General features: G+C 33.7%; 1 protein-coding gene and 1 pseudogene across 1 annotated transcript; both read right to left on the minus strand.

The window, feature by feature from the left end:
• Positions 1–14,553: 14,553 nt before the first annotated feature.
• On the minus strand, positions 14,554–90,186 carry LOC139888825 (cytochrome P450 85A1-like; annotated as a pseudogene).
• Positions 90,187–123,666: 33,480 nt separating this feature from the next.
• LOC139891885 (uncharacterized) lies at positions 123,667–126,882 on the minus strand. Its single transcript, XM_071874904.1, has 6 exons — positions 126,615–126,882; positions 126,465–126,517; positions 126,275–126,338; positions 125,124–125,166; positions 124,173–124,220; positions 123,667–123,938 (listed from the first exon to the last, which is right to left on the minus strand). The coding sequence occupies exons 1-6, from the start codon at positions 126,821–126,823 to the stop codon at positions 123,777–123,779; spliced, it is 579 nt and encodes a 192-aa protein (XP_071731005.1). The 5' UTR covers positions 126,824–126,882; the 3' UTR covers positions 123,667–123,776.
• Positions 126,883–144,179: the final 17,297 nt, after the last annotated feature.

The following is a 144,179-nucleotide window of genomic DNA, read 5'->3' on the forward strand; positions in this document are numbered from 1 at the left end:
GTAATTTTGTTTTCATGTAAATAAGTCATGAATGATTACTCATATTTTTGTAATTTTATGAGATATTTCATACTAGTTGCCAAATGATGGTTCCCACATGTGTTAGGTGACTCACATGGGCTGCTAAGAGCTGATCATTGGAGTGTATATACCAATAGTACATACATCTAAAAGCTGTGTATTGTACGAGTACGAATACGGGTGCATACGAGTAGAATTGTTGATGAAACTGAATGAGGATGTAATTGTAAGCATTTTTGTTAAGTAGAAGTATTTTGATAAGTGTATTGAAGTCTTTCAAAAGTGTATAAATACATATTAAAACACTACATGTATATACATTTTAACTGAGTCGTTAAGTCATCGTTAGTCGTTACATGTAAGTGTTGTTTTGAAACCTTTAGGTTAACGATCTTGTTAAATGTTGTTAACCCAATGTTTATAATATCAAATGAGATTTTAAATTATTATATTATCATGATATTATCATGTATGAATATCTCTTAATATGATATATATATACATTAAATGTCTTTACAACGATAATCGTTACATATATGTCTCGTTTAAAAATCATTAAGTTAGTAGTCTTGTTTTTACATATGTAGTTCATTGTTAATATACTTTATGATATGTTTTCTTATCATAGTATCATGTTAACTATATATATATATCCATATATATGTCATCATATAGTTTTTACAAGTTTTAACGTTCGTGAATCACCGATCAACTTGGGTGGTCAATTGTCTATATGAAACATATTTCAATTAATCAAGTCTTAACAAGTTTGATTGTTTAACATGTTGGAAACATTTAATCATGTAAATATCAATCTCAATTAATATATATAAACATGAAAAAGTTCGGGTCACTACATTAATGGTGTACGGAGAAAAGGGCAACACGAAGTTACATCTTATTAGTAATTTGAAGGCACAAAAACTAATAAGAAAAGGTTGCTATGCTGTTCTAGCACACGTCGAGAAAGTACAAACTGAAGAAAAGAGCATCAATGATGTTCCCATTGCAAAAGAATTTCCCAATGTATTTCCGAAAGAATTACCGGGATTACCCCCACATCGATCCGTTGAATTTCAAATAGATCTTGTACCAGGAGCTGCACCAATAGCTCGTGCTCCTTACAGACTCGCACCCAGCGAGATGAAAGAACTACAAAGCCAATTACAAGAACTTTTAGAGCATGGTTTCATTCGACCAAGCACATCACCGTGGGGAGCTCCTGTTTTGTTTGTCAAGAAGAAAGATGGTACATTCAGGTTGTGTATCGACTACCGAGAGTTGAACAAACTTACCATCAAGAACCGCTACCCACTACCGAGAATCGACGACTTATTTGATCAACTACAAGGCTCGTCTGTTTATTCAAAGATTGACTTACGTTCCTGGTATCATCAAATGCGGGTGAAAGAAGATGATATTCCAAAGACTGCTTTCAGAACACGTTACGATCATTACGAGTTTATGGTCATGCCATTTGGTTTAACTAATGCACCAGCTGTGTTCATGGACCTTATGAACCGAGTGTGTGGACCATACCTTGACAAGTTTGTCATTGTTTTCATTGATGACATACTCATTTACTCAAAGAATGACCAAGAACATGGTGAACATTTGAGAAAGGTGTTAGAAGTATTGAGGAAGGAAGAATTATACGCTAAATTTTCAAAGTGTGCATTTTGGTTGGAAGAAGTTCAATTCCTCGGTCACATAGTGAACAAAAAAGGTATTAAGGTGGATCCGGCAAAGATAGAAACAGTTGAAAAGTGGGAAACCCCGAAAACTCCGAAACACATACGCCAGTTTTTAGGACTAGCTGGTTACTACAGAAGGTTCATCCAAGACTTTTCCAGAATAGCAAAACCCTTGACTGCATTAACGCATAAAGGGAAGAAATTTGAATGGAAGGATGAACAAGAGAAAGCGTTTCAGTTATTGAAGAAAAAGCTAACTACGGCACCTATATTGTCATTGCCTGAAGGGAATGATGATTTTGTAATTTATTGTGACGCATCAAAGCAAGGTCTCGGTTGTGTATTAATGCAACGAACGAAGGTGATTGCTTATGCGTCTAGACAATTGAAGATTCACGAGCAAAATTATACAACGCATGATTTGGAATTAGGCGCGGTTGTTTTTGCATTAAAGACTTGGAGGCACTACTTATATGGGGTCAAAAGTATTATATATACCGACCACAAAAGTCTTTAACACATATTTAATCAGAAACAACTGAATATGAGGCAGCGTAGGTGGATTGAATTGTTGAATGATTACGACTTTGAGATTCGTTACCACCCGGGGAAGGCAAATGTGGTAGCCGATGCCTTGAGCAGGAAGGACAGAGAACCCATTCGAGTAAAATCTATGAATATAATGATTCATAATAACCTTACTACTCAAATAAAGGAGGCGCAACAAGGAGTTTTAAAAGAAGGAAATTTAAAGGATGAAATACCCAAAGGATCGGAGCAGCATCTTAATATTCGGGAAAACGGAACCCGGTATAGGGCTGAAAGGATTTGGGTACCAAAATTTAGAGATATGAGAGAAATGGTACTTAGAGAAGCTCATAAAACCAGATACTCAATACATCCTGGAACGGGGAAGATGTACAAGGATCTCAAGAAACATTTTTGGTGGCCGGGTATGAAAGCCGATGTTGCTAAATACGTAGGAGAATGTTTGATGTGTTCTAAGGTCAAAGCTGAGCATCAGAAACCATCAGGTCTACTTCAACAACCCAAAATCCCAGAATGGAAATGGGAAACATTACCATGGATTTCATCACTAAATTGCCAAGGACTGCAAGTGGTTTTGATACTATTTGGGTAATAGTTGATCGTCTCACCAAATCAGCACACTTCCTGCCAATAAGAGAAGATGACAAGATGGAGAAGTTAGCACAACTGTATTTGAAGGAAGTCGCCTCCAGACATGGAATACCAATCTCTATTATCTCTGATAGGGATGGCAGATTTATTTCAAGATTCTGGCAGACATTAAAGCAAGCATTAGGAACTCGTCTAGACATGAGTACTGCCTATCATCCACAAACTGATGGGCAGAGCGAAAGGACGATACAAACGCTTGAAGACATGCTACGAGCATGTGTCATTGATTTTGGAAACAGTTGGGATCGACATCTACCGTTAGCAGAATTTTTCTACAACAACAGCTAACATTCAAGCATTGAGATGGCGCCGTTTGAAGCACTTTATGGTAGAAAGTGCAGGTCTCCGATTTGTTGGAGTGAAGTGGGGGATAGACAGATTACGGGTCCGGAGATTATACAAGAAACTACCGAGAAGATCATCCAAATTCAACAACGGTTGAAAACCGCCCAAAGTCGACAAAAGAGCTACGCTGACATTAAAAGAAAAGATATAGAATTTGAAATTGGAGAGATGGTCATGCTTAAAGTTGCACCTTGGAAAGGCGTTGTTCGATTTGGTAAACGAGGGAAATTAAATCCAAGGTATATTGGACCATTCAAGATTATTGATCGTGTCGGACCAGTAGCTTACCGACTTGAGTTACCTCAACAACTCGCGGCTGTACATAACACTTTCCACGTCTCGAATTTGAAGAAATGTTTTGCTAAAGAAGATCTCACTATTCCGTTAGATGAAATCCAAATCAACGAAAAACTCCAATTCATCGAAGAACCCGTCGAAATAATGGATCGTGAGGTTAAATGACTTAAGCAAAACAAGATACCAATTGTTAAGGTTCGATGGAATGCTCGTAGAGGACCTGAGTTCACCTGGGAGTGTGAAGATCAGATGAAGAAGAAATACCCACATCTATTTCCAGAAGATTCGTCAACACCTTCAACAGCTTAAAATTTCGGGACGAAATTTATTTAACGGGTAGGTACTGTAGTGACCCGAACTTTTCCATGTTTATATATATTAATTGAGATTGATATTTACATGATTAAATGTTTCCAACATGTTAAGCAATCAAACTTGTTAAGACTTGATTAATTGAAATATGTTTCATATAGACAATTGACCACCCAAGTTGACCGGCGATTCACGAACGTTAAAACTTGTAAAAACGACATGACGATATATATATGGATATACATATGGTTAACATGCGATTATGATAAGTAAGTATCTCCATAAGTATATTAACAATGAGTTATATACATATAAACAAGACTACTAACTTAAGGATTTCGAAACGAGACATATATGTAACGATTATCGTTGTAACGACATTTAAATGTATATATATCATATTAAGATATATTAATATATCATAATATCATGATAATATAATAATTTAACATCTCATTAGATATAATAAACAATGGGTTAACAACATTAATTGAGATCGTTAACTTAAAGGTTTCAAAACAACACTTACATGTAACGACTAACGATGACTTAACGACTCAGCTAAAATGTATATACATGTAGTGTATTTAGATGTATTAAAATACTTTTGGAAGACTTCAAGACATATATCAAAACACTCATACTTAACGAAAATGGTTACAGTTACTTTCCCATTCTTTTCTTTCATCAAGAATTCTAGTCGTATTCTTACCCGTATTATATACAGCTTCAAAACATACTTACTATGGGTATATACCAATAGGAACTAGCATGGGATTCCACTCTTGATTATGTCATGTATGACTAATCAATTTTAACTTCTACCATGAGCTAGTCAACTAACTAGAACTCCTTTTAACCCCACTCACCACTCACCAATTACCACTCATCATTCACTCCATTTCACTTCCAATTCTCTTTCTAATTCTCTCTCAACACACACACACTATTATGAACGTATTTTTCCAGTAGTTAATCATCATCTTCATCAAAAATCACTTCAAGAATCAAGCTATAATCATCATAGGAAGAACACTTCAAGAACACTTCAAAAATCCCTTCAAGTTTACTAATTTACTTCCAAGCTTTCTAATCCATTCCAAGTAATCATCTAAGATCAAGAAACCTTTGTTATATACAGTAGGTTATCTTTCTTATTCAAGGTAATATTCATATTCAAACTTTGATTCAATTTCTATAACTATAAACTATCTTAATTCGAGTAAAAAATCTTACTTGAACTTGTTTTTGTGTCATGATCCTACTTCAAGAACTTTCAAGCCATCCAAGATCCTTTCAAGCTAGATCATTTCTTGTCACTTACAGTAGGTTTAACTACTAAACTTGAGGTAGTAATGATGTTCATAACATCATTCGATTCATATATATAAAACTATCTTATTCGAAGGTTTAAACTCGTAATCACTAGAACATAGTTTAGTTAATTCTAAACTTGTTCGCAAACAAAAGTTAATCCTTCTAACTTGACTTTTAAAATTAACTAAACACATGTTCTATATCTATATGATATGCTAACTTAATGATTTAAAACCTGGAAACACGAAAAACACCGTAAAACCGGATTTACGCCGTCGTAGTAACACCGCGGGCTGTTTTGGGTTAGTTAATTAAAAACTATGATAAACTTTGATTTAAAAGTTGTTATTCTGAGAAAATGATTTTTATTATGAACATGAAACTATATCCAAAAATTATGGTTAAACTCAAAGTGGAAGTATGTTTTCTAAAATGGTCATCTAGACGTCGTTCTTTCGACTGAAATGACTACCTTTACAAAAACGACTTGTAACTTATTTTTCTGACTATAAACCTATACTTTTTCTGTTTAGATTCATAAAATAGAGTTCAATATGAAACCATATCAATTTTATTCACTCAAATCGGATTTAAAATGAAGAAGTTATGGGTAAAACAAGATTGGATAATTTTTCTCATTTTAGCTACGTGAAAATTGGTAACAAATCTATTCCAACCATAACTTAATCAACTTGTATTGTATATTATGTAATCTTGAGATACCATAGACACGTATACAATGTTTCGACCTATCATGTCGACACATCTATATATATATTTCGGAACAACCATAGACACTCTATATGTGAATGTTGGAGTTAGCTATACAGGGTTGAGGTTGATTCCAAAATATATATAGTTTGAGTTGTGATCAATACTGAGATACGTATACACTGGGTCGTGGATTGATTCAAGATAATATTTATCGATTTATTTCTGTACATCTAACTGTGGACAACTAGTTGTAGGTTACTAACGAGGACAGCTGACTTAATAAACTTAAAACATCAAAATATATTAAAAGTGTTGTAAATATATTTTGAACATACTTTGATATATATGTATATATTGTTATAGGTTCGTGAATCAACCAGTGGCCAAGTCTTACTTCCCGACGAAGTAAAAATCTTTGAAAGTGAGTTATAGTCCCACTTTTGAAATCTAATATTTTTGGGATGAGAATACATGCAGGTTTTATAAATGATTTACAAAATAGACACAAGTACGTGAAACTACATTCTATGGTTGAATTATCGAAATCGAATATGCCCCTTTTTATTAAGTCTGGTAATCTAAGAATTAGGGAACAGACACCCTAATTGACGCGAATCCTAAAGATAGATCTATTGGGCCTAACAAACCCCATCCAAAGTACCGGATGCTTTAGTACTTCGAAATTTATATCATATCCGAAGGGTGTCCCGGAATGATGGGGATATTCTTATATATGCATCTTGTTAATGTCGGTTACCAGGTGTTCACCATATGAATGATTTTTATCTCTATGTATGGGATGTGTATTGAAATATGAAATCTTGTGGTCTATTGTTACGATTTGATATATATAGGTTAAACCTATAACTCACCAACATTTTTGTTGACGTTTAAAGCATGTTTATTCTCAGGTGAATATTAAGAGCTTCCGCTGTTGCATACTAAAATAAGGACAAGATTTGGAGTCCATGTTTGTATGATATTGTGTAAAAACTGCATTCAAGAAACTGATTTCGATGTAACATATTTTTATTGTAAACCATTATGTAATGGTGGTGTGTAAACAGGATATTTTAGATTATCATTATTTGATAATCTACGTAAAGCTTTTTAAACCTTCATTTATAAAATAAAGGTTATGGTTTGTTTTAAAAATGAATGCAGTCTTTGAAAAACGTCTCATATAGAGGTCAAAACCTCGCAACGAAATCAATTAATATGGAACGTTTTTAATCAACAAGAACGGGACATTTCATAGGGTGTCTGTTCCCTAATTCTTAGATTACCAGACTTAATAAAAAGGGGCATATTGAATTTCGATCATTCAACCATATAATGTAGTTTCAATTACTTGTGTCTATTTCGTAAAACAGTTATAAAAACAGCGCATGTATTCTCAGTCCCAAAAATATATATTGCAAAAGCATTTAAAAAGGGATTAATGAAACTCACGCATATAAATATTGTAAAACGGTTAATAAAGCATTTGCATGTATTCTCAGCCCAAAAGTGTAAAGAGTAAAAAGGGCAAATGAAACTCACGCATATAATTATTGTAAAACAGTTAATAAAACATTTGCATGTATTCTCAGCCCCAAAAATGTAAAGAGTAAAAGGGAAGTAATGAAAACTCACCATACTGTATTTTGTAGTAAAAATACATATAATGACATTGAACTAGTATAGGGTTTGCCTCGGATTCACGAACCTATATCAATTGTATATTTATTAATACATGTAATCGTAATTGAGCAAGTTTATATATATTATTATTGATAATATACTTGTTATATTATATGTTATATAGATATAGATAGTTTAATGTATTTAATTTATATATCTTATATAACTGTTATTTAGCATTCTTTGATATGTTAATAATAAAAATCTATATAAGGGTTTATATAAGATATCAATATATATTTATGTATTAATTGGTACATTTCATATTTATGTATATATATAGTTTAGTTAATATCATTTTAAATAATAAAAATATAGTGATATGTAATATTAATATTATTGCAGTGTATCTTTATATAAAAATATTTACTTGTAATAATACTAAAAATGATAAGAGTGATAGTCATCATTTTGATAGTAATGTTATTAATAATATTATTAATTTTAACCATGATAATCTTAATAAAGATATTAACTTTAAACATAATGTTAATTTTAGTAGAACAATAGTTTTAATAAAAATGATATATTCCCTTAATAATAAAATGACAATAGTAATAATAATAGCAGTGTTAATAATAATAATCAGATTTATCATAAACTTCATGTTTAGTTTCTAAATCCGTATCGATAATTCCTATATCTTAAAATTATAATCATATTCATAATCTTTGCCATATCAACTTTTATTATAAATTTCCTATTATAAATGTTATTAATATGTGTGTTAATAATAAGAACAATAATAATACTAATAATGATAATGTTAGTAATTATAGTACTAATAGTTTTTAACTGATAATATTAGTAATAATGATATCACTAATAATAATGATTATAATCTTATTAATCGCTTTACTACTAGTTATTATACTAATATTAATAATAATAATAATAATAATAATAATAATAATAATAATAATAATAATAATAATAATAATAATAATATTTATAATGCTTATAACTATGATACTAATAATAATAATAATATTTGTAACACTAATACTAACAATATTAACAATAACAATGACAATAATAATAATAATAATAATAATAATAATAATAATAATAATAATAATAATAATAATAATAATAATAATAATAATAATAATAATAATAATAATAATAATAATAATAATAATAATAATAATAATAATAATAATAATAATAATAAAATGGGAGTGTATACCCTTTCAAAAGCCATCTTAAAAAAGAGCTGTCCCGTACAAGACTTGAACCCATGACCTCTCGTTAACCCGAACCAACTCCTAACCATTCCACTGCCAACGTTTTTATGATATTTATTCGTTTCATATTATATAGAACCCGTATATATTTCTGTGTTCATACCCATCTTCTTCCTCACCATAAACGATTCCAAAACAAAATAAATTATAACCGCGAATTACACTATCGATTTAAGACTTATTATCTAACCCATAAACACTTATCTTGTGATAAATTGGTTTGAGAAAAAAAATTAAATAAATAAACCCAGCTCCTGTTCGTCGCAAGTGTTTACAAAAAAAAAACTTGATTTCGTAATTCATACAAATTTGGATAATTGTTATAAAATGAAACACGTTCTAAAACATCTATAGAAACTATTGGAATCATCCATTTAAATCGAATCAACATAGAAATCTTTAATTTGATGATGAACGATTGTTAACTTTTTGTTTTCAAAAACTTTGACTCGCAAATTCTCGCTTGATAGGAAGAATTGATACATGATATTTTACAGATAGTTTAAAAAAAAGTTCCTAACAAGACCTCATTAACACATTTTGAAATAAAAATCAAATTTGAGCTTTTCAATATTTTACACACGAACAGGACAGTTCATCTGTGTTCTTTTTTTTTTTTTAAACAAAATTCGATCATTGCAAGCTGTTAAAGTGGTTGTGAATTGGAAATTGGTACTGTGAAGTCAATTGATATTATTTTCAGATGCAACTGATCATTTTATCCTCATATGTGGTCGACAGAAATTAAAATCCAAAGAAGAAAGAAACAAAAACATTATAGAAATCAGATAGTGACAGTAAACAACTACGTACGATTAATACAGTTAGATTTAAAGACTTTAGGGATATAAACAAAATTTGATATAGTGTGATTGCTATGTGAAACAGAATCTGATCTTCCAAATCTATATATATATATATATATATATATATATATATATATATATATATATATATATATATATATATATATACATATATATATATATATATATATATATATATATGTTTTTTTTTATAAATGATATTAATAAGTAATGAATTTATAATTATAATTATATTAATAATAATTAAAATACTATTAATAATCATAAAATAATAATAAGGAATAATAGTTACAATAATAATACTAATAATAATAATAATAATATATATAATAACTTTATAGTAAGAATGATAACAATAATATTACTAATAATGCTATTAATAACACTACTTATATTAATATTAATAATAATTCTTAATAATAATGGTAATAATAATATATGATAATAATAATACTAATAATAATAATAACATAACAAATCAAATGTATCAATTTTTATATTATAATTATTTATAATATTAATACTACTAATACTAAATAATAGTGTATATAATAAAATAATATAACAACTAGATTTAACTTGTAATTACATTTAATATTACAATTTATTAATTTTTGTAATATCTAATAATTATATCATATATTATATGAATACATCTATTGCATATTTTAACATTTATATGTTTTATATATGTTTTAACATAATAATTGTTAATAGAATCATTTATATATATTTATCTTATATAGGTTCATAATAATATTATATATATTTTTATATATTCATTTTAATAACAACCTAATTATTCTGTTCATTATTTTACATTTTTAGTTTCAATTTGATTAAAGTATATTTTATTAATTCAAAATATCATATATACATTTTTATTTATATATATAATTACATATATTTATTTACAAACAATTGTTCGTGAATCATCGAGAATGATCAACAGGGTAATTGATTACATGTATATATAATTCCTAAACTTTTAAGACTCAATATTACAGACTTTGCTTACCGTGTCGGAAACATATAAAGATTAAAGTTTAAATTTGATCGGAAATTCCCGGGTCACTACAAGTTAAGGGTTACCTATGGTAGCCATCTTCTGAAGGATAGAGGTATGGTTTAGTAGGATTCGATAATTGCTCTGCTATCTGAGGAACAAATTAATCAAATTACTTAAGAGAAATTCTATAATAAGGTTTGTGAGCAGAATTGAACAACATATGATGTGGGTAAGTTAAAGAAAGAATTTAAGGAAATTAAAATGAGTGAAGAAATGACAATTGATGTGGTGATTGCTCAATATACAGAAATGTTGAGTTTCGTGCAGCAATGGGTGCCTCATGAACATGATAGAATACAAAATTTTGTGGGAATACTCTTTCCCAAATACAGAACAGTTGCAAGGTTTGCTACGTCACTGTAGTGGAAAGTACTATACCACCACCTAGTCAAACTGCTAGTCATTCTAGTTCAAGATCGAAGAAGTCTTTTGGGTATAAACAAAAAGGGAAACTGACTCAGAGTTGAACGCGGTCAAATCAAAAGGGATGGTGTTTTGGTTGTAAGTCATCACACACAGTCGATCCTTCTTCAGCAAATATAAGTAACTATGTTTCCCCCTTTAAGAGTTTGGGATTTCGATGTGTACAACACCAGCCACGACCTCTTGCAGGAGAGCCGTGGTGTTTTCATTCAGCAGTGACGTAATAGATTTTGAAAGAGGATCTTGAAGTTGGCAGTTGTCTTAGATGACCTGCATGAACTTTGTGCGTTCATGATAAATGATTGCCAAGAAGTGCAGTAAACCTTTCGGTTACTGGTTGTACCACAAATCACAAGGATACTCATTATTCATTTTAGTTAAAGTTATTCGAACTTTTAAAGCATTTAGAGCTTGATCAGCAGGGTGGCCAAGCCTGGAATGCCACAATTCCTTAGAACAACTAAGATTACTTATGTTAGAACTACTAACTATACCTTTTTCATTTCTAGAAAGAAGATATAAGCCACCACAATGACTACCAGTCAAAAGTGTTCCATGGACATCAAGTCCTGAATATAGCAGGCAATCTTATCAAAACTAACAAACAAATAGTTATCTTTAACCAAAAAAGAAACACATGACAAACTAACAAAGTAGTCTGGAACTACCACAACATCGTGCAAAGTTATGTTGTCAGACAACTTTAGATTTTCCAAATTTAGTTACTTTAGCTTTGCTTCCATTTGGGTGACCAACAGTGGGATTAAGATCACTAAAATCACTATATGACTCAAAATTCAAAATAGAATTGGTCATAGAAGATTAGCACCTGAGTCAATGATCTAACCATAATGCACATTATCAACAGTATCCCCAAAAAAAAAAAAATTAACACATTTTTTTTTGTTAATATTGGAGTTGTAAAACACATTGTAATTGACCAAATTACCTACAACACTTGCAGCAGCAGACTTTGATCCACTTGAATCATCAAGAAGACTCAAAAGTCTACTTATTTGCTCATTTCTTAAAGTAACATTAGTGGAAGAATAGGTTCCTTGATTTTCAATGATGCTATTACTCTTATTGATGCTGAGATAACACAGCATCCAGAGAGATAGGACTAAAAGAATAATATTGTTTAGGGGAGGACATCATACCAAAGTCGTACAACTAGGATCTCGATATGGGTTTATTCCATTTATCATTTCAGAATGAGATTCAAGTCGGGGATATGGTAGAATAGCCCAAAAAAAAAATAAAAGAAATAAAAGGTTGAGCTTTTTTAAATATAAAAATATCTGTAAGAGTCTACCTGTGTAACAAATTCAATCAGTGCTAACTTTCATTCACACCCCTCCATATGTCTTTCAGTGTCCTTATGCCACTGCAAGGCTGGCTAGTCATACACTTCACTAGTCACTTAAGATAATCTAAAAATGTATAAAGTAAAATAGAAAGTGTGTGTAAACAATAAGTAATGAATTGATTTCCTCTAATGTTATTATTATTACCAAAACCTTTTCTTGTTAGATTGGCAGGGTATCCTATTACTTCAAACATCAATCAACAGTGTGATTATTAATAACACACTTTGTACATTTTAAGTTCTCCCTTCTACTAGAATACCCAACCACCTCAAAACACCTTTCTATGGTATGATTGTTTCTCCCACACTTAGTACATTTTAAATCTTTATTACTCTATGTAGACTTATCTTTAAAAGTGTTAGAGAAAAAAGCAGAAGTCTCACCAGAGGACTTCTTTTCAGTTGAATGAGTCCCTCTGTGTGACTCCTCTCTAGAAATATGTAATAAAAAATGCAGTATTCACTTAAGTCGGTGAATCTCTGGTGAGAATATTGCTTCCAGTTGGTTGGTAAACATCATCCAACCCCATCAGATATTGCATTAGCTTTATTTTAAATTCTTTTGAGTCACAGCTATGAAGCTGAATCATGGTATCAGATTGTTTCCACAATGAATTGAGTTTATGATACGAGTCAGAAACAACATTACCATTTTGAGTTATAGAATTTATTTTTTGATACAAATTAAATCACAGAACCATCAAACTTATCATAGGTTTCTTTTAACTTAGCCCACACTTCAAATGCAATGTTAGAATAAATTTGACCATTATATAACTCCTCTGACATGGAACCAATAATCCACGACAATACAACAGCATTAAATCTATCCCACTGGTTCCAAAGAACCTCAATACCTTCATTTCTTTGAAAACTTCCATTTATAAAACCCATTTAGTTATATGTTTGTATATAAGTTCAATTAAACAAAGCCCGAGATTTGTAGTTTTCTGTACCTTTTAGTTTAACAGTGATTAAAGATGTAGTGCTTATATAACTTGGATGAAGGTAAAGAGGATCCCCAAAATCCAGTTTACTTATTTGAATAACATCACTACTAGATGAACTCTCATCATATTTAGCCATTTTTGCAACAACAAAACAAATAAAACAGAAAGCAATTAAAAAACACATTCAAATGCCTATAATATGCAGAAAAGAAAAGAACCCTAAAAGATAATCCAAGCAGTGATCCAGATTTGTGAATTCTCAAGGAAATTCACTCCCGGTCTTAATTAAGACCTTCTCTTTTACAAGAAAACTATTAGAACAACCTAGATAATCATACACGGATAGAGAATTAAAAAATAAAAGGAAAGATCTCACAAATTACTCCCTGGTGGGTATGAATGCTAAATATTGCAGCGGAAGATCACCAATTATTATGGAATAACCAAGAACAAACAAGAGAATCGGGATTTGAAGAAACCCTAATTTTTCTCTTACGAAAAAAAACCTTAGATTTGATAATCAAATCCCAGATCCAACCCAAACAAACGTGAACCTCTCCTAGAATCGACGCTCTGATACGATGTTTAAATTTACACATCAGCAGTTTTTTCGATTCAAACACAGATCAACGATGATTCAATCAAACTTTCAATACAATCAACAATTTAAAATAAAGGTAAATATTCTCAATCTTTCACGCTTACAGATTCATAAAACTATATTACTAAATATAGCTTGAAGATTTAACAAACTTATCACCAACAAGATGAAGATAATTCAAACCCTAATTGATAAACGATCAGTTTTCAGAAAGAGACCCAGAAAATAGTATGAATGAATGAATGATAAAATAAAATAAAATAACCTAAAAGCATATTTATTACAAAAGGAGTAAATAAAAAGTTTCACTCTCAACCCTTAATTTCGACAATAATACAAAACTGGTCCTTTGAATTAAGATTGAACCAAGTGCATCCCACAACTGTGATAACTAAATTAAACCTGATATCAAATACCTTATTCAGTTTAGACATTGCAAGTGATTCACACGGACTCAATTCCCTTCAACCAGCAACAAGAATAATCAACCAACAGCTTCAGCATGACTCTTTGACCAATCTGCAAAAATCTTAATCACACAAAAAGAACAAGTACAAAGCAATTAGAAAATTAGATTGACCTTTTTAACAATAAATTTAACCACGAGTAAATAAAATGCATCTTATAATGTAAACAAGCACAATTTAACATCTTAACAAAATTAAAAAGTTACTTTTTGTCATTTGAAGGATTTCAATAAATTCAGTATCCATAATATCCATGGATGTTTGATTCAAGGGCATATTTTCTCTTCTATTTCCTTTTTCTGTTTTCCTAAAATAACAATCAAAAGATGACTTATTTATACTTTTTAGTGATGTAAAGTCTTTTTGGGCTTATGTGTAGTCATATGACAACCACATTGCGGGACATCTTATAAAACTAGAACGATATGAAGAAGATTAGCATGACTAGGATGAAATACAAAAATTGAGATATGGTAAAAATAAATATTACAACCACATGAATGGATCAAATTATTAATCTACATAGTATAAAGAAACAAAAAAATCTTACAAAGCAATCATCATCAATATTCAAGATGTATTTCGTTTTTTAAACCATGTAACCAAAGCAACGAAAAGCGGAATCCTTGAATGAAATACAATAAGATTTTGAACCCATAATCTTACTAAATGGTTACGATTATAGAGCTAATAATCAAATACGTCGGGGACCTTAATTGTCTTAGATGGATCACCATCTTGCCTGCGGATTAAGCTTTGATTACATCCAAAACATTATTCAATCACATTATATCAAATGTTCTTTATTTTATCGTTTAAAACTATCTTCTTCTTATTTGATTGTTTATCATTCCGCCTCATGAGGATTTGTAACGACCCAACCCTCATTATAACAAAAACACGACACAAAAAAAAAACAAAAATCTGTGACTGCCCATCTGGACGGCTTCCAGAAATCGGGACGGCGTCCAGCACTTATAACTGGGACGGCGTCCAAGGATTTGGGACGGCGTCCCAATGAACTAAAACCTACTGATCAGTTTGCCTTTACTCGTGTGCGAAAAACCCGACTCCCGACACTTTTTAACGAAACCAATAATCACAACACATCAATATAAGTAAAACTAAGAGATTTCCACAATAAAACCGAGTTTACATCACCGGGCCCACAACGACCCGTTTTACAATTTCGTTCAAAAATATAAGTTTCGACCACAAAAGTTTAAATACCAAACGACATCTAGAGCATGGTGTTTGGGGTTAAACTACCCAAATCTTGGCCAAACTTTCCAAAATGCTAAAACCCCCGAGAGCCACTAGTCCAAACGAATACATTTGCCCTTATCCAAGCCGGATCCTAAAAAGGTAAACAACGAGAGGGTAAGCTAACGCTTAGTGAGTAGAATAGATATATACATGCATATAAAACTTACCTACTCGCGTCCACGATACCATATAACGCATACAATCGCATAACAACTCTTAACAAGGCTAGTATCATCAAACGTACAACTAGCAACCTCATTAGCATAAATAATCATAGTTATAATTAAATGCTACCATCAACAAACTATAACCCATGGATTAAAAAATTCTTCGCAAGGGAATGACTTCGCGAAACAAGTCATCGATGTTCATAACAACCGTTAGCTCCCAAACACGGCTATGGTATGCTAACCCCCGAGGTGTTCCAAAAACGGCTATGGCATCACCCCCAAGTGTTCCAAAAACGGCTATGGCATCACTTGATCAATGAGTGAGTAAAACACGGCTATTACTCACAATCATGTGCACAAACGCGGCTATGGGCAACAATTAATACGGACAACCACGTGGGAGTAAAACACGGCTATTACTCGCCACCCTATGCACAAACACGGCTATGTGCAAAATTATCAATTGGACAAAAAGGCTATGTCCCACAACTATGGTCACAAAAATGGCTAAGTGGCACCATTAACACGGGCACATAAATCATATACATACATACATAAAAATTCCACTCACCTTTGATGTCTTGGCAAGATTTCCAAATAACAACTTGTAACTTCAAAGCGAGTCACCTAACACAATTAATTCTCAATTAATACACATAACAAGTTGGACTTTCCACCAACTAACCTAACTAGTGCATTTATGACCCAAATGGGTATTTATGTTCAACCCTAACCCAAACCCTAACCATTTAACACTAATCAAGTAAGAAAATGGAGATTAGGACTTACCACCACTATCACCACGAAGCTAGTGACTAGATGAACAACTTTACAACGCGAGGTAAGACCCGAAAATAGCTTCTTCCTCCTTTGCTTGAGCTCTCTCACTCTAGGAATCACTCTCTCTCTCTATAATGAAGTGAAGAAGATAAGGTTGGTGTAAGTGGAGTAATGGCTCCACCAAAACTGATCTAGAGGCCTTCAATTCGTTCCAAGAGTGAAATACCAAAACGCCCTTTAAAAAAATATCTAAAAACCCAAACTGGCCCTTCAGTGCTTCTGGACGGCGTCCCGAAATCTGGACGGCGTCCCCTCTTTTGAACTTGGAGGGCGTCCCAATGGTTTGGACGGTGTCCCAAGTGCTGAACAAAACAGGATGTTACAACTCTCCCCCACTTGAACCGGATTGCGTCCTCGCAATCCACGCCGCATGACACGCAGGAAGATAAGCCAACACAAACTCTTCGGGTTCCCACGTAAACTCGGAACCTTTACTACGACTCCATTGGACTTTAAAAGTCCTCACCTCTTTGTTACGCAACATTTTCACCCTTTCATCAAGTATAGCAATCGATTCTTTGACATACTCCAACTTGTTGTTTAACTCGATCTCATCTAGTGGCATCCATGAAGAATCATCCGCAAGACACTTACGGATATGGGAAACATGAAATGTATTATGGATCCCCGCAAGTTCTTCGGGTAATTCCAACCGATAAGCAACTACACCAACACGAGCCAAAATCTTAAATGGCCCAATAAACCGAGGAGCTAACTTTCCCCGCTTTCGAAACCGAATAATACCTTTCCACGGCGAAACCTTAAGCATCACCATGTCACCTTCTTGAAACTCAATCGGTCGCCTACGTTTATCGACATAAGACTTTTGTCTATCTTGCGCCGCCTTTAAACGAGCCCGAATCATGTCGATCTTGCTATTCGTCTCCAATACCAAGTCGGTGCTCCCGACTTCCCTTTGTCCCACTTCACCCCAACAAATCGGTGTTCGACACCTCCTACCGTATAACATCTCATATGGTGGCATTCCAATACTAGAGTGAAAACTATTATTGTACGAGAATTCCACCAACGGTAAATGTTCATCCCAACAACCACCAAATTCAATAATACACGCACGTAACATATCTTCCAATGTTTGATTCGTACGTTCGGTTTGACCGTCCGTTTGAGGATGGTACGCCGTGCTCATATTCACCCTCGTACCCATATCTTCATGGAACTTTTCCCAAAATCGAGAAGTAAAACGCGTGTCCCGATCCGAAACAATAGACACGGGAACGCCATGTCTCGATATCACTTCTTTAATGAACATTTTCGCAAGCGCCTCCGATGTAATTGCTTCTCTAATAGGAAGAAACAATGCACTCTTCGTCAATCTATCAACGATCACCCAAATAGTATCAAATTGGGTTCTCGCCGTTTTCGGCAACTTGGTAATAGAATCCATGGTAATATGCTCCCACTTCCACATCGGAATTTCTAGCGGTTGCAACTTACCATACGGCTTTTGGTGTTCGGCTTTAACTTGCTAACACGTGAGGCATTGATCAACATACTTAACAACGTCGCGTTTCATGCCCGGCCACCAATAATCTTTCTTTAAATCATGGTACATCTTCGTCGCACCCGGATGTATGGAATACTTAGACTTGTGCGCCTCATCAAGAAGCACTTTTCGGAAATCACCCATCTTAGGCACCCACACTCTTTCTTGAAAAGACAATAAACCACGCAAACCCATCGTAATGAATTCTGATTGCCCCACAATTCGTTCCGTATGTTTGTTGTGAACGTAAGCCTCTATTTGAATCACACCAAGTTTTCCAAGAAAATCGTTAGTAATAATCATACGTAACAATCTCAATCGTAACCCGGGTGGTGACTCTTTCGGCTTAACGCATCCGCGACCACATTCGCTTTGCCCGGATGATAAACTATCTCACAATCATAATCCTTCACCACATCCATCCATCTACGTTGATGATAATTCAAATCCCGTTGATCAAAAAGATGTTTCAAACTCTTGTGATCCGAATAAATCGTGCACTTGACACCATACAAGTAATGGCGCCAAATTTTCAAAGCATGGACCACCGCCGCTAATTCGAGATCATGAGTCGGGTATTTCTTTTCATGTTCCTTTAATTGACGAGAGGCGTAAGCGATGACTTTACCTCGTTGCATTAGAACACACCCGAGCCTATTCAAAGAAGCATCACAATAGACCGTCATATCATCTACACCTTCCGGCAATACTAAGACCGGAGCTTTACACAATTTCTCTTTCAACAATTGAAAAGCGATTTCTTGCTCGTTCTCCCAATTGAATCTCGTATTCTTCCTTGTCAACTTAGTTAATGGCGAAGCAATCTTGGAAAAGTCATGGATAAACCGACGATAATAACCGGCCAATCCGAGAAAACTTCGGATTTCCGTAGGCGTAGTCGGTTGTCCCCAACTCTTCACCGTTTCTATCTTCCCCGGATCTACTTGAATACCATCCTTGTTCACAATATGGCCAAGGAATTGAACCTCCCTTAGCCAAAATTCACATTTTGAGAATTTAGCATACAACTTCTCTTTTCTCAACGTCTTCAATACTTCGCGCAAGTGGTGTTCATGTTCCGTCATGCTCTTAGAATAGACAAGAATATCGTCAATGAACACAATTATCGACTTGTCCAACATAGGTTGGCACACTCGGTTCATGAGATCCATGAATGTCGTCGGTGCATTCGTAAGACCAAAAGGCATAACCCCAAATTCAAAATGCCCGTAACGCGTTCGAAAGGCCGTTTTCTCAATATCTTCCTCACGGACCCGCATTTGGTGATAGCCGGACCGTATGTCGATCTTAGAGAAATATGTCGCACCTTGGTGTTGGTCAAACAAATCGTCAATCTGAGGCAATGGATAACAATTTTTGACTATCACCTTATTTAACTCCCGATAATCAATGCACATACGCATACTTCCATCCTTCTTTTTCACGAATAAAACCGGAGCACCCCATGGCGAAGCACTCGGTCGAATAAAACCCTTCTCAAGCAACTCTTGAATTTGATTCAACAATTCTTGCATTTCCGTTGGTGCTAAACGATAAGGAGTTTTAGCAATGGGAGTAGCTCCCGGAACCAACTCAATGCGAAATTCGACTTGTCTTTCCGCCGGAACACCCGGTAACTCATCCGGAAAAATATCTTCAAACTCACTTACCACCGGAATTTCACGAATGGGTGGTAGCTCATTACAAGTATCAACAACATGAGCAAGGAAAGCCATGCCACCGGTAACAACGAGACGACGTGCCCGTGTAAAAGTGCATATCGGCACCGGTCTCCTTCGTTTATCACCATGAATAATTAACTCTCCCCCACTTGGGGTCTTCACACGAATAGATTTTTCATGGCACGCAATATCGGCTCTATTAAGATCGAGCCAATCCATACCAACCACGATATCAAAATCACCCAACGTCATCGGAATGAGATCAATATTAAAGTTCTCGGAACCAAACACAACGTTACAATTTTTACACACATCAACCACTAGAACCGTCTTGCCATCCGCTATTTCAACTTCTACCGGACGACTTAACTTAGCTAACGGTTTATTAAGTTTAGGCACAAATTTTGGAGACACGAACGATAAATTTGCACCGCTATCAAATAGAATCCTTGCCGGATTAGAGTTAACCATGAAAGTACCTGAGACGACTTCGTTGGATTGTTTGGCTTCATCATTCGTCATCAAGTAGTTACGCCCCCTAGCCGACCCCGCCGCCTTCTCTAGCCTCTTTACTTGGTCGTTTGATAATTCGGGACATTCCGCCTTTCGGTGCCCCGTCTTTTGACAATTAAAGCACGTGACCGTCTTGATCAAGCAATCACGAGCGTAATGACCCGGCTTCCCACAACTATAACAAGTAGGCATAAAAGTATTCGAACCACCCTTCTTCATACTTCCGTCGCTTTCAGACACACCCTTGCTCTTCTTGTTGGAGTAACTAGGCGCTCCAAATTTTCTTTTGCTCGACCCATAACTAACCGGAACCAGACTCGGAGCTTGTGCTTCAAACCCTTTTGCCACCGCCAAAAGCTTAGCGAAAGTTTCAACATGATCGATACTAATTTTACCCTTTAAATCATCTCTAAGGGTTGCATGAAAGTCTTCCATTAGCATTTGATCATTTCCCTCATACTCAGGACAAAAACGCGCCTTGGCGAGGAAATTGGTTTTGAGAGTGTTTAGGTCCAAAGACCCTTGACGCATGTTCCTTAACTCGTTGCGCAATTTGGAAAGATCGGCTTGCGTACGATACTCAAGGAAAAAACTCCTTCTTGAAATCCGCCCAAAATAAACCTACAAAAGCCGCATCACCCACCATATCAATCTTGCCATTGAGCCAATCTTTACCATGGCCCCTTAACAAACTAGTAGCAAGCCTCGTTTTCTTCTCGGGTGGGCACTCGGTCGTGCGAAAACAACCTTCAACATCGAAAATCCAAGCCGCACTCTTCATGGGGTCGGGATCCCCGTGAAAGTGAGGAGGCTTAGTCGCCAAGAAGTTCTTATAGCTAAACTCCAACTCGCCCACATTTTGAGGTCTAGGAAACCTCCTTTCAACTTCTTCTTTAACGGCATTAGTCATCCGTTCTTGAATCATATCGACAATTTGTTCCGAAACCGACTCTTCGAATATTTGTTTAACCCTTCGTGAGAAAACCGAAACATAGTTTTCTAAAGCGGTCTCAATCTTGGTAGTCATCTCATCTTCCTCCACATGAGAGGGACCACCATTTCCCTTCGTATTCGTTCCGTTTCTCGTCTTCATTCTAAAGATTAAAAATGGATTAGACATCACCAACAATTTAATACACATATATACCTATGCATATGACCGCACACACACCACATCTAACTCGATACTTGTCGCACATCCTTGCTTGACTTAACTTGCAACCATAATAGTGGTCGCGACTCACTATTACGCTCACATGCCGTGCCATGCTTAAACGTGCCACAACCATCTTGCTCAATGTTCCGAAACAACAACACACGATTAGTAACATCATAAAATAGCATAGTTGTCCACTTATGCATCAAAGAACTAATCAAACCCCACACTGACCCGTAGTCCTACAAGTCCCGCATATAATTTCACAACACAAAAGTCTAAGTCTAGGCGCCTATCTCAAGTCACCTAAATCCCTTAGACCATGCTCTAATACCACTTGTAACGACCCAACCCTCATTATAACAAAAATACGACACACAAAAAAAAAATTATGTGACTGCCCATCTGGACGGCGTCCAGAAATCGGGACGGCGTCCAGCACTTATAACTGGGACGGCGTCCAAGGATTTGGGACGGCGTCCCAATGAACTAAAACCTACTGATCAGTTTGCCTTTACTCGTGTGCGAAAACCCGACTCCCGACACTTTTCAACGAAACCAATAATCACAACACATCAATATAAGTAAAACTAAGAGATTTCCACAATAAAACTGAGTTTACATCACCGGGCCCACAACGACCCGTTTTACAATTTCGTTCAAAAATATAAGTTTCGACCACAAAAGTTTAAATACCAAACGACATCTAGAGCAAGGTGTTTGGGGTTAAACTACCCAAATCTTGGCCGAACTTTCCAAAATGCTAAAACCCCCGAGGGCCACTAGTCCAAGCGAATACCTTTGCCCTTATCCAAGCCGGATCCTAAAAAGGTAAACAACGAGAGGGTAAGCTAACACTTAGTTAGTAGAATAGATATATACATGCATATAAAACTTACCTACTCGCGTCCACGATACCATATAACGCATACAATCGCATAACAACTCTTAACAAGGCTAGTATCATCAAACGTACAACTAGCAACCTTATTAGCATAAATAATCATATCAATAATTAAATGCTACCATCAACAAACTATAACCCATGGATTAACAAATTCTTCGCAAGGGAATGACTTCGCGAAACAAGTCATCGATGTTCATAACAACCGTTAGCTCCCAAACACGGCTATGGTATGCTAACCCCCGAGGTGTTCCAAAAACGGCTATGGCATCACCCCCAAGTGTTCCAAAAATGGCTATGGCATCACTTGATCAATGAGTGAGTAAAACACGGCTATTACTCACAATCATGTGCACAAACGCGGCTATGGGCAACAATTAATACGGACAACCACGTGGGAGTAAAACACGGCTATTACTCGCCACCCTATGCACAAACACGGCTATGTGCATAATTAACAATTGGACAAAAAGGCTATGTCCCACAACTATGGTCACAAAAATGGCTAAGTGGCACCATTAACACGGGCACATAAATCATATACATACATACAAAAAAATTCCACTCACCTTTGATGTCTTGGCAAGATTTCCAAATAACAACTTGTAACTTTAAAGCGAGTCACCTAACACAATTAATTCTCAATTAATACACATAACAAGTTGGATTTTCCACCAACTAACCTAACTAGTGCATTTATGACCTAAATGGGTATTTATGTTCAACCCTAACCCAAACCCTAACCATTTAACACTAATCAAGTAAGAAAATGGAGATTAGGACTTACCACCACTATCACCACGAAGCTAGTGACTAGATGAACAACTTTAAAACGCGAGGTAAGACCCGAAAATAGCTTCTTCCTCCTTTGCTTGAGCTCTCTCACTCTAGGAATCACTCTCTCTCTCTCTCTCTCTATAATGAAGTGAAGAATATAAGGTTGGTGTAAGTGGAGTATGGCTCCACCAAAACTGATCTAGAGGCCTTCAATTCGTTCCAAGAGTGAAAATACCAAAATGCCCTTTAAAAAATATCTAAAACCCCAAACTGGCCCGTCAGTGCTTCTGGACGGCGTCCCGAAATCTGGACGGCGTCCCCTCTTTTGAACTTGGACGGCATCCCAATGGTTTGGACGGCATCCCAAGTGCTGAACAAAACAGGATGTTACAGGATTAGCTTCAATCCTCTCAACATTAGTTAATCATCAATCAACCATTGTGTGATGACCCGGAAATTTTCGACCAAATTTAAACTTAATCTTTATATGTTTCCGATACGATAAGCAAAGGCTGTATTGTAGAGTCTAAATAGTTCTTGAACTGTTTACCTAAATTCATTTTTACCTTTGACTATTCACGACGATTCACGAACAATTGTTTGTAAATATATATAAATGTAAATATATCTAATAATGTGAAATAATAAAATACAACTGAAATATTAGAATTAAATAGTATATTATATTAGATAATAAAGTTCTATGTATATATATATATATATATATATATATATATATATATATATATATATATATATATATATATATATATATATATATATATATATATATATATATATATAACATATATTGATATATATGATTCTTAACCATAATTACTATAATATGTATATTCTAAGGGATAGAAATTAACTATTAAATTTATGTTATTATTAAATATCACATAGTTAAAAATAGGTAATATATTAAATTGAATTTATAAGTTAAAATAATTGTTATAGAATTATAATTATTGATAATAATATTATCATTAATAATAGTGATATTATTATAAATAATATTTTTATTATGAATAATGTTAATATTATCATTTTCATAATTAATACCATTATTATTATTATTATTATTATTATTATTATTATTATTATTATTATTATTATTATTATTATTATTATTATTATTATAAATTCAATTATTATTATTATTATTATTATTATTATTATTATTATTATTATTATTATTATTATTATTATTATTATTATTATTAGTGTTATAAATTGTATTATTTCAATATATATATAACATATAAATATGAATTGGTTATATATGTATAAATTTGATATATTATTACTACTTATATCATTATTATCATATGATTAGTATTAATATTATTATTACCAATAATAATATTATTGTTATCATATACATAATTATTAATATTATGATTACTTATTATTACTATTATTATTATTTTATGTTATTATTATTAATATTGTACTATTATTATTTTTATGTTATTAGTATTATTTTATTTTCGGTATTTATAATTCATAATATTAAAAGTATTAATATTATTAATATTTATTAAATACTAAGATTTATATATAAAGTCAGATGTATAAAATCAGATATACAATGCAGATACATGTTTATACACGTGTATATAGGATCACTATCTGATTCTTTTTTATATTTTTTTTCTTCGAGTTTCTGTTTTCCCTTGTTTACTTTGTTGACAATTAACACCGCTACAAACAATTCAATGTCACAGAGTTGTTGAAAATTCGTTCAAATGTCCTCCATCATTATATATGATATTGTATAGCTGTTACTAGTGGAAGAGAAAAACAGAAATTTATGAAAAATATTCTCGCTACCTCTGTTCGTATATACTTTTTACCACAGACTCAAATTCGAACAAGTTTTCAAAATCCATTAATACCATTGTGTTAGAAACCTTCTGAATGATCTTTCTGTAAATTTTCAAGAGTCAATTCTTTGTTTTGATCGAGAATTGTAGAGTCAAAGATTATTTATAAAAAAAATCAACTTTTGTTCTAAGATCAAATTGAGAAATTTCGTGACGTTTCTGTTGAATTTGATGATTGAAAACGTTTTGATGAATCATTTGAAACACAATTTGTATTATAAACTTTGTCCAAAACGTTTCCATAATCTTAATCATTTTTTTTGAAGCCGTGACTACAACAGCGGTTTTCATTTTTTTTATATTTTTTTTTATTTCAATTTATTCAAGAACAATATAGGTTGATAATACTTCGGTTGAAGGTTCAAAAACAAAACATAGTACTTGTTGTGGTTAAATTGATTAAACTCTGATCAAATTGATTTCAAGGAAGAAGATGAAGAATTAGATAACAGTTAGATATAGTTTAGAAAAATATCATATAGGTATAAAATCAGAAAGACAAACGCAGCTGAATGGTCAAGAGGTGGTGTTGGGTTTCAAGAGGTCTCGGATTCGATCCTTGCTAGGTGCAACTAATTTTTTTAAAGGAATTCTAAGGTAGTTACTAATATCAAAATTTTTATTATTATTATTATTATTATTATTATTATTATTATTATTATTATTATTATTATTATTATTATTATTATTATTATTATTATTATTTTCATTCTCATTATTATATTTATGATTATTATTAGTATCATTTTATGAAAAATCATTAAGTATTACTAATGTTATTATTAGTATTATTCATATCAATATAAGAATTATTATGATTATGATTATTATTACTATTGTTATTATAAAAATAGTACAAACTATTATTACTATGATTAATAGTAGTATTAGTATCATTGTAGATTTATTATTATTATTATTATTATTATTAACAAAATTATTAGAATTAACATTATCATTAATAATAAGATTGTTATAGCTATTATTATTAAGTATTATGTACTAATGTCAAAAATTATTATTTTCACTACCATTGTTACTACATTATTCATTTTATCAAAAACTACTAATATTATCATTATGAGATTTATAATCAAAAACTATCATCAATATTATTATTAACAAAAATTATTAACTTTAATATTGTTATTAGTAACATTAGGTATTATCATTATTATTATTTTAATCACTAATAATAATATTTTAGTATTAATATAATTATTATTATAACAAATAAATAGTATATATACATGTAAAATAGTTAACACATATAACATAACAAAATTAATATTCTAACATACAAAATAAATACATAAAACATATATATATATATATATATATATATATATATATATATATATATATATATATATATATATATATATATATATATATATATATATATATATATATATATATATATGATATAAAAATGATATAACTAATAAATTAAAATATATATATATATATATATATATATATATATATATATATATATATATATATATATATATAATGTTTGATTTCGATTATGTGTATTAATAAATAAACAAATGATATTGGTTCGTGAATCCGAGGCCAGCCCTACTTTTGTTCAATGTCGTCATATGTATTTTTACTACAAAATACATTAGGTGAGTTTCATTTGAATCCCTTTTACTCTTTACATTTTTGGGACTGAGAATACATGCAAATGTTTTATTAACTATTTTATAATAATTATATGAATGAGTTCATTTGCTCCCTTTTTACTCATTACATTTTTGGGCTGAGAATACATGCAAATGCTTTACTAACTATTTTACAATATTTATATGCGTGAGTTTCATTTGCCTTTTTACCCTTTATATTTTTGGGCTGAGAATACATGCGCAATATTTATAAATGTTTTACAAAATAGACACAAGTACGTGAAACTACATTCTATGGTTGAATTATCGAAATCGAATATGCCCCTTTTTATTAAGTCTGGTAATCTAAGAATTAGGGAACACACCCCCTTATTGACACGAATCCTAAAGATAGATCTATCGGGCTCAACAAGCCCCATCCAAAGTACCGGATGCTTTAGTACTTCAAAATTTATATCATATCTGAAGGAGGATCCCGGAATGATGGGGATATTCTTATATGCATATTGTGAATGTCGGTTACCAGGTGTTCAATCCATATGAATGATATTTTTGTCTCTATGCATGAGACGTATGTTTATGAGAAATGGAAATATGAAATCTTGTGGTCTATTAAAATTATGAAATAATTATTTATGTTAAACTAATGAACTCACCAACCTTTTGGTTGACACTTTAAAGCATATTTATTCTCAGGTACGAAAGAAATCTTCTGCTGTGTAATTGCTCATTTTAAAGATATTACTTGGAGTCATTCATGACATATTTCAAAAAACGTTGCATTCGAGTCGTTGAGATCATCAAGATTATTATTAAATCAGTTATAGTTAGATATATTATAAAATGGTATGCATGCCGTCAAATTTCGTTGTAATGAAAGATTGTCTTTTCAAAAACGAATGCAATGTTTGTAAAATGTATCATATAGAGGTCAAGTACATCGCGATGTAATCAACTGTTGTGAATCGTTTATAATCGATATGGAATTCGTCCGGATGGATTATGACGGGTCTCTACATATTGTTCATTATTTGGTATTTGCTTGGAATATCTTGAGAATAAGTAAGGTTTAATACGTTTTAAAATGATATCTCAAAGACTATAAACTTATATATATATATATATATATATATATATATATATATATATATATATATATATATATATATATATATATATATATATATATATATATATATATATATATATATATATATATATATATATATATATATATATATATATATATATATATATATATATATATATATATATATAGTGTGATAATCATATTTAGACATTTGTAGTAATTACCTGTATACAGAGATTTCAACAATGCCAAGCTCCTTTCCGGGGCATAATCTGGTGCCACCTCCAAACATGAAGGAATAATTATGTGCTTCCAAGGTTTCATCCTGCATTCGATGTTGTATATTTTATTGGTTTGTTTGTTGTTTGAATAAAAAATTATATTACATAGACTAGTAAAATTAAATGTAATAATTACAAGACGAACCAGCCATCTCCATGGATTGAAAGTATTTGGAAGAGGAAAAAGACATGGATCGTAATTGATTTCTCTTGTGTATATATATATTTTTCATCCTTGAGGACTTTTACACCCTATCAAACAAAAAATATATAACATATCAAAGCACACAATCACTAAAAGATCGCAAAATCATATATTGTCATGGTTATTTAACATATAACACTTTAGATTAATAATTCACATTTCGTCACCTTAAATAGTAACAATATATTACTCCGTACATAAGACAATAATGTTGTTTACAAAAGAGAAAAAATAAATTGTTGCCCAAATAAAACATAAAAATTAATGTTGTTTATTGTAGACATAAAGAATATATTACTCTATACATAAGACAATAATTGATTTACCATAAATGAAAATTACTTTATATGTATTTAAACTCACCATTGAGTTCCATTTCCTTTGTATTTTTCCTCAAAACTCCATTTACTACTGATGCCAACCTTAATGTCTCAAATATGACCTGCATTGTTTATTAAACATACATTTACATCTCTTAGTAAGTTATATGACTTAACCGTTGTTAATAATCTATGTTAAATCTCTTAAAAATTAGTTAAAGCACACACCGCACGAGTGAATTTCATGGACTTGTAGTCATTGTTAGGAAGAGAGGATCGCCTGGACGTTGGGAGATACAAATTTGAGAGAAAAACAACTCTATTACTCACAAGAATAGATTTACAGAGTATTACAAAACTCTAACAAAAAACTCTCAAACTCACACACACTATCTAGGTTGTGATTACACTTCTCTGAGTGATTTGGGATGATTTACAACTGAGGTTTGCACCTCTATTTATAGTAAAAATTCTATGGCGGTGGAATGGTGTGAACGGAGAAGGTTGGCGGCCGTCATCGTTATCAACTTTGCTACTTCCATATGAGTTGTCAAGGTTGCCTACTTTGAATATGTAGAAGGTGGGCTTCTAGATTGTAGGCTGGAAATCTTCAATTCTCCCCTCCAGCCGAATCCACAAACATTCTAGTTATGTCTCTGCATAACTCCAACTTCTCTCGAGTCACCACCTTTGTTAACATATCCGCAGGATTCTCTTTTGTATCGATCTTCACTAGTCTCAACAGTTGTCGATCAATTACCTCGCGTATCCAATGATAGCGAATATCAATATGTTTTGTACGGGAATGGTACATGGAGTTCTTGCTCAAATCTAGAGCACTCTAACTGTCACAATGTACCTTGTACTCCTTTTGCTTGATTCCAAATTCTTGGAGATAACGCTTTAACCACAACATTTCTTTTCCAGCTTCTGCGGCAGCAATATACTCTGCTTCAGTTGTGGATAAAGCAACACACTTTTGTAGTCTTGACTGCGATGAAACAGCTCCTCCTGCAAAAGTGTAAATGAATCCTGAAGTAGATATCCTACTATCAGGATCTCCAGCCATATCCGCATCTGTATAGCCTTCCAAGATTGGATCAGCTCCCCCGTAACAAAGACATAGATTCGTTGTACCCTTAAGATATCTGAGAATCCATTTTACCGCATTCCAATGCTCTTTCCCGGGGTTCGAGAGAAAACGACTCAAGGTTCCCACTTCGTGAGCAATATCGGGCCTTGTACACACCATTGCATACATCAAACTTCCAACTCCTGAAGAATATGGTACTGAAGACATCTCCCCGATCACTTCCTTAGATGAGGGACAAAAACTATTGCTTAACTTGAAATGGTTGGGTAATGGAATGCTAACAGGTTTGGCATTGTTCATATTGAAACGTGAAAGCACTCGTTCAATATACTTCTCCTGAGATAGCCATAACCTTTTATTCTTCCTGTCTCGGGTTATCTGCATTCCCAAAATCTGTTGAGCCTGTCCTAAATCTTTCATGTCAAAAGACTTCGAGAGTTCCTTCTTCAGCTGGTTGATCTTCTTTGCGTCTTTCCCTACGATCAAAATATCGTCTACATATAGTAGAAGAGCAACGAAATTTCCTTCAGAAAACTTCTGAATGTAGACACACTCATCTGCTGTAGTTTTCTTATACCCTTGACTCACCATGCATGAGTCAAACTTCTTGTGCCACTGCCTAGGTGCCTGCTTCAAACCATACAAACTTTTCTTCAGCTTGCATATGAGGTTATCTCCTGAAACCTCTAAACCTTCCGGCTGCTCTATGTAAATTTCTTCATGTAAATCTCCATGAAGAAAAGCTGTCTTTACATCCATCTGTTCAAGCTCCAAGTTCATACTTGCGACCAATTCAAGTATGACTCTAATTGAAGTCATCTTGACTACTGGTGAAAATATCTCGTCAAAATCAATCCCTTTATTCTGTTGGAATCCTTTGACTACAAGACGTTCTTTGTATTTCACCACTTTTCCACTGCCATCCTTTTTCAGCTTGAACGCCCATTTATTTTTCAGTGCCTTCTTCCCGCGTGGAAGTTCTACAATCTCATAAGTTTGATTTTTATGCAGAGAATCCATCTCATCCTGCATTGCGAGTAACCATTTTTCTTTGTCCTTATGAGATACTGCTTCATGAAAACTCTCTGGTTCTCCATCTTCAGTAAGTAGAAGGTACTTGGATTCTGAATATCTACTCGATGGAATCCGACCTCGTTCAGATCTACGAACTTCTGGAACATTCTGAGGAGATCCACCATCATCTTGACCTTGTGATGGTGCTGGAACGTCTGGCAGATGGGGTTGTGGCTCCCCCTGCTCAGCACCGTCATTTTCCTCATTATCTTCTACTTCTGGCATTTCTTCCTGCACTGAAAATTCATTTCTCATGAATTATTCCGTTGTTGCCTCTGGCACCTGAGCAGCAACATTTGACTTCTGAGATATTGTGGGCTTTTCAATATCTTCTATTGTCTGACTTTCATGGAACACCACGTCCCTACTTCTAATCACCTTTTTCTCCTTTGGATCCCATAATCTGTATCCAAATTCTTCATCTCCATAGCCTATGAATATGCATGGAGTGGTCCTTGCATCCAGCTTCTGCCTAAGCTCCTTGGATACATGTGCGTACGCCAAACATCCAAATACTTTTAAGTGAGAGTATGATGGATCCTTTCCAGACCAAAGTTTCTCCGGAACTTCAAAATTCAGTGGTACTGATGGAGATCGGTTGATCAAGTAACATGCGGCTCTGACTGCTTCTCCCCAGAATGGCTTTGGCAGCTTAGTCATACTGAGCATGCTCTGAACACGTTCCATGATTGTTCGGTTCATTCTTTCTGCTATACCATTGTGTTGAGGGGTACGTGGAACTGTCTTCTCATGTCGGATGCCATATGATCTTTAATAGGCATCGAACTGCCTGGAAGAGTATTCACCGCCGTTGTCGGATCGAAGACACTTTAACTTCTTTCATGTCTCACGTTCTACCATGACATGGAACTGTTTGAAGTAATCGAACACCTAGTCCTTCGTTCCTAAGAAATATACCCACACCTTTCGAGAAGTATCATCGATAAACATCAGAAAGTATCAATTGCCTCCAATTGATTCAACCTCTAAGGGACCGCAAATATCAGAGTGTACCAGACTGAGTAACTCTGATTTTCTCGTTGAAAAGGAATTAAACGAGACTCTATGCTGCTTACCAAACAGACAATGATTGCAAGGATCTAGTGCATCGTCCTTGTCTACATTGATAAGCTTCTTCTTTATTAAGGTAGACAACCCTTTCTCACTCATGTGACCGAGTCTCTGGTGCCATAAATTTTGTGAAGCCTCATTTTCTGCAACATTAATGATGTCTGTGCAGATCTTCACATGAGTCTTGTACAGTGTGCCACAAATGTGTCCCCGAGCGACTATCATAGCGCCTCTTGACAATTTCCATGTGCCTTTACTGAAATGACTATCATAGCCCTGTTTGTCGAGAGCTACTCCGGAGAGTAAATTCAGTCGAAGATCTGGCACATGGCGGACATCCTTCAAAGTGATTGTGCTCCCGGAACTTGTCTTTATCTTGACATCACCAATTCCGACAATCTCAGCGGAACTGGAATTTCCCATCTTCACAGCTCCAAAGTCTCCAGCTTTGTATGTTGTGAAGTATTCCTTGTATGGAGTCACGTGGTAGGAAGCTGCAGTATCTACCACCCATTTAGTGTCTTCTCGTGAGACGTGAAGGCATGTCTCATCATGGGTTAAACAATAAGCGACATCACCAGAGATAGTCACTAATGTTTCTCCACCCTTATTCTTCGGCTGTGAACTGCTTTGACCTTGTTCCTCTTTCAATCTATAGCAGTTCTTCTTCATATGTCCCTCTAATCCACAATGATAACATTTATATGTTGATTTTCTGCCATCAGCTGACCTGCCCCTACTCTTGCTTCTGCCTCTCCATTTATTTTTACTACTCATTCGCTGTCTCCCCCGATTCTCTGTGACAAAGGCATGGGTATGATCTGTGCCCCTGTCTTTTCTCCTTGCCTCTTCACTGAATAGGGCATCATTGACCATTGACATGGTAAGTTTGCCATTCGGGGCTGAGTTGCTGAGTGTTACTACCAGCGTTTCCCAACTATCGGGAAGGGAACTAAGTAGCAGTAGCGCCTGAACTTCATCGCCAAGCGGCATCTCTACAAACGATAACTGGTTGACTAAGCTCTGGAACTCACTGGTATGCTCGGCAACTGAAGTTCCACTTTTGAGCTTCATGCTGACTAAACGCCTCATCAGCAGGGCTTTATTCCGAGCAGTCTTGGCCTGGTACATGTCCTCCAACTTTTTCCAGAGGGCATATGCGTCTGTCTCTTGTGCAACATGGTGGAAGACACTATGATCAATCCATTGACGAATCTGACCAATAGTTTTTCGGTTTGATTTCTTCGACTCTTTCTCTTTGGCAGAATCAGGGTTTATACCCTTCAATTCAATAGGATCGAACAAATCCTTACAGCTGAGGAGATCTTCCATCCGAGGTTCCCACAGCGTGTAGTTTGTTGCTGTGAGCATAATCATAGCTCCAGAAGATGATGTTGACTCTTCTGTGTACATTATCACCTTAAAAATAATTTTTCAACACAAACGGGGTTGAATTGTAGAAAACAGAGATCACCGTTACGTCCGGAACGGTTGAAAATGGTGGAATAGACACTTCGCGGCTTAAATTCCACTTATGGGGCAAAATTATAATTTTCTAAACTTTCAAGGACCAGAAATGAAATTCTGAAAATTTCAGGGACCAAATTGTAAAATTTTAGAATTCCTACAGTACTGCTACAGTACTGCTACAGGAACTTGCTGCAATGTCGCCAGCTGCTACAGTGAACTGCTACAGTGAATTGCTACAGGACTGCTACAGTGATCGTCTTCTCCGGCGAAAATTCCGGCACCGGTCGTCTTCTCTGGCGAGATTCCGACGAGTTGACCAAACTTTGACCGCGTTTTCTGGGCTCGTTATAACTCCGTTTAAGTCACCGTTTTTTGCGTTTGACTCGGTTCGACGAGACGAGTCCAATGGTACACTCAAAATTGGATTTTGAGGAAACTTCAGAAAACCCAAAAACTCAACCAACGTCTCTAACCAAGCTCTTGATACCACTTGTTAGGAAGAGAGGATCATCTGGACGTTGGGAGATACAAATTTGAGAGAAAAACAACTCTATTACTCACAAGAATAGATTTACAAAGTATTACAAAACTCTAACAAAAAACTCTCAAACTCACACACACTATCTTGGTTGTGATTACACTTCTCTGAGTGATTTGGGATGATTTACAACTGAGGTTTGCACCTCTAATTATAGTAAAAATTCTATGGCGGTGGAATGGTGTGAACGGAGAAGGTTGGCGGCCGTCATCGTTATCAACTTTGCTACTTCCATATGAGTTGTCAAGGTTGCCTACTTTGAATATCTAGAAGGTGGGCTTCTAGATTGTAGGTTGGAAATCTTCAGTCATCCTAATCAAGTGGGTCAACAGCCTTCTTCCTTATCCTGACCCCCATATGTTCATTCTACAACATTGAATTTAAAGATGCTAAAAATTCATTTATAAAATTTAAAATTTGGTTGAAAAAAAGGGTAAAAACAGAAGTTCACTAACTCACTTTAAGTTCTTCAAGAACTCTTGGATGATCTTGGAGATACTTTACAGCCATCATTGAAGTAGTTGAAACAGTCTCGTTCCCAGAATACAAAATCGTGATATTTTGATCAATGATTTCTTCATCACTCAATTTTTAGCGTTCGACTCCATATATTAGTGAACTAAGCATATCATATTGCTCAAAAATTTTGACAACATTATTTTACTCAAACAATATTCATATATGATGAGATAGAGCCATTGCTAATTGAATTACATGTAAATCTCCATGGTAATTTGTGTTTGGTAGGTTGATTGGTAGTGAAATAGTTCCTGATACAATCTTGAGGAATTCATCCATGAATCTTTTTGATATTGGTGTTGATTCAATTCCTGCAATTTGTTTGAGTGAAGATAGGAGTGTCATCTGAAAAAAGGAGAAGCTGATAAAGTTAAAGAATCAAGAAACAGAGAAAAACAGGAGATACAGAAAATAGAATAAAACAGGGAAGTTTAAAAAAGAAGGGTTCTATTGTATTTTTTAAAAGTCATCTACTTTCATTTTACATGTCTCATTTGGTTGATATTTTTGAGAGGACATAGAATAGGCTTAGTTTCCAAAGTAAGGGGGTCGTTCGACTCCTACAAGGTTACAATTATCCATGACTTAATAGGAGTGTTATTAATAGTATGTATCAGATTGGCTCCTATAATTATCGTGTTCCAAAAAATAGAAAAGTTAATTTTATTAAATCTTGATGCGTTAATAACAACTATAATCATATATTTCTTTTCTGGTATATATGTAAATGTTCTTGAAAAGATATTTAGATAGTGCATTTGTTTTATGTTTGTAGTTAGTTGATGGATGTTATGACATACTACAAATGGACAAACCTGTTTGGTTTTCTCTTGAATATATAACTTGATTACTCCAATTGTTGAGAAAGGTTCTCATGAAATCATCAATCTTATGGATGATTTGATGTTTGATGTTGGTGGGATTAACAAGTTGTAGCAATGCACCTCTTATTTTCTTGTGATCAATGATCATATACATAGCGTTGTATATGTATATTTTATTTGCTACAGGCCAAGAGCAGAATTACGCGGACCCTAAAGCCAAGATATGTAATATTCGCTAAAAATAAAGTGAAGCAGTTATGTATCCGCGTTAATAAGAGACTGCGGTTTAATCCGCTGAGTTTCCGCGGATGGTTAGGTAATTCGCAGACAGCGGATATCTTGAATACTATAAATAGGGAGCATGGCCTCTCATTTATAGGTTGTTGATTCTCTGCCATTTTGCCCAGGCCTTTGTAATTTCCACTTGTGATCTTGCCCAAGGGATTTTTACATCACGCAAAGGTGAATTATGCTAATTAACAATCAAGACCAGGTCGGGGTGGTTGATCACTTGATAGTTAAAGTGAATGACGATCATCGGGGCCTAAAATAATCATCAAACATTCCATCCTCCATTATAATCTTATTGCACTCAATCCGTAATTAAGTAACATCGCTAATTAAGGATTGACCAATTGGCGCCATCCTGGGACACGTTTTACCAATTAAACTGAAAATTTTTTGTTTCGAGCCATCAAACAACTAATTCGTCGGTTTAATTTCAATCGTGTTTTTGTTGTGATGATTTACAGGTAATTTTTGAATACGCAATCAGTTGATCTGCTTGACAGTCACGATGACAAATGCAAAGCAAACTGGCATTTCTGCGAATGCTGATGAACTGCTCGGCGATTCACAGAACGTCGTGATATTTCCGTTGCAAACAAATGCTAGTATAACCGCGGGAAAATCGGTTCAGGAACCGATTGTTAAAACACCCACTGTAAACAACGCAAGTGATTCGCAGCCAGAAATCGCTGCTGAGAAAATGATTGCGCGCAGAACTTTGCTGCAAAATCGCGATGAAACAATTACTGAAGGAAAGCGAATGAGGGCTTTGCCTGGAAAATCTAGTCTGCGAACTGAAAAAATTGGTGGCACCACCATTGAACAGACTAAGAAAGATTCTAAATGTAGTCGCGAGTCCCGCATACCGCGAACTTACCTATGGCCGTTAAATGATTCAGGATCACAGGTCGATCTCCTAGTTATTGAGCGAAACGATAGTGATAGTGATAATGCAGAAGAGCGCATTAATTTGAATTTTGCAGATAACTCAAAAATGGCTAAGGCGCCAAGAAAGGAAAGCGAATTTTCTGATGATTCGGATAGTGTGGAAGAATTTGTTAAAGTTTCACATATTAAGTGAAAACGCCCATCAACACCTTTCCCTCGTTATGGAGAAGAAGGTGAAGCATATGATGCTGCCCGCAGAGAAAATGCTCAAAAATTTTTGGCGGATGCTTTCAGAAGCATTGCGCCAAAATCAATGCAACATAAGTTTGATCAGCCAAATTTTTTGCAAGACATGATTACCAAGTTTTGTGCGGAGAATGCAGATACTCGCACAAAGAAGGCAACAGAAATCACTACTGCTGCGGACAAGTTTACCCAGTATATTTCTGACTATCCAATTGTTTCTCCGCCGATCGTGCCGGCAACTCTGGGAGTCTATTCGGGTTTAACCGATCCTTTAGATTTTCTGCAACGCTTTGAAGGGGTGGTAAGCACCTATAACTGGGATGAACCAGTTGTGTGTAGAGTATTCCCCATGGCTTTGCAAGGGTCAGCAAGGGAGTGGTTTCATAGTCTGCAATCTCGCAGTATTATTGGCTTTGTTAATCTTCGCGAAAAATTCTTGTTACAAGTCCAGAATCTACTACCGCAGAAAAAGACGCATATCGAATGTCACGATATTAAACAAGGCAACAAGAAAACCTTGAATGCGTTACTTACGCGGTATATCTACGAATGTCAAAAGATTCTAAGCCTGCATGAAGATCAAAAAATCTCTGGATTTTTGCATGCTATTAATCCGTAGGGACATCCAACTCTGGTGCGAAGGCTGCGAAGAGATGTCCCGCACACTTTTGCTAAAGTTCAACAGGAAATATATGATTATCTCCGAGGTGGAGAGGATAGCACTATAACCCCTGCATGTGGGTGGGGTAGATACAAAATTTGGCGAGATGACAATGATTCTTTTCGTGATGGTAACAGTGACAATTATCGTGGACCAAGTTTTCCGCGGAAAAACAGCGGCGGTGCATACCCGCGAAATGACAGGTTTCAAGGGCAAAATTGTAGTGACCCGAACTTTTCCATGTTTATATATATTAATTGAGATTGATATTTACATGATTAAATGTTTCCAACATGTTAAGCAATCAAACTTGTTAAGACTTGATTAATTGAAATAGGTTTCATATAGACAATTGACCACCCAAGTTGACCGGTGATTCACGAACGTTAAAACTTGTAAAAACTATATGATGACATATATATGGTTATATATATAGTTAACATGATATTATGATAAGTAAACATATCATTAATTATATTAACAATGAACTACATATGTAAAAACAAGACTACTAACTTAATGATTTTGAAACGAGACATATATGTAACGATTATCGTTGTAACGACATTTAATGTATATATATCATATTAAGAGATATTCGTACATCATAATATCATGATAATATAATAATTTAAAATCTATTTTGATATTATAAACATTGGGTTAACAACATTTATCAAGATCGTTAACCTAAAGGTTTCAAAACAACATTTACATGTAACGACTAACGATGACTTAACGACTCAGTTAAAATGTATATACATGTAGTGTTTTAATATGTATTCATACACTTTTGAAAGACTTCAAGACACTTATCAAAATACTTCTACTTAACAAAAATGCTTACAATTACATCCTCGTTCAGTTTCATCAACAATTCTACTCGTATGCACCCGTATTCGTACTCGTACAATACACAGCTTTTAGATGTATGTACTATTGGTATATACACTCCAATGATCAGCTCTTAGCAGCCCATGTGAGTCACCTAACACATTTGAGAACCATCATTTGGCAACTAGCATGAAATATCTCATAAAATTACAAAAATATGAGTAATCATTCATGACTTATTTACATGAAAACAAAATAACATATCCTTTATATCTAATCCATACACCAACGACCAAAAACACCTACAAACACTTTCATTCTTCAATTTTCTTCATCTAATTGATCTCTCTCAAGTTCTATCTTCAAGTTCTAAGTGTTCTTCATAAATTCCAAAAGTTCTAGTTTCATAAAATCAAGAATACTTTCAAGTTTGCTAGCTCACTTCCAATCTTGTAAGGTGATCATCCAACCTCAAGAAATATTTGTTTCTTACAGTAGGTTATCATTCTAATACAAGGTAATAATCATATTCAAACTTTGGTTCAATTTCTATAACTATAACAATCTTATTTCAAGTGATGATCTTACTTGAACTTGTTTTCGTGTCATGATTTTGCTTCAAGAACTTCGAGCCATCCAAGGATCCATTGAAGCTAGATCCATTTTTCTCTTTTCCAGTAGGTTTATCCAAGGAACTTAAGGTAGTAATGATGTTCATAACATCATTCGATTCATACATATAAAGCTATCTTATTCGAAGGTTTAAACTTGTAATCACTAGAACATAGTTTAGTTAATTCTAAACTTGTTCGCAAACAAAAGTTAATCCTTATAACTTGACTTTTAAAATAAACTAAACACATATTCTATATCTATATGATATGCTAACTTAATGATTTAAAACCTGGAAACACGAAAAACACCGTAAAACCGGATTTACGCCGTCGTAGTAACACCGCGGGCTGTTTTGGGTTAGTTAATTAAAAACTATGATAAACTTTGATTTAAAAGTTGTTATTCTGAGAAAATGATTTTTATTATGAACGTGAAACTATATCCAAAAATTATGGTTAAACTCAAAGTGGAAGTATGTTTTCTAAAATGGTCATCTAGACGTCGTTCTTTCGACTGAAATGACTACCTTTACAAAAACGACTTGTAACTTATTTTTCCGACTATAAACCTATACTTTTCTGTTTAGATTCATAAAATAGAGTTCAATATGAAACCATAGCAATTTGATTCACTCAAAACGGATTTAAAATGAAGAAGTTATGGGTAAAACAAGATTGGATAATTTTTCTCATTTTAGCTACGTGAAAATTGGTAACAAATCTATTCCAACGATAACTTAATCAACTTGTATTGTATATTATGTAATCTTGAGATACCATAGACACGTATACAATGTTTCGACCTATCATGTCGACACATCTATATATATTTCGGAACAACCATAGACACTCTATATGTGAATGTTGGAGTTAGCTATACAGGGTTGAGGTTGATTCCAAAATATATATAGTTTGAGTTGTGATCAATACTGAGATACGTATACACTGGGTCGTGGATTGATTCAAGATAATATTTATCGATTTATTTTTGTACATCTAACTGTGGACAACTAGTTATAGGTTACTAACGAGGACAGCTGACTTAATAAACTTAAAACATCAAAATATATTAAAAGTGTTGTAAATATATTTTGAACATACTTTGATATATATGTATATATTGTTATAGGTTCGTGAATCAACCAGTGGCCAAGTCTTACTTCCCGACGAAGTAAAAATCTGTGAAAGTGAGTTATAGTCCCACTTTTAAAATCTAATATTTTTGGGATGAGAATACATGCAGGTTTTATAAATGATTTACAAAATAGACACAAGTACGTGAAACTACATTCTATGGTTGAATTATCGAAATCGAATATGCCTCTTTTTATTAAGTCTGGTAATCTAAGAATTAGGGAACAGACACCCTAATTGACGCGAATCCTAAAGATAGATCTATCAGGCCCAACAAGCCCCATCCAAAGTACCGGATGCTTTAGTACTTCGAAATTTATATCATATCCGAAGGGTGTCCCGGAATGATGGGGATATTCTTATATATGCATCTTGTTAATGTCGGTTACCAGGTGTTCACCATATGAATGATTTTTATCTCTATGTATGGGATGTGTATTGAAATATGAAATCTTGTGGTCTATTATTATGATTTGATATATATAGGTTAAACCTATAACTCACCAACATTTTTGTTGACGTTTTAAGCATGTTTATTCTCAGGTGATTATTAAGAGCTTCCACTGTAGCATACTTAAATAAGGACGAGATTTGGAGTCCATGCTTGTATGATATTGTGTAAAAACTGCATTCAAGAAACTTATTTTGTTGTAACATGTTTGTATTGTAAACCATTATGTAATGGTCGTGTGTAAAAAGGATATTTTAGATTATCATTATTTGATAATCTACGTAAAGCTTTTTAAACCTTTATTGATGAAATAAAGGTTATGGTTTGTTTTAAAATGAATGCAGTCTTTGAAAAACGTCTCATATAGAGGTTAAAACCTCACAACGAAATCAATTAATATGGAACGTTTTTAATCAATAAGAACGGGACATTTCAGTTGGTATCCGAGCGTTGGTCTTAGAGAACCAGAATTTTGCATTAGTGTGTCTTATCGAGTTTGTTAGGATGCATTAGTGAGTCTGGACTTCGACCGTGTTTACTTGAAAAATGATTGCTTAACAAATTTTGTTGGAAACTATATATTTTTAACATGTGAATATTATGTGATATATTAATCTCTTAACGCGTTTGATATTATGTGATAGATGTCTACCTCTAGAACAAGTCCCATTGACTCACCTAATAATAATGAAGAGTCAAATGTAAATTGGAATGATTCGTGGACTGATTCACAAGTTCCCGAAGAGGAACCGGAAGAAGAATCGGAACCGGAAGAAGAATCGGAACCGGATGAAGAAATAGAACCGGTGGGGGAAATAATAAAACGGTTAAGTAAAAGAAAATCCTTAACCAACCGACCAAGGTTAATTATGGTCAATGGTGTTTCCGCCAAGGAAGCCAAATATTGGGAGGATTACCAATTCTCCGATGAATCGGATTCCGACGAGAATTCCGATGATGTTATAGAAATTACCCCAACTGAATTTAAAAAGGCAAAAGAAAATAATAAGGGAAAGGGCATAAAAATAGAGAAATCTAATTCCAACCCCGATGAACTTTATATGTATCGTCAACCCCCGAAGTCCTTAAGTTGTAACAATGACCCGGGAACCTCTAAACCACCAGGTTTTTCTAAACCAATGTGGATTACGACGGCTCGTATTAGGGGAACATCATATATCCCTAGAAACTTGGCAAAACGAACCAAAACCGAAGAATAAGAAACAAACGAGTCGGAATAAGATAGTTGTATTCGTGTGGTGTAATATATGTAATATAGTGTGCTTATGCTTTATGATATATGTAAAAATTGCTTGTATTAATAAGTATTTTTTTTTATGAATCTAACTCTTGTCTATTTTACAGTATAAAAACACAAAATGGATAGACAACCCAATATTTTAAGAGACCTACCCGGAGACATGATTGATGAAATCTTGTCTAGAGTCGGTCAAAATTCTTCGGCATAACTATTTAAGGCGAGATCAGTTTGTAAGACATTCGAAGAATGTTCCAAGAATGCCTTGGTTTATAAAAGGCTTTCGTTCGAAAGATGGGGGATATCACATTGGGAAATCCATAAGTTACGATGTGTTTACTTTGACGCATATATTGCGGGGAACCCAAATGCTATTTTACGCAATGGGTTAAGAAATTATTTTGACTCAATATATCTGAATATTGGACTTCATGATTTAGAAAAAGCGGCTAACATGCAACATAAAGAAGCATGTTATGCTTACGGATTAGTAATGTTCGCTTCTCACCAAAGTGAGAACAAGAACATCGGGCTACAACTATTAAACAAAACGTTCCCACAAGTGACGGAGTCGGTAATTGGGGTAAGAAATGAGTTTTTTAGATTGTTACCGGACTGTTGGACATTACGTAAGCCTCGTCCCTTTGACGACATTACAACACGATGTTTTATCAACGGCCATAACGGTTATGTTCCACAAGACCAAGGATGAGAAGTAATCCTAGTAAAACCAGAATGCATGACTTGTTTCTGGACGTATGAATTACGTGTCTTTATTGCCTTTGCTGAACGACTTGTGTACTAGCTAGAATTATCTTCACAACCATCTTGTATCAAATTTATTGTGTGCTATATTTCATGCTATATGTAAAATAAGCGGTATTGTAAGTTTGTAAAATATTGTGTAAAAGTTTGAACGCGAAATATTAGTATAATCAGTTTTTCATATAGAATTGTAGTAGTTGAATTGTATATTAGCTACTAAGTATGAACTTAACGGGTAGGTACTACCCGAATTTAAACTTATAAAACGCTAATATGAAGAAAAAGCTTTTATAAATGAGTTCATATTATGCTACGAAATACTATTAACTACTCTTAATATTCTTTATGATTAACTTGTTCCATTTGACTATTTTGAAGGAAATGGCACCGACTACTCGACACACCGTGAATATGAATGAAGAGAAATTCCGTACTTTTCTAGCTTCAAACATAGCCGCAGTACAGGCTGCGCTACATACCAACAATAACCTTGGATCTGGCAGTACAGGAAATCGTGTAGGAGGCACCTACAAAGAATTCACTGCCTGCAAACCTTTGGAATTTGATGGAACTGAAGGACCGATCGGATTGAAACGGTGGACCGAGAAGGTCGAATCGGTGATTGCCATAAGTAAGTGTACTGAAGAGGACAAAGTGAAGTACGCTACGCATACCTTCACAGGTTCTATGTTAACATGGTGGAATACCTATCTAGAGCAAGTGGGACAAGATGATGCTTACGCACTACCGTGGTCAGCATTCAAGCACTTGATGAACGAGAAGTACCGTCCCAGAACCGAGGTCAATAAGCTCAAGACAGAACTTAGAGGGTTACGAACCCAAGGATTTGATATTACCACGTACGAAAGACGATTCACAGAATTGTGTCTATTGTATCCGGGAGCATTCGAAGATGAGGAAGAGAAGATCGACGCGTTTGTGAAAGGATTACCGGAAAGAATCCAAGAAGATATAAGTTCACACGAGCCCGCCTCCATACAACAGGCATGTAGAATGGCTCACAAACTAGTGAACCAGATTGAAGAAAGAATTAAAGAACAGACTGCTGAAGAGGCCAATGTGAAGCAAGTCAAAAGAAAGTGGGAGGAAAACGGTGATAAGAATCACCAATACAACAACAACAGCAATTACAATAATAATCGCAACAATTATCCCAACAATCGCAACATCAATCGCAACAACAACAAACGGCCCAACAACAACAACAACAACAACAACAACAACAGCAACTACAACAATCATCCCAACAACAATAATAACCGCAACAACAACAACAATCAGAAGCAGCTATGCCAAAGGTGTGAAAAGTATCACTCGGGGCTCTGCACCAAATTTTGCAACAAGTGTAAAAGAAATGGTCATAGCACGGTGAAGTGTGAGGTCTACGGACTAGGGGTTAATAGAACGAAAGGAACAAATGGTGTCATAACGAGTAATGGTGGAGCAAGTAGTGTCGGAGCAAGTTATGCCAATGTAGTTTGTTATAAATGTGGAAAACCGGTCCACATTATTAGAAATTGCCCGAACCAGGAGAACACGAATGGACAAGGCCGCGGAAGAGTTTTCAATATTAATGCGGCAGAGGCACAGGAAGACCCGGAGCTTGTTACGGGTACGTTTCTTATTGACAATAAATCTGCTTACGTTTTATTTGATTCGGGTGCGGATAGAAGCTATATGAGTAGAGATTTTTGTGCTAAATTAAGTTGTCCATTGACGCCTTTGGATAGTAAATTTTTACTCGAATTAGCAAATGGTAAATTAATTTCAGCAGATAATATATGTCGGAATCGAGAAATTAAACTGGTTAGCGAAACATTTAAGATTGATTTGATACCAGTAGAGTTAGGGAGTTTTGATATGATAATCGGTATGGACTGGTTGAAAGAAGTGAAAGCAGAGATCGTTTGTTACAAAAATGCAATTCGCATTATACGAGAAAAAGGAAAACCCTTAATGGTGTACGGAGAAAAGGGCAACACGAAGCTACATCTTATTAGTAATTTGAAGGCACAAAAACTAATAAGAAAAGGTTGCTATGCTGTTCTAGCACACGTCGAGAAAGTACAAACTGAAGAAAAGAGCATCAATGATGTTCCCATTGCAAAAGAATTTCTCGATGTATTTCCGAAAGAATTACCGGGATTACCCCCACATCGATCCGTTGAATTTCAAATAGATCTTGTACCAGGAGCTGCACCAATAGCTCGTGCTCCTTACAGACTCGCACCCAGCGAGATGAAAGAACTGCAAAGCCAATTACAAGAACTTTTAGAGCGTGGTTTCATTCGACCAAGCACATCACTGTGGGGAGCTCCTGTTTTGTTTGTCAAGAAGAAAGATGGTACATTCAGGTTGTGTATCGACTACCGAGAGTTGAACAAACTTACCATCAAGAACCGCTACCCACTACTGAGAATCGATGACTTATTTGATCAACTACAAGGCTCGTCTGTTTATTCAAAGATTGACTTACGTTCCGGGTATCATCAAATGCGGGTGAAAGAAGATGATATTCCAAAGACTGCTTTCAGAACACGTTACGGTCCTTACGAGTTTATGGTCATGCCATTTGGTTTAACTAATGCACCAGCTGTGTTCATGGACCTTATGAACCGAGTGTGTGGACCATACCTTGACAAGTTTGTCATTGTTTTCATTGATGACATACTTATTTACTCAAAGAATGACCAAGAACACGGTGAACATTTGAGAAAGGTGTTAGAAGTATTGAGGAAGGAAGAATTGTATGCTAACTTTTCAAAGTGTGCATTTTGGTTGGAAGAAGTTCAATTCCTCGGTCACATAGTGAACAAAGAAGGTATTAAGGTGGATCCGGCAAAGATAGAAACTGTTGAAAAGTGGGAAACCCCGAAAACTCCGAAACACATACGCCAGTTTTTAGGACTAGCTGGTTACTACAGAAGGTTCATCCAAGACTTTTCCAGAATAGCAAAACCCTTGACTTCATTAACGCATAAAGGGAAGAAATTTGAATGGAATGATGAACAAGAGAAAGCGTTTCAGTTATTGAAGAAAAAGCTAACTACGGCACCTATATTATCATTGCCTGAAGGGAATGATGATTTTGTGATTTATTGTGACGCATCAAAGCAAGGTCTCGGTTGTGTATTAATGCAACGAACGAAGGTGATTGCTTATGCGTCTAGAAAATTGAAGATTCACGAACAAAATTATACGACGCATGATTTGGAATTAGGCGCAGTTGTTTTTGCATTAAAGACTTGGAGGCACTACTTATATGGGGTTAAAAGTATTATATATACTGACCACAAAAGTCTTCAACACATATTTAATCAGAAACAACTGAATATGAGGCAGCGTAGGTGGATTGAATTATTGAATGATTACGACTTTGAGATTTGTTACCACCCGGGGAAGGCAAATGTGGTAGCCGATGCCTTGAGCAGGAAGGACAGAGAACCCATTCGAGTAAAATCTATGAATATAATGATTCATAATAACCTTACTACTCAAATAAAGGAGGCGCAACAAGGAGTTTTAAAAGAGGTAAATTTAAAGGATGAAATACCCAAAGGATCGGAGAAGCATCTTAATATTCGGGAAGACGGAACCCGGTATAGGGCTGAAAGGATTTGGGTACCAAAATTTGGAGATATGAGAGAAATGGTACTTAGAGAAGCTCATAAAACCAGATACTCAATACATCCTGGAACGGGGAAGATGTACAAGGATCTCAAGAAACATTTTTGGTGGCCGGGTATGAAAGCCGATGTTGCTAAATACGTAGGAGAATGTTTGACGTGTTCTAAGGTCAAAGCTGAGCATCAGAAACCATCAGGTCTACTTCAACAACCCGAAATCCCGAAATGGAAATGGGAAAACATTACCATGGATTTCATCACTAAATTGCCAAGGACTGCAAGTGGTTTTGATACTATTTGGGTAATAGTTGATCGTCTCACCAAATCAGCACACTTCCTGCCAATAAGAGAAGATGACAAGATGGAGAAGTTAGCACGACTGTATTTGAAGGAAGTCATCTCCAGACATGGAATACCAATCTCTATTATCTCTGATAGGGATGGCAGATTTATTTCAAGATTCTGGCAGACATTACAGCAAGCATTAGGAACTCGTCTAGACATGAGTACTGCCTATCATCCACAAACTGATGGGCAGAGTGAAAGGACGATACAAACGCTTGAAGACATGCTACGAGCATGTGTTATTGATTTCGGAAACAGTTGGGATCGACATCTACCATTAGCAGAATTTTCCTACAACAACAGCTACCATTCAAGCATTGAGATGGCGCCGTTTGAAGCACTTTATGGTAGAAAGTGCAGGTCTCCGATTTGTTGGAGTGAAGTGGGGGATAGACAGATTACGGGTCTGGAGATTATACAAGAAACTACCGAGAAGATCATCCAAATTCATCAACGGTTGAAAACCGCCCAAAGTCGACAAAAGAGCTACGCTGACATTAAAAGAAAAGATATAGAATTTGAAATTGGAGAGATGGTCATGCTTAAAGTTGCACCTTGGAAAGGCGTTGTTCGATTTGGTAAACGAGGGAAATTAAATCCAAGGTTTATTGGACCATTCAAGATTATTGATCGTGTCGGACCAGTAGCTTACCGACTTGAGTTACCTCAACAACTCGCGGCTGTACATAACACTTTCCACGTCTTGAATTTGAAGAAATGTTTTGCAAAAGAAGATCTCACTATTCCATTAGATGAAATCCAAATCAACGAAAAACTTCAATTCATCGAAGAACCTGTCGAAATAATGGATCGTGAGGTTAAAAGACTTAAGCAAAACAAGATACCAATTGTTAAGGTTCGATGGAATGCTCGTAGAGGACCCGATTTCACCTGGGAGCGTGAAGATCAGATGAAGAAGAAATACCCGCATCTATTTCCAGAAGATTCGTCAACACCATCAACAGCTTAAAATTTCGGGACGAAATTTATTTAACGGGTAGGTACTTTAGTGACCCGAACTTTTCCATGTTTATATATATTAATTGAGATTGATATTTACATGATTAAATGTTTCCAACATGTTAAGCAATCAAACTTGTTAAGACTTGATTAATTGGAATAGGTTTCATATAGACAATTGACCACCCAAGTTGACCGGTGATTCACGAACGTTAAAACTTGTAAAAACTATATGATGACATATATATGGTTATATATATAGTTAACAAGATATTATGATAAGTAAAAACAAGACTACTAACTTAATGATTTTGAAACGAGACATATATGTAACGATTATCGTTGTAACGACATTTAATGTATATATATCATATTAAGAGATATTCGTACATCATAATATCATGATAATATAATAATTTAAAATCTCTTTTGATATTATAAACATTGGGTTAACAACATTTAACAAGATCGTTAACCTAAAGGTTTCAAAACAACATTTACATGTAACGACTAACGATGACTTAACGACTCAGTTAAAATGTATATACATGTAGTGTTTTAATATGTATTCATACACTTTTGAAAGACTTAAAGACACTTATCAAAATACTTCTACTTAACAAAAATGCTTACAATTACATCCTCGTTCAGTTTCATCAACAATTCTACTCGTATGCACCCGTATTCGTACTCGTACAATACATAGCTTTTAGATGTATGTACTATTGGTATATACACTCCGATGATCAGCTCTTAGCAGCCCATGTGAGTCACCTAACACATGTGGGAACCATCATTTGGCAACTAGCATGAAATATCTCATAAAATTACAAAAATATGAGTAATCATTCATGACTTATTTACATGAAAACAAAATAACATATCCTTTATATCTAATCCATACACCAACGACTAAAAACACCTACAAACACTTTCATTCTTCAATTTTCTTCATCTAATTGATCTCTCTCAAGTTCTATCTTCAAGTTCTAAGTGTTCTTCATAAATTCCAAAAGTTCTAGTTTCATAAAATCAAGAATACTTTCAAGTTTGCTAGCTCACTTCCAATCTTGTAAGGTGATCATCCAACCTCAAGAAATCTTTGTTTCTTACAGTAGGTTATCATTCTAATACAAGGTAATAATCATATTCAAACTTTGGTTCAATTTCTATAACTATAACAATCTTATTTCAAGTGATGATCTTACTTGAACTTGTTTTCGTGTCATGATTTTGCTTCAAGAACTTCGAGCCATCCAAGGATCCATTGAAGCTAGATCCATTTTTCTCTTTTCCAGTAGGTTTATCCAAGGAACTTAAGGTAGTAATGATGTTCATAACATCATTCGATTCATGATATTGCTCTAAACATACATATTATTCGACGCAATATCACTTATATTTCATAGGTTTTTACCATCTACAAAGACATTCAATGAGCATTTCACGAGAAAAACGATAAAAGTAGACAAGAGCTTGCTATTCGAAGAAACGACGATAAAACGATAGTTTTAACCAAATTTATATCAAGAAAAGTTTATCCGAATGAAAGTACAAGATAGATGAAGAAAAGAGTTCAAATGGAAAGTGCCAAGTTAGTACACGTCGATACGGGATCAACAAAGAATAAACAAAAAGAAAAAAATGAAGAAAACTGTCGATTGGTCTTACACGAATTGTGTAACACTACACGAAACGTGTAGCCTTTTGGTCATACGCGAATCGTGTAGCCATACACGAAACGCGTAATGTTAGGCCAGATTACTGTTCCAGTTTCCAGAAGGGGGCGGCTACTTTTATGTTTTTAAAACAATTCTTTTGTCTAAGTGCTACAGCAAGTGGAGCTTTTTGACTCAACTACTACTTCAAGTTCAATGATAAATACGGAGTACTATCAACAAAAAAAAGGGAGAATACAACACAAGTTTACACATATCAATTACTATACATAATTACTACTGTCATTTTATTACTCTGTAAAATTAGTTTCAAATATTTAAGGGTGTATTATTCGTGATTAAAGGTGTTATTGTACGCGTGAAAGGGGTGTTATTATTGTAATTTCCTACCGTTTGAAGTTAATGAAAGTGAAGATATTTTAGTAAGTTTACTCTGTTAAAATTAGCATTGTTATTATGTTTGAATATCTATATTTTTATGTTTACCCTAGTGTAATGAATAGCTAAATTTCCCTAGTGTTTGCTTAAATGTAGAGCCCCTAGTGAAATGGATTGTTACCATTTGTAAAAGTTAAAAATATAACTTTAGTATTCTTAATATTGAGCCTAGTTAAAAGAACCATTATTGTGTAATTAGGTATTTAACCCTTGCCACTTAATTTATTAAATTTAAATAACGAAAGTTGTTTTTATTTACATAAATTAAGCTTCAACATTAAAACGATCTAGACGAATTTATGGATAAGTTATTAACACCATTTTAGAAATAAACTTCGGTGGTTTGGGTAATATCAATAATTATATGGTAGTGAAATTATAAAAAGGGAAACCGTTATGATTTGGGTTTTGGCGAAAGTCAAAACTAGGCTAGGTCTCAATTTAAATACTTGGGGAATAGTAGCTTTCTAAATAAAATCCGATGAAAATTAGATTTTAATTAGTTAGTCGTAACCTTATATTTTTTCGAAAGAAAAATGTAAAGTTTATTACTAAAACATTTTAATAGGGCTTAAACTCAAAACAATCCATGAACCTAGAGGTGACACATTTAAGTAAACACTCCCATTTATCCCATTATTATTTCTTGTAAACGTATTATTATCATTATTTACGAATTATTATTTTAAAATATAAAAAGAATACATAAAAGTACTTAAAATTCGCAACAGACTGTTTGTCACATCGTATAAGTCATACGCGAATCGTGTATGGTATACGCGAAACGCGTATGCCTGTAAATCAAACTGTACGACCAGATTCACACAATTCGCGTAGGTTTTAAATTATACGCGATACGCGTATAAATACGCGAAACGCGTACGGTCTACAACGCGGCTACAGTACCAGTAGGGTTAAAATTAGGGTTTTAATTATTTAATTATTTATATTTAGGTTATTACTATATAATTAATATTAGTTATTATAAAATACTTTAATACATGTTTTAACCTTATAATTAGTGTTAATTAAAAGTTTATAATTTATAATTAGTTTGTAATTAGTTAAATTACTATTCCTAATAATTTATATTAATATAATTAAAACTTGTCATTTAGTTAATTTAAATAAGTTTATATTATAATTACTCAAAACAAAATTCTAAACATATAGTTTTATTAAAAATTACTATTTTACTAATTACCATTTAGTAATATAATTAATGCATCATAATTAGCATAATTTCATTTAGTTCCTTTTTAAGTTATTTATTGTAATCTTGTAATTTTATTTATGAAGTAAATTAGTTAAGTTATTTTCTGTTACTGTTATATTATAAATTCCTAATTCAAAACCCCCTTTAATTAAGTTTGACATCAAAGACTATTAAAAACCATTAAACACTCCATCTCCCTGTGGAACGAATCGGATTTACCAACAAACTAAACTACACGGATAGGACTAGTTGCCTATATATGTGTGAAATCAACCTGAATTCAATAAAATACCACATATACAATAAATCAATTCGTGTAACAAAACAACTCAAATCCGTTCATAAATAAAGGTTACGATTCAGCACATCAACTTTTTGGCGCCGCTGCCGGGGAGTTGGCAGTTAAATAAATAGATAATTTTTTTCTGATTCGTAGTAGTAGTTGGATTTGTACGTGGACCGGGTTGTTGGATCACCAATTTTATTGGTCAATAGAAGGATCCTGCCCCTCTGCTGCATCTTTTGGCTATTCAAAACGTGGGCAAAATCAGAAGGAAAATCTGTTTGTTTAAGGGTTTTTATCATTGTTTTTATGTTATTCGATCCTCTCGAGGAAATTCATTTCCAAGAAAGTTCAAAGTTTATGAATAAATCCTTTAGTTCTTTGTACAATTTCCCAAATTGTATGATCCGTTCAATCCTAAACTCGTTAAATGTAACGACCCAGAAATTTCCGACCAAATTTAAACCTTATCTTCTATATGTTTCCGACACGATAAGCAAAAACCCTAATGTTGAGTCTAGAAAGTTTAAAATCTATAATCAGTTACCCTTTAACCATGCCTGACGATTCACGAACAATGGTGTGTAAATATATATATATATATGTGTGTAAAAAAAATAAATAAATAAAAAAAAAATAAAAAAAAAATAATAAATAAATATATAAATTGAAATTACAAAGTTTAATACTAGTTATTATAGGATATATGATTATTGTTACATTCACATTGATATTTGTATTAGTATTTTGGTATCAATTATTTATTACTATGAACATTACTATTTATGATTAATATTATCAGTATTCTTATTATTATTTATTTGTTATTATTAATAAATTATTATTAATGTTATTAGTACTATTAAATTATTCAATTAATAATTATTAAACTTATTTTTTTTATTTATTTATATTATAAATATTATTATATCAATATTTTCTAGTACACTTTATTAATCGATATTATTATTATTATTAGTATTAAATTGATAAAATTATTATTAATATTATTATCATTATATTTATATAGGTAGTGGTATTCTTAATATATTTTTTTTTTTATTAAAAGATACATGTTATTATGTAATAATACAAAATCTAGTATGATATATACATATATACATACAGATATATAACAGATATATGATATATAAATAAATACGGTATATGAATACAGATAATATACGTATTCTGTTGAAGATCATTTTCAAACTATTGCTAATTTTGTTTTCTGTCATCTACTTTGTGGAACAACAAAATCAATCGTACAATTGAGATAGAATGTAATCTGTTTTTATTCTATTATCTGTATTCTGAAAGGAATCCTTCAGTAGAGCCAACTTAGCTATAAAACAATTGATAATCGAGACCACAGGGTAGTAATGACATCTTTCTTCCTACATAAACACCTACTTAGCAACCCTCGAATATGAACTACTGCTCCCTCCTATCTCTAATCACCACTACCATTATGAACAACTAACTATCTCCTGCAACCCGTTTCACCATTATCTCGCAGACATATACATATATACAAGAGTATTATCTAGTCACTTGCAGTCTTATTCGAACTCACCATAATCTACCACGATCCACCACCATCGTCAACTTCCTTTTCGAACCAACAAAACAAGAATCATCATCATCAACACTGATACGCTGCAGCTAATTGTTGTTTCTACTGTTTTAGTCGAAATATAATGACTAACCCTCTTTTCTCTCTCCCTCTAACTCTTCGTAAACCTTCAAACCTACAACCCACCATTGTGAACCATCTCAACCGCCACCTCTTACCTTGAACCACCACTCTATCATTTAACCATCACCACCAAGAAAATTATCTCATAACCATCATCATCACCTCAACCATCTAAAACCAATTCATCTTCTTGAACCATTACACCTTTCTCTCTTCTATCTCTCTCTATCTCTCTCATACTTCTGAGTGAATTCAACGTAAACCCTAACCAAAAACCGTTACCGTATGTCTCCTTTATATATTTTCTTCCTTCTACTTCGATTCAAATAAACCCTTGCTATTGCTACAATCGGTTGCAATTGCAAATTATTATTGTTTTGTTCTCTATTCAAGTTGAAACCGCCACGGTGACCACCTTTACACCACCACCCAAATAACCCAAATCACCACCAACGATTGCTCCCGCTGTGGACAACTATAACCGTTTACTCGTTACACTTCATCACCATGTTGAATCACCAACCACAACCTACCCAAATAACCTCCTCCTTTAGTTATATTGAACGATCCAAAAACTCAAAAGGAAATCACAAACTTTTTCGGTTAAAACAAATACAAGACCAACCACCGAGCCATTTTCCAATCATGACACTATCTTCTGTTGACTAACCTACTCCACAAAACTTAATATAACAAGTGGAAGGCATATGATTTAATAAAGATTACATAGTGGGATGTTGAGCTGTAAAAGACCTAGGTATCTACTAATTTCTTTTTCAAACCAACCCCACACAAGATTAAAATGTTGGAGTATTTGTTTTATTTATGGCTGTGAACTCCCCTTCTGTGTAATTCGATCCCGCTTCCGGGTGTTAGGATGGGCCGAAATCCAGAGGTTAAACAGGCCGAGTTCTTGATTGGGCCGTGGTTGATAAATTACTATTGGGCCGAGTTAATTTGGGTTATGGAATGGGTAGGACGATGGTACGGGTTATAATTAATCTGGATGAATTTAAATCAAAAAAATAGACATGGTTTGATGGTCAAAGGTGTTGGGATATGAGCAGGAGGTCTAGAGTTCGAGTCTTGTCACGTACAATTATTTGTTTTAACCATTTGAGGTAGTTATCTTTATCATTATTAATATTATTGTTATTCTTTTACATTAATATTATTATTAATATTATCATTATTATTATTATTATTATTATTATTATTATTATTATTATTATTATTAAAATTTTCATTATTATTAAATTATCAAGTTTATTATTATTATTATTATTAACAATATCTTTAAATACATATAAAATTTTTTGATACATAATTATAATAATGTTACATAAAATATTAAAAAGACATTACCATTTATTATATAAGTAATATATAATTAATAGGTAAAATTATTTGACTTCAATTATGTATTAATATATATACGTGATATAGGTTCGTGAATCCGAGGCCAACCCTATACTTGTTCGATGTCGTTATATGTATTTTTACTACAAAATACAGTATGGTGAGTATATAGATCCCTTTTAAACTTTAAATATTTTTGGGCTGAGAATACATGCGCTATTTTTATAAATGATTTACGTTATGGACACAAGTGACTAAAATTACGTTCTACATGGGTTTGAATCAAAAATCCCCTAGCTTGGTAACTTTAACTATTGGTTTATGAACTGGTAGGCGCGAATCCTAAAGATAGATCTATCGGGTTTTACACCCCCACCCAGATGTTGTTCTAGTCACTACTAAACTAGAAGAACGGGTGTTTAGTACTTCGAGGTTAACGGAACGCACTTGATTCGGTGCACATATTATTATAACTCAGGGGTATACACTCTTGTTAAGGCTAGTTACCGGGTGCCCACTGCTTGGAATGCTTTTCGTACACTTGCGAGTGTATTATGTTTATGAACATGAAATCTTGTGGTCCATAGTTATAACACTGTTAGCATCAAACCTATATATCTCACCAACTTTATGTTGACATTTTAAAGCATGTTATTCTCAGGTACGAATTAAGTCTTCCGCTGTGCATTTGCTCATGTTAAGAACATTACTTGGAGTCGATCATCGCAATGGAACCAGATGTTGTCGATTTCGTCCAGGGGGATAAGGACGGGTTACTACAGATGGTATCAGAGCGTTGGTCTTAGTGAACCAGGCCTTGCATTAGTGTGTCTGACTAGTAGTTGTTAGGATACAGTAGTGAGTCTGGACTTCGACCGTGTCTGCCTGTCAAAAAGTTTTGCTTATCATTCTAGTCGGAAATCATCTGCTTATCATCCCTAGGGAATTTTCTGCTTATCATTCATAGGTCTAGACACGTCTTACTGCATTTAGTGCATCGATAGTGTATAGACAAAATTCATATCTTGGCGCATCTGTAGACTTGCCTGACATATGCTGTAGGTTCCTCTGTAGTTTATGAAATCTTTAGTATTAAATATATAGATATTCTATGAAGTTAGAATATCATCCTATAATCGAAAATCATTTCACATCGAAGATCCCTTCCATCCACCAAATTGTCCTCTTGGCGATGAACCTGAATTACTTATCAGCGAACATGTTCGAGAAACCATTTTCTCTCTTATTTCTCGAGTATCTCGTCACGATTATATACTATCCTACATTTTGGATCTTGTTCATTCGCTTACTCCAACTGTCAATCATCCCGATGTACTAGCAGAAATTAACGAACTTCGCGCTCGTGTGACGACTTTGGAGAACCTGGTGCGAAGGTTACGACCACCAGCAGCAGCACCAGCAACATAATCAGTACCACCATCATCGACGTCGACAGTACCCTTATCATCCCTAAACCATAACCGCGCCGTAACTCTCAACATCACAATCTGTACCTCGAATATCAACATCACACGCCTCAATATTACCATCTGTATTTAGAGTATGATCATCGTTCTACATGACGTTCTACATCATTTATGTTAGTTCGACATAGCGATTATGTAACCTCTAATGTTTTAGAGATTATATATTCTTGTTCTAACGATAAATCAGATGAGTTAATATCATATTAACTCATTAAATCCATGATTGCATCTGAATAAAATATATATGTATATATGTTTTCATAAAGATTGTAATTAAAAATTCTTTAGTACAAAGTGTTAATTGTGAAAATATTATAACGGGTAGGTAATACCCGAGGAATATTCAGATTTCACATTAATAAGTTACAATGTACATTCTTCGAAGCTGATTCAACGGTCATTTACTATCCTATGTACAACCACCGATATACGTATCCATTCACCACAAAATAACCATTTCCATTTAAATTTCATATTTGGATTTTGACCTATCAGAATCCAGCAAGTGGCATAATGAAGAAAACATTGGACAAAATAAAAATTGTTAGAAACAAACGAATTAACTAATTGAAATTTTGTTAAGAATCCACGCTAACTGTTCCAGCTAACTGTTCCTAGCTAACTGATTACATTTTATTTATCGCAATTTAATTATCGCAATTTTATTTATCGTCATTTAATTTCTGTTATTTACTTTACGCATTTAATTTATCGTCATTTAATTTCTGTTATTTATTTTACGCACTTTAAATATCGGGACACGTATACAAGGTTTTGACATATCATATCGACGCATCTATATATATTATTTGGAATAACCATAGACACTCTATATGCAGTAATGCGGGAGTTAGCTATACAGGGTTGAGGTTGATTCTCAAATAATATATATACTTTGAGTTGTGATCGAGTCTGAGACATGTACACGGGTCACGATACGTATTAATTAATTCGAATATTATAAATTAAATTATATATGAATTATTGTACTGTTAACTGTGGACTATCGATTGGGACTATCAACATTGGACAATTAAAAAAATGAATTAAAATATTAATTATAACATATGAAACTAAACAATTCTTCAAGTTTGCCACTTGATTTCATCTTAAACCTCATTTAAATCTTTACGATTCCAATCCATGTTCAAATCTTTCATGATTCTTGAAAACACCTCAACCGAGAAGTTGAATCAACCGCACTTCATCTACGAAAGGAAAGATTTATGCACCTGAAAAACTCTCGAATCCAAAATCAGAGTTTAATCCGTAATCTCGTCGAATCCTTTATCAATTATTAGCAAAAGCAACCTTATGACTCCTTTTCAAAGTAGCCAAATTTTGTCACAGCTCCAGCAAGTTAACTTCGACTTCTCAGCAAGACTAGTCTTATTATAACTTCGAAATATATACGTTGTCTTTTCGCCTTCGTTACCGGAAAATCTTTTATGTTCCACCCTACTATCATTAGCATTTAATCATCTAAAAACACAGTTCTCCTGAAACCACCTCGGGTTAACAACCGATGATTCAGATATCGTAGCATTAAATGCAGAGGAAACAGGGAAGTGGTTGATGGTCTAAACGGCCAAAAGTTTAATGATACAGAAAGGAGTATTGGAAACACTCAATAGAAAATTTAGTATCAAAAAGCGGATTATGCGAAACTATGAAGTAAGCCATGGACAAATCACAAAGAATAAGTTTGACTTCAAAGAATTTAAAAGATTCAGTGCCTGCTGAAATCCTTAGTACATACCCTACTCCTTACTGTAAAACCTTTGCTGACACTATTCTTCATCATCATCCTTCGGCATTAGAAGTTCCAAGATATTATCATATCTTTCATTATAAATATCCTCAATGTTTCTGAAGATATTTTTATAACTATTCTTATCGGAAATCATCTATTTTCTCAAGCTATCTGCATCACATCATAAAAGAAACTGTGTTAGTTTCTAAATTCTGAAACCTTCGAATTTAAAATATAAATGTTTTGAAATAGTGTTAGGAACTGACGCATGAATTAGTATAATATAATGAAACTTGATCAACTTCATTATATTACAGTAAGTTATGTTAAGTTTCTAATGGAATGTGATGATTCGCAGTACCATCATCATGTGCCATGTTACACGGCTCTTACATTCTATCCAATTCCCAAATGTATTAGGAACATATCGTTTTGATAGTTCTATCTTTTCTAGGGTATTCTGGTAATTTAACAAATCAAAATTTTGCCGATACCCTTTCTTTCTTAAGATATTAGCTATGTTCATTCTAAATCTCATACCTACGAATTCCGGACCATTACAAGAGACGCTTAAACACAAGAAGAGGAAACGAAAGAATGAAGCTTCGAGATAAAAATTTGACTATAGATCGCAGCAAATAGAAGAAAGCATTAACTATAAATGACAATGATTATAGAAGACAGAAGTAGGAATATCGAAATAAAAGGGAAGATATAAAACCCAACAACCACCCAGAAACTACAAACCATGTATATCAATACGTATTGCAACGAAAAGACACGGGAGAATTAGAAACATTATAATTCCAAAGAAAGCATAAAAGTAAATAGATTCTGCTGACGGCAGATGAAAGAGGAGAATGAAAGTTATGAAAGTTAGAAGTATAATAAGAATCAGGATTGGATGGAGCATATTAAGAATGAGTAGAGGAAGAAAGAATAAAAGGTGTGGGGATAAGGAAAACGAAGGGGTGGATTTATAGCAATATATCCGACAGAGAAATCAGAACAGATTATTGCTTTAATCAAAGAAGATTTTGATTTCCTAAATCGCCGCAGAACTAGATCCTATTACGAAGATTTTCTTTCCTTAAATTCCAGAAATCAATCATAACTACGTCATCGGTTAAAACAATTTCATATTTACCCATTTTATTTTTGTGATAGCTTCATTCGTACGCTTCACTTGATCGAATCGTTTTATCTATACCTCTCAATAATGATAAAACTTCATTATTACCCCATATTCGTCATGAAAACATTCATATTGTTATTTATGACAACCTCTACCAAATTTCGGGGACGAAATTTCTTTAACGGGTGGGTACTGTAACGACCCAGAAATTTCCGACCAAATTTAAACCTTATCTTCTATATGTTTCCGACACGATAAGCAAAAACCCTAATGTTGAGTCTAGAAAGTTTAAAATCTATAATCAGTTACCCTTTAACCATGCCTGACGATTCACGAACAGTGGTGTGTAAATATATATATATATATATGTGTAAAAAAAAAATAAATAAATAAAAAAAAAATAATAAATAAATATATAAATTGAAATTACAAAGTTTAATACTAGTTATTATAGGATATATGATTATTGTTACATTCACATTGATATTTGTATTAGTATTTTGGTATCAATTATTTATTACTATGAACATTACTATTTATGATTAATATTATCAGTATTCTTATTATTATTTATTTGTTATTATTAATAAATTATTATTAATGTTATTAGTACTATTAAATTATTCAATTAATAATTATTAAACTTATTTTTTTTATTTATTTATATTATAAATATTATTATATCAATATTTTCTAGTACACTTTATTAATCGATATTATTATTATTATTAGTATTAAATTGATAAAATTATTATTAATATTATTATCATTATATTTATATAGGTAGTGGTATTCTTAATATATTTTTTTTTTTTATTAAAAGATACATGTTATTATGTAATAATACAAAATCTAGTATGATATATACATATATACATACAGATATATAACAGATATATGATATATAAATAAATACGGTATATGAATACAGATAATATACGTATTCTGTTGAAGATCATTTTCAAACTATTGCTAATTTTGTTTTCTGTCATCTACTTTGTGGAACAACAAAATCAATCGTACAATTGAGATAGAATGTAATCTGTTTTTATTCTATTATCTGTATTCTGAAAGGAATCCTTCAGTAGAGCCAACTTAGCTATAAAACAATTGATAATCGAGACCACAGGGTAGTAATGACATCTTTCTTCCTACATAAACACCTACTTAGCAACCCTCGAATATGAACTACTGCTCCCTCCTATCTCTAATCACCACTACCATTATGAACAACTAACTATCTCCTGCAACCCGTTTCACCATTATCTCGCAGACATATACATATATACAAGAGTATTATCTAGTCACTTGCAGTCTTATTCGAACTCACCATAATCTACCACGATCCACCACCATCGTCAACTTCCTTTTCGAACCAACAAAACAAGAATCATCATCATCAACACTGATACGCTGCAGCTAATTGTTGTTTCTACTGTTTTAGTAGAAATATAATGACTAACCCTCTTTTCTCTCTCCCTCTAACTCTTCGTAAACCTTCAAACCTACAACCCACCATTGTGAACCATCTCAACCGCCACCTCTTACCTTGAACCACCACTCTATCATTTAACCATCACCACCAAGAAAATTATCTCATAACCATCATCATCACCTCAACCATCTAAAACCAATTCATCTTCTTGAACCATTACACCTTTCTCTCTTCTATCTCTCTCTATCTCTCTCATACTTCTGAGTGAATTCAACGTAAACCCTAACCAAAAACCGTTACCGTATGTCTCCTTTATATATTTTCTTCCTTCTACTTCGATTCAAATAAACCCTTGCTATTGCTACAATCGGTTGCAATTGCAAATTATTATTGTTTTGTTCTCTATTCAAGTTGAAACCGCCACGGTGACCACCTTTACACCACCACCCAAATAACCCAAATCACCACCAACGATTGCTCCCGCTGTGGACAACTATAACCGTTTACTCGCTACACTTCATCACCATGTTGAATCACCAACCACAACCTACCCAAATAACCTCCTCCTTTAGTTATATTGAACGATCCAAAAACTCAAAAGGAAATCACAAACTTTTTCGGTTAAAACAAATACAAGACCAACCACCGAGCCATTTTCCAATCATGACACTATCTTCTGTTGACTAACCTACTCCACAAAACTTAATATAACAAGTGGAAGGCATATGATTTAATAAAGATTACATAGTGGGATGTTGAGCTGTAAAAGACCTAGGTATCTACTAATTTCTTTTTCAAACCAACCCCACACAAGATTAAAATGTTGGAGTATTTGTTTTATTTATGGCTGTGAACTCCCCTTCTGTGTAATTCGATCCCGCTTCCGGGTGTTAGGATGGGCCGAAATCCAGAGGTTAAACAGGCCGAGTTCTTGATTGGGACGTGGTTGATAAATTACTATTGGGCCGAGTTAATTTGGGTTATGGAATGGGTAGGACGATGGTACGGGTTATAATTAATCTGGATGAATTTAAATCAGAAAAATAGACATGGTTTGATGGTCAAAGGTGTTGGGATATGAGCAGGAGGTCTAGAGTTCGAGTCTTGTCACGTACAATTATTTGTTTTAACCATTTGAGGTAGTTATCTTTATCATTATTAATATTATTGTTATTCTTTTACATTAATATTATTATTAATATTATCATTATTATTATTATTATTATTATTATTATTATTATTATTATTATTATTATTAAAATTTTCATTATTATTAAATTATCAAGTTTATTATTATTATTATTATTAACAATATCTTTAAATACATATAAAATTTTTTGATACATAATTATAATAATGTTACATAAAATATTAAAAAGACATTACCATTTATTATATAAGTAATATATAATTAATAGGTAAAATTATTTGACTTCAATTATGTATTAATATATATACGTGATATAGGTTCGTGAATCCGAGGCCAACCCTATACTTGTTCGATGTCGTTATATGTATTTTTACTACAAAATACAGTATGGTGAGTATATAGATCCCTTTTAAACTTTAAATATTTTTGGGCTGAGAATACATACGCTATTTTTATAAATGATTTACGTTATGGACACAAGTGACTAAAATTACGTTCTACATGGGTTTGAATCAAAAATCCCCTAGCTTGGTAACTTTAACTATTGGTTTATGAACTGGTAGGCGCGAATCCTAAAGATAGATCTATCGGGTTTTACACCCCCACCCAGATGTTGTTCTAGTCACTACTAAACTAGAAGAACGGGTGTTTAGTACTTCGAGGTTAACGGAACGCACTTGATTCGGTGCACATATTATTATAACTCAGGGGTATACACTCTTGTTAAGGCTAGTTACCGGGTGCCCACTGCTTGGAATGCTTTTCGTACACTTGCGAGTGTATTATGTTTATGAACATGAAATCTTGTGGTCCATAGTTATAACACTGTTAGCATCAAACCTATATATCTCACCAACTTTATGTTGACATTTTAAAGCATGTTATTCTCAGGTACGAATTAAGTCTTCCGCTGTGCATTTGCTCATGTTAAGAACATTACTTGGAGTCGATCATCGCAATGGAACCAGATGTTGTCGATTTCGTCCAGGGGGATAAGGACGGGTTACTACATTAAACTTAATCCGGAACCTCAAAGAATTAATAAAGGACAAAAACAACAAAAAGAAATAGGAAGTACTAGTAATTTTAAAACACCGAAAAAAAAAAACACTAAAAAAAAAAAAGAGAAACAAGTAGGTAACCCTAGATAAACCTTTAGTAAAGTGATCTCATAATAGAAATTAATGTATGAACTTACGTTCCTCCAACGCTGAATTAACTCCTTCACATCCTGAGCCCGAAAGAAAATTCCACGAACGCTTAAGAGCTCAAGAAGTAGAATCTCTTGCTAAAAATTTAGAGTCACTTTCCTTAGAATCCGACTCTGAACCAATAATTCAACCAATCATAGAGCCGATTATTAAAGAAGAAGAAGAAATGGCTGATACAAATCAAACGATGGAAGCATTAATGAAGGCCACAAGAAAAGGTCAAGGCCACGCAATCATCCAACCCACGATGACTGATGGCTTTGAAATAAAAGGTCAATTTTTACACATGGTGACTAATACATGTCAATTCGGTGGAGCCCCAAATAAGGATGCTAACGAGCATCTTCGTAAGTTTGTAAGCATTTGCAACCTTTTCAAAATCAAAGATGTCACCGATGAAGTTGCATGTTTAAAAATCTTTCCATGGTCCTTAAAAGATGATGCAAGAGATTGGCTAGACTCATTACCAGAAGGTTATATTGGAAACTGGAATGATATGATGGATAAATTTTTGTCAGAATTCTTTCCTGCTTCAAAAGCAGCAAAATTACAAAGTGACATAAATCACTTTAAACAAAAGCCTAATGAAACTCTTTATGAAACTTGGACCCGATTCAATAAAATGCTTCGAATATGTCCTCAACACGGGTTGAATACATTCCAAAAGGTCCAATAATTCTATAAAGGAGTCAATGTGGCAACTAGAAAAGATATAGATGTTGCAGCCGGAGGTTCGATCATGAAGAAAACACCTGAAGACGCTCACACAATCATTGCTGATTTAGCTTCCCATTCCCATAATTGGCATCAAGAAATAGAATTCTCTAGATCATCAAATGTTGCTAGAATTGAAAGCAATGATGAAATTGCTTCCTTAAAAGTTCAAATAGCAAATCAAGCAAGGCAATTCGAGAAAGTAACCAAGGAAATGCATGCTATCAGAGTAGGATGTGAACTATGCCAAGGTCCCCATCTTACTAGAGATTGTGATCAAAGTACAATGGAAGAGCAAGCAAATTTCTTAGGTTACTTACGAAAAGGTGAAATGAACTTCAGTGATTTTCCAGCTATAGAAGCAAACAACCGAAAATATCCTCCTATAAACAGCTATCAAGTAGGAGGACCTTCAGGATCAAATAATAATAACTATCAAAATAATAATAACTATCAAGGAGGAAATCCAGGTTACCAAAATAACCGGAATTTCCCAAATCAAAATCAAAGAAATCCGCCACCAGGTTATAATAACCGAAATCAACCTCAACGAAATTATCAAAATAATTTCCAACACAATCAACCACAACCATTAGCAATTATGCAACCTCAACCTGAGAGGAAATCTGGTTTAGAAGATCTCTTAAGAGATTTTATGGTTAAGCACGAGCAAAATGCAGAGCTCCAAACTCAGCAAATCCGAAATCAACAAGCCACAATACAAAACTTAGAAAGGAATGTTGGAAGGATATCACAGTTACTATCAGAGAGACCACCAGGTACTCTCCCCTCAAATACTCAAGTGAATCCCAACAACCCCCAAACAAGGAACGAGCATGTAAATGCTATAACTACTAGAAGTGGTTTAACTACTAAACCGGAGACTCTTAAGTCCCCGGAAGTTCCTTTATCTCCTTCTGTTTTACAAATACCGGTTGATGAAAATGAGCAAGTTGACAAAGAACAAGAGAAAGATGATCCACCTGAGGTCATACCAAAGAAAAGTGAAGAACCACCAGTAAAGGTACATAAGGAACCTATTCCTTACCCAAAAGCATTAAAGAAAGACAGACTCGCGAGGCGATATGAGAAATTTGCCGACATGATTAAGCAAATTAGCATTAACATGCCACTCGCGGAGGTTCTTAGGGATATGCCCAATTACGGGAAGTTTTTAAAGGATCTCATATCCTCGAAGGGTAAATACCACGACGTTTCTGCCACATTCCTCCATGAGGAATGTTCGGCCATCTTAAAGAAACAAAATGTACCTCCAAAATTAGGAGACCCTGGTAGTTTTATCATACCATGTATGATGGGTGATTCGGTGGTGTACGATGCACTAGCCGACCTAGGTGCAAGTGTTAACTTAATGCCTTACTCGTTATATTTAAAACTTGACTTAGGAGACTTAAAACCAACCTGAATGGGTATTCGATTAGCAAACCAATCATTTGATACTCCCATAGGTATAGCCGAGGATATACTTGTAAAAGTTGGCTCACTTATCTTTCCCGTCGACTTTATTATTTTAGATATGCAAGAGGACACAAAAGTTCCTATCATTTTAGGACGTCCTTTCCTAAACACTGCAGATGCTATCATTAATGTCCAAAAAGAACAATTGAGTCTAGGTGTGGGAAACGAGAGAATAATTTGTCACATTGACAAAGCCATGAAAAGACCCACTTCTACCGATGACTCTTGTTTTCAAATTGATGTTATAGATCTTTGTGTCGAGAACGAATTGAAGGAGCTACTTGAAATTGATATCCCGGGGTTAGCCCCGGTAAGTGAGAATGAATACTTCAATATTGATAAAGATTTTGATGAGTTGATGAAGGTGGTCACGGATGACGAGACCATAATAGAAGAAATTCCCATGGAAGAGGAATCGTTTGAGGAAATCAAAAATGAAGATAGATTCCGTATAAAAAATTCCTTAGAAGAACCACCTGTACTAGAGCTTAAAGAGCTACCCAAACACTTGGAGTATGCTTATCTCGAAGGTACATCTCAATTACCAGTAATTATTGCTTCACATCTTTCAGATAATGAGAAGGATAAACTAATTTCTGTATTAAAAACCCATAAAAAACTAATTTCTGTATTAAAAACCCATAAAAAGGCTATAGCCTGGAAAACAACCGACATTCCGGGAATAAACCCGTCTTATTGTACACATAAAATTCTCCTTGAGAATGACTACAAACCCGTAGTACAAAGACAACGCAGGCTAAATCCCAACATGAAAGAGGTTGTTAAAAAGGAGGTCGTCAAGCTTCTTGATGACGGGTTAATCTACCCCATCTCCGATAGTCCATGGGTTAGTCCAGTACAAGTAGTACCCAAAAAGGGGGGTACAACCGTTATATTAAATGAAAAGGACGAACTCGTCCCAACTAGAACAATTACCGGCTGGAGAGTCTGTATTGATTACAGACGTCTAAATGATGCCACTAGAAAGGATCATTTCCCGTTACCTTTTATTGATCAAATGCTTGAACGATTAGCGGGAAAAGAATATTATTGCTTTCTAGACGGTTTCTCCGGTTACTTCCAAATTCCAATTGATCCCAACGACCAAGAAAAGACCACATTCACTTGTCCTTTCGGTACCTTTGCCTATCGCCGCATGCCGTTTGGTTTATGCAATGCACCCGGAACCTTTCAAAGGTGCATGATGGCAATCTTTGATGATATGGTAGAGGATTGTATGGAAGTCTTCATGGATGACTTTTCCGTATTTGGAGACTCCTTTGAATCGTGTCTTTTCAACCTTTATCCGATGTGAGAAAGCAAACTTGGTCCTAAATTGGGAAAAATGCCACTTCATGGTGAAAGAAGGCATTGTACTTGGTCACAAAATATCTCGTGCGGGAATAGAGGTAGATAAAGCTAAAATTGAAGTTATCTCTAAACTACCTAAACCATCAAATGTTAAAGCAATTAGAAGCTTTCTTGGTCACGCAGGATTCTATAGGCGATTTATCAAAGATTTTTCTAAAATCGCCCGCCCATTGACCAAACTTCTTGAAAAGGATGCTCCATTTGACTTTGACACTAATTGCGAGAATGCATTCTCGATTCTAAAGTCAAAACTCACACAAGCTCCCATTATGGTATCTCCGGATTGGAGCATGCCATTTGAGCTAATGTGTGACGCAAGCGATTATGCTTTAGGTGCTGTCTTAGGACAACGTCCGGATAATCATTTTCTCCCGATTTATTATGCAAGTAAAACTCTAACAGGAGCCCAAATTAATTATACCACCACGGAAAAAGAACTCCTAGCGGTTGTTTATGCATTCGATAAATTTCGGTCATATTTGGTGTTGTCCAAGACCATTGTTTACACGGACCATTCGGCACTTAGGTATTTATTCTCGAAACTAGATGCAAAACATCGTCTCATACGTTGGGTTCTTTTACTTCAAGAATTTGACATTGAGATACGTGATAAGAAAGGAGCCGAGAATCTAGCTGCCGATCATTTATCCCGACTTGAAAACCCCGAATTAGATAAACTAGATGATACAATCATCAAAGATACATTTCCTGATGAATCTCTAATGAGGGTTGAAAAAGAATCTGAAACCCCATGGTTTGCCCATTTTACAAACTATCTTGCTTCAGGCATTCTACAAAAAGGACTTACTTATCAGCAAAAGAAGAAATTCTTTGCGGATTTAAAGTCTTATTTCTGGGAATACCCAGACCTATTTCGTGTTGGTGCGGATCAAATAATTCGCCGTTGTGTGTACGGACAAGAAGCTCAACAAATTCTTGAGCATTGCCATCAAGGGCCAACCGGCGGTCATTTCGGACCAAACCACACTGCAAGAAAAATCCTTGAATCGGGCTTTTATTGGCCCACGATCTTTAAAGATGCCCATGATTTCGTTCGGACTTGTAACGCATGCCAACGAACGGGTAACATCACGAAAAAGGATGAGATGCCTCAAACCGGCATCCAAGTTTGTGAAATCTTTGACATTTGGGGAATCGATTTCATGGGACCCTTTCCAAGTTCACATAAGTGCAAGTACATACTAGTAGCCGTTGACTATGTATCCAAGTGGGCTGAAGCAAAAGCTTTGCCTACAAATGATGCTAGGGTGGTGGTAAACTTCTTGAAAAATCTCTTCTCACGCTTTGGAATCCCAAAAGCACTCATATCCGACCGAGGAACACATTTTACCAACAACCTTCTTGAAAAGGTGTTGAAGAAGTATGGCGTAACTCATCGTTTCTCTACTTCGTACCACCCGCAAACAAGTGGTCAAGTGGAGAACACGAATCGTGCTTTAAAACGCATACTTGAGAAGACGGTTAATAACAACCCTAAAATCTGGCAACGCAAGTTAGATGACGCGTTGTGGGCTTTTAGGACTGCGTATAAAACACCAATAGGTACCACACCATTTAGACTTGTATACGGTAAAGTGTGTCATCTACCTGTTGAAGTTGAACACAAGGCGTACTGGGCTATGAGAGAATGTAATACTGACCTTGTACAAGCTGGAGAAAATAGGTTATCACAACTTAACGAACTAGATGAATTAAGATTACAAGCCTACGAAAATTCTTAAACATATAAAGAAAAAACTAAAGTATGGCACGATGCACGATTAAAAAAGAAAGAATTTGAACAAGGGGATAAAGTATTGGTATTCCAATCACGTTTCAAGTTTTCACCTGGTAAACTTAGATCCCGATGGAATGGGCCATATATAATAAAACAGGTTTTTCCATCTGGATATGCAGAGTTGTATGGTAAAGACGGTGGAACTTTCAAAGTGAACGGACACAGACTCAAGTTATACTTTGAAGAAATCAATACTACGGAAAGAGATGAAACCACCTTCTACCCTAAGGACAAATAAATTCAGGGTAACTCTAAGGTTTTAAACTCCATTCTCAATTTTTATTCTTATCTTTAAGAGTGGGGTTAGATTGGTCTTTCCCTAGCAGACCCTAAAGAACTAGTCTTCTCCCTCCATTCTACCTTTTTAATTTCTTTTTGTTTTTATTGTGTAATTTCAAGATGCGCAGTCAGTATATCTACAACCATTTCATTTTAAAGTGCGATAAGATTTTACCGAGGGATGTGGTGTTAGATATTAAGAAAAGATGCGATAAGGCGAGGAAAGAAGAAAGACAGAAACTAAATGAGACAAACTATGCAAGAGGAAAATCTAAATCAGCTAAAAGGCGTAGAGCACGTCATTTGGGTAAATGTGTAAAATGTGGAAAACCGACTCACTCCGGAGATTGCCCAAAGAACCAAACGGACTCTAATTACGAGTACGTAACCTTATGCCGAGAAGGGCCTTTAAAATGTGCAGAAGAAAACCTCTTAAACCAGCGAGGTTACGCCTACGAAGCAATGGGGAGCGAAATAATGCGACTCCACTACGAGGCGAGCCAACGAGGCTTCACTCTTTAAATCTTTTTCTCGCCAATTGTGTGTTTGTGCATTTTTGTGTGTAATGTTTTGGTGTGTTTGGTTTGTTTTTGTTTGTTGTATGTTCTATTAGAACGGCCTACCATTTAAAAGTGATGAACCTTGAGTTCAATATGTTTTCATTAAAAACGATAAATGTTAAGTGTTACAACTGAATTATCGTTTTTCAAATTGCACGAAATTTCTTGTTGGATTCATAAGATATCTGTTAAATAGTAAACCACGAAAACAAAATAAAAATAAAAAAAAAATCCTTTCTACTAAATTGAAGGTGAAACGCCTTGAGTTTAACCTGTTTCTTTGAAAATGAAAATGTTTAGGTGTCACAACTGAATTTTCATTCTTCAAATTGCACAAAATTTTTTGTTGTTGTTAAATTCTAAAAGTCTACAGTAGATTGCAAAATATACCTTTTTATCAATAACCGTAAAAATATATAACTTGTAAATCTTTGTCGTGGATAATGATAGGTTTGACGACCGAATTTATCTCTACCTAATCGATAGGAAACAAAGTTTTAAGTTTGAAAATTAGTTGATTTAAGGGTATACAAAAAAAATAGAGTGTATTTTAATTTGTGTAATTTTTATTTTTCATATACTTGTTTTAAAATTAAAAAATGTTAATAATTTTAACACAAAAATAGAGTGTTTTTATTTTATTTTAAATTTGTTTTCGAAAAACATTAAAATCTTTAACTTTTAATGGATTGAATTTTATAAATTGAAATTAAAAATTTATAAACGGATTAAGATTATGTGTAACAACCGAATTTCCGTTACAAATATAAATCTATAAAAGATATTTTAAAATCAATTGTTTATAAGTTGAAAAAAAAAAAATACAGACAAAGCATACGCGAATCGTGTAGACCTACACGAAATGCGTGGAATACAAAGCTTACGCGAATCGCGTAGACCTACGCGAAACGCGTAGGGTAAAAAATAGCTGAACATAACAGACGAGCAGCAGTCTGTTCTTTACACACTCTTTCCATTATTCAGGCTGCTGTAAACGAGAGGAAACCCCAAAAATCGCCAAAATCACACCCAAAACTTAAATTAACACTTCCAATCTTCTCCAATTCTTCAATCTTTCAACATGCCTAGATTGGTATGGGTCCTAAACCCATTTTACCTCATGTTCTTCAAATTTTTCATTATATTTCTTTATAGCTTTAATCCGAATTATATGCATGTTCTTGTTGATTTTTGCTTGATTATTGCTATATCTATGTTGTTAGTAAGATAATAAACCCGATTAGCATGAAAAATTGATGTTTAATTGGTTATTGAAAAATTAGAGTTTATACAAATTGGGGATAATTGAGAAATTGCTACTGAGGTGTGTTATTTTGGTTGTAATTAGATGTTTTTAAGTGTTTTGTCAGTAGTTATAACTCTTGAACATGTTTTTGTTTGTTTGATTTTGTAATTTTTAATTTTAGTATGATTTTGATAGTTTTTGTCATTTTAATGAATCAAGTATGAACTTTAATGTTGTTAAGGATTATTTAGAAGCTGAAATACACGCAATGTGATTGAATTGAATTCGATATACTTAGAAAAATTGCGTGTTTTCACTTGTGAATTAAACTTTGCATATGAAACTTGATTTTTGATTTATGATTTTTGGTTTGTTTCTGCTTTATTTTGAATTATAGAACTAAATCTTCCAATGTTGTTGAAATAGATTGATTCATGTGGTGATGAAACAAGCTTGTTTGTTGAATTTAAACTCTTTGCTAACATTGACACATCCTATTGGGATGATTTCCTTGTTTTTAAAATGTTATGCAGGGACCATTTAGAATGAGGGCATTTAACCAACAACAAGCACAAGATCAAGTTACCCCCGAAATGGAACAACAACTCTTGAACCTACACCCGATCCTGCAATTTCCTAACGAAGTACATCAAAGGGTGCAAAAAGTTAAGGATTTACTCATTCTGGTAAATCGAACCATCTCTCCAGTTTACGTTGTTGATTGGGATCCCCTAGGAGACCCAGTCAACTTAGATACACCGATAAGGGAAATTTTAACCCAAAGTTTCACGAATGAATTTGGGGAAATTAGGTATTATAATGACTTTGAGAGATTGTTTAGGTTAAATTCTCCTGTATATAGAGAATGGTGTTTAGAATTTTATTCTACCGTTAGGATGAATATACACCCGGAAAATATCGAAGATACTAGTTTCCTACAATTTAGATTGGGTGGTGTAGATAGAGTAATGTCCCTAGGCGACATGACTATGGCCTTAGGGATTTATGACGGTAATGAGATGAATGCTCCAGGTTTTTGGGAATATAATTTTACAGGAGCTAGGTATACAGGAGATTATGATTCTTTGAGTGTCTGGCGCTCTTTTTCCCAAAATAATACTTATGTAGCAGGCCAAGAATCATACCTTAAGATCACTGATGTTCGCTATCGAATAATTCATAAATTTATAGCGAACACAATTAACCAAAGGGCATTCCTTAATACAGATAAGATTAATTATGTTGACCTTTGGTATTTAGATGCAATCAGAGATAGGGATACATTTATTAGTATACCCTATGGAGTGGCCTACTTTTTAGCCCATTTTGGTAAGGGTGCTCGAGGATCCAGTGACATGTCGGGGGGTCACTATGTCACGTGTTTGGCAGCCTGGTTCGGTCTCGACCCGAACGAATTTGACCCTCCAATCCAACCAATAGATCAACCGGTTCGTAATTTGGGGTTGGAGGTGTATAGGACAGCTAAGGCTATACGTGTAAGGGGTGGGGTACGTAGTTTAAGGCAACAGGAAGTTGCTGCTCACGCACCTATGGAAGAGGATGATGAACCCGCGAGGGAAGCTAGGAGGAGACGCAGAGAGACAGATCAGGCTAGCTCGTCTCATACAGGTACTTCTGATTTCGATATGCTCCAAAACTCGTTTAACGCATTGAGTTTAGATGTTCGTAATTCATATCAAAACTGGGGAGCGAGATCAGAAGATCAGTACACTGCTTTATCTCGGCAATTAGGGGACATTAGGCATACCCAGCTAGATCAATATAATATGCTGTCCAACATCCGATATGATCAGAGGGGAATGGGAAATCAATTAGAGTGGGCGCACCAACAGGCATATCTATACGCGTCTAACCCGCAAGCTTACGCACCCTCAGCCTTTCCATCATATCCCCCATGGCAGACACCCAATGACCCTCTACCTCCACCCTATGACCATAACGCCGCCATAGCCGCGAGTCAGGATGCATATAGGCGTTTCTACGAGGAACAACGCCTAAACGAGCAACGGCAGCGACAGCAACAGGAGGACGGCGAACGAGGAGGACCATTTTAGAGCCCATTTGACTAGTTCTATTGTTTTAAACATTTTTATTTTTATGGTGTGTAATAACATTATTGTATGGTGTGTTTTAATACTTTTATGTTTCTTATGTTTTATTATATATTAGCAAGAAAGTAGTGTGGGGTAAAATTGTTTTGTACGATTGATGTACAACCCCATGTTTTGTGTGCTTTTACATGGTTTTGACAGGTACAGAAGAAAATGCAATTAGACGAAACGAAACATCGAATTACATTGTGATACAAACGTTGGATAAAATCATAGGTAAAACAATTTGAAAATCCAAATCGGTTAACAAAGGAAGTTCCAAATACTTCACACTATTTGCCCTCTCAAATTTATACATTATTATCTGATTTTATGTAATGAGGGCATTTCATAATCTTAAGTGTGGGGTGGGAATATATAAATTCTCGAGAACTTATAAGTTATTGGTTTTTATGAAAATTTGAAAATCTTTAAACAAATATAACAAATAAATTTTTAAGGTAACTACGAGCGATTAAAGCATAGGTGTCAAAAACCGAAATTATCGTCTCAATACATTAAAAACGCATAAGTTTATTTGTTTAAAACCTATAAAAGAAAACCAATTATAACAAGAATTCATAAAACCTTATGTTGAGAACCATATATCACATGTTTCTATGAAGTTATTGCAGATATCATTGCTTTAGAACGTATAAACCTGAATATTCCATTATTACGAGTAATAGAGGATGAATCAAGTCCATCCCGTAAGGAAGTAAAGTCTTCCAAATTGACACACTTACTAACTTATGTTAGAAGATGTAGTCCAGAACAGCTGTAGGTTGACGAAAAATCTTGAAAAGTCATCCCTAAAATCGGCTGGAAATCCACCTAACCTCAGCATCAAACAGGGTTTTTGGTGGTCAGATTTATCCTAACCATGAGAAGGATATGTCTCGTACAATGGGGGGCACAATGCAAATTAGCTTTTAAAACTAATGAATCTAATCCCAGATGGATAATCTCCGTAAAGATTAACCGCATCTATGTTTGACCGCGGTCAACATACATATGCCATAACAAATTGAGGTGTGCAAACTCATGGTTCACCGATGATATTTGGACACGATATAATTTTGTTCTAAAACTTATGCTATTTTATGAATTATATTTGTGTAAAACCATTTTTTGGACATTCGGCTTCAAGTTCCATGATACTACAATCATGGGGGCGAATAGCTTGCTAATCGCCGACTGAGACTTCAGTTTTCAGTTACCCTCAACCGGAATTTGAGGTTAAAACCGAAAAACGTGTCTAGTGTAAAAACTAGCATGACATTTTATAAAATCATAAAACGTTTTCACAAGGTCCAATTTTCCCTAAGGATCCCAATTTTTAAACCCTAATCACGAGTTTCATGTTTGTTTCTGTTGTCAGAATTTCGTTTCGTGTGCGTGTGATCCAATAAATACTGTGTTGTGTAATATATTTCATATAGCGTGTGTTTCATTTCGTGTAGTGTGTGTTGTGTGATCTAATGTTCGATAATAAAGATATATGTAATGTTCCGATTCTGTTCAAAGATGTAATTGCTTGAGGACAAGCAACGTTCAAATGTGGGGTATTTTGATATTGCTCTAAACATATATATTATTCGACGCAATATCACTTATATTTCATAGGTTTTTGCCATCTACAAAGACATTCAATGAGCATTTCACGAGAAAAACGATAAAAGTAGACAAGAGCTTTCTATTCGAAGAAACGACGATAAAACGATAGTTTTAACCAAATTTATATCAAGAAAAGTTTATCCGAATGAAAGTACAAGATAGATGAAGAAAAGAGTTCAAATGGAAAGTGCCAAGTCAGTACACGTCGATACGGGATCAACAAAGAATAAACAAAAAGAAAAAAATGAAGAAAACTGTCGATTGGTCTTACACGAATCGTGTAACACTACACGAAACGTGTAGCCTTTTGGTCATACGCGAATCGTGTAGCCATACACGAAACGCGTAATGTTAGGCCAGATTACTGTTCCAGTTTCCAGAAAGGGGCGGCTACTTTTATGTTTTTAAAACAATTCTTTTGTCTAAGTGCTACAGCAAGTGGAGCTTTTTGACTCAACTACTACTTCAAGTTCAATGATAAATACGGAGTACTATCAACAAAAAAAAAGGGAGAATACAACACAAGTTTACACATATCAATTACTATACATAATTACTACTGTCATTTTATTACTCTGTAAAATTAGTTTCAAATATTTAAGGGTGTATTATTCGTGATTAAAGGTGTTATTGTACGCGTAAAAGGGGTGTTATTATTGTAATTTTCTACCGTTTGAAGTTAATGAAAGTGATATTTTAGTAAGTTTACTCTGTTAAAATTAGCGTTGTTATTATGTTTGCATATCTATATTTTTATGTTTACCCTAGTGTAATGAATAGCTAAATTTCCCTAGTGTTTGCTTAAATGTAGAGCCCCTAGTGAAATGGATTGTTACCATTTGTAAAAGTTAAAAATGTAACTTGTAACATCCCGCGTTTTTCCGTTAAATTTAATTTTAACACCGTCTTTTTTTTTAAAACATAATCTTTCGTATTTAAATTAATAGTTTCCGTGAGTAACGTTCATTATATTCCCGCTATTTAATTATAACATCACTCGTCTACTCGAGCATTTTTAAAATATTCGTTTGGTTAATTCCCGCACCCGCTTTGAAACTTGAGGGACTAAACTTGCCAAGAGGGCAAAGAGATGACTAGGTCAACTAGTCAACCTTCACCCTCCTCCATTCAATCACCTCCACCTCTCTCTCTTTCTCTCTATCAAGAACACACACACAAACACCCAATTCAATCATTCATCATCTAAATTCAATCTTGGAAGCTCACAACAAATCCGATTACATTTTCGTGATCCTCTCTTCATCCTCTACATTTTGATACAAACTTCATCTCGTTTGGGTAACATTTCTAAAACTCTAGATTTCTTTAAATTCGTGTTTTTGACTTGAAATTGTGTTAGTTAGTGTCTATGGCTCGTGTGTAACATGAATATATGTTTGGTTTGCTCGATTTGTTGTTTTTGGAGTAACTAGCATGAACTTGAAATGGGTGTGCTTAATCCTTGATTTTGGATGAGTTAATGTTGTTAGATTGTTAAAGTGCATGTTTTAATTGTGTTACTAGTATCATTAGCCACATTTGGATGTGTAGGTTGATTAAGAAAACTTCAAAAACCCGATTAATGATTTTGTGATGTTTGACTAGGGTTTGATAGTTCTTGACATGAACTTTTGATGCTTGAATGCCATGGAATGTTAATTGTTAGTGATTAGTTGTAATGTATGCTTAATTACCTTCGAAACGGCATATCGTATGTGTAAATTGGATTCCCGAATCATAAAATACGTTTTACGAACTTGAAACTTTGAAAATAAACCTTTCTTGATCAATTGACGAGTTTTCGGTTATTGTAAATGATGTTTTTGATTAATGATATGTGGTTAGTTGTATTCCTTGTCGCAATAGCTTTCCGATGATATAAAATACATGTTCTAATTGTTTGCGGATCATAAAATGTGATTGTTTGTGTTTTGGTTCGTGCATACTTTGAAAACTGACCAGAATTCTCTGGCCAGGTAGTGGCGCGGCGCGCCCCATCCCCGCGCGACGCGCGGATTGGCCTGGCCAGATTCTGCTCACTTTGGCGCATTTCACGCGAAATGTTTGACTAGCTATCGACCTCCGATTCACATGGAACTTGTTCTAATATGCTTATATATGAATAAAAACCTCAGAAAAATAGTTCGGGACCGAACCCGAACGTGTTGACTTTTTCGTTGACTTTGACCAAGTTTGACTTTTAGTCAAACTTAACCAAACTTTTATACAATCATTCTAACATGCTTTTATACTTGTTTCTTGTATGAGACTTGACAACGTGATTCACATGCTATACTTAATCGAGTCGTAACGAGCCATAGGACTAATTGAACACATTTCACCCGACTTTGTGTCGTAACCGGTTAATTGATATAACTTACTTGTTTAGGTCAAGGCTAAGCAACTTTCATGCACACGTTTACTTGTTGAAGTACCTTTATACTTGTGCACTCGAGGTGAGATCATAGTCCCACTTTTTACTCTTTTGAACTTACTTTTGGGATGAGAAAACATAAACGATTCTTTTGAACTAAGTGAACACAAGAACGGGAAAACAAACATTCTACATACGAGTTTAGAACAAAAATCCTCAATCCGATTATCATTAGTTACATCAGATGGTGTAAGCGAGAACTTATGTTATATGGCCATATGGGTTTGACAAACCCTCATTCAAACGGTTCGCTACCGTTTACGAATGAAATATATTTTCGGGAACAGTGTTGTTCTAGCACTAATTGATGGGGTATTCAACGGATGGAACGTTAAGCTTTGATAATTGGGTGCTCGTGAATATTAACTTTTAGAATGTACTACTATTATTTCAACTTTGCAAATCTTGTGGTTCGACTTACTTTACTTTTACTCACTTACTCAAACCTATGATTTCACCAACGTTTTTGCGTTGACAGATTCTTCTATGTTTTCTCAGGTTTTCACATGGCTATTTGTTACACGCTTCCGCACTCTTTGATTACTTGATTGGAGTCTACCATACATGCATACGCTAGGGATAGCATTTTTGGATTCAAACTTTTGTTTACATACTTACGCTATTTATAGCAACTGTGTTTTTCAACTTATATTATGTCGCAAGTTATTTCATTTATACTTTATGACTTTTGTAAACTTAGACTTGCTGTCGAATGGTTTTGTAAACTAAACTTGCAAGTCTTGTGCCTTTCAAATGAGTGCGACATAATTTTGGTCAAACGAGTCTCATATAGGGACTACGACCACGCAACGGGACCTAAGATAACGGCGCCGTCAATAACGGTTTTGGTCGGGTCGTTACAGATGGAATCAGAGCGTTGGTTGTAGGGAACTAGGACGTGCATTAGTGTGTCTAACAGAGTCGTTAGGACGCATTAGTGAGTCTAGACTACAACCGGATAGTTAGCATTTTCATTCTGACATACATTTGCTATAGATAGCACTTACTTGACTACTTGTGCATTATACTTGAATCATTCTTAGGCAAACTTTTTAATGGTACCCAACCTTCATCATACGAACTCGTATTCCGCCACTTTTTGGTAACACACGTAAATTCATGATTCATACACGTATGGATGACGACGACTTCATTAGTCACACTTGTTCGGGTACTCTGTCTCCCAGATTGTTATTTGCCACCGTTTCAACTTACTGTCGGTTTCCCACTGGTGTTTCTTACTATCTACTTTTTGGTGTTACTACCATCACTACTCTAGGTGAGTATCGTCATCAACACTTATCACTACGGTTGCGGGCTACTCGTTATCATGACTCGTTACTCTTTTCATACCTAAATACATTATTGTTTGAATCGAACCGATTTGACGTTAACAATCATTTATACACTTCCCGCGGGGAAACGCTTCTTTAGAGTTGTAGAAACTATTTCGATTTAATACGAGTCACGTTTGAGACGTCGTTACATTTTGTTCGTTTTAGATTTTCGCGAGGACACGAACTTGAATCTATAGAGTGATGTGGGAATGGAGGTATGAGTTAGCGTAATATAACGACACTCGATCAACGTGGTTATATTACGGTAAGACATACCAAAGTTCTAGTGACGCGTGATGGTGGTTAGACTCGATCAACCTAAACACCACCATGTGCCATGTACATGACTTCATCCTTTCATGTTTGGACATCCGAAAACTCCGAGAATATTGATAACAACCATACCGGGGACACCCCTTCGACTTTTGTCGAACTATACTTATGCTTCCGAATGAATTACCGATTCCATTCGACTTCAACCGTATGTCACACGGGTATACTAGCTCGTCCTCGCGCAGTCTTGTTGACTAACTACAATTTACTCGTTATGCTCGCATCGAGGCGGAAACTTCTCTCGCCTTACACTCGTAATTCTGGTTCAGGAAATCTTTCATTTTAAATTCTCAATGGAGGGAGACTCTCCACGTTATACTAGTATTCACCTCGAGGGTGAATAGTTCCGACGAACGTTTTTGGAAACCGATAAATCTTCCGCGACGCGAATTTTCTTGAGAAACTTGTCCTAGCTAACGTTTTCAATTCCTAGCAAACTTGTTCACTATGCCTTAGGGAAATGTACCCAGTTTCGGATCGAGATCCTCGTTTCACTTCTAGATTTTGGAGTGCCTCACAAAAAGTCTCGGGACCACGTTTAGACATGAGTACCGCACATCAACCATAACCCGACGGACCGAACAAACATACGATTTAAGTCTTGAAAACCATAATACGAATTTGTATTACCAACTTCAAATTTACTTGAGAAAAGTATTTTCCTTTAACCGAATCCTCGTACTACAATGATTTTCATTCGAGTTTTAACGTCACTCCTTTTGAAACCACATGTGACCGGAAACGTCATTCTCCTTTGTCGAACCAAGTAAACGATGATCAATTCACCGGGGCCGAGGTTATTCATGAACAACCGAGAAAATTTATTCATATTCAGGTAAAATCCTACGCGACTCGTAATCACCAAGAGCTACGCCGATGTTAGACGTAAACATTTCAAATTCCACGTGGGAAACCGCGTCACGTTAAGAGTCGCACCTTGGGAAGGTGAAATCCGTTTCGGGAAAACGTAGGAAGCTAAATTCGCGATAGTTTGATCCTTTGGAAATCTTGGGGCGTTTTGGACCCGTTGTTAGCCGTTTAGATTTCAGACTCAATTGAGTCTCCGTTCATCCTACATTCGATGTATTAAACTTAAAGAAGTGTCTTGTGGAACAAGAACTTGTTATCCTTTTCGATGAGCTTACTATCGATGACAAACTCCGCTTCCTAGGAGGACCGGTTGAAATTTTGAATTACGAAACCAAACTCTGAAACAACGTAAAACCCCGACTGTCAAAATTCGTTAAAATACCCTAGAACGTACTTCTCCCTCATTCGTAGAATTGGCAACACAAAATCTCGAGGAAGATTCAACAACTATTACTTCCAACTAAATTTCGGGACGAAATTTCTTTTGAGGTGTGGATAATGTAACATCCCGCGTTTTTCCGTTAAATTTAATTTTAACACCGTCTTTTTTTTTTAAAACATAATCTTTCGTATTTAAATTAATAGTTTCCGTGAGTAACGTTCATTATATTCCCGCTATTTAATTATAACATCACTCGTCTACTCGAGCGTTTTTAAAATATTCGTTTGGTTAATTCCCGCACCCGCTTTGAAACTTGAGGGACTAAACTTGCCAAGAGGGCAAAGAGATGACTAGGTCAACTAGTCAACCTTCACCCTCCTCCATTCAATCACCTCCACCTCTCTCTCTTTCTCTCTATCAAGAACACACACACAAACACCCAATTCAATCATTCATCATCTAAATTCAATCTTGGAAGCTCACAACAAATCCGATTACATTTTCGTGATCCTCTCTTCATCCTCTACATTTTGATACAAACTTCATCTCGTTTGGGTAACATTTCTAAAACTCTAGATTTCTTTAAATTCGTGTTTTTGACTTGAAATTGTGTTAGTTAGTGTCTATGGCTCGTGTGTAACATGAATATATGTTTGGTTTGCTCGATTTGTTGTTTTTGGAGTAACTAGCATGAACTTGAAATGGGTGTGCTTAATCCTTGATTTTGGATGAGTTAATGTTGTTAGATTGTTAAAGTGCATGTTTTAATTGTGTTACTAGTATCATTAGCCACATTTGGATGTGTAGGTTGATTAAGAAAACTTCAAAAACCCGATTAATGATTTTGTGATGTTTGACTAGGGTTTGATAGTTCTTGACATGAACTTTTGATGCTTGAATGCCATGGAATGTTAATTGTTAGTGATTAGTTGTAATGTATGCTTAATTACCTTCGAAACGGCATATCGTATGTGTAAATTGGATTCCCGAATCATAAAATACGTTTTACGAACTTGAAACTTTGAAAATAAACCTTTCTTGATCAATTGACGAGTTTTCGGTTATTGTAAATGATGTTTTTGATTAATGATATGTGGTTAGTTGTATTCCTTGTCGCAATAGCTTTCCGATGATATAAAATACATGTTCTAATTGTTTGCGGATCATAAAATGTGATTGTTTGTGTTTTGGTTCGTGCATACTTTGAAAACTGACCAGAATTCTCTGGCCAGGTAGTGGCGCGGCGCGCCCCATCCCCGCGCGGCGCGCGGATTGGCCTGGCCAGATTCTGCTCACTTTGGCGCATTTCACGCGAAATGTTTGACTAGCTATCGACCTCCGATTCACATGGAACTTGTTCTAATATGCTTATATATGAATAAAAACCTCAGAAAAATAGTTCGGGACCGAACCCGAACGTGTTGACTTTTTCGTTGACTTTGACCAAGTTTGACTTTTAGTCAAACTTAACCAAACTTTTATACAATCATTCTAACATGCTTTTATACTTGTTTCTTGTATGAGACTTGACAACGTGATTCACATGCTATACTTAATCGAGTCGTAACGAGCCATAGGACTAATTGAACACATTTCACCCGACTTTGTGTCGTAACCGGTTAATTGATATAACTTACTTGTTTAGGTCAAGGCTAAGCAACTTTCATGCACACGTTTACTTGTTGAAGTACCTTTATACTTGTGCACTCGAGGTGAGATCATAGTCCCACTTTTTACTCTTTTGAACTTACTTTTGGGATGAGAAAACATAAACGATTCTTTTGAACTAAGTGAACACAAGAACGGGAAAACAAACATTCTACATACGAGTTTAGAACAAAAATCCTCAATCCGATTATCATTAGTTACATCAGATGGTGTAAGCGAGAACTTATGTTATATGGCCATATGGGTTTGACAAACCCTCATTCAAACGGTTCGCTACCGTTTACGAATGAAATATATTTTCGGGAACAGTGTTGTTCTAGCACTAATTGATGGGGTATTCAACGGACGGAATGTTAAGCTTTGATAATTGGGTGCTCGTGAATATTAACTTTTAGAATGTACTACTATTATTTCAACTTTGCAAATCTTGTGGTTCGACTTACTTTACTTTTACTCACTTACTCAAACCTATGATTTCACCAACGTTTTTGCGTTGACAGATTCTTCTATGTTTTCTCAGGTTTTCACATGGCTATTTGTTACACGCTTCCGCACTCTTTGATTACTTGATTGGAGTCTACCATACATGCATACGCTAGGGATAGCATTTTTGGATTCAAACTTTTGTTTACATACTTACGCTATTTATAGCAACTGTGTTTTTCAACTTATATTATGTCGCAAGTTATTTCATTTATACTTTATGACTTTTGTAAACTTAGACTTGCTGTCGAATGGTTTTGTAAACTAAACTTGCAAGTCTTGTGCCTTTCAAATGAATGCGACATAATTTTGGTCAAACGAGTCTCATATAGGGACTACGACCACGCAACGGGACCTAAGATAACGGCGCCGTCAATAACGGTTTTGGTCGGGTCGTTACATAACTTTAGTATTCTTAATATTGAGCCTAGTTATAAGAACCATTATTGTGTAATTAGGTATTTAACCCTTGCCACTTAATTTATTAAATTTAAATAACGAAAGTTGTTTTTATTTACATAAATTAAGCTTCAACATTAAAATGATCTAGACGAATTTATGGATAAGTTATTAACACCAATTTAGAAATAAACTTCGGTGGTTTGGGTAATATCAATAATTATATGGTAGTGAAATTATAAAAAGGGAAACCGTTATGATTTGGGTTTTGGCGAAAGTCAAAACTAGGCTAGGTCTCAATTTAAATACTTGGGGAATAGTAGCTTTCTAAATAAAATCCGATGAAAATTAGATTTTAATTAGTTAGTCGTAACCTTATATTTTTTCGAAAGAAAAATGTAAAGTTTATTACTAAAACATTTTAATAGGGCTTAAACTCAAAACAATCCATGAACCTAGAGGTGACACATTTAAGTAAACACTCCCATTTATCCCATTATTATTTCTTGTAAACGTATTATTATCATTATTTACGAATTATTATTTTAAAATATAAAAAGAATACATAAAAGTACTTAAAATTCGCAACAGACTGTTTGTCACATCGTATAAGTCATACGCGAATCGTGTATGGTATACGCGAAACGCGTATGCCTGTAAATCAAACTGTACGACCAGATTCACACAATTCGCGTAGGTTTTAAATTATACGCGATACGCGTATAAATACGCAAAACGCGTACGGTCTACAACGCGGCTACAGTACCAGTAGGGTTAAAATTAGGGTTTTAATTATTTAATTATTTATATTTAGGTTATTACTATATAATTAATATTAGTTATTATAAAATACTTTAATACATGTTTTAACCTTATAATTAGTGTTAATTAAAAGTTAATAATTTATAATTAGTTTGTAATTAGTTAAATTACTATTCCTAATAATTTATATTAATATAATTAAAACTTGTCATTTAGTTAATTTAAATAAGTTTATATTATAATTACTCAAAACAAAATTCTAAACATATAGTTTTATTAAAAATTACTATTTTACTAATTACCATTTAGTAATATAATTAATGCATTATAATTAGCATAATTTCATTTAGTTCCTTTTTAAGTTATTTATTGTAATCTTGTAATTTTATTTATGAAGTAAATTAGTTAAGTTATTTTCTGTTACTGTTATATTATAAATTCCTAATCCAAAACCCCCTTTAATTAAGTTTGACATCAAAGACTATTAAAAACCATTAAACACTCCATCTCCCTATGGAACGAATCGGATTTACCAACAAACTAAACTACACGGATAGGACTAGTTGCCTATATATGTGTGAAATCAACCTGAATTCAATAAAATACCACATATACAATAAATCAATTCGTGTAACAAAACAACTCAAATCCGTTCATAAATAAAGGTTACGATTCAGCACATCAATTCATACATATAAAGCTATCTTATTCGAAGGTTTAAACTTGTAATCACTAGAACATAGTTTAGTTAATTCTAAACTTGTTCGCAAACAAAAGTTAATCCTTCTAACTTGACTTTTAAAATAAACTAAACACATATTCTATATCTATATGATATGCTAACTTAATGATTTAAAACCTGGAAACACGAAAAACACCGTAAAACCGGATTTACGCCGTCGTAGTAACACCGCGGGCTGTTTTGGGTTAGTTAATTAAAAACTATGATAAACTTTGATTTAAAAGTTGTTATTCTGAGAAAATGATTTTTATTATGAACATGAAACTATATCCAAAAATTATGGTTAAACTCAAAGTGGAAGTATGTTTTCTAAAATGGTCATCTAGACGTCGTTCTTTCGACTGAAATGACTACCTTTACAAAAATGACTTGTAACTTATTTTTCCGACTATAAACCTATACTTTTCTGTTTAGATTCATAAAATAGAGTTCAATATGAAACCATAGCAATTTGATTCACTCAAAACGGATTTAAAATGAAGAAGTTATGGGTAAAACAAGATTGGATAATTTTTCTCATTTTAGCTACGTGAAAATTGGTAACAAATCTATTCCAACCATAACTTAATCAACTTGTATTGTATATTATGTAATCTTGAGATACCATAGACACGTATACAATGTTTCGACCTATCATGTCGACACATCTATATATATTTCGGAACAACCATAGACACTCTATATGTGAATGTTGGAGTTAGCTATACAGGGTTGAGGTTGATTCCAAAATATATATAGTTTGAGTTGTGATCAATACTGAGATACGTATACACTGGGTCGTGGATTGATTCAAGATAATATTTATCGATTTATTTTTGTACATCTAACTGTGGACAACTAGTTGTAGGTTACTAACGAGGACAGCTGACTTAATAAACTTAAAACATCAAAATATATTAAAAGTGTTGTAAATATATTTTGAACATACTTTGATATATATGTATATATTGTTATAGGTTCGTGAATCAACCAGTGGCCAAGTCTTACTTCCTGACGAAGTAAAAATCTGTGAAAGTGAGTTATAGTCCCACTTTTAAAATCTAATATTTTTGGGATGAGAATACATGCAGGTTTTATAAATGATTTACAAAATAGACACAAGTACGTGAAACTACATTCTATGGTTGAATTATCGAAATCGAATATGCCCCTTTTTATTAAGTCTGGTAATCTAAGAATTAGGGAACAGACACCCTAATTGACGCGAATCCTAAAGATAGATCTATCGGGCCCAACAAGCCCCATCCAAAGTACCGGATGCTTTAGTACTTCGAAATTTATATCATATCCGAAGGGTGTCCCGGAATGATGGGAATATTCTTATATATGCATCTTGTTAATGTCGGTTACTAGGTGTTCACCATATGAATGATTTTTATCTCTATGTATGGGATGTGTATTGAAATATGAAATCTTGTGGTCTATTATTATGATTTGATATATATAGGTTAAACCAATAACTCACCAACATTTTTGTTGACGTTTTAAGCATGTTTATTCTCAGGTGATTATTAAGAGCTTCCGCTGTCGCATACTTAAATAAGGACGAGATTTGGAGTCCATGCTTGTATGATATTGTGTAAAAACTACATTCAAGAAACTTATTTTGTTGTAACATGTTTGTATTGTAAACCATTATGTAATGGTCGTGTGTAAACAGGATATTTTAGATTATCATTATTTGATAATCTACGTAAAGCTTTTTAAACCTTTATTGATGAAATAAAGGTTATGGTTTGTTTTAAAATGAATGCAGTCTTTGAAAAACGTCTCATATAGAGGTCAAAACCTCGCAACGAAATCAATTAATATGGAACGTTTTTAATCAATAAGAACGGGACATTTCAAAAATGATAACCATGGGTATGGCCGTCGTGATCGCCATTCTACGTGAAAGTGGAACAATGAATCTTTCAATATCATTCAGATGCTAACAAAATCGCCTAAGGAAATTTTGTTACACGAAAGAGTCGCTAAGTCTTTCCCTAATCTGCAGCCTTTGGGAGAGAATAGGAGGCGCGATCGGTCAAATTTTTGTGTTTTCCATGATGATTATGGTCATGACACTAATCGCTGTAGAGATTTGGCGGAATTCATTGCAGAAGCATATGCGCAAGGCAAGCTGGACCATTTAATCGCACAGAACACTGCAAATACGATTATAATGCCTATAGAAGCTTACACCTCAAATGCATCAAATGCGGTTGATCGAAAGGCTCCCGTAGTGAGAAATCTGGGGGTAAAGATGGTGAATAAGAAAGAAAATCAGCGCAGAATTCAAGTAATTAATGTGGTAGAAGTGCAGGGTGAACTGTCAGTACTTCAAATTTCTGAGCAGATTGTAAGTTGGAGGTGCCCCTCCATTACTTTTCCTCCTGCAAGCATGACCGCGGATGTTGATAAACCTGTGGTGGTTTCATGCCGCATTGCGAACACTGGTATAATGATAATGAAGGTACATGTGGATACTGGTAGCAGTGTCGATGTCATGTACGAACAATGTTTTAGCAAGCTGCCCACGAACATTCAAGCTTTAATGAAACCTACTGCGGTTTCACTTGCTGGGTTCTCAGGAGAGTCATCCTGGCCTGTTGGCCAGTTGAAATTGCAAATAGAGCTAGTTGATGACAGCGATGAGTCGCTAAGGCGCCAAGCTTTATTGAATCTGTACACAAAGCGAAATCAATCGCGATTCAATATGATACTAGGGCACACTGCTCTGCGCATGTTTGGCGCTATTCCTTCTACTATACATGGCATGGTTAAATTTTCTACAAATAAAGGAATTGGCACGCTAATCTGCGGAGATGGAGCCATTCTGCGCTATGATCATGGCAAATGCGAATATGGGTCTTGAAGGACATTCAGTTAATCCTGAATAAGTGCAAAATCTTAAAAGTTATAATGAGATGCTAAGGCAAACTTCATCAATGTGTGATATAATAATGTGAATATGATTGTTGAGTTTATTTTTGAACCTTGTAATGTGAAACAATAATGAATGAGACAAAGTTAATTTCAGTGTTAGTAGTTATTTCTTTAACAAAGCGAATGCATTGCGTGTGACCACACGTAGTGATAATTTCGCAGAATACAATTACTTATCTTTTATAACACTAAGTTAATGTTTGCTCTGCGGATACTTTAAGTAAAGTGGCATGGTCTTCGCTAAACATGGCCTACTTAAATGTTATAATAATGCAAAAATGCATTGCAAAATAATTTGTTAAAAACAAAGTGATGAAATTGCCCACTTGTGTTAATAATTGCGAAAGGATAAAATTTCCTAAGTATTTGATCTTGCCAATACTTAGATGCTTCTCAATGCCAAATTTGCCTAAGGATCGATTTGTCGGACTTAGAAGATTCATAATGATTAAAAGATTATTTCGCATAAAGTACGCTTTGTTATGTGCACAATAACGAATGCGGAAATGGCAAAGGGCAAGTCTGAATTATGAATATACGATAATATAAAGAGCTATATAAATAAAAGAAGTTGCAACTGCGAATTGTTAGTAAGTCATTAATATTAAACGTGTAAACAATGCGGGTCATTACAAATAATGCAATTCAAGATTGCGAGAATACATTCAAAAGCTAGCTAAGCCAAATTTAAAGCTCTAATGCTTCAATATCTGCGAATGAAACGCCCTCGCGCTGACTAAGTTCCTCCAGGGCAGGTATGCTAACTTTCTCGACCTCCTTCTTCGCTCTCTCGAGTGCTTCGCGAGCATCATCTGTGGCGCATATTTCTTTCGCCATGTCAGAAGGTAGAGGTTGAGAAAGATCGCCAAGCTTGCATAATAAATCGTACCACTCACAGCGGGTGGCAAGTTTTGCTGCTTGGGCATACGCTTGAAATTTTTCAGTGACTGGATTGGAGTCCATCACTTTATCTGCGAAAGTTGGGAGATACTTGACCAGCTGTGCGAAATTTTGTTCCGCAGTTTCCGCCCTCTTTTTGAGAATGGCGTTCTCTTCCGCAGCCTTTTTTAACCGCGCCTCAGCCCTTTGCGCTTTTCTCTCGCTAGCATTGGCAATCTTCACAACATTATCATATTCATCCGACATTTCGGTGTAACGCTCCATACTGTCTACAGTGAGGCAAATTGCGTTATAGCAATTATGCAATCGTTGCCTTGCAGCTTCAGGATATGATAAATTGCGCTATTGCTCTTTTGTATCCTTTGGGATAATTTTGTAAAGTTTGCGGTATAGTTGATTGGCCAGTTCTGCTGCTGCGGTTTCTTTCGCATCATCTTCTCCTTCCTCTTCTCGATTAGATGCTTCTGCATCCGAAGGAAGTGATAAATTTTCGCGATCCGGCTCTTCAAGAACATCTGTAGGGATGCTCCCTCTGATGTTGTAGAGCGGGGTGGTTTCAGCGGATGACTCTGAAAGAACAACTATAACCAGATAAACAAATGTAGTGAATCTATGCGAAAATAACAAAGCGCATAATGAATGAATACTGCGAACTTAGCAATCGCTTACTTGTTTCTTGTTCAGAAAGAGACCATAGTCGTCTTTTGCTTGGAGTGGGGGCACCTTCCACAACTTTTCGTTTGCCGCGGTCCTTTCCACCAGTAATATAACATGTATTGATGATTGGCTCATCAATAAGTGTAATCTCGACGTCGCCATTTTTTAGGCGACGAGCGGGGCTGATCCTGCTGATATCGACAGACCTCATGACAAGGTAAAGAGCAATCACTGCGAAAATATAAACATATAGTGTTATGTGAAGCAAAAATATACTGCGAAAAGTATGAAAAGTATTATGCGATAAGTTTAAGCGAAATACCATTTTTTGCCTGGTCAACCAAAAGCGCGTCATAGTCGCTCCATGGCCATTGAATTGAAACTCTGCCGATGTACAACGGTATATTCGAATAAGCTCGCAGAATTAGGCCTGCGTTTTTGAGTGTCTTGAGAATATCATGCTCAAGATCATCAAGTACAGGTTTCTCATTGAGATTGGGATCAAGTTCTGTACACCATGTTTTTGGTATGATGCTGTCCACATTCGCGGTGTCATTAATATAAAAGAAAGAACTGCGCCAGTTGCCGATTGAGTCTTTTGGCGAAACCATTGTACCCAGTTAGCTGCGGAATGAAAACCATCCCACATCTTATAAAATCAGACTGTTACACGTGCGAAACACGTTTAGCAGCGGTTGTACGTTAGTGGTATTGCAGTACATCTCGAACAGCACAATTTTATTAACCGCATTCGGATGCAATTGTGCCATAGCAATCTTATAATACTCACATACACTGCGGAAGAATTGAGTCAGTGGAAATCGTAGGTTGCCCTGTGAGATGGAAGCCTCATAAACAGAAATCATCCCCTTAGGGGGAGTGTCAGCCCGTTGTTCAGATACGGGTGCGGTAGGAACAAATTGGGCAAGTGGCGGATACCACTCTTGTAGGGTTCGGAGTTTTGATTCTGTCATATACGAAACATAACCCCCAGGAGTATGCATAGATGAAGACGACGCCATTTGTAATAAGGAAAATAAATCGGAAGTTGGAATTGAAGAAATTAAAGGTTGGATTCGTTAATTGCTTGGTACGATTGTGATTAGATGAATTTGATTGAAAATGAAATCGAGCGAGAAAGCGTAAAGTTTTTATGCGGATTATTCAGCTATTTATAATTGGAATTAGGGCGAGCAAGCGGAAAGGGTAATCATTACATTTAAACGGCTGAAATTACCGCAACGTGTAAACGGTAAATTTCTAACCGTTACAGCGTATTGATTTGACAGAATGGCGAAAGTTACCGTTGTAATTACGCGTTGGGCCTAATAAAAACAACGGTAATAAATGGAAGGTAAAAATTATAAAATATTGGTTGTGAAATATTTTAATAAGCACTTCTTTATTTTTAGAGTTTATAATGATACATTTGCTTCGCGAAAATGTATCATAATAAACTGGGGGGACTTGATCATATACATAGCGTTGTATATGTATATTTTATTTGCTACAGGCCAAGAGCAAAATTACGCGGACCCTAAAGCCAAGATATGCAATATTCGCTGAAAATAAAGTGCAGCAGTTATGTATCCGCGTTAATAAGAGACTGCGGTTTAATCCGCTGAGTTTCCGCGGATGGTTAGGTAATTCGCAGACCGCGGATATCTTGAATACTATAAATAGGGAGCATGGCCTCTCATTTATAGGTTGTTGATTCTCTGCCATTTTGCCCAGGCCTTTGTAATTTCCACTTGTGATCTTGCCCAAGGGATTTTTACATCGCGCAAAGGTGAATTATGCTAATTAACAATCAAGACCGGATCGGGGTGGTTGATCACTTGATAGTTAAAGTGAAAGACGATCATCGGGGCCCAAAATAATCATCAAACATTCCATCCTCCATTATAATCTTATTGCACTCAATCCGTAATTAAGTAACATCGCTAATTAAGGATTGATCAATCAACTCCATGAACCGAGGCAATGTTCGTCTTTCCTAAAATGTCAACCACCAATTGTGGGTAGCCTGGAACGAACCCTTTGCTTTCGTTCGTTAGTATGTATTTATTCACCTCTGGATACAATTGTGGGACACCCCAAAATATGAGATTTAAATACACTTCCATACCTATGTCATCATTTTAAAAAAAGAATTCAAAGTTATGTGAAATTATCGAAAATCATGTCAATACATGTTATGGAAGTGGTCATTTGGGGTAGCAAAGTGGTGTTTAGATGCGCTAATGTTTGCTAAAACCAACCACGTTTATAACTTTTAGGATAAAATATAGACAAATACGGTGAAACAAATATGGAGTTCATCGTAACAAAATTTATTATTGTAGGTTATTGTTAAATTATCTAAAAATATTGCTTTTTTCCAAAATAGTAGAAGGGTATTAGTGGTGTTGTGAAATTGATCCGAGCTTCTTTTACCATTTGTTAACATTTGATGCATAAACACCACTGATTTAAAATACTAAAACATCCCACTGCATGTAATCAAAATGATCATATTGAGACATCAAACACCATTGGTTGCTTCCAACATAAAGGGTTAGTGGGGTTTTAAGTATAAACAAGAAAAATATTTTCTTTAAGAGTTTATTAAAAAAATAGAGAAGAACCTTGCTCTTTGATTTATCATAAAGGTTGGGCCTTGTTTGAGGAAATCATTGGTCTCACCCAAAAGTGGCCAACCCATGATACCAGGAGGTAACCCTTTCTTCTTATACTTCAATTCATTCCATTTCAAAATAGATGTGATCAAAAAACAAGGCCCTAAAACACAACCAATTATCAATGTTAATAGATCAGTCATTAATGGAATCTTTTAATATAACTTTTACTTTCAAAAAGGGGTAGTTTGGTTTGGTTGGTAGAGCGCGATGAAGATTTTTGCTATGGTGAAATGTGTATATATAGGCCATGTGGCAAGGAAAACAAAGGTTACTAATCTTAGCCATGCACATGCTTAACTAATGAATAAGGTAAGTATTAATATGATCTTCAATATGGGGAAATTATGGAGGCAACTTTTGATGCTTCCAGAATTCCGACATCTGATTTAGGTAATTATTAACCTTATTACTAGATTTGTTTAAAGGAAATATTATCATGAATTGATTAGTTGAATATTTGTTTCATTTATGAAATATGGATTTATAGTTACATTTGTCGTTGTAATATTTCACATCTTCAATTAAGCAATATTTTTCATGGAGAATAGTTAAAAAAGTTAACAAATGATATTAAAATCATCAACAAAGTTTATAAGATCACTTTCAACAATGACACTCTTCTTCACCAGGACAGAGTGTCACATCAGTGTCATATTAACATATTCTTCTAAGACATGACACTAACAACAATAACATACTTCTTCTTGAGTACATTACCCTACCTTTGTTTTTCATATATTTTAATCATTTAATTAAGAGTTAATTATACCATTGGTTCTTGTGGTTTACAATAAATGACATCAATCGTCCCTAGCTTTTAAAAGTTATACCTTTAGTCCCTGTGATTTTTTAGTTGGTGCTAGTCCATTAGTTAACTGTTACATAGTAATTCCTAATGTTAAAAGTTAAATGGTGGACAATTTAGTCATTTAATAAACCATTAGCTACAATATAAAACACCATTTGTTGTACGTATTAAAATTAACAGATGAACACTAAAACTTACTAGTATTAAACAAATAAGATTAGTCATGTTGCTTATCTACAAATCTCACGGTTGCACTTTACCCTATATCTGTTGTAAAGACCAGGATCCAGGTTGTTACAAAAGATGAAGGGGTACCGGCTTTATACCAAGGTTGTGGTATGGTCATCACAGGGGCAATTCCTGCAAGAATTATATTGACCGCATTAGAAACCAGAAAGGTAGCTGTTTTTAACATGGTCAAACCATTTAAACTTTTGGATCCTACAACAGCTACTATAGCTAATGGAATTGCTGGTTTGATTTCATTGTGCGTTCTTGTCCCGATTCTTGTCAGTTTTGTATGATAAATTTTAGAATCATGGTTGCGAACGGTGGTTGCGACTGTTTGTTGACTAGCCCATCATGTTTCACCTAATAACGTCTAGTTAGTCAATCAACGCTAAAAAGTCACGTCAAACTCGTGAAAAGTCGAGCCAACGTTGGTCAAAAGTTGACTTTTTATCTTCCCTTGTTCTAGTGTAGACGAAAATCCCAAGCCCATTTAGATTTGTGGGTGAGGTGGATGTTCTCATTAGTTAGTGGGGCTAACTGCATAAAAAGTAACCATAGTTGGTCTTAGGTAACCAATATGAGGCTTGAAAAAAACATAGTAAGAAATTACTTCATGTTACTCAATAATCACACACTATAATGCATCATGTCAAGAAAATGTAAATGTTTTCAAAAGTTACTGTTACATCATAATTTTTAGTGGTTATCAGATCCTATTAATAGATTAAAATTTGTGAAAGTTGTGTAATACATCGTCAAAATGTAGCTATGGCTTGTTGTATTACCGGAGGTCAAAGTCTAGTCTTCGTACTCTATATGCTTTGATCCTTACTTTCCATGCTTGACCTCTAACATTTCTTTTATTGCGGAAGCGTAGCTAAAGTAGATTACCTGAGAATAATATGCTAAAAACGTCAACACAAAGGTTGAGTGAACATAGGTTTAAGTAGTATAAAGTGTAGACCACAAGATTTGTTTGCATACTCGCAAACATCGTTAAAAATATAAAAAGATTCTATAAGTTTGAGAACCCGGTAACTAAGCCTTAACGATGTTTTTATTGCGGAAGCGTACCACTATTTTTAAATACACTTAACCAATGTGTACTACCTCAAATAGTATACGCCCATTTTGTGCTAGCGCGACTAGCCCAGACGGGGATGTCAAGCCCTATGGAAACATATACATCTATTCGCGCCCACCAATTCATAAACTGGTAGTTAATAGTTACCAAAGCTAAGAGATTTTCGGTTATAATATAATGTAAGTTTAGCACTTGTGTCTACGTTGTAAAACAGAAAAAGACATGTATTCTCACCCCGAAAACAGTTTATAAAACAGTTAAAAAGTTGGGGCTATGACTACCTTATGAGCACAGTAATAATGTGATAGCAAATAACAGCGGTGGTCCAAAGTTGTCAACCTATCACCATTAGGTTTAAGTTAGTTGGATCATCATGGTCATCATCATCATCATCATCATTATAGTTATGTGTTTGACATATATGTGCATATATATTACCGGTGTTCTTTTTGAGAGTTTTCAATGTTAACTATTCTCACAGTTTAGATGTTGCATAACTCAAACGATCCTCGTTGCCATCAAGTAAGTCAATGGATAGCCAGATGCAACCGGGGGCGAGGACTCTTGGTCCGACTTTAAGTCGTGACATTCGAGATCCACAACCGTATCCCAAACTGGCAACCTAGACACCATCCATGACCATAAGTAGTGGTGACACTCGTGAAAGTCATACGTATTTGTGATTATGGTTCGTTATATACCTATACAATTCATATGTTTTAATTTTTTAAATGTGTGTATAGAAATACAACACGATATGTTATATTATAAGTTTACAATATTACAATATTATCTTATAATATTATCACATTTTTAGTAATATTATATTAATAAGTAGGTTAGATAAGTTTTATTTACTTTTAAGTTATTCAAACTTTATCATATCTCTATTTTAAATTCATTCTTATCATGTTATCACATCTTTATCAATTTCATTATCATGTTTATTAAAACAATAATGTTTATTAAAACTTCATAATCATAATACTTTCATTCATATCCAAATTACCATTCAATATTATGATTCAAGTATTATCTTTAAAGTTCGTGTCTTTTACAAAATTTAAATCCATAAAGTTTATGACTTTTATCAAATTCGTATTCATAATCTTCAAGTTCACATTCATATTCGTATCAAGATTTACATGCATATTTATATAGATATTCATCACTTTTAATTCTTATTTATCTTATAATCTCATAATATTCCTAATTATTTCATGATAATATCCATAATGATAACATTAATATTACTACTTTAAAAAATCTTAAACTTACATCTTCATGCATGTTCGTATTCTTTAATAAACTTCATAGCATAATATTAGCTTATAAACTCAACATGTTCATAATTCATAACTTATCACAATAATTATTCCTTCATATTAACAATCATATTCATTCTCATATTCAAGTGTTCATTCTCATTATTAATCATGATCATATAACTTAAAGAATTCAAACAAAAAAAGTACTATTAGTTTATGGCTTTAGGGATACCTTAAGAGTGGTTTTAAACAAGAAAAAGTGGCGTTTGTTGGTGATAGCAAAACCGAACAACAGGAGTAGCCAAAATAGAAGCAAAAACACGACAAAAGTGGCAGTTTGTGGTGGTGTTTGGCGGCGGGCAGCAGTAGCCAGAAAATGCAGCAGCTTGGTGTTTTTATGAGCGGGTTTTGGGCTATTTTGAGGGCGCAGGAACAGTAGCAGAAGCTGCAGATGGTGGCGGCTGTGAGGCTGCAAAAAAGACAGCAGACAGGGCGGTGATAGGGGCGGATTGGGTGGCAATTTACAGCAGCAAATGGCTGCTTTCTGTGGCGGTTTGGGCTGCCAAAAACGCAGCAGTAGCAGCGTGGTGATGGGCTGTTTGGGCGGCCTGAGGTGGTGATGATGGTTCGGTGGTGCTGACCGAAAGGTGGTAGGGTGGTGGTGATTGAAGCTGGCCGAAAATTAGAGAGGAGGGAGAGGTTTAGGGAGATTTTTGAGTGGTGAATTGGGAATGAACTTTGAGGATGCCTAGATGTGTTTATATAGGGGAATCATTTAGAGTTAGAATTCAACTCAAAGAGTTCATGGAACAATCTAGAGTTTAGTGTTAGGATCAGGCTAAAACTAGTTCAAAGTTAGTATAAACTTGATTAGGATTAGGATAGGAAATTTTGGAATTATCTTTTAATTATTTTATTTATTTTTTTATTTTTTTATGGCCGATTATTTATTATTTATTTATATTTTTTGGTTTATATATATATATATATATATATATATATATATATATATATATATATATATATATATATATATATATATATATATATATATATTTTTAAATTTTTATTAATTTAATTAATGTGCATTTTAGTCCCCGCACATTTTATTCGCGTTAGTCCTTCGTTAAATATTTATTGATGATGAACGATGATCGTTAGTTTAGGTAACCTCGTTACCTATTTCGTTACTTTTAATAGTCTCGGTTTTTTAACCGAGTTCGTTTGCTTTGGACACCCTAAGTTTCGAGATCATTATTCTAACGGTCGTAAAATAAAAATGATCGAAAAAGTTGGGTTTTTATAGTACCTACCCGTTATTAGAAATTTCGTCCTGAAATTTGGTCGTTGCCGTCAGCTGGTATGATGACCCGAAAATTTCTGACCAAATTTAAACTTAATCTTTGTATGATTAACATTTTCGACACGATAAGCAAATTCTGTAAAACTGAATCTCAAAATTTTTGAACTACTTTTATATATTTAAATACCCTTCGGTTATTTTCGACGATTCGTGAACAATTATATGTAAATAGATATATATATACTATAACTTGAAAAAAAATAACAATGTATTAATTGTTTGATACCGTACATTAAACTTATTGGTTTAAATATCTATTTGAATATATATGATAGGTTGAAATATTTATTATTAAAATTAATTATAAATAACTTCCAATGTGTATTTAAAAACTGATCTATGTATATCAAAGAAAGATATATACATATATATAATTTCAAGTTATTTAGTAAACGATAGTAACATTCGTTTGTAAATTCGATTGATATTTAGATAAGTGAACTAAAACGTTTAAGATGAACCAGTAAAACACTAATTTGCTACAGTATTTTCAAATTGCTACAGTACCCAAAATGCTATAGTGTTTTCAAAAATCACTATTTGCTACAGTGAAATTGACTTTTCTACAGTAAAACACTATTTCAAAATAAAAATGTATGTATTATATAAATATATATAATATTAACAAATAGCGAGACGATAATTTATAGAAGTAAATGACGAAAACACTCAAGTGTATAAGTTACAATTCTAGTGATATAGTTTATAGATAATTTAAGGTTATATTTAGACAAAGGTACGTGTCACGAAACATAAAATACGAGTTTTCTAAGCGTACGAAAATGCGTTCGAGAAACCGAAAGCGGGACATAAGTCGAGCGTAAACGTACGAGTCATCGGAACGAAAAGGTCAAGTCAACTATGCATGTGAATTAAATATAATATATAATTAATTATATAAATTAAATATTATATATATATATATATATATATATATATATATATATATTTATATATATATATATATATATATATAATATAAAAATATGTCGACGAGGAAGAAGTTAAACAAACCTGAGCTGGAAAAAGAGGCCATGCGATCGCATGGCCATTGTGCCTCAGACCCATGCGATCGCATGGAGGGCTGGGACAAGTCAGGATCTATAAATTCAGCCCAAGTCAGTTCATTTTATTTACACACATACATATTACACTCGTATACATATTTATTAATTATATTATTATTATTATTATTATTATTATTATTATTATTATTATTATTATTATTATTATTATTATTATTATTATTATTATTATTAAGATTAATATTATAATTAATCTTATTATTATTAGTAGTATTATTATTAATTAGTATTATACATAAAATACTACGCCGAGGTCATGAGCGTGTCACTTTCAAAATGGTTTTCAAGCGGGATAGAGCTAAGGAAATTATGGGTTATTGCCAAGGAGATTATGGGTAATGTTCGGGGGTATATTTGTGAATCAAACCTAGTGTTTATCATCTCCGTTGCGTCTACGTACTTTCCTACAATATTGAATCTCAATATTGATACGTTGAAATCTACGGTTATTTGGTAATCCGTGTTTCGATCACATTTTGGTGAACGACTTTATATGCTGCTAAGGTGAGTTTCATATGATCCCTTTTACTCTCTACATTTTTGGGCGGAGAATACATGCAAATGCTTTATTAACTGATTTACAATATTTATATGCGTGAGTTTCATTTGCTCCCTTTTTAATTGCTTTTGCAATCTATATTTTTGAGCTGAGAATACATGCACTTTATTTTAAACGCAATGGATACAAGTACATACTAAATTCTACACTGAGTTTGAACCGAAAATCCCTTAGCTTTGGTAACTAGTAACTGCCAGTTATAAGAACTGGTGGGCGCGAGTAGTAGTATATGGATCCATAGGGCTTGATATCCCCGTCCGAGCTAGAGCACTAGCCTTTTAACGGACGTATGCTATTTGAGAAGCGTACACATTGGTTTGCGTGTATTATTAAGATGATTATACAAAGGGTATAAATTATATATACATTAAGTTTAGTTACCAGGGTGCTCAATTTCGTAGAATATTTTGATAAACGTTTCTGAATGAAGCAACTGAAATCTTGTGATCCATCTTTATATACAGATTATATGAAACATTAAAACTATGAACTCACCAACCTTTGTGTTGACACTTATTAGCATGTTTATTCTCAGGTTTCCTAGAAGTCTTCCGCTGTTTTCTTAGATGTTAGACAAGCTATGTGCATGGAGTCTTACATGACATATTTTTCAAGGAAACGTTGCATTCACCAAATCATCACCATGTATCTTATTTTGACTGCATTGTCAATGGAAGTACTGTTGTAAACTATTATTTATGGTGATTGTCTATATGTAGAAATCATTAGATGTCGAAAACCTTTGATTTAAATATTCATTTATGGTGTGCCTTTTCAAAAGAATGCAATGTTTACAAAACGTATCATATAGAGGTCAAATACCTCGCAATGAAATCAATGAATGACGTGTTCATCCATATGGATTTGGAGCGATCGTCACAGTTGGTATCAGAGCGTTGGTCTTAGCGAACCAGAATTTGCATTAGTGTGTCTAACCGGTTGTTGTTAGGATACATTAGTGAGTCTGGACTTCGACCATGTTTGCATGATAAAAATTGTTGCTTATAATTTTTTTGTTAGAAATTACTTGCTTATCATTCCTTGTGTGGAAAATTACCTGCTTATCATTCCTTGTGTGAAAAATTACCTGCTTATCATTTGTAGTCTAGACACACCTTATTGCATGGATTGCATGACTAGTGTATAGACAAAATGAATATCTTAGCGTATCTGTTACTGTTACCTTTACTTGACAGTTTTCGAAAGTTTCTCCGTAATTTGCGGATCCTTTGTATTATATAAAGGTATTCTATGTAATTAGAATATCATCCGATATTCGAAAATCATTTCACATCGAAAATTATTTATCTAACCGTGTAAGATGAATTCTGCAAGTAATTCGAGTTCTTCGGATTCCGATATGAATTTCCACCTGAGTTCCGAAAGCAGTGTAACCGGAATGAATCAACCAATCAGTCATCACCAATTCTGGATGAATTGGGGATGGGTTCGTAATCAACTTAATTATTGGAGACAAGAAGAAGGCGATCCCTTTCACCCACCACATTGCCCTCTTGGCGAAGAACCTGAAGCACTTACCGGCGAACCTGTTCGAGACACCATTTTCTCTCTCATTTCTAGAGTATCTCGTCACGATAATATACTATCTCAAATTCTGGATCTTATTCATCCGCTCGTCCGAACCGCCAATCAATCCGGTGTAGTAGAAGAAGTCAACGAGCTTCGTGCACGGGTAGTGGCTTTGGAGAATATGGTGCAAAGGTTACAAACATCAGCAGCATCACCAGCATCAACAGTACCACCGACAACAACACCAACAGTACCATTACCACCACCAACAACATCCGTATCACAAACCTCAACTTCACAATCTGTTCCACGAGCATCAACGTCATACGCACCGTAGTTACCAAGAAATACCAGCAACAATAACCGATGAAGTATTAACTCGTTTCCCCTGAAGAAATTTTATGTATATTTAATATATATGAATTTTGAAATCAAAATAAATATTTTCGTACTAAGCTATTACGTGTGAATCTTAACTGGTAGGTACTACTCGGTTAGTTCATATTACTAATATGCAATGATGTACATCCTTCGTTAACGGCTTAATCATCGATAACTACAATCTCTGTTTCAATTCAATGAATTTCATTTCATAATAAACCAAGTGTATTATTCAATAACATGGTTGATTTTACACTTTCATCTTCGATGCACTCGAAACTTTCTAGAAAACATCATTTGCACCTTGCGAAGTTTGCAAGAATTCCACAAATATCAACACCCTTCACCAAGGAATATCAATAAGAATAAATAATGAAGTATTGATTTCATTAGTGAAATACTCCGCGAAGATTATGTAATCTCTAATGTTTTAGAGATTATTCATTTCTAATTCAAGTTAAAAATCAAATGAGCTTAATATGATATTAACTCATTAAATCTGTATTACATCTGAAGAAATATACATACATATATTTTCATAAAGACTGCAATGAAAATTCTTTTGTACAAAATATTAATTGTGAAATCTTTAACGGGTAGGTAATACTCAGGAATATATAAGTTCACAATTAATATGTTACACTGTACATTCTTCAACTTTGATTCAAAAATTATTAACTATGCTCACAGCGATATACAATCGTTTCCATACAAATTCAATTACATATTCTGATATTGACAGAGTAGAATCCAAGTCAAGATTTAACAAGTGACATCATTCTTAGATCTCTACATCTTTAAAAGCTATACTTTGACTTCAAAACAGTGAAAGATCCTTTAGCATTGTTATTACCGAAAATAATCTTGCAATTTCTTTTCAAAGTATCCAGTTTTATCACACTTTCAACCAGTCAACTTCAACTTTTCAGATTAAGCCTTATTGTAACCTTGATATATACATTTTTGTTACTGGGGAACCTTTTATGTTCCACCATATTAGCAGTAAATGTACCAGCGACTCCGTCACTCTGCTATTTGATTCTCTCCAGAAATCACTATATATACATTGAAACCCTATCATGTACTCATCCACATCTTGTAACAATAGTTGCCGTTCCAACTATCTAGAATTTGCAATCAGTATTTTGAAATATTGCAGCACGTCTACGCCAACAGTTATATGTGTACATATAATGTCTACCTCCTCGAATTACATACTTCGAATGTGAAGTTTCTGAAAAACACCCCAAACTACGAAACTAGTTCTACGAATTTTGGAAAAATGCTGATGAAGCAGCAAAAACTATAAACGACTTTAACAGTTGAAAGTTTGATGATAAAGAGTGGCGTGTTGGAAAAGCACAGAAAAAGAGAAGGTTTGAAACTGGAAAACGGGTTGAGCAAAGTATGAAGGAAGCTGTAGACAAATCACAAGGACGAAATCTACCTTCAAAGAATCCAAATGATTCAGTGTCTGCTGAAACCATTAGTAAGAATCTTACTTCTTATTCTAAACCTTCACAGACAGATTTTCCGCATCATCCTCTGATATTAGAAATTCTAAGATATCATCGTATCTTTCATTATAAATATCCTCCATATTTCTGAAGATATTTTCATAACTATTCTTATCTGAAATCATTTATCTCTTCACGCTATCTGTGTTACATCATAAAAGAAACTATTTTAGTTTCTAATTTCTGAAAATTTCGAAAAATGGATGTTTTTGAAGTAGTGTTGGGAATTGAAGCATGAGTTAGTATAATATAATGACACTTGATCAACGTGATTATATTACAGTAAGTCATGCTGAGTTTCTAATGGAACGTGATAAAGGTTCTCAGATCATACCCTCATCATGAACCATGTTACATAACTCTTTTATTCTATTTAACCTCTAAACATATCAAGAAAATATTTTTCTTAATGATTCGGTCTTTTCTGGATATTCTGGTAATTTAATAAATCAAGATCGTGCCATTACGATTACCTTCTCAGAACATTAACTATGTTCATCCAAAACTCCATACCTACGAATTCTGGACCATTACAAGAGATGTCTAATCGCAAGAAGAAGAAACGAAGGGACAAAGCTCCGAAATAGAAATTGGAGTATAAATCGCAGCAAATAGGAGGGAGCATTAACTGTGGATGTCAATGATTATAAAAAGACAGAAGCAGGAACTCTGAAAAATAAGGAAAGATATGAAGCCCGAAAACAACCCCGAAATTACAAACCGTGTATATCAATGCGTATAGCAATATAAAGACACGGGAGAATGAAAAATAATATAACCCCAAGGTAATAGTAGAAGAAGATAACCTCCTCTGGTGGCAGATGAAAAAGGAGAATGAATGATATGATAGCCAAGAAAATATCAAGAATCAGAACTAGATGAAGCATTTTCACAAATCTTTTGTAAATATGAAATAAGGAAGAAGATTATAGGAATGGTGAAAATAAATGAAATGGAAGTGGTCAATTTATAAGCGAAATATCAGACATAGCAATCGAGGCAGATTACGCATTTAATCAAAGAAAATCCTAATTTCCGCAAATTCTGAAGAATCAAATCTTATTTAGATTATGAAGATTTTCTATTCCTTAAAATCCGGAAATCAATTGTTACTACATCAAGAGATAAGACGCATCTCTATTCTCCATTTCACTTGATTACGATAACTTCTCTCATACGCTTCGAGTAATTGGATTATTTTATCCATATTATTCAAACATAGATAAAACTCTATTATCAACTCATATTCGTCATTAAAACATTTTTATTGTTAGCCATGACGACCTCACTCAAATTTCGGGACGAAATTTCTTTAACGGGTAGGTACTGTGATGACCCGGAAATTTCTGACCAAATTTAAACTTAATCTTTGTATGATTAACATTTCCGACACGATAAGCAAATTCTGTAAAACTGAATCTCAAAATTTTTGAACTACTTTTATATATTTAAATACCCTTCGGTTGTTTTCGACGATTCGGGAACAATTATATGTAAATAGATACATATATACTATAACTTGAAAAAAAATAACAATGTATTAATTGTTTGATACCGTACATTAAACTTATTGGTTTAAATATCTATTTGAATATATATGATAGGTTGAAATATTTATTATTAAAATTAATTATAAATAACTTCCAATGTATATTTAAAAACTGATCTATGTATATCAAAGAAAGATATATACATATATATAATTTCAAGTTATTTAGTAAACGATAGTAACATTCGTTTGTTAATTCGATTGATATTTAGATAAGTGAACTAAAACGTTTAAGATGAACCAGTAAAACACTAATTTGCTACAGTATTTTCAAATTGCTACAGTACCCAAAATGCTATAGTGTTTTCAAAAATCACTATTTGCTACAGTGAAATTGACTTTGCTACAGTAAAATACTATTTCAAAATGAAAATGTATGTATTATATATATATATATATATATATATATATATATATATATATATAATATTAACAAATAGCGAGACGATAATTTATAGAAGTAAATGACCAAAACACTCAAGTGTATAAGTTACAATTCTAGTGATATAGTTTATAGATAATTTAAGGTTATATTTAGACAAAGGTACGTGTCACGAAAGTAGTAGTATATGGATCCATAGGGCTTGATATCCCCGTCCGAGCTAGAGCACTAGCCTTTTAACGGACGTATGCTATTTGAGAAGCGTACACGTTGGTTTGCGTGTATTATTAAGATGATTATACAAAGGGTATAAATTATATATACGTTAAGTTTAGTTATCAGGGTGCTCAATTTCGTAGAATATTTTGATAAACGTTTCTGAATGAAACAACTGAAATCTTGTGATCCATCTTTATATACAGATTATACGAAACATTAAAACTATGAACTCACCAACCTTTGTGTTGACACTTGTTAGCATGTTTATTCTCAGGTTTCCTAGAAGTCTTCCGCTGTTTGCTTAGATGTTAGACAAGCTATGTGCATGGAGTCTTACATGACATATTTTTCATGGAAACGTTGCATTCACCAAATCATCACCATGTATCTTATTTTGACTGCATTGTCAATGGAAGTACTGTTGTAAACTATTATTTATGGTGATTGTCTATATGTAGAAATCATTAGATGTCGAAAACCTTTGATTTAAATATTCATTTATGGTGTGCCTTTTCAAAAGAATGCAATGTTTACAAAACGTATCATATAGAGGTCAAATACCTCGCAATGAAATCAATGAATGACGTGTTCGTCCATATGGATTTGGAGTGATCGTCACAGCTGGCGTTTTGTTTGCAAATAAATGAGGATATTTTTCCTTCATATGATCTTCCCGTTTCCACGTGGACTCGGGTCCTCGGGGATCATTCCATCGAACTTTGACGATTGGTATTCTAGTTTGACGAAGTCTTTTGATGCTTCGATCAATAATTTCTGCGGGTTTTTCAATAAAGTTCACTTTGTCGTCAACTTGAATTTCATTAAGTGGGATGAGGAGATCCTATGTTGCAAAGCACTTCTTCAGGTTCGACACATGAAATGTATCGTGTATTCCAGCGAGTTGTTGAGGTAATGCTAGTCGATAGGCCACTGGGCCAATGCGTTCGATGATCTTAAAAGGCCCCACATATCTTGGGCTCAGCTTTCCTTATTTACCAAAACGTATTACACCTTTCCACGGTGATATCTTTAACAGGACCATGTCGTTTTCTTGGAATTCTAACGATTTTCTCCAGACATCAGCATAACTCTTTTGACGACTTTGGGCCCTCTCTAGCCTTTGTTTAATCTTTACAAGGTGCTCAGTAGTCTCGTGGATGATTTTAGGTCCAGTCAATTGTCGATCACCCACTTCATTCCAATAAATTGGCGTTCTACACTTTCGCCATTAGAGTGCCTCAAACGGTGCGGCTTGGATACTTGAATGGTTGCTGTTATTATATGAAAACTCAGCTAATGACAGGAATCGGTCCCTTCCTTTACCAGAATCAATAACACATGCTCATACATATCTTCGAGCGTTTGAATCGTTCTCTCGCTTTGCCCATCTATTTGAGGATGGTAAGCGTTATTCATGTCTAACTGCGTCCCAAAGCTTCTTGTAACGATTTCTAGAATCTAGAAGGAAAACGATTATCACGATCTGATATTACTGAGATAGGCACTCCATGCCTTGACACAACTTCTTTCAAGTATACTTGTGTCGTTTTTCTCCATCTTGTCGGTTTCTCTAATTGATAAGAAATGAGTAGTCTTGGGGAGACGATCAAGTATCACCCATATAGTATCATAACCACTCATAGTCTTTAGTAACTTCGTGATAAAATCCATGGTAATATGTTCCCACTTCCTCTCGGGAATCTCCAGTTGTTGCAATATTCATGAGGGTCTTTGATGTTTGCCTTAGACTTTGGAACAAGTCATACAGGCTCCAACATAAGTAGCAATATCCGCTTTCATTCCAGATCCCCAATATAACATTTTTAAGCCGTGGTACATTTTGTCGGCACCTGGGTGAATCGAGTATCTCGTCTTATGTGCTTCATCAAGCACTAGCTTCCTTAATCCTCCAACTTTTGGTACTTAAATTCATCCAGTGAAGTATCGAGCTTTATCCCCTTTAACTTCAAATTGCTTCTCCAATCCCCTGATAGATTCATCCCTCACTTTTTCTTCCTTTAGTGCGAGTTGTGCATCTCGAATTCGTGAAGTGAGGTTTGTATGAACTACCATTTTTAATGCTCGTACTCATAGTGGTTTAACTTTTTCCTTTCAACATTGAGCGTCGGTAACTACGTTCGCCTTTCCAAGATGGTAACAGGGTTCGCAGTCGTAATCAATCAATTGCTCAACCCAACGCCGTTGCCTCATGTATAGTTGCTTTTTTTCAATACGTGTTGTAGGCTGTTGAGGTCGGTGTATATTGTGCATTTCGTTCCATACAAGTAGTGCCTGTTTCAAATCATGAGTTGTGTAGTTTTGCTCATAAATCTCCAATTGGCGTGATGCGTAAGCAATGACCTTCTGTCATTGCACCCAAAACATAACCAAATCCTTGGCGCTAAGCATCACAATACACGATTAAGTCATAACTCCCTTCGGGAAATGATTGGGTAAGTGCGGAGGTTAATTTTTGTTTCAATAGTTGAAAAGAAATTTCTTGCTCATTCAACCACACATACTTCTTGCCGTTGAGAGTTAGTGCAGTCAATGGTCGAGCAATTCTTGAGAAGTCTTCAATAAATTCTCTAAAATAACCAGCAAAGTCCTATGAATAGGCGTACTTGCGTAGGTGTTTGGGCACTTTTCAATTCTTAATAGCTACAATCTTCGTCGGGTCGACTTGAATTCCTTGAGTACTAACAACGTGACTACGAAATTGCACGTTTGATAGCTAAAAATCACACTTAAAGATTTTAGCATACAATTTCTCTTTCTCTAATAACTTTAGTAGTAACCTTAAATGTTGTTCATGCTCCTCTTTATTCTTCGAGTACACCAAAATGTCATCTATGAATATGATAACAATCTTCTCTAGGTAGGGTTTGCATACTTGATTCATGAGACCATGAATACAACATGTAAGTTTGTTAATCCGAAGGACATTACTAGAAACTCGTAATGACCATAACGCAGTCTTTGAAAATATCTTCCTTCTTCACCCTTAATTGATGATATCTGGACCTTAAGTTAATCTTTGAATACACCGATTATCCTTGCAGTTGATCGAATATATCACTAATTCTCGGTAACGGGTATTCATTCTTGATCGTCAACTTGTTCAACTCTTGTAGTTGGTTTGACAATTCCTTTAGTTCTAACGGCGCTAATCTATAGGTTGGCTTAGCAACAGGTGCGGCTCTTGGTACCAATTCAATTTGAAATCCTACCGATCTGTGAGGTGGTAGACCAGGTAGTTCTTCTGGGAAAACGTTCGGAAATTCCCTAATAATTGGTATATCTTCTTTTCATCAAGGTCAATCTCTTAGGATAGCGTGCTATCATTTCTTCAAGTACTTGCGGGTCTTCATGTACGAAATAAGGTTCAATTTTCGCACCAATTCTATCTCTACAAACCACTAATGTTTCTTTGTCTTCGAATGGGCTTCTCACGATATTAACGTTATACTTGGGCAACCAGTCCATTGCAATTACTACTTCCTCTTCTAAGTTCTTATTGGTGTGACGCCATCTTCAAATGACATACCCGTTAACTTTAAGGTACAACCTCCAATCATCTATCTTCGTCGGTTTGCCATTGGTTTTGTTCTATAGGATTTTTAACATCTAGGGTGGTTGGTGGATTATTAATCAATACACTAAATTCCTTAAATATAAGGCTTCTACCATACTAGCATTAATAATTCCAATATCTTAAACATTACTAATTGAGCATTTGTTCCTTAAGTGCCTAAGATGTCTGAATTTATAACAATTCTCGGGTTTAACGAATCTGCAATCAAGTTCTTCCAGTTCAGTCCTTGGCTACGTGACCATTCTTTTTCCACCTCTGGAAGACCACAATTCAAATACACAGGAGGTTCCTATCTCAATCTCTATTATTCACATTCTATTCCTCATGTAGTAATATTGGAATTTCTATATGTGTCATCGTAGTATAATCACGTTGTCCAGACGCCATTATATTATGGTAATTCATACTTTCATTTCAACATCACTTCATAAAGTCAAGATATTGTGATCAACTTCAAGTTTCTACTCAGTTTCATCTAACTGATGCTTTATTCGTGCTAAAGTCTAAATGTCCTGGTGCACTTTTTCAAAATGCACGTGTCAGAGTGATATTTCTATGTTCTTTTCAATAAGTACAATCGGTTTATCGTGTTGAGTTGCGCGTATAACAAGGAGTGAAAATGGTATGTTTTGTGGTGGCTCCCAAATCATTGGGTGTACCTGAGCATCAATGGGAAAATACTCTAACCCCAAGGAATAAGATGCTCTCTCTAATGTCTAAAAGTGTTAGGGACCTAAATCCAGCTATTTCATTGGATCTCTAATGTCTAATGGTGAGTTGGGGGTTTCGATGGATATACTTCCTCGGGTTCTTCTTCGGAAGACCAATATTCCTCCACATGGTATTCCTTGTATGAATCACTTTCATTTTCCAGATGATTTCCCCCTTTGGAGAAACTCATAGGATGCTACACAGGTGAGTGAGCAGGACTTTCATTATCAGTGTACGATATGATAGGGTTAAGTTTCGTCATCCTTCTAAGGAAAATATTTAAAGTTTAAAAATATAAGCAATAACAAGTAGGTAGGCAGTTTCTTAAGTACTCAGTTATAGATTAGGTTTTCTAATGCATCATATAGGTAGACACACTAATCCAACATAATTCCCTATAATCAGAGCTCTGATACCAACTGTAATATGTAGTGACCCGAACTTTTCCATATTTATATATGTTAATTGAGATTGATATTTACATGACTAAATGTTTTCAACGTGTTAAGGAATCAAACTTGTTAAGACTTGATTAAATAAAATAAGTTTCATATAGACAATTGATCACCCAAGTTGACCGGCGATTCACGAACGTTACAAAATTATGAAAACTACATGTTGTGGTATATATAGACATATATATATATGGTTGACATGAGATTATGATGAGTAAGTATCTCACTAAGTATATTAACAATGTGTGATATACATAAGAAATGAGATTACTAAGTTAAGAAACTCGAAATGATATATATAACGATTATCGTTATGATAACGTCTACTAAATACATATGTATCATATTAAGATATTGATACACTATATTTAACATGATAAAATGATATTTAAATATATCATTAAGTGTGTTAACAATGAACTACATATGTAAAAACAAGACTACTAACTCAAGAATTACGAAAGGAGACTTATATGTAACGATTATAGTTGTAACGATATTTTAATGTATGTATCATATTAAGAGATATTCATACATCATAATATCATGATAATATAATAATTTAACATCTCATTTGATATAATAAACATTGGGTTAACAACATTAATTGAGATCGTTAACTTAAAGGTTTCAAAACAACACTTACATGTAACGACTAACGAAGACTTAACGAATCCATTAGAATGTATATACATGTTGTGTTTTGATATGTATTCTTACACTTTTGAAAGACTTCAAGACACATATCAAAGTACTTCTACTTAACAAAAATACTTACAATTACATCCTCGTTCAGTTTCATCAACAATTCTACTCGTATGCACCCGTATTCGTACTCGTACAATACATAGCTTTTAGATGTATATACTATTGGTATATACACGCCAATGATCAGCTCTTAGCAGCCCATATGAGTCACCTAACATATGTGGGAACCATCATTTGGAAACTAGCATGAAATATCTCATAAAATTATAAAAATATGAGTAATCATTCATGACTTATTTACATGAAAACAAAATTACATATCCTTTATATCTAATCCATATACCAACGACCAAAAACACCTACAAACACTTTCATTCTTCAATTTTCTTCATCTAATTGATCTCTCTCAAGTTCCATCTTCAAGTTCTAAATGTTCTTCATAAATTCCATAAGTATAGTTTCATAAAAATTAAGAATACTTACAAGTTTGCAAGTCTACTTCCAAGCTTTCTAATCCATTCCAAGTAATCATCTAAGATCAAGGAACCTTTGTTATTTACAGTAGGGTATCTTTCTAATTCAAGGTAATATTCATATTCAAACTTTGATTCAATTTCTACAACTATAACAATCTTATTTCGAGTGAAAATCTTACTTGAACTGTTTTCGTGTCATGATTCTGTTTCAAGAACTTTCAAGCCATCCAAGGATCCTTTGAAGCTAGATCCATTTTCCTCATTTCCAGTAGTTTTATCCAGAAAACTTGAGGTAGTAATGATGTTCATAACATCATTCGATTCATACATATAAAGCTATCTTATTCGAAGGTTTAAACTTGTAATCACTAGAACATAGTTTAGTTAATTCTAAACTTGTTCGCAAACAAAAATTAATCCTTATAACTTGACTTTTAAAATCAACTAAACACATTTTCTATATCTATATGATATGCTAACTTAATGATTTAAAACCTGGAAACACGATGAACACCATAAAATCGGATATACGCCGTCGTAGTGAAACCGGGAGCTGTTTTGGTTTGGATAATTAAAAACTATGATAAACTTTGATTTAAAAGTTGTTCTTCTGGGAAAATGATTTTTCATATGAACATGAAACTATATTCCAAAATCAAGGTTAAACTCAAAGTGGAAGTATGTTTTCTAAAATGGTCATCTAGACGTCGTTCTTTCGACTGAAATGACTACCTTTACAAAAACGACTTGTAACTTATATTTCCGACTATAAACCTATACTTTTTTTGTTAAGATTCAAAAAATAGAGTTCAATATGAAACCATAGCAATTTGATTCACTCAAAACGGATTTAAAATGAAGAAGTTATGGGTAAAACAAAATTGGATATTTTTGATCTTTTTAGCTACGGGAAATGTTTAACAAATCTATACAAATCATATCCTAGCTAACTTATATTGTATTATACATGTATTCTGATATATTATGCAATCTTGGGATACCATAGACACGTATACAAATGTTTTGACATATCATATCGACCCATGTATATATATTATTTGGAACATCCATAGACACTCTATATGCAGTAATGTTGGAGTTAGCTATACAGGGTTGAGGTTGATTCCAAAAATATATATACTTTGAGTTGTGATCTAGCCTGAGACGTGTATACACTGGGTCGTGGATTGATTCAAGATAATATATATCGATTTATTTCTGTACATCGAACTGTGGACAACTAGTTGTAGGTTACTAATGAGGACAGCTGACTTAATACACTCAAATCTTTAAAACATAATAAAAATGGTTGTAATTATATTTTGATCATACTTTGATACATATGTACATATTTGTATAGGTTCGTGAATCGATCCGTGGCCAAGTCTTATTTTCGAGGAAGGAAATATCTGTGAAAGTGAGTTATAGTCCCACTTTTAAAATTTAATATTTTTGGGATGAGAATACATGCAAATTTTATAAATGATTTACAAAATAGACACAAGTACGTGAAACTACATTCTATGGTTGAATTATCGAAATCGAATATGCCCCTTTTTATTAAGTCTGGTAATCTAAGAATTAGGGAACAGACACCCTAATTGACGCGAATCCTAAAGATAGATCTATTGGGCCTAACAAACCCCATCTAAAGTACCAGATGCTTTAGTACTTCGAAATTTATATCATATCCGAAGGGTGTCCCGGAATGATGGGGATATTCTTATATATGCATCTTGTTAATGTCGGTTACCAGGTGTTCACCATATGAATGATTTTTATCTCTATGTATGGGATGTGTATTAAATATGAAATCTTGTGGTCTGTTATTACGATTTGATATATATAGGTTAAACCTATAACTCACCAACATTTTTGTTGATGTTTAAAGCATGTTTATTCTCAGGTGAATACTAAGAGCTTCCGTTGTTGCATACTAAAATAAGGACAAGATTTGGAGCCCATGTTTGTATGATATTGTGTAAAAACTGCATTCAAGAAACATATGTCGAAGAAATATATTTCTATTGTAAACCATTATGTAATGGTCGTGTGTAAACAGTATATTTTAGATTATCATTATTTGATAATCTACGTAATGTTTTTAAAACCTTTATTGATAAAATAAAGGTTATGGTTGTTTTAAAAATGAATGCATTCTTTGAAAAACGTCTCATATAGAGGTTAAAACCTGCAACGAAATCAATAAATATGGAATGTTTATAATCAATATGAACGGGACATTTCAGTTGGTATCAGAGCGTTGGTCTTAGAGAACCATAAAATTTGCATTAGTGTGTCTTATCGAGTTTGTTAGGATGCATTAGTGAGTCTGGACTTCGACCGTGTTTTCTTTAAAAATGATTGCTTAACATTTTTGTTGGAAACTATATATTATTAACATGTAAATATTATGTGATATATTAATCTCTTAACATGTTTGATATTGTGTGGTAGATGTCTACCTCTAACACAAATCCCATTGACTCACCTGACAATAACGAAGAGTCGAATATATATTGGCAAGATTCACAAGTTCCCGAAGAACTGGAAGAAGAGGAAACGGAAACGGAACCGGAAGAAGAGGAACCAGAAGAAGAGGAACTGGAAGAAGAAGAGGTTCCGGAGGGGGGAATAGTAGGAACCACAGAAAACCGGTCAAATAAAAGAAAATCCTCAACCAATGGACCAAAGTTAATAATGGTCAATGGTGTTTCCGCTAAGGAAGCAAAATATTGGGAAAATTACCAATTTTCCGATGAATCGGTTCCTGATGAGGATTCCGATGATGTTATAGAAATTACCTCGACCCAATTTCATGAGGCAAAAAAAAATAATAAGGGAAAAGGCATCAAAATAGAGAAATCTGATTCCGACCCCGATGAACTTTATATGTACCGTCAACACCCGTATTTTCAATATCGTGACAATAACCCGAGAACCTCTAAACCACCAGGTTTTTCTAAACCAAAGTGGAAAATGACGACTAGTATTAGAGGAACATCATATATCCCTAGAAGATTAGGAAAAAGAACCAAGTCCGAAGAAGAAGAAACCAGTGATTCAGATTAGAGGGGTGTGAGCATGTTGTGTAATAAATGTATTGTAGTGTTCTTGTACTTTTATGTTCTATGTAAAAATTGCTTGTATTGTTTATTATTACGAATCTAATCCTTGTCTATTTTACAGTATAAAAACAAAATGGACGTTACGGGTAGACAACCGAATATTTTAGAAGACCTACCAGAGGATATGATTTAGGAAATCTTGTCTAGAGTCGGTCAGCATTCATCAGCACATTTAGTTATGGCGAAATTAACTTGTCAAACATTTGAAAGACTTTCCAGAAATGCCTTAGTTTATAAAAGGCTTTCCTTTGATAGGTGGGGTATATCACATTGGGGAGACTTTAAGTTACGCCGCGTTTTCTTTAAAGTGTTAAATGCGGGGAACCCAAATGTAATTTTACGCTACGGGTTAAGAACCTATTTTGGCTCAACATATCCCAACATAGGATTTCGTGAATTAGAAAGAGCTTCTAACATGCAACATAAAGAAGCATGTTATGCTTACGGGTTAGTGATGTTCGCTTCTTACCAAAGTGAGAAAAAGAACATCGGATTGCAGCTTTTAAATAAAACTTTCCCACAAGTGACGGATTCAGAAGTTGGGGTGAGAAACAAGGTTTTTAGATTATTACGGGGCTGTTGGACATTACGAAACCCTCGTCCTTTTGACGATATTACAACATGCTGCCTAGCCAATGGTCATAACGGTTATTTTCCACAAGACCAAGGATGGAAAGTCGTCTTAGTAAAACCAGAATGCATGACTTGTTTCTGGACTTATGAATTACGTGTCTTTATTTCCTTTGCTGAACAACTTGCGTATTAACTAAATTTATCTTCAAAACTGTCCTGTATCATAGTGTACTATATTTCATGTTATATGTAATATAGCGAAGTTGTAAGTTTGAAGAATATTTGTACGTGATATATTATTATAATCAGTTTTTCATATGGAGTTGTAGTAGTTGAATTGTATATTAGCTACTAAGTATGAACTTAACGGGTAGGTAGTACCCGAATTTAAACTTATAAAACGCTAATATGAAGAAAAAGCTTTTATAAATGAGTTCATATTTTGCTACGAGATACTATTGACTACTCTTAATATTCTGTATGATTAACTTGTTTCATTTGACTATTTTGAAGGAAATGGCACCGACTACTCGACACACCTTGAATATGAGCGAAGAGGAATTTCGTGCCTTTTTTGCTTCAAATATAGCCGCAGTACAGGCCGCGCTACATACCAACAATAACTCTAAATCTAGCAATACAGCTAACGGCGCAAGAAATCGTGTAGAATGCTCCTACAAGGAATTCACTGCCTGCAAACCTTCAGAATTTGATGGGACCGAAGAACCAATCGGATTGAAATGGTGGACCGAGAAAGTTGAATCGGTGTTTGCCATAAGTAAGTGTGCTGAAGGAGACAATGTGAAGTACGCTACGCATACCTTCACAGGTATTGCGTTAACAAGGTGGAATACCTATCTAGAGCAAGTGGGACAAGATGCTGCTTACGCGCTACCGTGGTCAGCATTCAAGCACTTGATGAACGAGAAGTACCGTCCCAGAACCGAGGTCAATAAGCTCAAGTCAGAACTTAGAGGGTTACGAACACAGGGATTTGATATTACTTCGTACGAAAGACGATTCACAGAATTGTGCCTATTGTGTCCGAGAGCGTTCGAAGATGAGGAAGAGAAGATCGACGCGTTTGTGAAAGGGTTACCGAAGAGAATCCAAGAAGATATAAGTTCACACGAGCCTGCCTCCATACAAAAGGCATGTAGAATGGCTCACAAACTAGTGAACCAGATTGAGGGAAGAATTAAAGAACAGGCGGCCGAAGCGGCCGAAGTGAAGTTAGTCAAAAGAAAGTGGGAGGAAAACGGTGATAAGAGTCACCAAAACAACAACAACTATCCCAACAATCGCAACATCAATCGCAACTACAACAAACGGCACAACAATAACAACAACTACAACAATCATCCCAACAACAATAACAACCGCAATAGCAACAACAATCAGAAGCAGCTATGCCAAAGGTGTGAAAAGTATCACTCGGGGTTTTGCACCAAATTTTGAAACAAATGTAAAAGAAATGGTCATAGCGCGGTGAAGTGTGAGGTCTACGGACCAGGGGTTAACAGAATGACAGGAACAAATGGTGTCGGAACGAGTAATGGCGGAGCAAGTAGTGTCGGAGCAAGTTATGCCAATATTGTTTGTTATAAATGTGGAAAATCAGGCCACATTATTAGAAATTGCCCGAACCAGGAGAACACGAATGGACAAGGCCGCGAAAGAGTTTTCAATATTAATGCTGCAGAGGCACAGGAAGACCTGGAGCTTGTTACGGGTACATTTCTTATTGACAATAAATCTACTTACGTTTTATTTGATTCGGGTACAGATAGAAGCTATATGAGTAGAGATTTTTGTGCTAAATTAAGTTGTCCATTGACGCCGTTGGATAGTAAATTTTTACTCGAATTAGCAAACGGTGAATTAATTTCAGCAGATTATATATGCCGGAATCGAGAAATTAAACTGGTAGCGAAATATTTAAGATTGATTTGATACCAGTAGAGTTAGGGAGTTTTGATGTAATAGTTGGCATGGACTGGCTGAAGGAGATGAAAGCAGAGATCGTATATTACAAAAATGCAATTCGCATTGTACGAGAAGAAGGAGAACCCTTAATGGTGTACGGAGAAAAGGGCAACACGAAGCTACATCTTATTAGTAATTTGAAGGCACAAAAACTAATAAGAAAAGGTTACTATGCTGTTCTAGCACACGTCGAGAAAGTACAAACTGAAGAAAAGAGCATCAATGATGTTCCCGTCACAAAAGAATTTCCTGATGTATTTCCGAAAGAATTACCGGGACTACCTCCACATCGATCTGTTGAATTTCAAATAGATCTTGTACCAGGAGCTGCACCAATAGCTTGTGCTCCTTACAGACTCACACCCAGCGAGATGAAAGAACTGCAAAGCCAACTGCAAGAACTATTAGAACGTGGTTTCATTCGACCAAGCACATCACCATGGGGAGCTCCTGTTTTGTTTGTCAAGAAGAAGGATGGTACATTTAGGTTGTGTATTGACTATAGAGAGTTGAATAAACTTACCATCAAAAATCGTTATCCACTGCCGAGAATTGACGACTTATTTGATCAACTACAAGGCTCGTCAGTTTATTCGAAAATTGATTTACGCTCTGGATATCATCAAATGCGAGTAAAGGAGGATGAAATTCCAAAAACTGCTTTTAGGACGCGCTATGATCATTACGAGTTTATGGTTATGCCATTTGGATTGACTAACGCACCAACTGTGTTCATGGACCTTATGAACCGAGTGTGTGGGCCATATCTTGACAATTTTGTCATTGTTTTCATCGATGACATACTTATTTACTCAAAGAATGATCAAGAGCACGAAGAACATTTGAGAAAAGTGCTAGAAGTATTGAGGAAAGAAAAACTGTACGCTAAGTTATCAAAGTGTGCATTTTGGTTGGAAGAAGTTCAATTCCTCGATCACATAGTGAACAAAGAAGGTATCCAGGTGGACCCGGCAAAGATCGAAATCGTTGAAAAGTGGGAAACCCCGAAAACTCCGAAACACATACGCCAGTTTTTAGGACTAGCTGGTTACTACAGAAGGTTCATCCAAGACTTTTTCAGAATAGCAAAACCCTTAACTGCATTAACGCATAAAGGGAAGAAATTTGAATGGAAAGATGAGCAGGATAAAGCGTTTCAATTGTTAAAGAAAAAGTTAACTATGGCACCTATATTGTCATTACCTGAAGGGAATGATGATTTTGTGATATATTTTGACGCCTTAAAGCAAGGTCTCGGTTGTGTATTAATGCAACGAATGAAAGTAATTGCTTATGCGTCTAGACAATTAAAGATTCACGAACAGAATTATATGACCCATGATTTAGAATTAGGCGCGGTTGTTTTTGCATTAAATACTTGGAGGCACTACTTATATGGGGTCAAAAGTATTATATATACCGACCACAAAAGTCTTCAACACATATTTAATCAGAAACAACTGAATATGAGGCAGCGTCGGTGGATTGAATTGTTGAATGATTACGACTTTGAGATTCGATACCACTCGGGGAAGGCAAATGTGGTAGCCGACGCTTTGAGTAGAAAGGATAGAGAACCTATACGGGTAAAAGCTATGAATATAATTATTCGTACTAACCTTACTACTCAAATAAAGGAGGCACAACAGGGAGTTGTAAAAGAAGGAAAGTTGAAGAATGAGATACCCAAAGGATCAGAGAAACATCTTAATATTCGGAAAGACGGAACCCGATATAGGGCTGATAGAATTTGGGTACCAAGGTTTGGAGATGTGAGAGAAATGGTACTTAAAGAAGCACATAAAACCAGATATTCAATACATCCCGGAGCGGGGAAGATGTATAAAGATCTCAAGAAACACTTTTGGTGGCCGGGTATGAAAGCCGATATTGCTAAATATGTAGGAGAATGTTTGACGTGTTCTAAGGTCAAAGCTGAACATCAGAAACCATCAGGTCTACTACAACAACCTGAAATTCCGGAATGGAAATGGGAAAACATTACCATGGATTTCATTACTAAATTACCAAGGACTGCAAGTGGTTATGATACTATTTGGGTAATAGTTGATCGTCTCACCAAATCAGCACACTTCCTGCCAATGAGAGAAGATGACAAAATGGAGAAGTTGGCGCGATTGTATTTGAAGGAGGTTATCTCCAGACATGGAATACCCGTCTCTATTATCTCTGATAGGGATGGTAGATTTGTTTCAAGGTTCTGGCAGATGTTGCAACAAGCATTGGGGACTCGTCTAGACATGAGTACTGCATATCATCCACAAACTGATGGGCAGAGTGAAAGAACAATACAAACGCTTGAAGACATGCTACGAGCATGTGTTATTGATTTCGGAAACAGTTGGGATCGACAACTACCGTTGGCAGAATTTTCCTACAACAACAGTTATTATTCTAGTATTGAGATGGCGCCGTTTGAGGCATTTTATGGTAGAAAGTGCAGGTCTCCGATTTGTTGGAATGAAGTGGGGGATAGACAGATTACGGGTCCGGAGATAATACAAGAAACTACCGAGAAAATCATCCAAATTCAACAACGATTGAAAACCGCCCAGAGTCGACAAAAGAGCTACGCGGACAGTAAAAGAAAAGATATAGAGTTTGAAATTGGAGAAATGGTCATGCTTAAGGTTTCACCTTGAAAAGGCGTTGTTCGATTTGGTAAACGGGGGAAACTAAATCCAAGGTACATTGGACCATTCAAGATTATAGATCGTGTCGGACCAGTAGCTTACCAACTGGAGCTACCTCAACAACTCGCGGCTGTACATAACACTTTCCACGTCTCGAATTTGAAGAAATGTTTTGCTAAAGAAGATCTCACTATTCCGTTGGACGAAATTCAAATCAATGAAAAACTTCAATTCATTGAAGAACCCGTTGAAATAATGGATCGTGAGGTTAAGAGACTTAAGCAAAACAAGATACCGATTGTTAAGGTTCGATGGAATGCTCGTAGATGACCCGAGTTTACCTGGGAGCGTGAAGATTAGATGAAGAAGAAATACCCGCATCTATTTCCAGAAGATTCGTCAACACATTCAACGGCTTAAAATTTCGGGACGAAATTTATTTAACGGGTAGGTACTGTAGTGACCCGAACTTTTCCATGTTTATATATATTAATTGAGATTGATATTTACATGACTAAATGTTTTCAATGTGTTAAGCAATCAAACTTGTTAAGACTTGATTAAATGAAATAAGTTTCATATAGACAATTGATCACCCAAGTTGACCGGCGATTCACGAACATTACAAAATTGTGAAAACTACATGTTGTGGTATATATAGACATATATATATGGTCGAAATGAGATTATGATGAGTAAGTATCTCACTAAATATATTAACAATGTGTGATATACATAAGAAATGAGATTACTAAGTTAAGAAACTCGAAATGATATATATAACGATTATCGTTATGATAACGTCTACTAAATACATATGTATCATATTAAGATATTGATACACTATATTTAACATGATAAAATTATATTTAAATATATCATTAAGTGTGTTAACAATGAACTACATATGTAAAAACAAGACTACTAACTCAAGAATTACGAAACGAGACTTATATGTAACGATTATCGTTGTAACGGTATTTTAATGTATGTATCATATTAAGAGATATTAATACATCATAATATCATGATAATATAATAATTTAACATCTCATTTGATATAATAAACATTGGGTTAACAACATTAATTGAGATCGTTAACTTAAAGTTTTCAAAACAACACTTACATGTAACGACTAACGAAGACTTAACGAATCCATTAGAATGTATATACATGTTGTGTTTTGATATGTATTCTTACACTTTTTAAAGACTTCAAGACACATATCAAAGTACTTCTACTTAACAAAAATTCTTACAATTACATCCTCGTTCAGTTTCATCAACAATTCTACTCGTATGCACCCGTATTCGTACTCGTACAATACACAGCTTTTAGATGTATGTACTATTAGTATATACACTCCAATGATTAGCTCTTAGCAGCCCATGTGAGTCACCTAACATATGTGGGAACCATCATTTGGAAACTAGCATGAAATATCTCATAAAATTACAAAAATATGAGTAATCATTCATGACTTATTTACATGAAAACAAAATTACATATCCTTTATATCTAATACATATACCAACGACCAAAAACACCTAAAAACACTTTCATTCTTCAATTTTCTTCATTTAATTGATCTCTCTCAAGTTCCATCTTCAAGTTCTAAGTGTTCTTCATAAATTCCATAAGTATAGTTTCATAAAAATTAAGAATACTTCCAAGTTTGCAAGTCTACTTCCAAGCTTTCTAATCCATTCCAAGTAATCATCTAAGATCAAGGAACCTTTGTTATTCACAGTAGGTTATCTTTCTAATTCAAGGTAATATTCATATTCAAACTTTGATTCAATTTCTACAACTATAACAATCTTATTTCGAGTGAAAATCTTACTTGAACTGTTTTCGTGTCATGATTCTGTTTCAAGAACTTTCAAGCAATCCAAGGATCCTTTGAAGCTAGATCCATTTTTCTCATTTCCAGTGGTTTTATCCAGAAAACTTGAGGTAGTAATGATGTTCATAACATCATTCGATTCATACATATAAAGCTATCTTATTCGAAGGTTTAAACTTGTAATCACTAGAACATAGTTTAGTTAATTTTAAACTTGTTCGCAAACAAAAGTTAATCCTTCTAACTTGACTTTTAAAATCAACTAAACACATGTTCTATATCTATATGATATGCTAACTTAATGATTTAAAACCTGGAAACACGATGAACACCATAAAATCGGATATACGCCGTCGTAGTGAAACCGGGGGCTGTTTTGGTTTGGATAATTAAAAACTATGATAAACTTTGATTTAAAAGTTGTTCTTCTGGAAAAATGATTTTTCATATGAACATGAAACTATATCCAAAAATCAAGGTTAAACTCAAAGTGGAAGTATATTTTCTAAAATGGTCATCTAGACGTCGTTCTTTCGACTGAAATGACTACCTTTACAAAAACGACTTGTAACTTATATTTCCGACTATAAACCTATACTTTTTCTGTTTAGATTCAAAAAATAGAGTTCAATATGAAACCATAGCAATTTGATTCACTCAAAACAGATTTAAAATGAAGAAGTTATGGGTAAAACAAGATTCATATTTTTGATCTTTTTAGCTACGGGAAATGTTTAACATATCTATACAAATCATATCCTAGCTAACTTATATTGTATTATACATGTATTCTGATATATTATGTAATCTTGGGATACCAAAGACATGTATGCAAATGTTTTGACATATCATATCGACCCATGTATATATATTATTTGGAACAACCATAGACACTCTATATGCAGTAATGTTGGAGTTAACTATACAGGGTTGAGATTGATTCCAAAAATATATATACTTTGAGTTGTGATCTAGCCTGAGACGTGTATACACTGGGTCGTGGATTGATTCAAGATAATATATATCGATTTATTTCTGTACATCTAGCTGTGGACAACTAGTTGTAGGTTACTAACGAGGACAGCTGACTTAATACACTCAAATCTTTAAAACATAATAAAAATGGTTGTAATTATATTTTGATCATACTTTGATATATATGTACATATTTGTATAGGTTCGTGAATCGATCCTGGCCAAGTCTTATTTCCGAGGAAGAAAATATATGTGAAAGTGAGTTATAGTCCCACTTTTAAAATCTAATATTTTTGGAATGAGAATACATGCAGATTTTATAAATGATTTACAAAATAGACACAAGTACGTGAAACTACATTCTATGGTTGAATTATCGAAATCGAATATGCCCCTTTTTATTAAGTATGGTAATCTAAGAATTAGGGAACAGACACCCTAATTGACGCGAATCCTAAAAGTAGATCTATTGGGCCTAACAAACCCCATCCAAAGTACCGGATGCTTTAGTACTTCGAAATTTATATCATATCCGAAGGGTGTCCCGGAATGATGGGGATATTCTTATATATGCATCTTGTTAATGTCGGTTACCAGGTATTCACCATATGAATGATTTTTATCTCTATGTATGGGATGTGTATTGAAATATGAAATCCTGTGGTCTATTGTTACGATTTGATATATATAGGTTAAACCTATAACTCACCAACATTTTTTTTGACGTTTAAAGCATGTTTATTCTCAGGTGAATACTAAGAGCTTCCGCTGTTGCATACTAAAATAAGGACAAGATTTGGAGTCCGTGTTTGTATGATATTGTGTAAAAACTGCATTCAAGAAACATATGTCGATGTAATATATTTCTATTGTAAACCATTATGTAATGGTCGTGTGTAAACAGTATATTTTAGATTATCATTATTTGATAATCTACGTAATGTTTTTAAAACCTTTATTGATAAAATAAAGGTTATGGTTGTTTTAAAAATGAATGCAGTCTTTGAAAAACGTCTCATATAGAGGTCAAAACCTCGCAACGAAATCAATTACTATGGAACGTTTATAATCAATATGAACGGGACATTTCATAATACCCTGTCAAAATGAAGCTATGACGTGATGTATTACCGGAGGCCAAAGTCTAGTCTTCGTACTCTATATGCTTTCATCCTTAGTTTCCATGCTTGACCTCTAACATTTCATTTATTGCGGAAGCGTATCTAAAGCAGATTACCTGAGAATAACATGCTAAAAACGTCAAAACAAAGGTTGAGTGAATCATAGGTTTAAGTAGTATAAAGTGTAGACCACAAGATTTGTTTGCATGCTCGCAAGCATCGTTAAAAATATAAAAAAATTCTATATGTTTGAGCACCCGGTAACTAAGCCTTAACGCATGTTTAAAGTACCCGTATTTTTAAATACACTTAACCAATGTGTACTACCTCAAATAGTATACTCCCGTTTTGTGCTAGCGTGACTAGCCCGGACGGGGATGTCAAGCTCTATGGATCCATATACATCTATTCGCGCCCACCAGTTCATAAACTGGTAGTTACTAGTTACCAAAGTTAAGGGATTTTCGATTATAACTCAGCATAGAATGTAAGTTTAGCACTTGTTTCTACGTTGTAAAACAGAAAAAGATATGTATTCTCACCCCGAAAACAGTTAGAAAATTAGGATAAACTTGATTAGGCTAGGAAATTTTGGAATTATCTTTTAATTATTTTTTTATTTGTTAATTTATTTATATACTTTTGTTTAATGGCCGATTATATTTATTATTTATTTATATTTTTTTCGGTTTATATATATATATATATATATATATATATATATATATATATATATATATATATATATATATGGACAGGATCAATGGGAAAGTAACCAATCGGGGGGAAAATATCTAAACCCTAATAGCTAAAACCTCAACATACGCTCGAAAAACACGATAATTGTTAGATATTACTTCTTCGAGCATTTTCCTGCCAAAATAAAAGCATTTATCACAAAGTGTCTTTATTAAATGTTCATATTTTCATCTCATCTATAATGTTCGTGAACAAAGTTTTTTCAAAAAACGAAAAAAAAAAGTTTTTGCTTCCCCTTGCTTCCCCCCGATTAGTTACTTCTCTCTTGATCCTACCACTATATATATATATATATATATATATATATATATATATATATATATATATATATATATATATATATATATATATATATATATATATATATATATATATTAAATTTTAAATTTTTATTAATTTAATTAATGTGCATTTTAGTCCCCGTACATTTTATTCACGCTAGTCCTTCGTTAAATATTTATTGATGATGACCCATGATCGTTAGTTTAGGTAGCCTCGTTACCCATTTCGTTACTTTTAATAGTTTCGGTTTTCTAACCGAGTTCGTTTGCTTTGGACACCCTAAGTTTCGAGTTCATTATTCTAACGGTCGTAAGATAAAAATGATCGAAAAAGTTGGGTTGTTATAAGTTGGTTACCTTATATTAAAACTTTTGAAACTTGAATTATTTTGTTTTGGGTCTACACTTTTTAATTGTTCCTTAATCGGTTACCTTTACATGCATTTAACCTTATGTTTGGATGTGTTGGAAGCTTACTGGTTTTGTAAATTTATATATGGCCAAGGTTGCAAAAATTGCTACTCCTGGAGTACTCAGTCGTCGGGACATTTTTAGAGAGTATTCGACAACTCGGGAAGTACCGAATGTTGACCAACTTTGACACTGACTAATTTTGACTCTGATCGATTTTGACTGATTTTTACCAAGTAATCTCGAGTTTTGATTGATTTTCTAAGTAATCCCGTTGTTTTGGCCAATTCGGTCTATCTGTCATGACTTATTCTCCTTCTATTGCTGTTTGGTGGGTCACTTATGGTTCCAGTCAACATGTTATATGGAAGTGAGGAATTTTATATACCTTTTTTTTTTTCCAGTATAATTTTATTTGCGTTATATCAATGTGAGTTTTTAATTTGTTTCACGTAGTTTATTAGGTCATGGAACTGATAGCGATGGACCTCGTCCCAATCAATGGACATTAGTTTTAGTTCAAGGTGCTGGTGGAATAGCTGCTGGTGCAGTAGCATCGTGCATCACAACTCTGCTCGACAGTCAACACTATTAAGACTCAACTACAGGTTCACTTAAAATTTATCTTTATAGCCCCAATACTATATATCAACCTTTGTTTTGCTGAAGTCAGTGATATGTTTTTTTACAAGGTAATGGGACACGATAAGAGACCGAATGCACGCCAAGTTATCAAAACATATACAGCCGAAGATGTCTGGAGAAGTTTCTATAGAGGGATTGGACCGAGGTTTTTTAGCATGTCAGCTTGGGGAACATCAATAATTCTTGCATACGAATATTTGAGTATGTAATCTTCCTTTTGTCCGGTTTGTTTCATGTTAAAATAGTCGTCAACATCACTGTTGTAAAAGTCGGTCGAACGCTAATTCATGTGCTGAACATCAGTCACGGACCTTTTAGGTTTTTTCAGATGGAACCAAAAAATTCTCGTTAAGGTCCCATAGATAGAACCTAGAAACCCGTCCTGTTTCGCCGAAAAACACCTGAAAAATTTGGTCAATGCTAAAGGCTGGGTCAAAGTCAGGCTGAGTCGATCAAAATTATAATATTTTTTTTTTTTTTTAAAAATCATATTTTATGCCATTTGTGACTTAGCTAAGACCGAATCAATTCAAGTCTTGAACTAGATCATATAAAAGCAAATGTATGAGGCATGCATATCATTCAGTTAACCATTTGTGACTTAGCTAAGACTGAATCAATTCAAGTCTTGTATCCTATACTCTTTTATACATTAAAAAATAGAGCTGTTCCAAAAAAAAAAAAAAAAAAAAAAAAAAAAAAAAAAAAAAAAAAAAAAACCTTAAACAATAGAAAAGATAACTTGATAATTATGTTTTATTCTGGCAAAAGACTATTTATTTATTGCATGTTTTAAACATCTCAGTGTTTTTGAAGCCTTGAGGCAATAATTAATGATGTTTTCCTGCCTATTGGTTGGCTAAGGCATGTTAAGCTTCCAAGTTTCTAACTTTTAAAAGGCGTGTGATATTCGTATACCACCAATTTTATCCGTATACCACTAAAAAGTATATATAGTACAACATCATAAAGCTAATTTGGTGATGTACAGATGACCGAGTTCACGGAGGTATTGCGAAAGATATTGAGAACATCAATATTGAACCAGTCATAGTTAAATTGTATCCTGTTGTGATCCATAATGATGGGTGATCTAGAAAACTAGAAATCCGAAACCACACTCGTGTTTAGGGATAGTTCGAAAAAGTCTGAAATAAGAGATACTTTAAAATCGTAAATCTAAGTCGAATTGTCATTCACACCACCTAACTTAACGAGTGATAACATATTTCGAATACCATCGTATGGTAAGTATATAAAACCCAGAATGATTCATACATGTGAATGATTCATGCATGTGTGATTCAGCAAACTCGAAAAGAGGAAAACACATTATCTCATTCACTACCAACCACAGAATATAAGAAGCTGATATATCTATCTGTTTGCTGAATGTAAATAGAACAATTTGATCAAACTACAATCATTATCAGTTGACTACTTGGGTCTCGTCTTCACTATCATCCTCATCTTCATCATCTCTGGAAGCGCCTACATATGCTTCAAGTGATTCCGCTTTGAACAAGTCACCAGCCTTATTTTGATTATCAGTTGGGTCTTGTTCTTTTGTTTCAGCTTTTCCTTTATTCATCTGTAACACAACCATAAGAATCAACCTTCAATAGAAGATCAACCTTCAATAATACCACCATCGCCCATAAAACATGACAATTGTAGGTTTAATCCAAGAAAAGAATCTAGGATTTTGTGAATAAGTTACCACGATTAAGCATTAATGTATCAGCATGACAACTAAATCGAGTAATGATGTGGACTGTTGAAATATATATTTTTATACTTGATATAAAGTTAGAAAGAAACTTACGGCACGAAGCAAGGATCTCTTTTCCCTCTCTCGGGCGTTACTGAGAGCCTGAGTCAAAAAAAAAAAAAAAATATATATATATATATATATATATATATATATATATATATATATATAGTGGTAGGATCAAGAGGGAAGTAACCAATCGGGGGGAAGCGGGGGGAAGCAAATTTTTTTTTTTTTTCGTTTTTTGAAAAAACTTTGTTCAGGAACATTATAAATTGGATGAAAATAAGAACATTTAGAAAAGACACTTCGTGATGAATGTTATTATTTTGGCGGGAAAACGCTCGAAGAAGTAATATATAACAATTATCGTGTTTTTCGAGCATATGTTGAGGTTTTAGACATTAGGGTTTAGATATTAGGGTTTAGATATTAGGGTTTATAGGGTTTAGATATTAGGGTTTAGAAATTTAGGGTTTAGGGTTTAGATTTAGGATTTAGATTGAGTTTTTAACACGAACGGTTTAGAGTTTAGGGTTTAGGGTTTAGGGTTTGGTGTTTTGGGTTTATGGAATAAACCCAAAACACCAAACCCTAAACCCTAAACCCTAAACCCTAAACCGGGCTAAATTTTACTTCACAAAACATGAAGAAAAAAAAAACGTTAACATTCTTCACGAACAATATTATCTTGAATGTTATTTTTGTCGATCGTTTTCCCGCCAATATAATAACATTCATCACGAAGTGTCTTTTTTAAATGTTCTTATTTTCATCCAATCTATAATGTTCGTGAACAAAGTTTTTTCAAAAAACGAAATTTTTTTTTTTTTTTGCTTCCCCCCGCTTCCCCCTTCCCCCTGATTGGTTACTTCCCCATTGATCCTGCCCCTATCTATATATATATATATATATATATATATATATATATATCAATTTCGAAAGCAACACTAAAGATGACTAATACAGATCTGAGAACAATATTTAAAAGTACAAAAAAAAAACCTCTTGTAGCATCTTCTGCTCAGCCTCTACTTCAGTAATATCTCTGCAAGTACATAAATACTCTTACATTTGTCAACCTTACAACTCAAATTACCATTTAATAAACTTAATCGAAGGCACTTTTTGTGGCCACATTAATTTTGATGAACAGTCAAACAATAGGCATATTATATCAACAATATGCATATCATATTAGAACCATCCCAAGGTAGCCCAAGTGGTTGGGGGCCTGACATCCTTGCAAGATGTCTCGGGTTCAAATCTTAGGGTGGCTAGGGAAGTGTTGGAAACAAGGTTGCAAAAGACGTGAGACGGGGTCGAGACGGTTGGGTTCTAAAAAGGTCGAGACGTTCGAGACGGGGTTGAGACGGGGGTCGAGACGGACGTTGACCAAAGTTGACTTTTAAATATATGAGTATATAAATGTATATATGTGTACATATTTTAAAGCTAGAAACTTCTATTGCCTAATTTGTACTCATAATCATTATCACCGTTAATATAATACAGAAAATTCAAACTAAAATACAACAAATTTGACCGATTTTACCAAATTTATGGCTTTTCCGAATTTTGAGAGACTTTGACATGATTTTGTTCAACTTTGACCCGAATTTTTACCGTTGACTGTCATATTAGACGGTTTTTTTACAAGACGGGACGGGCTAGTCATCAAACCGTCGCAACGGGCGTCGAGACGGCTCGAGACGGGGTGTTTTGCAACAGTGGTTGGAAACAACCAGAGAGTATTCCTAATGGGCTGCGTACGCACTAGAATATGGGGTTGGATTACTCGCCCTTCCCGGTTAACCCACATAGGGAATACCTTACAACTTTTTTTTATCAAAATTATGTCACGACTGTGGCACAAAGAGTAAACTAAATCAAAGGCACTTTTCGTGGCCGTGTTAATTTTGATGAACAGTCAAACAAATTGCATATTATATCAACAAAATTATGCTACAACAGTAGCACAAAGATTAAACACTATTTTTTCAATAACAGAGTGTCATTTTATTCAAATACAGGATGTAAATTACACTAAACACAGTTATTTTAATTTGTACTTTAAGAACAGCTTATGTGAACTTACCATCAAACTTTTCCTCATTTTATTTTAAAAATAAACACCAATCAAAAAATTCGCATACCTTCCAACGATTCGTTCAACCCGGCACGAACATTTAGCACATACATGATGCTCCTTAGCACACGCTGCATAATTAATTAACAATTATCAATCAAACAAATAATACTAATAATAAAACACACAGAATTATAAATAAATAAAAAATTAACAAAGAATCACACAAAATACATGCTAAATTAACAAACCCTAACCTGTACAGATATTATGATAAGCCTGACGAACAGCACGTTTAGTACATTTCTGACTGATACGAACACATTACAAAAAATCAAAAACTATCATAAATCCACATATCCAATAAACAAGGTACAATTAAAATAAAATAAAAATCAAATTCATACCATTTAGCAGGTTCTGAAAGGGGTTTATATTTCCCGTATTTACGTTTCCATTCAATTTGATCCCTGCACTTAGGGCAAACGCCGGTGATCTCCGATAACGGCCGGAACCTACCTCCAACTTCAGTTTCATTGATTTTGACTCCGGCTTTTGGTTTCCATGCGTATTTGTTTGCGTGTTTCGGCGGTCCGGTTCGAGGCTTGCTACTCATCTTTATGCGTGTTTTATTTTTTTCGTTCCTTGCAGAACGTTGATAATGTAAAGCGTTCTTAAACCCTAGATGAGAGTTTTGTATCAAACCTTGAAGTTTTATATCTGTTTTTTTTTTATAGTCCCTGGAGTATTATGTATTGCCCATATAGACGGGTTAAAATATATTTACCTCGGCTATCCTTACTCCCGACCGCCAAGTAAAGGGAGGTGAAACATACATCAATGTTGGGAATTAGTATTGGTTGCTCTTCGACAAAGGTTTTATCATATGTGATTGAAAAGTGGGTGGGGGGGGGGGGGGGGGGGGGGGATTTTGAAATTTAAGAAGAGCAAGAGAGAAGAAGACGTATTTATTTTGGGGCTGTGAAGGGCTAAGCTCGAGGTATAAAAGGCAGGCGTGCTTAACCTACCAGATTTACAGGTGAAACGGATAAAAATTCTGCAAGTTTCAAGAAATATGAGCCGACTAGATTTATGAGCTCGTGCATTGCACGACAGCTCTATAAAATAGTTTTCGTAAACGTTGCTATTATTAACAATTATTTGCATGATACACTTACAATGACGAACCCCTTCATTATTGATAATATATTTTTATTGAAATTAAATTTTTATAAAATGATGTATTATAATCGCTTTGAATGAATACATTTACGATGCAATAATCAATTGTTTATAGTCATTATTAGCAAGTTTTTTGTACTTGCCCCATGACTGGGATATATATGAATATAGTTTGATTAAAACAACTACATATCAATGCCCCGTCATTGATTACCGAAGGAAAAAGCAATGAAAGAAGGGTTGACCTGTTATAGGAACTGGTATTGTTGTCATCTATATTCCGAAGCAATGTGTATACTAATTATCCCATGCTAATGAATATATGTAGTTGTTGTTCCGATGAAAATTTTAAGAAAAGCATTATGATGGCATCTACATTGAAAAAAGAATGTAGCACAAAATCAAGATTTAGTACATGATTTGTAGAGGTAAATATCCAACACCAATCCCGCCACCCCTACTGAGGTAAGTATCTAGACCTAGCTCCTGCAATTCTAGGTTGCGATCTACCTATACAAATCACACTATAGGTTCAATTCTGTCACCTTTATCATAAAAATTTTCCTAAAAAAAGATACACCCTTGACTACCCAATAGGCATATGTAACGACCCGACTTTTTCGACTTGCATTCGTATATGTGTAATATGTTTTATGTGCGTATATACTTCTGTCATCTTGACTATTTTATGAGGTGACGACATATTTAGAAATAATTCGCAATATTTCATAAACGCGTACATGCTTGGATAGCCTACTTTAATTTAATTCCGAATGAATTCGACCGTTAGCGTCACTAGTCGGAAGGACTTGGATATTTGGATGACTTGAAATTTAATTTTATAATAATTGAAATTTTATTATTATTTTTATTTATTATTTATTAGTGATAATTAATTAATTAATTATTATTTTAATAGAACTTAATTAATTACTTGTGCACACTAGCTCACTACTTGGACTTAGCATTTTATTTGGACTACAAGTATTATTTATTTCATGGCCCAACCTAAATTAACTAGTGGACTAGATGGAACATGGCTAACCCATTAAAATTAAGCCTTTTAAGCATAAAGTAACCCATCAACCATAAAGTAAAAGTTGCCACTACATGTGTACTAGATTTCCAACATTCTTGTCCATTCACCAACACCAAAAACCCTCCCTCCCCTTTAAAAACCCACGGCCTAGACACACTCTCATCATTATCTTCATCATTTTTCAAGTTTTAAGATTTCTTTAAGGAAGTTTTAGCTCTAGTTTCAATTCTTTTCAATTTCTTGAAAAGCTTGTAAGTTTTCTTGCTTTTTCATGCTTATCTTCACTTTATTTATTACTTTTTGATTTCATAACCATCATCATCATCCAAGATCTAAGCTTTCTAGCTTATGGTATCATGAATCTTTGTTAGATCTAAGCTTTCTAGCTTATGGTCTCATGAATCTTGTTAGATCTAAGCAGAAAGCTTATGGTCTCATGAATCTTGTTAGATCTAAGCTTTGTAGCTTATCGTTTCATGCATTTTGTTTAGATCTAAGCTTTATAGCTTATGGTTTAGCTTATAGTCTCTTAAAACATGAAGATCTAAGCTTCTAGCTTAAAGATCCATGATAAACTTGTTATTATTGTAAAAAAAAAAATGGAAGAAAGATGCAATCTTTAGCACCTTGGTTGCAAAAGGTTGTAGCTTTCATCAACTTGAACATAAAGCTTGAGTCTTTATCATCTAAATGTGATAAAGAAGCAAACTTGAACATAAAGCTTGAGTCTTTATCATCTAAATGTGAAAAGAAGCAAACTTGAACATAAAGCTTGAGTCTTTATCATCTAAATATGATAAAGGAGAAAATTTGAACATAAAGCTTGAGTCTTTATCATCTAAATATGATAAAAGTGCAACCTTTGTAAACTTAGAAGCTTGAAACACTAAGAAGGTTGAAGCTTTTCTACTCCTACGTAGTAAAGATGCAATCTTGTTGAACGTGGAAGCTTTGATTACTATAAAGGTTGAAGCTTTACTACTTCCATGTAATAAAGATGCAATCTTTTTCAACATGAGAGATTTAGACACCAAAAAGGGTGAAGCTATATTGCTTACATGCAATAAAAGTGCACCTTACTTGAGTCGAAAAGTGTCTAAACGCTCATAACAACTTGATCAGCCCATTCTGATCAAAACAGCACACCTGGAGGTTCAAGAAGTTTAAGATTTAGATTCCTCAGGTTGTGTAGATGATTTTTCATATAGGCCTCATCGCAATCCGTTGCACGGTTTGTGAATTACACCTCCGACAAAACACTATGTTTTTCTTACGACGTGCTAAAAATTCTGACCCACTCACGGTTTGAACAACGTCACGATCAAACAACATTAAGTTAAGGTCTGATTTTTTGAAAGCGGCAAGAGGACTTACAAATGGAGCCTTGGCCACTGGCCGCGCGTCGTTTCAGTTTGCATAGAGGTCGTAGAAGCTGTTCGAATTCAGCTCTTCGTTTCGACCTCTATTCTTGTTGAAAACTTACTTTATCTTTTACATATGATGATAATGATGATACTTAAGACTTAACTTACTTACTTTAAAATTTTTTGGGACAATTTACTGACTTAGCAACCATTGACTTAGGTTAAGGACCTTTTGGATCGACCAACTTACTTGTTTGGACCGACGTACTACTTGCTTACATTTTCGTATCGACTTTACCGTACATCCACTGTGAGTTATAGCTCCCTTTTTACTTTAACTATTTTTGGGACTGAGAATATATGTGTTTTTATGTTTTACATACTAGACACGAGTACTTAAACTTTATATATGTGTGGGTGACATAACGACACAAATATTCCCCTTAGCTCGGTAACATTTAGTCATTGGTTTATGAACCGTGAACGCGAATCTTAGATATGGATCCATAGGGTTTGACATCCCCACTCGGGCTAGTCGCGCTAGTATTTAACGGGTTTTTAATACTTCGTCTATTTTAACGCACTCGCCAAGTGTACTTTTAGGGGGTGATATATTATTTCTTTGTTAAGTTAGTTACCAAGTGCCCACGGTTAAGCATGTACTTTTCATACTGTTTTGAATACAAAATCTCGTGGTCTACATTACATTATTGTTTACAATAAAACTATAGCTCACCAACATTCCTGTTGACTTTTTAAAGCATGTTTTTTCTCAGGTGCTTAGATGAAATTGCTTCCGCTGTAATAGATGAAATGTCCCATTCATATTGATTATAAACGTTCCATATAAATTGATTTCGTTGCGAGGTTTTGACCTCTATATGAGACGTTTTTCAAAGACTGCATTCATTTTTAAAACAACCATAACCTTTATTTTATCAATAAAGGTTTCAAAAGCATTACGTAGATTATCAAATAATGATAATCTAAAATATACTATTTACACACGACCATTACATAATGGTTTACAATAGAAATATATTACATCGACATATGTTTCTTGAATGCAGTTTTTACATAATATCATACAAACATGGACTCCAAATCTTGTCCTTATTTTAGTATGCAACAGCGAAAGCTCTTAATATTCACCTGAGAATAAACATGCTTTAAATGTCAACAAAAATGTTGGTGAGTTATAGGTTTAACCAATATATATCAAATCGTAACAATAGACCACAAGATTTTATATTTCAATATACATCCCATACATAGAGATAAAAATCATTTATATGGTGAACACCTGGTAACCGACATTAACAAGATGCATATATAAGAATATCCCCCTCATTCCGGGACACCCTTCGGACATGATATAAATTTCGAAGTACTAAAGCATCCGGTACTTTGGATGGAGTTTGTTAGGCCCAATAGATCTATCTTTAGGATTCGCGTCAATTAGGGTGTCTGTTCCCTAATTCTTAGATTACCAGACTTAATAAAAAGGGGCATATTCGATTTCGATAATTCAACCATAGAATGTAATTTCACGTACTTGTGTCTATTTTGTAAATCATTTATAAAACCTGCATGTATTCTCATCCCAAAAATATTAGATTTTAAAAGTGGGACTATAACTCACTTTCACAGATTTTTACTTCGTCGGGAAGTAAGACTTGGCCACTGGTCGATTCACGAACCTATAACAAATATGTACATATATATATCAAAGTATGTTCAAAATATATTTACAACATTTTTAATACGTTTTAATGTTTTAAGTTTATTAAGTCAGCTGTCCTCGTTAATAACCTACAACTAGTTGTCCACAATTAGATGTACAGAAAATAAATAGATATATATTATCTTGAATCAATCCACGACCCAGTGTATACACGTCTCATGCTAGATCACAACTCAAAGTATATATATTTTTGGAATCAACCTCAACCCTGTATAGCTAACTCCAACATTACTGCATATAGAGTGTCTATGGTTGTTCCAAATAATATATATACATGGGTCGATATGATATGTCAAAACATTTGCATACGTGTCTATGGTATCCCAAGATTACATAATATATTAGAATACATGTATAATACAATATAAGTTAGCTAGGATATGATTTGTATAGATTTGTTAAACATTTCCCGTAGCTAAAATAATCAAAAAAATATCCAATCTTGTTTTACCCATAACTTCTTCATTTTAAATCCGTTTTGAGTGAATCAAATTGCTATGATTTTATATTGAACTCTATTTTATGAATCTAAATAGAAAAAGTATAGGTTTATAGTCGGAAATATAAGTTACAAGTCGTTTTTGTAAAGGTAGTCATTTCAGTCGAAAGAACGACGTCTAGATGACCATTTTAGAAAACATACTTCCACTTTGAGTTTAACCATGATTTTTGGATATAGTTTCATGTCCATAAGAAAAATAATTTTCCCATAAGAACAACTTTTAAATCAAAGTTTATCATAGTTTTTAATTAACTAACCCAAAACAGCCCGCGGTGTTACTACGACGGCGTATGTCCGGTTTTACAGTGTTCTTCGTGTTTCCAGGTTTTAAATCATTAAGTTAGCATATCATATAGATATAGAACATGTGTTTAGTTGATTTTAAAAGTCAAGTTAGAAGGATTAACTTTTGTTTGCGAACAAGTTTAGAATTAACTAAACTATGTTCTAGTGATTACAAGTTTAAACCTTCGAATAAGATAGCTTTATATGTATGAATCGAATGATGTTATGAACATCATTACTACCTCAAGTTTTCTGGATAAAGCTACTGGAAATGAGAAAAATGGATCTAGCTTCAAAGGATCCTTGGATGGCTTGAAAGTTCTTGAAGCAGAATCATGACACGAAAACAAGTTCAAGTAAGATTTCCACTCGAAATAAGATTGTTATAGTTTTAGAAATTGAATCAAAGTTTGAATATGAGTATTACCTTGTATTAGAAATATATCTTACTGTAAATAATAAAGATTTCTTGAGGTTGGATGATCACTCTACAAGATTGAAAGTAAGCTAGCAAACTTGGAAGTATTCTTGATTTTATGAAACTAGAACTTGTAGAATTTATGAAGAACACTTAGAACTTGAAGATAGAATTTGAGAGAGATTAATTAGATGAAAAAAATTGAAGAATGAAAGTGTTTGTAGGTGTTTTTGGTCGTTGGTATATGGATTAGATATAAAGGATGTGTAATTTTGTTTACATGTAAATAAGTCATGAATGATTACTCATATTTTTATAATTTTATGAGATATTTCATGCTAGTTGCCAAATGATGGTTCCCACATGTGTTAGGTGACTCACATGGGCTGCTAAGAGCTGATAATTGGAGTGTATATACCAATAGTACATACATCTAAAAGCTGTGTATTGTACGAGTACGAATACGGGTGCATACGAGTAGAATTGTTGATGAAACTGAACGAGGATGTATTTGTAAGCATTTTTGTTAAGTAGAAGTATTTTGATAAGTGTCTTGAAGTCTTTCAAAAGTGTATGAATACATATTAAAACACTACATGTATATACATTTTAACTGAGTCGTTAAGTCATCGTTAGTCGTTACATGTATGTGTTGTTTTGAAACCTTTAGGTTAACGATCTTGTTAAATGTTGTTAACCCATTGTTTATTAAATCAAATGAGATGTTAAATTATTACATTATCATGATATCATGATGTATTAATATATCTTAATATGATATATATACATTAAATGTCGTTACAACGATAATCGTTACATATATGTCTCGTTTCAAAATCATTAAGTTAGTAGTCTTATTTTTACATATGTAGTTCATTGTTAATATACTTAATGATATATTTACTTATCATTTAACATAATTAACCAAGTGTATCAATATCTTAATATGATTCATATGTACTTAGTAAGACGTTGTTATAACGATAATCGTTATATATATCATTTTCGAGTTTCTTAATTTAATAGTCTCATTTTTATGTATATAATGTAACGACCCGGGAATTTCTGACTAAATTTAAACTTTATCTTTATATGTTTCCGACACGATAAGCAAAGTCTGTAATTTTTAACCTCAAAATTTTTGGAACTATAGTCACGTAATCAATTACTCTCTATCTAATTTCGATGATTCATGAACCATTGTTTGTAAATAAAATTGTACATATATATATATATATGTAAATATAAATATGTGTAGTAATTTAAAATTATAAAATATAATTTAAACATTGGAATTAGATATGTTAAATAAGATACAAAATAATTAAGTAAAATTTAAAATGAATATATAGACATATGAGATTTATGTATATTATTAAATAATATATATATAGTTAAATGATAAAGATTCAGTAAAAGTTACTATATAATATATTATATGATTATTAAATATTACATAATTAACAATATATTATTAAACAAATTAAATAAGATTTTATTACTTTCATTATTATTATTAATACTAATATTAATATTAATAATTAATATCAGTATTAGTTATACTGTTATAGATAATAGATATAGATAAGAAATCTAATGCAATTAAGTTGTTACCTTTACTAATATTAATATTACTTTCACTACTATTATTAGAATATGTAGTTAATATTAATAACAAAGTTATTATTAATATTTTGTATATTACATAAATATGAAATTGATACAACTGAATTGTTACATAACTACTATTAATATTAGTGTTATTAGTATTGTTGTTATCATTATTCATATCATAATTAGTAGTAAGATTATAATTTTAATTACTATAAATGGTTATGTATTATTATTATCTTTATTAAGATTATTAATATCATTAGTATTATAACTAATAATAAAATTTTAATTTTAGTATTTATGATTAATATTAGTATTATTATTGGATATTATTATTATTACCATTAATAATTAGTATTATTATTATTATAAATTATTATTGATATCATTTTTAGTATTATTTAATAATATTAACATTATTACTATTATTACTATTATTATTATTAATTCAATTATTAATAGGATTTTAATTAATTATAATTACTAATAATTAATATATTAATATACATTATATTATAGAACGTACTCATTTGGAATCAGGATCTGTTATCAGTAGCTCTCAATCTGTAGCATTATCTTGTTTCTGTCCCCTATTGTGATTCAATCAATATAAAACATCCAAACTCAGTAGATAACGTAATCTGCTTTTATATTTTTTTTCCTTATTTAATTCCTGTTATATTTGTACTGGCTGTCGACTGATTCCATTATAAGATCGACTAATTCATTGTAATATTGGATCCATTCGAACTACCTTCCATTTCCAATATCAATTTCAACAACCCAATACTGTTAAATTAGTTAAATTAATAAATTTTTTTAAACAGACTGCAAAACCCGTTCTTCAACTTTTGAGCCAAATCACGATTCTGTGTTGCATTTAAAAATCTATAAATGGAGGATTGTTAGAAATCCTTCATTTAATCTATATATAAAGTTTCAGTTCTTAATTCATAAAATCAAAGTCGAATTTCGAAGTCAAAGATATATTTTCAAAAGTCAAAATAATAGTTCTTCTCAAAATTCGTTTTTAATTCGATGTTTCAGATTCAATTAGGTACTCAGATAGTTTCTAAAGGGGTTTTGCAACCTATTTCATGAAGTAAGTTTTTGTTAAAATGATCTCTAATTAAAAATCAAGAATTTTTTTTTTCTGTATGCGTCGAGACTGCAGTAGCAGTTTTTATTTTTATTTTTTTATTTTTTTCTCGTTTTCCTTTTAATGCTAACATCTAACATCTGATTTCTATTATTTACAAATGTTTTAAAATATCTTAATTGGGACAATTTAAAACTGTCTTGGCCGATTTATATGTTTGAAGAGAAGATGAAAGGGAAACAGAAGTTAATAGGTTAAATAATATTTAGAAGAGTTATAATCAGTAAAAATCGAATGGATCAGTTGGTTAAGGTTGTTTGTGTGTATCCGAGAGGTCTCGGGTTCGAGTCCGGGCAAGGGCAATTATATTCTTTTTGGAACCTATTCTTGTGAGGTAGTAGTCTTTTATTGTTATTGTTATTACTTCATTATTATTATAATAATTATTATTATTATCATTATTATTATTATTATTGTTGTTATCATTATTATTGATTATGGTTATTATTAAGATAAGTGTTATTAATACCTAAGAATTAAAGTATAATTATTATTATTATTATCATTTATCTAATTAATAGTATTATCATTATTATTATTACTAATATTATCATTAAGTATTATTATTATTATTATTATTATTATTATCACTATATTATTATTATTATTATTACTAGTATTAGTATTAGTATTAGTATTAATATTATTATGATTATTATTGTAATATTATGATTATCGTCATTAAGATGATTATGAACATATTAACAACATTCATGTTACAAAATTAATAATAAAAGTGATACGATAAAAATTATGAAAAATGGCCATAATTATTTGAATATAGGTACAATTATGAATACGATACGATTACAAATTTAAGTTATAGAAACTGTAGTCATAAGTTTAGAAATTATAAGAAACTTAGGATAAATCTGATATGTATTATTAGCACTGATATTATTATCATTTACTAAAAGTATCATTTTAATTAAAATTATCAAAATTAGCATTTTTATTAAGATTACCATATACATTAAAATAGATACTATTACTACTAATATTATTACTATTATTATTATCATTACTATTATCATTCTTGTCAATACTGGTATTATTACAAATAGATATTTTATACAACAATACATTACAATAATATTAATATTACGTATCATTATATGGTTATTATTAAAATGATAATTACTAAATTATATATATAAAATGTATCAGTTAATACACAAATATATATTGTTATCATATATAAAACCTTACATATATATGTATAATATAAATAATGATAAATATTAACTATATAAAATATATAAATTAAATATATTAAAATGATCCAAATAACATGAAATATAACAAGTATATTATTAATAATAATATATATATAAACTTGCTCGATTACGATTATATGTTTTAATAAATATACAATTGATATAGGTTCTTGAATCCAAGGCCAACCCTGCATTGTTCAATATAGTCATATGTATTTTTACTACAAAATACATTAGGTGAGTTTCATTAATCCCTTTTTAAATGCTTTTGCAATATATATATTTGGGACTGAGAATACATGTGCTGTTTTTATAACTGTTTTACGAAATAGACACAAGTAATTGAAACTACATTATATGGTTGAATGATCGAAACTGAGTATGCCCCTTTTTATTAAGTCTGGTAATCTAAGAATTAGGAAACAGACACCCTAATTGACGCGAACTCTAAAGATAGATTTATCGGGCCCAACAAGCCCCATCCAAAGTACCGGATGCTTTAGTACTTCGAAATTTATATCATGTCCGAAGGAGGATCCCGGAAAGATGGGGATATTCTTATATGCATATTGTGAATGTCTGTTACCAGGTGTTCAATCCATATGAATGATATTTTTGTCTCTATGCATGGGACGTATGTTTATGAGAAATGGAAATATGAAATCTTGTGGTCTATTAAAATTATGAAATGATTATTTATGATAAACTAATGAACTCTCCAACCTTTTGGTTGACAATTGAAAGCATGTTTATTCTCAGGTATGAAAGAAATCTTCCGCTGTGCATTTGCTCATTTTAGAAACATTACTTGGAGTCATTCATGGCATATTTCAAAAGACGTTGCATTCGAGTCGTCGAGTTCATTAAGATTATTATTAAGTCAATTATAGTTGGATATATTCTGAAATTGTATGCATGTCGTCAATTTTCGTTGTAAAGAAAGAATGTCTTTTAAAATTGAATGCAATGTTTGTAAAATGTGTCATATAGAGGTCAAATACCTCGCGATGTAATCAACTGTTGTGAATCGTTTATAATCGATATGGATTTCGTCCGGATGGATTAGGACGGGTCTTCACAGTTGGTATCAGAGCAGAGGTCTTAGCGAACCAGGTCTGTATTAGTGTGTCTAACTGATAAGTCGTTAGGATGCATTAGTAAGTCTGGACTTCGACCGTGTCTGCATGTCAAAAAGTTTTGCTTATCATTTTGTGTCGAAAATTATCTGCTTATCATTCTTAGTCTAGACACGTCTTGCTGCATTGACTGCATGAATAGTGTATAGACAAAATTCATATCTTAGCGTATCTGACAATTCATATCTTAGCGTATCTGTTACTGTAGACCTTGCCTGATATCTCTCGTAAATTTCTCCTTAATTTAAGGGATCCTGGTACTATATATATCTATGCAAATTATGCATTGAGAATACCATCCAACTATAAATTGCTGTCACTAAACTCTTCAAACCAAAAATCTTTCCTGAGATCGCGTAAGATGGCCTCTACGAATCAACCAAGTTCCTCTGACTCCGAAGACAGCGTGACAGGAGCACACCAACCAATCAACTACCGTGATTACTGGAGAAAATGGGGGTGGGTTCGCGACATACTCACCCTATGGAGAAGGGAAGAAGGTACTCCATATCACGAATCGAATCTACCACCTAACCTTGGAGTACTTGACCCGCTCACCGGCGAACCCGTTCGCAACACCGTTTATACCCTATTTGCAAGAATTTTTCGTCTTGAATCTACCATTAATGGAACTAGGAAGATATCCGACCACTACCTCACACTGATAATCAACCAGGGTTAGTAGAAGAAGTTAGAGAACTCCGAGCTCGAGTATTAACTTTAGAGAGCACGATATACAATTTGTAAGCACCAGCTGTATCACCAACACCGGTAACATCACCAGCCTCTGCACCAATGGGACCAGTACAACCAACAACCCAAGTTTCAACAATCCATGCCTCAATATCTCATTCTGTACCTCGAGTATAATCATCGTTCTACGAATCGTTCTACATCATTTATCTTCGTTCGACATGGCGATTAGGTAATCTATAATGTTTTAGAGATTATATATTCTTATTCTAACGGTAAATCAAATGAGTTTAATATCATATTGACTCATTAAATCCATAATTACATCTAAAGAAAATATATATGTATATATGTTTTCATAAAGATTGTAATTAAAAATTTTATTGTACAAAATGTTAATGGTGAAAATATTTTAACGGGCAGGTAATACCCGAGGAATATTTAGATTTCGCATTAATAAGTTACACTGTACATTCTTCGAATCTGATTCAACAGTCATTTACTATCCTACTTGCAACCACAGCTATACGAATCCGTTCATCACAGAATAACCATTTTCATTCAATTTCATATTTGGATTTTGACCTATCAGAATCCGACAAGTGGCATAATGAAGAAAATATTGGACAAAATAAAATTTGTTAGAAACAAACAAATTAACTATGAGAAATTTTGTTAAGAATCCACGCTAACAAAATCCTAGCTAACTGATTACATTTTATTTATCGCAATTTATTTTATCGCAATTTACATTCGCAATTTTATTTATCGTCATTAAATTTCTGTTATTTACTTTACGCACTTTATTTATCGTTATTTAATTTTCTGTTATATATTTTACGCACTTTAAATATCGGGACACGTATACAAGGTTTTGACATATCATATCGACGCATCTATATATATTATTTGGAATCACCATAGACACTCTATATGCAGTAATGATCGAGTTCTCTATACAGGGTTGAGGTTGATTCTACAATAATATATATAGTTTGAGTTGTGATCGAGTCTGAGACGTATACGGGTCACGACACGTATTAATTAATACGGATATTATATATTAAACTATATATGAATTATTGGACTGTCAACTGTGGACTAATAACATTGGACAATTAAAATGAATTAAAATATTGATTATAACATATGAAACTAAACAATTCTTCAAGTTGCCACTTGATTTCGTCTTAAACAACATTTGTATCTTCACGATTACATTTTGCGTTCAAACCTTTCATGATTCTTGAAAACACCTCAATCGAGAGGATGAACCAACCGCACTTCATTTACAGAAGAAAAGATTGATGCATATAGTAATGCACTTGAAAGACTCTCGGAAACTGAGTAAATGTTCAATACATAACTGTGCTAATTTCTTTAGTGTTATTATTACCCAAAATAACTTTGCAGTTCTTCTTCAAAATAGCCAAATTTTGTCACAGCTCCAGCAAGACAACTTCGACTTTTCGTACGAAACAACCTTATTATAACGTTGATATATACACGTGCTCTTTTATTGTTACCAGGGAACCTTTCATATTCCACCATATTACCATCAGCGTTTAATCATCTAAAAACATAATTTTCCTGAAACCACCTCGGATTAATAACCGATGATTCAGATATCATAGCATTAAATGCAGAAGAAACAGAATAATAGTAGATGGTCTAAACGGCCAAAAGTTTGATGATAAAGAAAGGAGTGTTAGGAACGCTCGAAATTGGGTATTGAAAAACAGATTGAGCTACCCATGAAGGAGACCAAGGACAAATACAAGGACCAAACCCTATATTCAAAGGATTCAGGTAATTCTGGATCCGTTGAAATCTTTAGAGAATATCTTGCTCCGTAGTCATGTTAAAATCTTGCGGAAAATCTTTCTCCATCAACCATCGAACTTAGAAATTCCAAAATATCATCATCAATATCTTCGATATTTCTGAGGATATTTTCATAAATATTCTCGTCCGAAATTATATACCTCTTCATGCTTCCTGTGTCATTATATTGGAAACATTCAATAGAAAAATTTAGTACCGAAAAGCAGATTATGCGAAACTATGAAGAAAGCCGTGGAAAAATCACAAAGAATAAGTTTGACTTCAAAGAATCCAAATGATTCAATGTCTGCTAAAGTCTTTAGTGAATATCATGCTACAATAGTTTCTATCATCCTCTGATCTTAGATATTCCGAGATATTATCGTATCTTTCATTATAAATATCCTTGATATTTCTGAATATATTTTCATAACTAATCTTATCTGAAATCATTAATCTCTTCGTGCTATCAGTGTTACATCATATAGAAACTGTTAGTTTCTATATTCTGTAAACTTTCGAATTTAAAATATGAATGTTTTTAAAGTAGTGTTGGGAACTGATGCATGAGTTAGTATAATATAATGACACTTGATCAACGTGATTATATTACAGTAAGTCATGCTGAGTTTCTAAATGGAATGTGATGATTCACAGATTACAACGTCATCATGTGCTATGTTACACGACTCTTACGTTCTGTCTAATCTATAAACATATCAAGAACATATTTTTCTTGATAGTTCTATCTTTCCTGGATATTCTGGTAATTTGACGAATCAAGATCGTGCTATTACCATTTCTATCTTAGAACATTAACTATGTTCATTTCGAAATTCATATCTACGAATTCTGGACCATTATTCGCTTGACTTAAAGTCGGAAAGAGAAAACAAAAGTATGAAGCTCCAATACATAGGGGAAAATATAAAGCCCAACAACAACACCGAAATTACAAACCGTGTATGTCGATGTTTATCGCAACATAAAGACACGGGAGAATTAAAAACACTATAACCCCAAGGGTGAAGTAAAAGAAAGCAGATTCCTCTGGTGAAAGTTGGAAAAGGAGTATGATTGTTGCGATAGAAAGGATAATGACAAGGATCGAAACTGGATTAAGCACTTTCAGAATCTTTTGGATGTATGAAACAAGAAGGAAAGTATAGGAATGGTGAAAATAATGGAACGGAAGAGTTTAATTTATAATGGAAATATCAGACAGAGTAATCGAAGCAGATCATCGTATTTAATTAGAGAGATCTTAATTTCCTTATTCGCCGAAGAATCAGATCTTATAGATTTCCAAGATTTTCTTTTAAATCCCTTGAATTCCGGAATTCAACCCAGGCAACGTCAAAAGTTAAAACGAAACTTCATTTATTCATTTCACTTTATTGTGATAGCTTCATTCGTGCTCTTCGAATAATCGAATTATTTTTTCTGTATTAATCAATAATGATAAAACTCTATTTATCAACTCATATGCGTCATGAAAACATTTTTATTGTTAACTATGACGACCATACTCAAATTTCGGGACGAAATTTCTTTAACGGGTAGGTACTGTGACGACCCGGGAATTTCTGACTAAATTTAAACTTTATCTTTATATGTTTCCGACACGATAAGCAAAGTCTGTAATTTTTAACCTCAAAAGTTTTGGAACTATAGTCACGTAATCAATTACTCTCTGACTAATTTCGATGATTCACGAACCATTATTTGTAAATAAAATTGTACATATATATATGTAAATATAAATATGTGTAGTAATTTAAAATTATAAAATATAATTTAAACATTGGAATTAGATATGTTAAATAAGATACAAAATAATTAAGTAAAATTTAAAATGAATATATAGACATATGAGATTTATGTATATTATTAAATAATATATATATAGTTAAATGATAAAGATTCAGTGAAAGTTACTATATAATATATTATATGATTATTAAATATTACATAATTAACAATATATTATTAAACAAATTAAATAAGATTTTATTACTTTCATTATTATTATTAATACTAATATTAATATTAATAATTAATATCAGTATTAGTTATACTGTTATAGATAATAGATATAGATAAGAAATCTAATGCAATTAAGTTGTTACCTTTACTAATATTAATATTACTTTCACTACTATTATTAGAATATGTAGTTAATATTAATAACAAAGTTATTATTAATATTTTGTATATTACATAAATATGAAATTGATACAACTGAATTGTTACATAACTACTATTAATATTAGTGTTATTAGTATTGTTGTTATCATTATTCATATCATAATTAGTAGTAAGATTATAATTTTAATTACTATAAATGGTTATGTATTATTATTATCTTTATTAAGATTATTAATATCATTAGTATTATAACTAATAATAAAATTTTAATTTTAGTATTTATGATTAATATTAGTATTATTATTGGATATTATTATTACCATTAATAATTAGTATTATTATTATTATTATAAATTATTATTGATATCATTTTTAGTATTATTTGATAATATTAACATTATTATTATTATTACTATTATTATTATTAATTCAATTATTATTAGGATTTTAATTAATTATAATTACTAATAATTAATATATTAATATACATTATATTATAGAACGTACTCATTTGGAATCAGGATCTGTTATCAGTAGCTCTCAATCTGTAGCATTATCTTGTTTCTGTCCCCTATTGTGATTCAATCAATAGAAAACATCCAAACTCAGTAGATAACGTAATCTGCTTTTATATATTTTTTTCTTATTTAATTCCTGTTATATTTGTATTGGCTGTCGACTGATTCCATTATAAGATCGACTAATTCATTGTAATATTGGATCCATTTGAACTACCTTCCATTTCCAATATCAATTTCAACAACCCAATATTGTTAAATTAGTTAAATTAATAATTTTTTTTAAACAGACTGCAAAACCCGTTCTTCAACTTTTGAGCCAAATCACGATTCTGTGTCGCATTTAAAAATCTATAAATGGAGGATTGTTAGAAATCCTTCATTTAATCTATATATAAAGTTTCAGTTCTTAATTCATAAAATCAAAGTCGAATTTCGAAGTCAAAGATATATTTTCAAAAGTCAAAATAATAGTTCTTCTCGAAATTCATTTTTAATTCGATGTTTCAGATTCAATTAGGTACACAGATAGTTTCTAAAGGGGTTTTGTAACCTATTTCATGAAGTAAGTTTTTTTTAAAACGATCTCTAATTAAAAATCAAGATTTTTTTTTCTGTATGCGTCGAGACTGCAGTAGCAGTTTTTTTTTTCTTCTCGTTTTCCTTTTAATGCTAACATCTGACATCTGATTTCTATTATTTACAAATTTTTTAAAATATCTTAATTGGGACAATTTAAAACTGTCTTGGCCGATTTATATGTTTGAAGAGAAGATGAAAGGGAAACAGAAGTTAATAGGTTAAATAATATTTAGAAGAGTTATAATCAGTAAAAATCGAATGGATCAGTTGGTTAAGGTTGTTTGTATGTATCCGAGAGGTCTCGGGTTCGAGTCCGGGCAAGGGCAATTATATTCTTTTTGGAACCTATTCTTGTGAGGTAGTAGTCTTTTATTGTTATTGTTATTACTTCATTATTATTATAATTATAATTATTATCATTATTATTATTATTATTATTATTATTATTATTATTGTTATCATTATTATTGATTATGGTTATTATTAAGATAAGTGTTATTAGTTCCTAAGAATTAAAGTATAATTATTATTATTATCATTTATCTAA

The sequence above is a fragment of the Rutidosis leptorrhynchoides genome, chromosome 2 (assembly GCF_046630445.1).
Source record: "Rutidosis leptorrhynchoides isolate AG116_Rl617_1_P2 chromosome 2, CSIRO_AGI_Rlap_v1, whole genome shotgun sequence".
Taxonomy (NCBI): Eukaryota; Viridiplantae; Streptophyta; class Magnoliopsida; order Asterales; family Asteraceae; genus Rutidosis; species Rutidosis leptorrhynchoides.

What these genes read in the sequence shown, in the direction of transcription:
- LOC139891885 (XM_071874904.1), bottom strand. Translation starts at nt 126,823, where the DNA reads ATGAGTAGCAAGCCTCGAACCGGACCGCCGAAACACGCAAACAAATAC. An exon ending in GTTGAACGAATCGTTGGAAG is followed by an intron (nt 125,167 to 126,274) that starts GTATGCGAATTT and finishes ATGTACTTGCAG; the next exon opens with AGATATTACTGAAGTAGAGG. An exon ending in AGAGATCCTTGCTTCGTGCC is followed by an intron (nt 123,939 to 124,172) that starts GTAAGTTTCTTT and finishes GTTGTGTTACAG; the next exon opens with ATGAATAAAGGAAAAGCTGA.